This window comes from Bradysia coprophila, unplaced genomic scaffold, assembly GCF_014529535.1.
Source record: "Bradysia coprophila strain Holo2 unplaced genomic scaffold, BU_Bcop_v1 contig_297, whole genome shotgun sequence".
In the NCBI taxonomy this organism is placed as follows: domain Eukaryota; kingdom Metazoa; phylum Arthropoda; class Insecta; order Diptera; family Sciaridae; genus Bradysia; species Bradysia coprophila.
The window spans coordinates 3,060,704-3,204,882 of record NW_023503555.1 but is presented as its reverse complement, the minus strand read 5'-3'; the positions used below and the strand labels follow the sequence as shown (position 1 = coordinate 3,204,882).

Genomic DNA, 144,179 nt, shown 5'->3' with positions numbered 1-144,179 from the left:
TTTCGCCAGTTTACCACTATATTTATTGGCTATGAGGTGCGAAGTTATTTACCTTGTGCTTAAAAACAATACTTTCCACAACCAAGCAATATAGGACAGAACCAATTTTACAGATTTCCTAATTACATTAACGAATCGTTTTCTAAAATTAATGTACCTCAAGCCATCAGACGGACTGATATTGGCTGTTCGGTATTTCTATTTAATTTCATTTTCATTGTTATTTCACCACCTTTAAGTTGGTAGTTTTTCTTTAAGAAGAACCATTCAATACAAATTGGATGTCTTAAGCAAATTTTACGATAATTCATCGCCCATCATATCCGAAAATGTTTTAACTTCAAACATTTATTGTTTGAGTTAATTTTTCCACTTCATGTTCGCAAAAACAATTACAAAATGTTTGGCAATTACTTACGAAAGACAAATATCCATTTCAAAATTGCATTTTCAGTTTGGGAAAAACCACCAAAGCAAACTCCACTTCTCATAGTTCTGTGTGCTGGATACAATATTTTCGAGAGAAAACAATCTTTTTGTGTATACATACAGCGCTACAGTTATACTCCCTTATACCGTTCTGTTATATATACGGCATGGAAATACCATCAGCAGCTACCACTTTAATTGTTATTATGAAAAGGAAGAGAAAAGTTTCAATATTTTTCATAATTATTTTTAATTTTTTCCCTTTCTTCTTTTTCCTAAAGAAATTGGTATTTATGTTGATTATGGAAATTATTCAAATAATTAAATATTTTTTTGGTGTAGGAAAGAATATATACTTACGACCAAGTCCTATGTGTGTGTTTCGTAAGACGCGCTATCCACAATTTTTTTTTCGTTTTCCTTAGTTCAATTCTTCTATACAATCGACCTAAATGAAATGAAACGAAAATATGGTTTTGCGTATTCAACGCTCGCATTTTTCACCAAATATAAGCACTTTGTTGGCTGATGATTGCTAATAACATTTTTCTATTTCGAATTCGTTTTCTTTTGGGTATTGTAAGTTCTGGTGTTGAGATGAACTCGAAGAACTGTTGGGTATGTTCTAAGCAAATGAAGTAAAAGATGTTGTATCGAACAATATGCAACGGTTTTAACAAAAGAAGTAGCAGATTGAATTGTAATGTTACTGCAGCATTGTTAAAATATAATTCAGAAAATTACCTGCAGCAGGTAATTTTTCTCCAGGTAATGTTTTTCTCATATTTAAAGCATGTTACGTTATTCAGTTAAGTCTATTTTCGATACAAAAAAAAGTTACCTGTCTGACACATCTGAAATCTTTTTTGTCCAGAGAGGTTGATCATATTCGAACTGAAACAGAATATGATGTTCGAAAAATCTGGTCAGGTCAGTCTTTATGAAATTTTCGTTTAATTTTTCGTGTAAGCCTGACCTTGATAGCTTGGGTCAAGCCAAAAATGAAGTAAGTCAAGTTCAGATCTGGTTTAGAAGTATCTCAATCGATGGACTCATGCCCTTCATGTCACAGGTTCCCGTGTCAGACATAGTTCATAGGGTTTTTCCTAATGCTAAATGATTAGTCTCTGCCTAATATTTGTAAACATTATTGTCAAAATTTGTGAAACTTTGTGAAATTTGTGAATCTTTGACAATTTGTGTGAAACTTTGACAATTTTTTGTGAAACTTTGACAATTTTTCTAATTTCTAATAACATTACAGTCACTCCTTTCTTTGACGTCTAAGTTACTAATTGGTATCAAATAGTTGAAATTTGTCAGTGTTGTGCAGAATTCTTCCAAAAGATCACATGGAAACATTTTCATTAAAATTATTGATACACCAACGGCACTACATGCTCAACTTACTGAAACAGGTATTGATATCAATCGAGGAGCAAAGAGGGTTTCTACTGAAAAACAGCGTACCGAAATCGGACACATCTTCCAGTGCATTTTTTTGATACGTAACCTAGATAGATTTTGGTCGCTAGAAGTTAAAAGCACCTTCAAAAAAAATCTTCGAAGCTTGTGTGGCTAGTGGGAAGCGATCGAAAACATGCACTTCCCTTCATAAGAAAAGCGCTTGTTTTCGATCGCTTCCAACACAGGCTTCGAAGAATTTTTTTTAGAGTGCTTTTGGCTTCTAGTGACCAGGCACATATCAAAAAATCCACTGGAAAATATGTCCGATTTCGGCAGGCTGTTTCTCAAATGTTTACAATCCTAAGGTTTTCAGATTTTAATTCTTTCTAAAGCCAATAAAGGTTTTACTTTCAACAAAAGAAGTAACAAAAGAAGACCTACTTAGTCAGAGCTTGTCGCTTATTATTGTTGTCGTTGTCGATAATAGACAACGGCTGTCTGTAACAAGTTCATACCTCAAATCTAAATCGACACTGTTCCTCTTCCATGCATTAACCACAAAATATAATCGGCACATTCCATGCCATTCCTACATCGCAATGCTCTTTTTTTATAAATTTGACGAAGGAGGAAAAAAAACATGAACTCCTCTTTAAGTAAATTAGAAAGCAACAGAGAACGTGAAAAGTTTTTCTATTAAGCTCTTAAATTTACGTTTTCCACTTTGTCATTGTTTTAGTATGGAAATGATGTACGAAAACAGAGAAATTGTGTTCTCTTGTAAATTAACGGTTTATTTAAATTAAATAATCTAATTTAAAAACGTTCTTCGTCTGTGAGAATTTTTTTTTTTTGCTTCTTTCTTTTCAGTCTTCAGTCTTCGTCGACTTTGGCTTATTTTTCAGAGTATATGTGGTGGAATGAAAAAGAAAAATGAAAATAATATATGGGATATTCTGCGAAAGTCACGAGCATATCCGATTCAATTTAGTTACTTATACAACATTATATTCGTCGCGGCAGTGAGATATATGTACGATTAATTGATCATAGAAACGAAGTCTTGTAGGGAATAAAAATTCTCCTTCAAACTTTTCACAATTCTAACGTATACAAGCACCTATGCTATGCTATCCTATCGTACTACTTATGCATTTAAGAGAGCGTGTGTACAGATACTGAATTGAGACTATGTGTTAACGTTTGGAGTGGAATTTAATCTCTTCAATGAAGGATGTTTTAATTAAAAAATTTTTTAGTGGTTTCGGTGCTGCACTGTAGATAATAATAGTTTATGTGGAAAGTTGGAAATCTATGCTTTGCTCTCCAGTTAAATAATGAATGGAATGAATTTTGATCCACTTTGCTTTTGGGAAATTTAGGTATGTAGTGATTCGTACGAGTTCTAAAAAAAAACACCCAGCATGTTAGGTCTTAAAGGAACTATTGATTGATGGAAATGTTTCATGCGTTATAAGAGCAACGATTTCTACAGTTTGGACGCGGGCATAGTATTGTGGTTTCTGATTTATTTCAATTATTGAACATAATTGTCGGTTACAATCGAAATAGCTTCATTACAAACAACACATGCGTCAGACCGAACTTTTACTGATCCATAGTATTGATTCCATACAACGAATTTATTTTAGTCAAGACGGCCAGCGAGGGCTCTGAAGTTACTGGAGCAGAAAAGTACCATTATTTTCGGTCCATATACCAGGGACGAACTGGTACACAATACAAACAAACAAATTGAAAAAGCTGAACGCACGTTTTCCGGATTGTCATATATGGTCAGTCCGGGCCTGTCATATCCTATCCGGAAAGGGTATCATAGAAGATCACTTGTTATGCAAATTTTATATTTCAGAGTTGCCAAGACGGAATCCGAAACATCATTATCTTAAGCCGAATATCAATTTAGGATTTACTCGAATACGAACACGTCTTCACTTGACAGTTTGTTGTGTATAACCATATATAAGAACGAAATTGTATCTTAACCATCAAACTACTTTAAATTGTATTTTGTACGTCTGCAGGCAAGACACCCTTTTCAGATGCATTTCAATTCAGAGTTACAACGACAGGATATGTATCGAATCTAATCTATTCAATGTATGCACATTCTGGACATATTTCTGTGGTTTTGCAAGTACAAATTCTTGTATACATATTACAGATACCAATATGATTGGAATTAAAGCTTGAAATTAAGTCAAATGAAACTTAACCGATGTGGATGCCATCACATTTTTTATTCGAACCGTGTTGTAATATGGATTCTCAGCAATAGAATTCAGAAGAGTGTTAAGGGGACCGTTCGAAGTGCAGTTTATTTTGTGATTTGTGTTATTCCGATCATAAAAAAAAGTTAGTGCTTCATAGTACTTTGGCTATTCGCACTGGGTGGTCGTTATAGTCGATATTATTATTTTTTCTGTGCCGTTTATTTTCAAATGAATTAATAACAATTCATATCTTCTTCGGCTAGTATCAGGGTTTGTATAAGGGCACCATAGATACATCCACAGTTGCTGACTCACCCACTTTTGTCGAATTCGATTATTCCTTTCAATAGTTTATTCATCCAGAATCCAGATATGTCAATGGTTCCACCAAGACAGTTTCCAAAGATGTTCGTTTTTATTACTAATACACTAATAATTTCGAATTTTCTGTAAAATAATTTGCGGAGCTAAAAAATTGCAAGTTGAATATGATCGAAATGCCCTTCGCAGTCATCTGTTATCGACAACAACGATAAAAATAAGCGATGCGCTCTGGTTTGGTTTCTCAAATATAGTGAATGAATGTTAAAACAATTGAAGTAGAAGATTTCGTATTAAACATTTAACGATCCTTTCACGCAATCACGCACTCTGCGTCTGACAGCAATAAGTTTATCAAAGAAATTGTTTAATCATTATCTACTAAAACCGACCTGCATCACTTACAACTTTTGTGCGGACACTGGAATAAGATTCATTTAATAACAGCAGCACATCGCCTTACACATTAGATGTAACTGACCACATCACACACACCACACAGACCATTTCTTCGCTTAACAATTTTCGTTGATTCGATTAATCATTTCGAAAGTCATTCACAATCTGTTACATTAGTCTTATAAGAAACCGATATATTTCGCAGAGTTATTTATCGACCGCCAGTGTGTTTCTATAGTAAATTATAAATGCAAAATCATAACATCCATCCATATTCCCATATACACCGCAAAACAACGACACGAGAGTGTCTGCCTCTTTCTGCAGATGATGTGTAAATTGATGACTCCAGCATTGTTATAATTTGTTTCAACACACAATTCTAAAATCTAAACCATGGATATGGTAAATGTGGCAAATACGTTATGTATATACAATTCGGTTACCGAGAAGTTTCGGGAGAAATGGTGTGTGGCAGTTTAAAACAAAACCTAAACATACAGAAGACAATGACATGTTAGTGTCTGTGACGTATACAATGTGAAAACTCATATCCACCGCCCGCTTTTCCTACACTCAAACCCAGTCGCCCTGGTCAGTGTTTCATGGTACCAATAATACTGCTACTCATGCCCGCAAATTATAAATATCTCTATACATATTGTATACATGTACAAGCTGTTGTACGACCAAAAACCATCATACACACATTCACAATATCATACAATATGTAAAGGATTGGCATCCCCTTTTACCCGTACAAAAACCACCCAACAGTAGCAGTGAGGACTTACACTGCTTGCAGTGTTCCACTAATTCGACTCAACTGCTTAAAACCATATACGGTTTGCATTAATCGATGAACTAATATGCATATACATTTTGATTGTCCAATTTGTTAAATTGATTGTGCCCATGCAATTATACAATCGTTGTCCATTTCCAGTTCATATACGTATGCAAAATGCCCACGTTTTATACATACCGGGTAGGGTAGGTTAAATGCATAATTCTCAAATGTTCACCGGATAGTTTGGTTCATTCAGAGAGCCCCCGTTACGGTGTATACCAATCTTGATGCATAATACAGTTTACATGGAATTGAAATGTTACTATATCGTCGCATTCTCCATGTTCCGGTACATACAACTGAAATATATTATGTCGGAAGAAGTATATATATACTGTCAATGAAGAGACAAGGTCAATCCAGTAGTTATTCCGATGCGTGGAGGTACGTTGACTGATTGTGTCCGTAAAGGTGAGTTAATTCGGGCAATTTCGAACAATTTAATGATCGACTACAATAGACGGTATAATGACCTCACTACTGAAAGAAGCTCAATTCTCAATTTTTCTTCTTCTTAAATATTTCGAAAACGAAATACCTTTCCCAGCTCACATTTATACCACCCCCTAATAAAAGTAAAACATTTCCATGGAATTTAATATGGAGGAACGGTGCAGCATCACTTCACACACAATATAAGTACCATTACCATTTCCCGAACTCCCATCGCGTCAATAGCGAAAATGGCAAAAATCGTTTTTAGAACACATAAAATTTGTGCAAATGTGCAAACTTTTTCGTTACATATATTTGACGGTAAAGCTTTATTTCAATTTTTTTTTCAATTGCATTTTTCTTCTGCTCTCGCTCACACACAGAGTTTTAAAATTGAAATCTTTGCCTCTTAGTAAATACGCAAACGATTATTTGAAACAACTTTTGTGAAAGAAGCAGTAAGCGCATTTGTTTTCATACTTTCATCAGCATTTGGGAGATATTGGTGGAGGTTGCATGCATATTGCATATATAGTACATACTACAACCATGTAGCAATATACTGTAGTCCGTGGATGAATGTGTTCAATTTCTATTGAAAAAAAAAATTTTTTTGAGCTCTTCGAATAAGCAAGCCAATTTGTGTATTTTAGTATTTCACACACTTTAGGCACGCACTTGAGTAAAGTTTTCATTATTTTACAACGGACGTCAGTGAAATTTAGATAGGAATTTAATTCAGCTGATTTTCAGCTGGTGCATTCATACATACAAACCTGCTTATATGTCATAACAAGGTTAACAGGTATCAGAACTTTTGTTTAAATGAGTGTATAAGTGGAAGAGCTGAAAACAGCTGAAGCTAATTCTTATCTAAGTTTCACTGACGTCCTCTGTAATTTATTTGTATGGTTAGTACATTTAGGACCTTAGCATAAATATGTTGGAGGTGGACACGTTTTTTTTTGTTTAGCTGTACCCATTTACGAAATTCCGCCTGTAGTTCGTAGAAGCGTAATTAGCGGGGTTCCGAGAAATGCTCATATCAGCGATTAAATTTCAAACAATTTTATTTCGTTCTTAAAACTATTTTTCGAATTTGATCTACAATTACAACATACTTTCACAATTAGTATCAGCAGAGGTCTGACCTGACTTGGAGCATCTACCAAAAAAAATTAAAATCAAAATATTTAAAAAATAATTATTTTCTTAATTTTGAGTGCTCGAGTAGGGTAAGCGTACCAATCAACACTCAACAGGCACCTGTGTGATGCCTTCCAAATGTTTTAGGCAATTGAGCCAATTTTAGCTAGTCATCTGTTATGTGGGCAACGAAATGATTTAAAAGTAACTGGCAACTGGTGTCTTATGCTCCCCGCGGAGTAGGATAACACAATATATGCTGAAACAAACGAAGTAAAAGATTTTAGACGACACATTGGACGATACTTACTTAAAATTGTTACGATAGAAATTACAGTTTGATCTGTAATCCGTACAAAAATGAAAGTAAAATCAAAGCTTTTAAATCGTGCTCTAGCAGCCGGGTGAGTGCTATGTAAATTGAGACGAAGATTCTATTTTCAAATTACGATGTTTTTTAGTGATAACCTAAAGGCTTTAAAGAATGAAGCAACAATACAATATACACCGCACATTTTCCCAGGACTATAATCGACTGAATGCAATGAAATTCTTGCCTCGAACGAATCGAAATCGAACAATTTCCTTTGTACTTATTTTTATTGGGGCTTGTTTTTATATATTGTATAAGGTGTTTTATTGAAACGTGATACGTACTATTATGTGTGTAATTAAATTGCAATATAACCTCCGGGTTATCGATACGTATGTAAGCTTTTATATTGGTAATAAACATTAAAGTTTAATAGGATTAAGTACATTACATTTACCTAACTGAAAATGTATTGCTTCTTATTTTGGTGTGGCGATAAAAATGAAACATACTTGGGTGTGATAGCGTTGAGACGTTGTATTTTTCCTCGAAATGAAAATTGCTTAACGATGCCGAAGGAAGAAAAATCGAATGCGTAATGCATTTACAATTTAGTTGATTTAGGTTGTTTTGTGCATTTTATGCTGTTATTGTTATATTACTTCAATGGATACACTGACAAAAAAGATTCGATAAACTCAGCTGTAGCAGGTAAATTTGTCTCCAGCTGTGGCAGCTATTTTAGATTACCTGGAGACAAAGTTACCTGCAACAGCTGAGTTTTTCGAAACATTTTTGTCAGTGTAGGTATATCAGCTTATCGAGGGCAACACCACTAAAGGGCGTAGCTGTCGCTGGAACAATTCAATCGATTTTTACAAACTATTTTTTCCTAAAAGTTGTTTTGGTGATCTTTTGAGTCCCATATGAAGTCAATCCGAAGGTGGATAAGCCGAAAAACTGAAAAATTTCGGATTTTGAGGACACTTAATGCCCGTAACTTGAGTAAAATCTTCTCTTTTTTCTTCATCGAAATGGGCTATATGTACCATAACGAGCAATTTTTTTAAAACCTTCAAAATTTGGTACCTCTAAACGACATTGTACAAGATTTGGGACCTCTAAACGACATTGTACTGATTTGGACTCAGGAAATGTTTTGAAACATTTCAAACCACTTTTTATGTTGCTTCATCCTCCAGCGCATCAATGGTAATCGTTAACAATGGGGTTTTCGACCATGTCTTTCGTACTAACATTCGGATGGACATTATGTGATGCTCAGAAAATTAGATGTAATTCTAGGATTCAGGGAAAAGTGTTTCTGGAAATCAAGGGTCTGTAATCGTGAAAACGTTTTCGAGAACTTTCACGATTTTTGTGATTTCGCAGACACAAAAATCGTGAAAATCTGCAAAAATTCATGGAAATTCGCGAAAACGTGGAAATCGGCTGAGTAGTTTCAGAAATATTTTAGTTACTTAGTTAGTTAGTAATGTTACCGTCAATTTATTATTAGTTTTTAATGACTATTATAAAAATAGGTACGCTTGTCCATGTCCACTGTAAAATTCTAAAAAGTCATTATTTCAAAGAACCTTGATCCTACGTGTGCTAAGAAAACGAAACACGCCACAGTGCATTTTCTCCAACATTTCAAAAGAGTCAATTTTTTTAGATACGAGCCTCTAAACAAATAGATTGTTGGTGTCAAGTGCAATAAGTGAACACTTTGCGGAATTGTCAGGTTTCAAGACATTTGGTTTTTTACAGGTTAATTTAATTTGACGAAAATTTTGTGTTTTGTCAAGTAAGATTTTTCTGATAAAAATTGAATTGTCTCAGAAGTTGAGCTGCGGAAACGAACCAAGAAAACTACCTTTAAATTCCTTCAGCTTCATGTGTACTGGAGAATATTCAATATTCGATAGTATTCGAGTTAAACTAGGAAGACTAGGAAATATAATTAATTTTTAAGTAGTTTATCGCGAATTTCCTCCGAACTATCTACTTACCGGACAATTCGTAAGGGAGACATGCGATCATTGGGTCATCAAACACAAAAGACATAAGACTGAAACAGTCTAATGTCACAAAAACTATAAATTGCACCAGTTTATGGACTTAACTTCACCTTTCAATCCTCTTTTCCACCCGAATGTGTCCAACAGATTGAAATAAAATCTATTACTTCAGTAGTTGCAACCATACATGTTTCTGTATTAGACCACGAAATTCAGAGCTCAAAGTTTATTGCAAATCGAATAGGATATGGTGGGTATCATTTATAATTCAGTCAACTTGACGATCACAGAAATCACACAAATAAAGAAACTCGTCCATGCCGCTTCTAGACGAGTAGATCACTTTATTAAAACATTTTTCCCATTTTCTTCAAACACATTTTCCATATTCCTTTTATTTGCCGTGTTTTATATTCACTTAACATTCCTTCTATCATGCCATCAAATATTATTGAAAAATCGACTATAATATTGTAGTGTGGTGTATGAATGCTGGATTGTGTATGGATACTCACTCGCATAGCATCACTTTTATATTCATTGTCTGTTGATACTCCTTTAAAAACAGACGAGATGGGAATAATATTAAATATTTTATTAGGAAACACATCTTTTCTTGATAAATCAAAATATCAAAAATTTATTTGCTTTTTTTGTGTGTGTATTCGCCTCGGTGTTTGCGTTCTCGGTTTTTTTTTCTCCAATCTCCTCCAGTTTTGAAAAGAACCGAACTTTGATTTGTATAGCAAACAAGATTTTTCGCATTGTTACAGAATTGCAAATTGGGGTATAAAGGCAGCTTATGCAAAATACATTATCGATTGACGAAATATCCAATGAATACTTCCGGAAATTTAAGAATTTAATGAAGAATACAAATGAAGAATGGGAAAGATTGCTTTATTGCCATGTCTTATTGCAATTTTGGTATAGTTATAAATGCACTATTACCATTTATGACTTTGAATGGGAGTAAATTGATATTCTAGAAAATCTTACGAAAAGATTGTGTATCGAACTTGTTACTAACGAACATTCTGTAGTCATCTGTTTTGACGACAACCAAACTATGGTACTGGGTGTACTGGGTATAAGATTCTCTTAAATGGAAAGTTGAATGGTAAAACAAATCAAGTAAAAGATTTTGATATATAAATAGAAGCGGCAGATGTCGACCGTGATAAGTTATATGTAGGATAAAAGCGATAAAATCACAAAACTTCGTTGCTAAAAAAATCGAACCAGCCGAATAGCCGTGAGTAATTTAGAATCGCTCAGATAGACAATTTTTATTTCCTATTAAAATTCAGCACACACAAGCAATTCGGCTTTGAAGTGATCGACAATTATATCGTGTTCTCCAATGTTTAGCCTGTGGTAACTATCTGATTACAATGGGAACCGCAGCATAATTGTCGATCAAATCAACGCAAAATTGCTCATGTGTTTTCGACCTAAACAATAGAAAATTCAACCTGATGGCCACACAAAATTCATGGCCCTACGGAATTCATATGACGCGTTTGGTAAATTAGATTGGAATTTAAGTGTTTGGTACCGGTGCACAGCTTAAACTTTCAATAATTCGATAATTTTTAAATAAAATTTGACTGCGAAAAAGAGCAATTGAGGTGGAACAGATGTTTAACAGGTATATGAGGTAGAGAAACTTTTGAATAAAATTACCTTTAAAGACCCTTTAAATTACCCCAGCATCTACTGACGTTGCCGTTGCCGTGCCCTCAAATATGTTGAAATTGTTACTTGCCGTTGCTCCGTAAAGGAGAGAAATATATTTTGTTCGTCTTAAAATTGGGCTGCCTACATACCACTTCTGTATGATATTCTCACGATTTCTTCAGAAGCATGAGATACCCCAAGGAATTAATATGGTATAACATCGTAGGTGTGTCACGTCTCTATTTAGCTTTTTAACATTCCAGAGATTTACGAGTATATTACCAGAGGAATTGTTGAATCTATTACTTCTTACGACCGAAGTTTTTTTTAACAGATCTATGCAAATTCCTTTACTTCAATTGTGTTTTAACACACATTTTGTATTATAAGATCAGTCAGATCGCATCGTCTATATTTTTGTCGTGACTGTCATGTCGATAACAGATGACACAGCCGTCCATAAATAAACAAAGAATATTTTGGAACAATTAAATTTAAAAATTTTCATCAATTAGTTTCATTCTTCTGTTGCCTCACCCACGACAGAGTAAAGTTAACCAGTGCTGATTTGACTAGGGACCTAGGTCCCTTATTTGACGTTTCGAAAATGAACCGCTCCTGCCTGGTTTATTTTACTCTGCCGTGCCTCACCATAAGTCCACTGCAAATTCAAAGTGAAACGCACAACAACCAATTTTTTAATTCATTGGTTCATCCCCCGATTCATCGAATATTCAAATTCTGAAGCACACTTATGGCATGAGTACTGTGCGGGGTGTAAATTTTGTGTAATTATTTTTCCTTGACCGCATTCAAAATTTGAATCTGATATAGAGATACTAACATTTTATTCCCATTGTCTTCATATTCTTTGAAGCGAAGACTGAATTGAAAGTACGAACATTTACCACCAGAAACATTATTTCCATATTCGTAATCAGACATCAACATCCCCCCTCCGAAAAATCGAAAGAATAAATTTTAATCCACATTTGAACTTAAAACAACCGTAAACAGAGTAAATGAAAATGATAACGGTTTTTAGTGTTCTATATCCCTCTCCCCATATCATATTCCCGAACACAATGCAAGAGTATTGTCTTTGCTGGAGCGTATTTAATGTGACGGTTTCACAAGTTTCTATTCCATTCTATCTATGGCGGGTATGATATTTTATATAAATAATATGGAAAAAAGACTTCCTTCCCAACATTTAATCAACATTCATATGCAAAAACAGAAAAATATTTCTCTGTTTAAAGAATGGAAACAATGCAGAGTCATATACAACTCTTGGTCGGAAGGGTTTGGGGTTTGGAGCTTCGCGGCTATTGTTTTAGTAAACCGCAAACAATTTTTTATCTCTCTGTGTAGCATTGTTTTATTGCGAACCATATAATGTAAAACATGTATGGCTTCTCGTGTTTTATACATATTGCTTGCTTCATATTGAAATTTTCGTCGAAAAAAAAACGGCAACAACACACTGCAAATAACTTCAACGTTTAATGCTCTTCTATCTGGGGTTGTATATGAATTTATGTGTACGTTTCTATAGTGTAAATGGTAGACAAAAAAATATTTTTCTATGAAAAAAATAATTATAAGTGCAGAGGTCGATGCAGAAAATGTTTCTGTTAAAAGCCTTCAATGCGAATAACAACAACAACGACAATATAAAACAGCATAAAAATGGGTAAATTTCGCATTGAAAAGCTGCGATATATCTAAAAAAAAATTATTCTGTGCTGCCCATGGACTTAAAACCGGGGTGTCTGTTGTCTTTTTCATTTAGGTTAATGGTTTTCTGACAATTTTTTCTGTCTTTATGAAATGCTTTTTTTCCACTCTCTCTCCTGAAAAGCTCTTTTGTATTTGTGCGATCGTACGTACACATTTTAATCAAATTTCTCTGCCATCCGAGATGCATCTCTATAATATTAATGGGCACGTTACTCTATTATTACACAAAGAATGACGACTATTTCGTAGCATTGTTGTTCGGTGTGGCCAACAAAAGGTTTATGAAAATTTAATGGGAATCTTTCATTAATTATTTTTGTGGCACAGGTTGGACTACCGAATGAATGCACTGGACTTTCTTAATGTATATAGTACTGAAATGTCATTGGGACAACAGGGACAACATTTCCTTTTTATTGTCAGCTCAAGGATGTGATGTAAAATTTGTTGCTTTGAAAAAAAATTGTCAACCGGATGAGGTCGGAAAATGTAGGTAAAGGATACTTTGAATGGACCTCCTAGCTGGAGAAACAAATGCAATCGTCAATACCAACAAAAACCATCCCATCACTGAGCAGAAAATCACTTAGAAGTCAAAGCTTCAACGGGTTGGCTCAGTGGTAAGGTATTAGCCTTCCACCAAGAAAACCGGGTTTATTCCCGGAGAGGGAAAATTACATATAGGATTTTTCTTCAAATTTTAGCATGAAAGTTGGGTAGTTTGAAAATTTGGGTAGTTGAGATGTTTGGTACCCTCAACGAACTGTACACAGATGCATGACATGTACACAGAGAAAAAAGTCGGATTAAATGTTTAATCTTTGGAAAGATTACGAACATTTTAAATTTCTCTAAAGATTTCATTTCAATCTTTTTTCAAAGATTACAAAAATTAAATCTTTCAATAGATTACGTTTTGGATTAAAATGGCTAAAATTGATAGTAGCAGTGAGAAGTGAAGTTAAATATAGAAATTTTTGCCACGAAATTTTTTTTTTCAAAGAACGTTGTTATGGTTATGGTGTAATTTTTTGTCATATGTTAGCGATTCAAAGTAAAACTAAAAACCACAGCACAGAAATGTTTGAGACTTTTTTTTGCTTTTCTTTAGGAATAATGATTTTTGAGTTGAATCGTTGAAAAATTAAATAAATTCTTCCATGCAAATTGGTCCGTTATACTTCTTAATCAATTGTACAATTAAATATGGGGCGCAAAATATCGTTTTATTATAATATTTTCCTACTTTTCAATACTTTTGCCAGGCTCAACTTCCTTATTTTTATCCAGATTTATGAAATATAATAATCATTTATTGAATAATTAAAAAAATGGAGAAAAAAAAATGTTGCCCTCGATTAGGATTTGAACTCGTTTACTATGATGGTTACCTCAGTTGGTACAAAGGTTTCGTTCAGAAGATTATTTTTTAATCTTTGAAAGATTAAAATCTCCGTAACAACGGTTCGAAATTAATCTTGCTAAGATTAAGAACCCAATAGCTCAATGGTAAAGTACAGGACTGGAGATACGGAGGTACCGAGGTGAAAGAGTTCAAATCCTGATCAAAGTAAGTAAAAAAAAACATTTAATTTCAACTAAACAAATAAAATTCCCAATTTCAGAATAAATAAAACAAGTAAATCTGATTCAATATTCAAATAAATGTTGAAAACAAATTTTTAATTTCAAAATAAAAAAAATTGTAATCTCTTAGAAGATTTCGATCTAATCCATTGACAGATTATTTTCGAAAGATTAAATGCAAGTAATCTTTCGAAAAATTAGATTTCAATCCAAAAATAAATTTGGTCCTATATGTAATCCGAAAAAGATTTAAATCTAATCCAGGATTTCTCTCTGTGTATGACGTGCTAACTTGAAGGCGTTCGGGGTTCGGAATTCACGTAAAGCATGTGGTGCACACTCACCAACCCGCACTTCCTCGCGTAGTGTTTCATGGCTAAATACTCCTTAACGGGAGACCTACCTTCAGAAATGGATAGTAAAAAGGCTACAAATATAAAACTTTATCCCGAGGTCGAAACAACGTCTTTATCTCACTACATTTACTTCACGTGATATATTTGGGTATTGGCTCTGTTAATCAATCGAAATTTATTTAAAATTGTTGTTTGTTTAATGGCCTTGCGCTGTGGGAGAGTTCTACTATTGCATTTAGTCCATTTAGTCCAGAAAAACTGGACCAGAGATGTTACTTCTGATGAGTAGTTTAAGGAAAATTAGGACATATGCTGAAAAAATCCATTTCCTGTCGAGGTATGAACAACGTTTTGTGCACAAGACAACTTAAATAAACTAAAGACATCAATTTCAAAAGTGAAAAAAATCGAACTTCACATTCACCATATTAAATTTGTTCAATCATGTAGCAATGGAAAAATTAATTCAAAACCGTTCTCAAAGGATAAATCGTAAAGAAATGAATTCTTTCCCGCACGGTATAATTCGGGAAAACCTGACATTTCTTAACAAAAAATCATTGCAAAATATGTCGTATTTTAGTTGTCCGGTGCACAAAATATTGTGCCGATCACAAAACAGATGACTCATTCTTCTAAGCAATTTTGTCTCCGCCCATATATCTACCTTGACAAAACCAAAGTCGGCGATATTGTGAATTTCTTAATTGTTCGATTTGGCATTTCCACATTTGTAGGGCCAAAACTTTAGCTTCACTAACAATTTAAATAAAAAATGAATTGAATTATTTCGTTATTTTAAAAAGTTAAATGCATAAATGGGACATGTCATATCTTAGCAAATTATAAGAAAAATGAAATGATATTTCTCAAACCTAATACTTTTAGTTACCGGGGTTTTATTTTAATTGTATTATGGTGCAGCTGCAAAACAACCTGCGGCATCTGTTTATTTAAATTCTAAAACTAAATAAACACCAAAAGTAAACTAAAGTTAACAGCTCACCAGCTTTGCCTGGAAAACATTTTATTTTCTGAAGATGGAATGATTTTGAAATGAATTCAAAGTTTTAAGATGAGAGACTTGTTCAAATATTTTACGGGCTTGATACAACAAAAATTCGCTTGAACTGTTCGGTCTTTAGCACATATTTAGAGGACCACATTCAAAAACTGTGTGTGAAGCATCTTTTTAATTACGATACAACGAAACGAAAATTTAATTCGTTAGACATAAAGAGCATCTGTGTCCATCCAAATATTGTTAAATTTAGCAGTATACACTCGTCTTCACCTGGCCCCTCCGCCATCCGCAAATCCTTTTTAATTCCTTCAGCATAAAATGTGCGGTGGAAAATTTTCGTAAAACTTTAAAAAGAAAGTAACAACGCCCGAAAAGGAAAAACAGTGTGGAAAAAAAATGTAGGAACACCAAACGAAGAAAAAAGGGCAAAAAAATAAATCACGAGGAAAGTCAACTAAAAATTTATGGCCTCAGGTCTTACTTGTTGTAACAAATGCGTCTTCAATAAATAACAATCCATAAATTAATTATAAATCCAACATTTTCAATTTATTTTAAATTTATTTCTTATTAAATGTAAATAAAAATAATGCCGGGAAGCTGTATGAGAGTGGCTGACACTGGTGTGTTCGGCCTCAAAGTTGCTCCAAAAAAATAAATGATAAACACAAAACCTAGACAAGTGTTATTCAGGATGCGATAGAGTGGTGTTCTTGTTTGTGGTTGTTGCTTTTTTTTACTTCTCTCCTCTCTTCGACGTTGTCTATGCCATGCATTTCGATGCTTTTTAGCCACATCTCTTTTATGAATATAAAAATGTTAATAAATTTTTAACAACCATAAATATTGTCGATAAATTTATTGGCAAACTTTTGTGCAAAAACACAATGTAACATTATGGAAACATAAGCAAGTAAAAGACTGGTTTGTATTATACGTGTAGTCTGTAGTAATACAACACACCAATGCCGCCGTATAATACAACACATGTAATATATAAATCGAGCTTTTGAGTGCTATAAGCTAGGAGATGGGTGGATCCGTTTAAGTTGTTTGGCAGGTAATAAAAACACCCTCGAGAGAAAAACGGTCTAAGTAGAATAAACCAGGCATTGCATTCTTCTACACTTCAGATATAATGTAAGAGCACTTCACTATAACCATCCATATATTCCGTCTTTGAGTTGTAGAACAAAACTTTTTAAGGGTTTTCGAATCACTTTGTGTGTACGTATCTAGTCGATTTCGTGTATAGTACATCAGTCAAAATCCCTTAAAAGTGTAAAAGGTGACGCAAGTCTCTCTCTTTTACTTCCACAGCAAATGATATCGTTGTATTATGCGCTTGTACATAAAAATTATAAAGTGTGATAGCTCAATGAACTCGTACGGACGTCCAGATCTATTGATAATTTCGAGTTAAATTGGAGATGATCAAAATTTGCCAGTTCCGCAGTCGAATTCAAACATATTTTCTTGTAATTGGACTTGCGTCACGCCCGCTAGCGCGCGGGCATGATTCGTTTACACACCATCCGTTTATATATAGACATAGGCCAGGCAGCTATATAGCCAACCGTGTATAGTAGTATAACAACATGGGTAATAAATGCTGGATGGAATCCATTATATCAAAATCTGTATAGGTTTTCGGTTTTTATATTAAGCGTTGGGGGTCCTTATAATTAAGTATATGTCGGGGAATTGTCGGTTAAGGTGTTGATCTTAATTCTCTTGTTTAACTGAACTTTTCGATTGTGGATTTATTTTGTATTTGAAAAGGGAAAGTTTCAGTCTGGTAAATTTAGTTTTTTTTTTCGGTGCTCGTTCCGGCTTTACATCATCGTTGAGATTTTCGAGATAAGGCCAATTAATCATGTGGATAACGGCGATGATATTGTTTTGTGTTAATCTGGTTTTACATCGATGTGAGTTGTATTGGCACACGAAAAAAGGTGTGAAAATTGAGATACAAGTTTTTTTTTCATTCGAAGTTCTTGCAAGACCCGAACTAGAGTGTACTGAACGGCTAGCTATCTGTCACCGATGACAACACGATAAATATAATCATTGACTGACTAGTGCCCACAGAGAGATGGTAACAGATAGCGTCCCTTTCGCCCGACGGAGATGACGTCATCTCTGAAAATATTTTTGTCTGACCGACCTGCATCATGCAGGCTGCTTTTAAAAAAAGATAACTTCACAGGGCTCCTTTATGAGCCTTTAGCTCTGGCCAGTTTTCTATTATTTTGGTAAACTTATGTTAAGACTAATGAAGTAAAAGATTTGTATTAAACATTTTGTGATGCTTTCAACGAAGTAAAATTGAAAATTGAAATGACCATCCCTGCCGTTTAGTAGTCACAGATATTCTAAAAAAGTTTCTAAAATTCTTTGGATATTCCAAGTGGCAATTAACGCAGTTCTTCCAAACAACATTTACGAAGATATTTCAATTGACTCATATTATCGCCCATTCCCATTCAATCCGGATCCATTTCAGTTCGAAATCGATTTTTTACTTTTCAACTTCATTAAGTCTACAGCAAACGTATTCCAACAGGTTGACAAAGCAATTTGACAAAAGTTCCTCCAAGAACTGTCGACCGTATATAACTCAACAATGTGTTGCAATTGTTAATGGATTATGGCCGTTGCTCTATCAAGAATTTATGTCTGTTGAATAGTAGTCCGGAAAATTTGTCTATTGTACAAATGCAATCAATTTGATGCAATATGCAATGCAATCAAAATTTCAACTAGGAATCGTTTCAAGTTATAGAGACACTCATGTGGGATCAGTCAGTGTAGTTACGTAAAAATGGAACAATTTTGAAATTCTAAATTTTAGTTCGGCTAATTAAAGTTTCCATTTAGCGCAAAACTTTTGACTTGGTAACGTTCCACCGAAACTTTATTTAATTAATCTACAAATCTTCTTCAGCCAACTATACTTGCTTTCACACGTTAACTTTTCCACTCAATTTACTGGTGTATGATAAATGAACTCGCTGTATGAATGCAATGTGTGTGTATATCCCTCTCAAATGTAAGATAATCGGAAACTTGTCTTAGCCAACCCGTAACGCAAAACCATTGGGATAATAAATCAAATTTTAAAATTGAAAGCAAACAAGTAATTACATTAAAAATTACCAACTACATGCACTCGATGCGTTGAACCAATGGAAATGCCAATAATAAACCAAAAAATGAATCGAACGACGATCATGATATACCGACCGTATGGATATTCATATTTTCACAGAGCATATTTTCTGCCAACTGAAACAAATCCATTTTATTTATATATTCAATTCCGCATTGCTATAATAGCAGATTATTTGGGATTTCATATCTCCAACTATACCAAGCAGAAAAAAAACGTAAAACTTTCTCTATTCTTTGATACCATTATCGAAACTGTTGGCATCGTATCCAAAAACAATCAAATCTACATTTATACACTCTTTTACGAACGACTTTATACTTGCAGGATGTTCATATAGTATACTCCACGATGCTTCGAGGTACTCAAATGCTTCAGATATCAAAACAGGGGTTAACATAACACCCACATACTCCCACATATTATAGATGTTGTATTAACGTATAGAACATGATGGTTGTGTGTTATACATAGCTAGAGGTACAGCTATATAACAGTGTAACTGAACTGAACCCGATCTTATATATTCATGTCTATCGTATGATTTGTATAAAAAAGTGGAAAAGTCTTTTGTTTTCCGTTGCTTTTTTCCATACCATTTGACTCAATGATATTTTGACTTGAAGATAGAACGAAAATGCGATGAAGTGAAAGAAGAAAAAAATGTTTAGTGTGGTGTGGGTGGCGGGAAATGTGTTTGAGAAGATTCTTTTTTTTATCTTTTTTTAAGAAGATTATTGTGATTCTTGTTTTACTTTCCGACTATATCTATACACACTACATGAGTATGTAGCTAGATATAGTCATGTCCCTGTGTGTCTATAAACCTATATTATACACAGCATATTATATCGTTTGCATAACAGTATTTCGATTGAAAATAAACACTGTGATTGTTTTATTGGTGCGGTTTTTTCGTTTTGCGGTCGGTGTTATTAGATGCTTTGCATCAATTTATTGGGAAGTCTTGTGTATAGCTGGAAATTTACTGGAAATTCTAATCTGCACAAATGAACGTTTCCGGAACATAAAATTTACGTTTTTCGCCACATTAAAATCGGTGCCAAAACTTGTGCCAATAATCTGTTGAATGAAGCAATAAACAGTGGCTCTACATTTTTATACAGAAGAAAGTGGTGGAAGGTGTAATGCAAACACCACTTGCATAATTATTAAATGAGTGGCTATTGGCTGGAACAAATGATTTATGATGAATGCGGGGGAGTGAAAATAAAGCAATGCAAAAACAATCTAAGTTTGCAGACAATCCTAATCTTTCAGAACCAGTAAATTTGCCGCTGCGCCATACATTTATTTAATCTGTAACTCCTCTTGTTAATGAAGTGCTTTAACGTTTGATAGAAAATCTGGTACTTCATTAGTTTTAATATGAACTTTGGGTATATAAGAGAACACTAGTTAGACCTCATTGTTTATTATTGTTGTCGTGGTCTGTAGCAGATGATAAGAAGTTTTAACTTTTCGGGTCTTCAACTGATACAACAATAATTTTGTACCAAAAATTCTGATCTCCAATATTTAATCATTTATTTTGTCTACGATCAGGAGAAAACAGAATAACAGAGCACGGTGGGGCTGAACGAACTAAAAATAAAAGTGTAATATCTATTGTACAGGATCAAGCATTGCATATTTGGTATCGTTGTAAAACTGAGATCCCAGGCTATCACATTAGCAACACATTAAAATGAAATAATCCTACCAGAAAGGTATAGAAGCGGCTAAAGTTTGCCGAGAGGGTGGCCTAAAAGTACAATTTCTGAAAATGTAACAGAGAACTTCGATGTTTTGCTATTCGAAAGGGTTTGTAAAACTAGTCTGGGATTACCATTTAGAGTATCAGTCTTTCAATATGGTGAAATGGAGAATTTGTCCCTCCATCAATTCCAACGTCAGTCTTAAGTCCTCAGTGTTTCACAATCCCTGGCTGGCACTGATGCTGGTTCACAGAAACAGCTCAGGGGATTTTGCTAAATTTTGTTTACTTGAATAGCACTTCCCTCCCCCAACTCACTTATGAAAAAACCCGGGATGTTAACTTACACTTTTATTTAAAGTCCGTTCAGCCCCACCGTGAGAGATGTGTACATTTATAACAAAAAACATTCACAGTTCTACTCCTCCCATAAATCAGTTGATGAACGAGAACTTCTATATAAATCAATAAAAGGCGGACGACACATATTGCATATCGTCCGTAACTTTTTTATGCGATACACGACACAGAAAAAAAGAAGTTATAACGAGCGAAAAACAAGAAAGGTTAAAGAAATATGAGGTTCTTTTTGCTGAAGACGAAAAAACGGCATCTGATACAGAAATCGATTAGGCATTGTCTAATGGAAAAACCACCGACACATGTACTGCAGCAAATTTATTTGAAATGTGTTACCGTTTTTACGCTTTCATCTCAGTACTTTGAAAGGAAGAAGCGAAATAACTGCAGATTGGACTCGGACAATGGGCAATGATTTTTCAATCTCCTCTAATTAACATTGAATACTCGACAATTTATTATGAATGTACGTAGATATACAAAAGAATACACGTAGATATATTACGATGAGATACTCAGAACGTCGACATCAAATAGAATCAAGTCATTTTCGTCAACCTTCGAAAACAAGGAGGCAAGGCCTCGTCTATTACATTTGAAATGTGTCCTATTGAATTGCAATTGCTTTACCCAATTCCTTAGTAGAGATTCAACAAAAACATTTTTCCTTTTTCAGTTACAAATTATTGTACCGATCGGCTCTTCTGACTATTATGCAAGTCTCACATTTGTTAAAAGAAAATCACATGCACTTCGTGTGCTTAAATAGTTGAATTTATAGGTCAAAGACTTACGGTAAAATAATCGAAACGCTTGAGACCAAAGGAGCCAACGATGATCGGTCGAGAGTCCAAAGATCCAAATGTATACGGTAATCGAATGCGGGGAATAATTGACCAATATTAGATGACCAAGGGCGGGATTCAGAATCAAACCAAGGCAAGAATCGACCAAAAATACATTCCAATGATAGACCAATATGAGTGAAAGAACTTTCTTTCTGAGTAATTTTTAACAAAGTTCTTTTTATTGCAGAAGCTTTTATAATTCTTTTTGATCCCATGAAGGGAGACGGTAAAAAGAGGTCGAACAATGTTAGCTTGATCTATTTATGGTATGGGCGGACCAGTATAATTCAGTGTTGGGATAATAATAAAATTCAATAATGGCGTGACTGGAAGGATACAATGCAATTACGACAGATGTCGGTGATTGTTATAGCGCGATGTTTAAATGTTGTTTGAATGTTGTAAGTGTTATTTGAATGTGCTTTGTTCGTATAATGCTTCCTTAACCTAATTTACAAAGTTTTTGTCCCATGAGCATATTCAACGTTAAAATAGAAAAGGATTTAGATCGATACGTTTAATGTAATTGAGATAAATCATATAATGCGAGCCATCACATTATAATCGATCCAAAGCAGTCAAAGAGATGAAATAACAGATGACCAAACACAGGGCGACACTTTAAACACAAGAATTAATTTTAGTGATTACGATCGTAAGGTACTAATGTTTATGAAAAGTTGACTGTAAAATCTTTAGCAATCTGAATGATTAGATGTGCGTGCACCACTAACCCAAACTCTAAACAATCCGGAGTGACTTTAAATACTGTATGTTTGTCACTGATTTCTACTATGTGTGTACATAACTGTAGGAAAGATGAATCACCGTTTGGCTTGTATTTTAATCGTTAACTATACAAAGATTGTGTCTGATCTATTCGAACGAAAATGATAAGATTGTTATTGGTTTTCGGTTCTTTAGCCAAAGGAATGTAGATTAGTTTTCCTCATATTCGTTGCGAGATTTGATTGACTTGTGATAATGATAAGTTTTAACGAAGTGTGGTAAAACGACGCTACAGAATAAAGTTGGATGTGATAAAGCTTTTCCGAAGCTTTTTTTTACCGACTTACTGAAAATTGTTCTAATTCTTGAAGATTCACTCATTTTTGTCGTAGTGTATTAATATGTCACTAAACCATAGGGTAAAACAACCAAATACGAGCAAAGTCAAAATCGGCAGCTCTGTTGAAGACTATAAAATAATCGCCTTAGGTGAAAGTATAAATTACGATTTTTTGGCCTAGTTTTTCTGGACCGAAAGTGACTCAGCAGCAGTAAGAGTACTTCAAAAATAATTAATTAAAGTATGTCCAAGGAGGATAGAAAATCTCAGTTTTGACATCTTAGGACCGAGACCTATCGAAGCGTACTATACATCGATCGTGCAAAAGGCGGTCCTATTATCTAAATCGATAATAAATAGCTAACTAAATTCCTATGACATGACCCAAACCTGATTCGCAGGATGTTCTACACCTGCAATAAAAAAGGAAAAACTCAATCACATTCTGAATAATACAATATTTTGTCATTTTTTTATTTATTTTTCTTATTACAATAATAGTTTATGTCATTACAATTATATTTATTTTTGTTTTTTTTTTATATAATTTTATATACAAATTGTTTGTGTGGTTTTTTTGTTTTTAAATATTCTTTTTTTTGAATTTTCTCATAAGTTTTATTATTAACATTTTTGTTTCCATTTTTTATTTAATTTTATTTATTTATTTTCCATCGTCCACCATATTGTCCATTAAATCTAATTTAATTTTCCTTATTGTAATGTGTATTTGGTTGGGTTAATCAACTTTTCATTTTCATTTTTATTTATTTATTCATTTATATTAATAACAATGTCGAATATAGTTTACATTTTCCTTAAAGTATAAAATCCATAATTTTTAATAGTTAATTAAATGGCGCCATTTTCAAATATTTTATTATTTGGCACTTGATTTTCATTTTCACTTTTAACTTATTAATTTATTTATTCCCATAGAAATGATAACAGATGGCGCTGCACTGATTCCACAGGTAAGAGCTGATCAATGGAACGCCATCTGGTATCATTTCTCCGATTAATTCATTTATTTTCTGTTCTCTTAGTAACGATATTTATATTGATGACGTCACTATTACAATATTACAATAACCGTGTAAGAAATGTTTTATACTAAAATTATGCTCAGATATTTTCATTTTTACTAATATTTTTATGTCTCTACCGAAATTGAATTGAATAAATGTATCAAACATATGTAGAGAGTAACGATAGAGCAAAACAGAGTAACAACAACAACAACAAAAAAAAGCTCCGAAAACGAAAAGAAAACACAAAATGTTTAAGGGATTTTCTGTTTATACGAACACATCAACAACACATTCGGTTGTACCCTTTGGGCATACTAATGGTTGCATTACACTTGGATATATGGTTTGGATTTGGAAAACACTCAACACCATATCAGTCAGTGTGATGTGTGTGTAATCATTTCGTTTCTACTTAAAGCTTGTGGCATCATCGAAATGTCAGAATTATTGTTATGCGAATCATTTTATACGACTGGATCGTATGCGATTAGGATGAAGAATGATGTCAATAAATTTGTGGATAATGATGGATATATTCGTTCAGCTGGATGGTTGCTAATCCGTGGATAAGAGATGAAGGATTTAGATGAAACAGAGAAAAATGGAAACTTAATTAAAAGAAATGCGTTGTTCAACGGCAAAACAACTTTGCGTTTTCCCGAAGCTGGCACTTCAGGATAAGGATTTATAAGAAGTTCTGATTTCCTTGATAAATATGTTTTTGTTTGCAGGTATCTGACACATTTTCTACATTTAAATATAAAATAAAATTAGGTCAAATTCATCAAAGGTACAACTAACTAGAGGTCTGTACTTTGGTGAATACAAAATTTCAAAAGATTTCAGTATTCAGTAGACAACTAGAGAGTGTGTGCAATTGTAGCATGAGCGAACAAAGTGAATCAACAATTACAAAGAGCATTTGTTGTGAACCAAACTTCATTTTTGATCAAATAAACTTATGAATGACGTAGATAATAACAGCCAGTCATCTGTTATCGACAGAATCTTCTTATATAACAAAACGTATGTTAAGCCTAATGAAGTAAAAGATTTTCCGTCAAACAATAAAAAATCGTTTAAGCAAGAGAAGTAGTAGATTGGACATCGTTAATAAAATGCCGAAACGAAATTTTAAATATTCGAAATGAAATTTCATTTGAGGAGGACCGCAAATTAAGTAAATGTGATTAGCTGGGAGAAATACAAAGGGCCACTAGATTCAGACATAATCTGTGTGATGAAGTTGGATAATAGTAGCGGTACCGCGTCTATAAAGCCAGCTCGACCATGACAGATTGTTGGAAATTGCGTGAGTTTAACCGAGGTGAATCCGTCAATAATCACACGGGAACGCGACATTGTGTTTTTCATTCGTGTTGTGTAAAAGATTGTACGATGAGAGCGGAAAAATGTAGTTTGCTCGATGAAATAGTTATTGATGCCACCGCGAGTATTTCGTGAGGCACACATCGTGTGCCAAAAAAAAATCATTTATCACCGAATTGCATACAACGTTTTTGTCGTAAGAGGCAACGAAACTTTCACTTTTCGTCACTGAGTTTCTGAAAAGCATGATTTTCAGTTATGAAGCGTGTATGTCATCTTGATACCAGCATTCATATTTGAATGCATAGACAGATGGAATCGAACATCCGCAACTCATTTAATAGCCGCAACAAGATATAAAAAGTTGAAAAATCCAGTTTCGTGTGAATTTTGCTGATCCGAGGCGACGCCGAGTTTTGTAATGTATTTTACATTTAGCGGCCCCGAAAGTTTATAAAAATTGATGTTAAAAACGATTTTCGACCCGCAAGCATCTTGAGACAACAGTCTCGTTGACGATCAGTTCAAACGAATACTTAAAATGAGTAAAAATTCAGTTTGGTTATCTAGTTTGAGTTTTTAATTTTTATTTACAATGAGCACTGTTTTCATCAATTTTACTTTTCGACATAGAAATTATATATTATTTACACACAATCAACTGACGACATTATCATACCTATATGACACCAACAATCGATTTTGTTTTAAATATATGCCAAAAATTTTCCTCCATTAATTTCATGAACAATTTTATTAATTTTTTTTTTGTCGTAATTATGCTTCATTTTGTAAATTTATTTTATTTTCAAGCCACATTTATTAATATAATTCATTATACTTGTCGCGATTTACTAACTTGGTGATATATAACTTTTGGAAATAAAATTTTCAACAAAACTGACAAAAATTTAGGAGCTCGCTCATTTTCATCGACTGGTTCATTGTTTGGAAAATTATCTTTTTTTTGACAAAATCAAATTCATTTCAATTTGCAACAACTTTATAAATTTCCATCGTTGCATAACAATGATTTAGCGTAACCGACGACCTGGTAATTTCTATTCACGAAACGCTGATACACATATTGTGTCATTGAATACAAATTTTCGGAAAGTCTAGAAATAAGCGACACTCGAGCACTTGAACCCCGGTAGATCAATTTTATTTATCAAACACAGGATTTGCAATATTTGAACAAAAAATAATGAAACTGCTTTTTATCGAGTGTCAGAACTCAACCCAGTCAACAGAATTAATATTTTCATATTTTCGAGGAGAAAACAACTAGACAAAGGTATCTCTTTGTCAACGATTCGGGCTATTTACTTACTGACGATTTGATCTACAGTTTGTAAACCAAAGACTTGTGCAGAATCAGCAACAGCTGAACTGTAAATTATCGACGAATTTATTTAAGTTATCAAAGACCCGATCTACCTTACAATGGAGTTGGGCTTCACTACTGTTGATTTGACCTACCTTACCGACGATTTTATTTACTTGACCAAAGATTTGGTCAAACGTGATCAAATATTACATCTATTTCACGCCTGTCCTTCCACTTTCTCTAGTTGTTTTCCCCTCTCATATTATTAACGTTAGCCGAACGAATTAACAAAAATAGATTCTTTTATTCAATAGGCCCATTTGCTGTAGATTTGATGTTGATTTGTATGATGTTACCTGTATTTTTGTGAACATTTCTTCCCGCTACCAGTGTGCAATAACAAATTATTTCATACCTACTGCTTTCGCATATTATTTTCTTATACGAAAATTAATTTCAAACAGAATGGAGACCAACTGAACTACTCCCCGTTTTTTTTTTCTCTCTTCTCATCTTTCACCAACCATTCTCAACAATTAAATGATTTTCTACCAGCAAACTAATATTATAAATATACCGAAATAAGCAAACAGAACCTAATTGAAATTTACTATGAGCTCATGAATAAAAATCTCTTATTACAAATGCTGCAAATATTTACAGCTGGCAATGGAAAGACTATTGCTAAAATGACAAAAACAAATAGAAATGATGGCGTAGGTTGTCGAGTGTTTGCTTTGCTGTTAATGTCTGCTTCACCAGTTTGAAGTCCTTTATACAAGCGTCCATTTTTATTAATTAAACCGTCTTCATTGAACTCCTCATTTGTCGATAAATTGTTACTTTCCTGGAAAATTATTTTCAATTTTTTTTTTATTCGTTTGGTGGAAGGTTTGGTTATGGTGTAAATTTTTAAAATTAATTTAAAATTGAGTCGGTTACACCGTCCACTAAACAAAATTTTGTTGACAAGTGGTTTAAGTACCTCTCTAAAATAAAAGTCGTAGACAGTTTTCCGTAACGAGTGGTGTAATAAGGTATAACAAGACGAAGTTCAGTAAAACCGTCCGGAGTGGTTCATTTCGCTGGTATCAGATAAGGGAAAGATATGAGCAGAGCATTTAATATAATGAAATGAATCATTTTCATTGTATTGTTGACATAAATGTGTTAACGCTAGGTACACAAATTTACAGTGGAATTCACATGCATTCCTCAGTGTGTTTCATATTTAATTTTATGGTCATCATACACTGCCTACATTGGAAGAAAGTTTGCTTAATTTTCTCGAATTTTCTTTATTTTTGTGAATTTTCCCGAAATCAGGAAAATTGAAGAAAATCATTCAAAAAATCTGGATTTTCTCGAGTTTTCTTTCATTCATTTTTCTGGTAGTAGTCTACATTTTTCTACATTTGACCAAAAATGAGCCATCATGGCTTCATAGTGAAAAATCGATTTAAAGAATGTCTTGGCCAGAAATATGTGAAATTATGATTCTTTTCTTGACTTTCTAATATGTCTCAAATTCGAAAAAAAATCAAAATTGAAAAAAAAGTCGGAAAACTTTTCGATTTTCACGAATTTTCTAGAAGTTTTTTCAACTTTCCTTGTTTTCATCAAATTTTGGGATTTTTTCTCGATTTTCTCGAAACTTTTTCTCAATGATTGGCAGTGGTATCTAGGAACTGAATACAGATAAACGTTGACTAAAACTTTGAAGGTTTGTAGTACAGAATCATCGATGCCATCCTGTAACTCATTCGTAGTCCTGGTTTCGTCACTCTTCAAAAATTCACCTTAAACATCAGAGACTCGTAATTGACATTCAGCGAGTTACGACTGTAACTTTCGATATTTTGAGCTCTTTAGGATTTACAGCTCTACAAATGGGATAGCTCTAGAGAAGTCGTATCTCTCTTGGAATCGCAAACTTCTAAACTAACATAACTTTCACCGGCTCTCGAGAAGATGTAATTCATGAGACTTAATACGACGAAAGCTTTCACTTCATGAAACCTCAAGTCATTTCCCGATATGAAAAACTTTTAAATATTCCGTTCCATATTTTCCTCAACATTTATTGGTTGGTTTATTTCAGTTTGGCAAATGGTGCATTTTCAACGTATATACAGGCGTATATAGCTTACGCTTACATACATCAACGGTTTATTTTCTCATCAAAAAATTTTATGTTCCCCGCCACTAATGAACATTGTAATATTAAACCGCGGTTTTGTGTTTATAGCATGCACACAATATTATTGTTAGCGCGGTGTAAATTTCCGAATAGACCATAATTTTCATCGTTTACGCTCAAACTCAAAATATGTTTATGTTTAAATGCAAAATGACAAAACCGATAAAAATTCGTTTGCCCATTCTACTCACCTCATTCCCATCCTCATAGTTAATCTTTTGATGTTTCGATTTCTTCGACAGTTCCATTTCTGTAAAAGTTAAAGAATTGACAATGTCAACGAAATTGTGATCCGAATTAAATGAGCAAAAGTATAAAATTGCTAAATAATGACTTTAAAAGCAAAAAAAATATAAAAGAAAATCTCAGATGACGTCTCCTGTTACGACTTATAACACAAGAAGCTGCACGAAGTAGCAGAAAAAAAAAACTCCGGCACGTTGAAATCGTACGATAATCTCATCTCACACTCGAGCATTATATTCTCACAGCTACACGGTTCTCATCTTTAATATTTAATTCGCATGAGACATAAAGGTATCCAAACCGGAGGGAATAATAAAAAAAGTAAAGAAAAAAAAGTTTCAGTCACTTCTCAACTGTTCTTTTAATAACTGTTAAATTGTTATGAGCCAAAAAGGAAGGGAAAAGTGGTAGGAAGAAAGAAAAAAATGACTGGAAACAATATTATTTTCACTGGAGATGCCATTTAGAATGGTTAGCGTTGGTTGAATAAATTATTCCCTCGTATATCGATTGAATTTCTACGACAGAATGCAGATATTTTCGCTGGGCACTTTAACATACAGTAAACTACTAAACATTTTGTCGTCCTTCATTCTATACATCGTGATAGTCATACACACAACACTGTACACGTATGGGGATCTATTTGGAGCTGTTCAGAATTGAACATTTAATTATAAAGCAAATAAATTTGTCTCCTGAAAAATAAATTTCATGTTAGCGTTGTTTCATCATGTGTATGCAGAATGAAATATGAAGTGGAATTTATTCATCAAAAATCTGAAAGAAAATTTACAGTTTTAGAGCACTTGTCGAGTAATTGATTCACTCTCAACCTCAATCACTTTATAAATTTGGAATTGTAAGTATATTGCGGAGGTATATATAATGAGAGAGAACTCAATCTAATCAAACGAAACTTTTAAAACGCACAGTTCATTCATACAATTTTTAATTATACTCTTCCGAAAGACTGGCAATTTCTGGATTTCGCTTAAAGAAGTCGGTCTAGAGAAGAAAAATTAATTAAAAAATAATCTTCCGCAGACACGGCAAGCTCTCATTAGGACAGTCATTGAATTGATCTGATCTAAGTATTTTCGACTGAAACAAAATCTTTTACTTAATTTTTTTGTTCTAACTTGTACTTTGCTATACAGGACGATTTTAGTAAAAGTTCATGATTTATTTTCGTTGTCTTTATCGATAACAGTTGTTCGTAAAACCCCGTGATCTGAAATTAGCTATACGTACCAATAGACTGTCTTCAAAAAATTCATTCTCAAAACATTACCCTATACCTCGTCGAATATGTACACATTAAATCTTGTACTTCTGTAGTTTGAACAGGATTTGACAGAATCTTGTAAACTTTAACGTTCAAAGCTAACAAAGCAAGCCATAGTTTGTGGTTTAGTTTTGTCGCTATTGTTGATAACAGATGACTGACCAGATAAAAAAAATTGGTCACTGTTTATTTGTGTACATATGCTTAGCCTACATTTAGGTGATATATCAGTTACGCGCCTAACTTTCCTCAGATAGTATCATAAAATCATTTAGAATATAAAATGTTGAGAGAACTACTAACAGCATAGGATTTCTGTGATTATGTTCGAAGTTATAGATTCGTAGAGGTTCATCCTACTTCTACTTAGCGATCCTAATATTCTCACATTTTCTAAAAAATGTTAAAGAAAATTTTTTTTTTGTTTTTACGAGACTAGACACAAGCGATTGGGCCGTATAACTTTTCTCGTTTTTTCTTTGTGTTCTTAAATTGCTTACATTAATTAACTAGTTGAAAAGAATAGAACATCAACATCGTATCGTTGGAAACGGTCTGGAAACGACAAAAAATTATCTAAAGTCGAAGCATGGCAGATCGATCGTGACCTACCCTGTTGCATATAAATCTCGATTTTGTAACCCACACTCCAGTCCGAATATAATTTTAAACTTTTTCCATTTTCTTATTAAAGTCTCTGACAAGAATGTCTGTTAATTTTCAACTATAGAGAGAGAGTTGCAACATAGTTTCGTTCACGTCCATTTTATGTTCAAAGGAAAATAAGACAAATCGAAAGAATACAAAATTTTGAAGCTGAAACGCTGAAGTATTTTCGTGTGCATTAACAACAGATGTTCAATATTATATTAAAACCCAAGTGGAGTGTCTATATTTTGTATCATAGAAAACTAATAAACGAACGAATAACAAAAACTAGTGGAGAGATTGCTGCAAATTGCTACGATTGGCCCCGTACGACTTCATGTATTCCTTAGTGTATGTACATGAACCTAGTGCGTACGTGAATCTAGTGCAAACACCGAGACAAAGGCATATCTCTACACCTACTGACTAAAAATCTTTACAAAGGCGATATCGTAGCAATTACCCACACTTAGCTGATCGTGAAATGACCAGCAATTTTCTAGCCTACATTTGTGCGCAAAAATATTCGTTTTTTGATGATTTCTCTGAACCAAAATCTTTTTTTTGAAAATGTAAAAATATTAAAGCATGCAAAAATGCGTTACTTTTAAGGGAGTTTGTGGTCGATAACTTAACCCACTTGGAGAAACCTTTGCAAAACACATAAATTTACACATTTCCAAAGGTTTCTCCAAGAAACCTATGTATTTTTAAAAGATTGGAACAAAATCTATTACTTCATATAAACAGACATCTTGCTTTATGAAAATGAATAGTTAAAAGTAGAAATAGTACATGTCAAATTAGCAAATTATAAGAAAAATGTTATTTATTTGACTCGGTTTTTATAGGCTGAAGATGTCAGTAGAAGTTGCCTTGATAGTTTGAACAAAAAGCATCGTCATTCGTAACCTATTCGGAACGGAGCTCGTTGTTGCAAATTTCATTTTTCTTATAATTCGCTAATGTAACACATCCTCTTTCTGCATTTAACTATTCATTATAAGTAAAATGTGTTAATCCGTCTGTCTTGGACATCTGTATTTGCCCTTACTCTCTGCTTTGATAATCATCAGCACATGAAACCAAATATCCCTAAGTACGGGGCAAAACGTTAAAAAGAAAATGTTGGAAACACTCACCGTACAGTCGTATTGTAGCTTCGATTCCGCCGATGCTGTTTTTTGATATGCATTTGTATCCGCCAAAATCCGATTTCTGTAGTTTTTTTATAATCAGCACCATTTGTACAGCATACATTGAATTATCCGTTTCGGTCATGCTGTACCGATCATTTGGGATTATCATTTCGCCTGGGTTGTGTAACATGTAACAGAAAAAGTGGAAAGGATGAAAAAAAAACGGCGGGGATAATCAAATTTTCGTTGATTTTTGATAGTTTGTTTTGTTCGGTGTAACCACAAAACCCACTTTACACAAAAAATAAATTAAATTTTTTTTTATTTTCATGAACTGTACATAAAGTAGTGCACAGTATACACTGCACAGTATTTACACACACATGACATTGATATGCAAATATGGTGTATGGAAAAAATATAAATCAAGAGTTCATTTTGTACACTCACCATTCTCTCTTTGCCAATAATTTATGGCTTTCGGAGACGCCTCTGCATTGCAAACGAGTGTGACATCTGTACCAACCGGTGCTCCGACCAATTGGTTGGGAACTTGAATCAGCGGGTGAACTGAAAAATAGGAAAATAATTTAAGTTTTAGTCGTTATAGCCTGTGGGAAAATCGAATCGTTATGTTTTTAGTGTGTTGTTGTCGGGAGAATAGAAAACCGTTTTGTGCTATGGTGTGTGTACACAAAATTTCGTTTGTTTACACTTTTCCGGTTGTTTGACTGGGTGGGCGATGAGTTCGTTTCTCGTATAATGTTTTGTCGGAAAATATGTATTTATGCAGCAACACTCCAACAAAAATGAATATCACTTTACTCCGACCGTACATTTGCATGCATTTGTTTATAGAATTTAATTTGATTTATTAGTCTCGTATGCACTGTAGACATAAGTTCGGTTAGCAAACATTTTCTGTAATAACTTTTAAACAGAAAGAATGTTGGTCGATTAATCGAACGTTACGGATAACTTTGCTGGTGCAGATAGGATTTTTTTCTGCATTATCTAAAAAGTTTTTCGAAGTCTATAAAATTACTTTCTTTTTCGACGGTGGGTATGGCGTAACATAACTATAAAAGCTGTTAAATACCGTGACTATTTCATGTTATTACTGCTTTGTGCACCTCAATGCCCATCAGTGAATTAAAAAATTATTAGGTTATTACTGGTGAACTGCTGCAATTGATTGTTGGAATGTAAGGACTAAGGAGCTGACATTCCCTGAGGCACTTTAATATCTTCATTGATAAATTGACATTAAATTCTGTAGCAGCCGTAACATGCAGTTGTAGTGCGCAAAGCATGTCTGAAATTTACGAATGTGTGAAACTAATGAGATAACCGAAGTTGTTTACAGCCTAGGAGAAATGGCATTTCACTCGACATGTATTTGGATCGACAATGATTTGCATCTGCATTTTTGAGTTTTGTACCCAACAGTTCAATTACTGTTTGACCGTAGCTTTGATTCTGTCCCGTTCACGATATTAAGTTCGTTAAAATTTATTTTTCCATTTATTTGTTCATCCACTCATTTACCAAACATTTAAATTGAGAGGCCACTTACGTATGTCAGGAGTTACGAAGAGTTGCGGGAAAACGGGAAAATTGTCGTAGTAACGCGCAAGGCTTTGAAAATGCTCAATTTAAAGTTAAGGCAAGGATTAAAAATCAGTACCACAGGCTTGAATGACCATGTACCATCAGAAAACGCAAGGGGTCAGTAGAGGCTTAGGAACGATTCTGCACTTCCCTCTCAAACGAATAATTGTTAATACTTCCCGCACTTTCTCGCTGTTGAGCAATAAAATATTTACTTGTAAGTCTGGCACAACATTGTCACTCAATCCTCGAATTCCAAAAGCCACGGCTCCGCCACGGAATGAAAATATATTAATCGCTAGCTATATCTTAGCCTTAGAGTCTAACGTTACTCGAAAATAAACTTTTAAAAAATGTTTTCAGCAGCAGCCAGTTAAAGCTTCCAAGCTTCGTGAAAGCTTTGATGAAACGTTTGGTCGGTCGTCATTTGCCAAACATGGTGCATCACAAATTTTACACATGCGGAAACATACGGTTGAAAGTTTAATACTTTAAGCTACTTTCAAAGTACACTGCAGAATCCAGGTGTGAACGTGAACATTGAATAAGGTAATTTAAGTCTTAGTAGAAATTGCATCAGTGATTTTCATTGCCGTTTAAGTTGAAATTTTATTTTATTAAACTCAACAACTCATAGTTTGGTCTTCAATTATTAAATTGTGACATAAAAACATTGTCGTACAATGTCGTGTGCCAGATATGGAGTGGTATTTCACCTGTGTGTTGTGGTTTCAACGCATTGCACGTTTGTAGTTCACTAAAGGCGAAATATTTAATTTACGTAAACGGCAAGCTACTCTAGAGAATTCAGTCACAATTCACAATGTCCTCCACCTCCAATGAATTATTTACGCAAAGAAAGGTAGAATTTCATGTTCCTTTCATACTTGTACTCCGACTTAAATAGACCACAAATTCGGACCTGCCATTAAATAAATCTGCAAATTATTAACCAAATGAGACAAATTGAAAAAGGCTTTCAGTTTGTGTTAGTTCTCAAGCTCGCCAAATCAATCTCCGTTGAGATCAACAAAATTAATGAACTTCTAAACACCGAATAAACTTAAACTTACTTTACAAGACAAATTTATGTAAAACGTCTTGTCCCATCCCAAAGACATTATTGGATGATATGGTACTGTGTCTCCAGAAATAACTGAAAGTCTTCGTCTCCAAACAAAATAGAGAGGAAAAAAAACCATCACCGTAACCCTTGTCACATCGAGTTCCTTTTCCACTTGTCGTCTTTGTGTTCATCAGCTTAAAACAAAATACTCAGAAAACCCTTTTGTCGGTCTCATTATAATGTATTACATTCCTCTATTTATAATGCGTGTATAATGGGCATAAAACCATAACATGGAAAATTATCGATGTCCTAATTAACCTAATAAATTTGAACCGAAAACCCCACAAAAGTCAAAGACCATTGAATTATTAAACACAAATTCGGGGGAGTCAGAACCAGTGTTATTGTAGTGTGTTAAAATATAGAAAACAAGAGTTTATCAAACACCAATAACTCCAATTCGGTGCAACTTTAACTGTGATATTTATTCACATTAGCACACAGATGGTGAAAATATGTTTTAAATTTACATATTTTGACTTTTCCATTATTGCTCCTGATATAAAATACAGTTGGGCTGACTGTGTGTCTACACATGTATATAATACAACACACAGTCAGTCTATGTTTGTGAGAAGAAAAGTTGAAAATTTTATGCGATATACATGATGTGATGAAAATTTTCGCTGTGATTTTCGGGAGTATTTATCTTGTTTTGATCATGTTGAAAATGATGATGAATGGAGGCTCGGATAATATTTTGTATATCGGTGGAGGGATTGCTTCAATGGTATAGGAAATATTTTTGAGTTGAGATTATGAACGAGCGATATTAAATTTAAGGAAGTGCTGAAATTATGAGAATTTTATTTTTCTTCGGAAATGAAATGAATCAAATTTGTAATCAACATTCACAAGCACATAATAGAGGCGGAAGAGTTAGGAACGGTTAGTCATCTGTTATCGACAACGGGGAAGAAGGTCAGCGATACGCACTGGTTGGGACTCTGTTATATACTTAAAAGTTAAACCAAATGATGTAATAGATTTCGACTTAAAACCGCAAAAATAGTTTAAACAATAGAAGTATCACCGCGTAAGACAAAACATTGTACAAATGAAAAGAATTTTCTCGATGGTGACCCGCTTTAAATTTAATAAAGCTTGGAAAAGGTTCATAACTAACTAAATTTTCCTAAAATCCGATTGACCTGAACCAGATTTGATAGTGCTATGGTAATTAGGTGTACTTGTTGGGCAGGTTCAGATTAACCTGAAAATACAAATATAATAAAAAATCTTTATTAAAGATATTCCAATGAGTCATTTGTCTTCTATTGATATCTCATCAACAAATTGAAGTAAAAGATTTCTATCTGTTGGCGTTCAACAAAACTGTAACACAGAGAAATAATTGATAATTGATTGAGTTTTAGACTTTCTTGCAAATTCTGAGACGCGACCAACGCTTCGTGGGACATATTTTATTTATAGGGCACCTAAAGTAAATAAACCATGACTATACGCAGCTACGCAGGTAAAAAGTCAGAAAGATCCAAACTTTTAGAAACGACTCGTCATTTGTTATCTAGACTGACAACAAAAATTACCGACGAACTCCGTTTAAATTCGTCTTATAATAGCAAAGCGTTTGGTAAAACTTATGAAGTAAATGATTTTGCAAGGACCAAGTAACAAATGAAGTGACAGAATTCTTACATAGTGATTTGCCGTTGTAAAAATGAATTTCGCTAGATTTTATCATTTGAAGTAGAAAGCTTTTTATCGGCGGCATCTGCAGCTGTGTTGAATTTTGCCTCAAAAAATCAGTTTTCTCTTTCGATTCACAAGCAACAATTTCCAGATGTCAGATGAATAATTAAGTAAATTTGAAAAACACGATAGGATTTCTGCCACGATAAACAAACCCGATGTACTTGATAAAAGTATTTGATTCAACCGTTATAATTACTTAATTTTGGTGCGTCAGCATACGCTCTCAAACGAACCAACAACTTAGTTTGAATCAGTTTCCATTCCGGTTTTTATTATCAGATGTGCTAATGAATTTTCTTTCCGTCTCTTTTGCTATTCACAGTTCAAAATTACATTTTCTGAATTTACTCAATTCGTACTCAATGCATAGATTGGAACACGTAGATAACTTTTAATGAAATATCTAATTTACTAAATTCATTTCATAGTATCGTCATCATCGGATTAACATGGCAACGATGCCATGGAATTTGAATTCCAGGAAATGTATTTCAAAAGCGTTTTCATTGTTTGATATTTGCGTATTTTTGTGTTAATTAAAAACAAATCCGTAATGTCAATGAATTAGCACTTGCATTTCTCCAATCTAACGTATGGAACATTCGATCTAGCAAATCACAAATTACAGCACGGTAAGAATATTTAAAAGCACTGCACCATTTACTTCTGTTATAACGGTGTGACCTAATGTTGAGTGTTCTGAATATAAATCGAAACTTCCAAAATTTACTGTATTGTTCAATGCTTGATACAATAAATAGGTGTTTGTTTAAGAAAATGACAGATTCCTGGAGCGAAGTGAGAGTCGAAATTTGGTCGAGTTAGACTTGGAACAAAAAAACGGAATAGACAGTTTGGATTTGATTTCATTTATTTAGAGATGTAACTAACAGCCTATTACAGCTGATAACAAGTGCAGTCTGGACCTATGACTTAACATGGCTTCCGTCCAAGTGATATCTCGCCTAAATGTAGGCTAGACATATGAGCACAAATATTTAATTGGCTTACATCATTTGAGTCATTCAGTGTCCTTGCAGCCCCCAAACAACCGCAATTAACCAAATTTATGAAGCTTGAGTGAACTTTTAGACCTTACCAATGCGATATAACCGCTAGAAAAATTCGAATGAAATTGTCTGACAAGGGAATCTAACCTGGATCATTTTGGTGAAAGGTGTTAGTACACATTTTCTTTTCAGAACTAGGCGAGAAAATAGTTTTTGCTATGGAAAGCGTTGTGTTTATTGTGTTGAAATTGGGAAAAAAGTTGGAAATATTGTTTCCTTCTGTGAACAAATAACTATATTTCACAAAAGGAACGGGGGACAAAATCAACATTTTCTACTCTGAATTGTTAATTTTCAGAGTTAGTGTAATATTTCATTTTTCTGCAACTGCGTTGTGGAAAACTAAACTTTTTCATGCGTGATTTGGGTGGCGATCGAAGGGTCTTTTTTTCTCTTTTTTTCAAATATGCTTTTCGTCACTAGTGGTGAAATGGATTTACTTTTCACCACTCCTTCTGAACATCTGAACCATTAAACGCAAATAAAAATTCTTTACTGACCAAATTTCGAACCACCGACACCAAAACCCAATGCTTATCCAGCAACACCTCTAACCATTTTCCGCTATTGAGATATATAATCGCAGTGAACCAATTTTTGAAGCGTACATAAATGCAGTCTACTTGATTGTTCATACCATATTTCGTTCATACAGTAGAATGTATGTTAAAGGTAGAGTTATGTTTTGCATTTCAAAAGTTCATTTTTCGCAGCTGTAGTTATCAAACTCGCTTCGTTCGTTTGTTAACATCACATCTAATGACAAAGACTACCTCTTTTCACAACTATTTGCATAAATTACTATTTGAGTATAAACACATTTGAGTGAATTGTCACCTACGATTGCACACAACGTTTTTGTCACAAAAAACCAACGAGAATTTTCGCATTAAAAATCTATTACTTCAAATACGACAACACAAATTTTAAGTGCTGTTTGCGGGCGAATTCGGTGATTTTGACAAGCATTTCTTCAGTTAACACCCTTACAATAGAAGACAGGGCAGTAATTATCGCTTTCGTTGGACGTCGTTGTGGATAGCAGATGAGTAAATTATATGACAGATGAAGAATATGTATTCCTGCTAGTGTCAGTGTGAAATAGCACTGCAAAGCATTGGAATTTGATTTCGACTTATTGTTTTTTTTATGTTAGGCTTTATCGTTCACTATTTACGCCTATCAAAAAAATGAGAACAAAAAGTTAAACATTTCGTGTTTTCATTTTCCAGTCAATTTGCATTTTCTTTCTACGAGAGAAAAAAAAAAGAAAAACAGAATTGAACCAAAATCAATACATTTAAAAATAAACTTTTTTCGATCATTTTATTTCACCGAAATATAAAACACGAAAAAAAATCGTTTTTTGTGTTAAAACTTTTTGATAGAAGTCACTCCACGAAAAATCCCATCGTTTGAATAAAAAAAAATTCTTTTTGATTAAATTCACACCAAACTGAAAATCGTACCAAACCGTGAATGTGAAGAATTTTTTTTTTGTGTGTAAACATAACACCCCTCCCAACTTATATCTATATTATACCTAATTTTCTAATTTGTAAACCATACACAACAAGATCGAAAAACTTTTTTAATATTTTGTCGAACAGACATTAAATAAAAAACTTTTCTCATATATTTTCCAACAAAGAGTCAAAAAAAAAATTTGCCTAAGTTTTCGTTTCTATTTCAAATATTTTTGTTTTGGATGTGTAATGTTAAGGTATGTTCTCTACGATACCCACCCCATCATCACCATTCACACAGCCCACCCGTCGAATTATTGGCAGTGTGCATAGCATTGTACATATACATGTAGCCCTTTTCTCTATTTTCCCTTATTCTTATGCCACAGTGGTACTGGAGATATGAAAATATATCTCTAGATAGATATTCCCGTCAATAAATTTCCACTGTGTATAGGTAAATCGTGATGCCTTTGGGTTATCGAAAGTGAAAAATATATCAACATAAATCATGCGACGGAAATTGATAATACAAATTTCCGGTGTTGGTGCTGCTGATATTTGAATAAGATTTCTTTTTTCAATACACCCGAAAATTGAAAGTAAACAATATCAACGAGAGCGGCAACCAAAAAATACAAGACGAAAAAAAAAGACGAAACGAAAAGAAAGTTATATGGTGTGGTGTGTACTTACAATGAACTTGTAACTTAATTCTTTTGCTGACGGAGGGTGGGACGGCATTCGATGCTATACACAAATATGCTCCCATTTCGGATCGTGTTACTTTTGAAAGCCACAACATTTCACCTTCGACCACAAGTGCTGTGGGTTCAAATAAAAAAGAAATAAAAAAAAAATTCTTTCCATTTTATTTGGGCGAAAAGTTTTTCGATAAAAAAATCATTTCGGTGTAACACCACACACACAAACCTTTTGTCTTGCCATGTGAACCATTCCGTGCGATTATTTCCCGGCCGTCTTCACGCCGCCACGTAATCTTCGGCTTTGGAAATCTGAAAAATTTGGAATGCCAAACGTGAATATTTCACACACAACAAAATTGAATAACACGGTAAGTATTACCCTCTTGCTTTACATATTAACTTGGCTGAACTACCCTCTGGCACCATCATATCGCCAGACGTTTCTTCGTAAATTATATCGGGTGGTATCACAACTTCCAGAAATGCGGTCTGTTGATTGAATGAAAATTTATTTTGAAGATAGAACAGAACGATTCTTAGTTAAGGGAATGCCATGTAACCCAGCCACTCAGGTAACTATTAATTCTTTCGGAAAAAGAAAACGACACAATTTTTACGACGTTTCGGCTTGGTTTTAGGTAGGAACTGTTTTTGGGAAAACATCTTCCCATATTCTTTTGAGTTTTCCTAGATTTTTATTAAATTTCCAAAAAAACATTTTTTTGGAAAAATGTAGAAAAATACGATTACTTAATTGTTTATAGTTTGCTTTATGTATGCCCTTTACTCTAAGCAAAATAAAAATATTCACAAACAATTACATAAGTTACTTCAATTAGCGAGGAAATGTTAAAATGACTCATTTTCTAGGGTTGCTGCGAGTATACAATATTTTTCATTCAGGCGGACCAAAAACGTCACTATCTTTCACCAGACAGAGAGCCAAAACGAAAACAGTTTCTCCCACTTATTCGTCTGTCAAATTTTTGTCCGGAATGTGACTTTTTGGTGCACCTGAATATATTACCCAAAAGTTGGGGCCTAGTGATGTAAGTAAGTAAATGACAACTAAAATTCAATTGAAAATGTATCGTTTCGTATGTGATATAAAAAATTAAGAATAATTAATTGGTTGCTAGGAATCTCGCGCCGCGTTATTCACCATAATTCACTTTTTGACACATTTTGTATAAGGAAGATGTCACCAAGTGATAAGGAAGTAACACCAATTAATTACATAATGATTTCTTGAACTTAGAATTTGCTTTGAGCTAGGCATCTGCTATCGACAACTCTGACAAAAACAAGCGTAGCAATGAGATTTAGTTGTTCTTATTATACAAAGAAATAGTTATCATTTCTCTGTATAATAAGAACAACTAAACGATTGAAGTAAAAGAATTTGTATGAGCTGAATCAGCTGAAAAGACTTTAAACAAAAGAAGTAACAGATTCAACGATCGTGAAAGATGTAATATATAGAATACTTTTTTGATCATGTTAATAGTTATACTAAGCGATAAGCAGTGGAAAGTTGCTTTTGAGGATGCCTCAGAAAACGTCAATTTCACTTTCATTCGCGTGATAATGCTTCGGGCCGAAAATAAGGGATTTTTTTTCTCGTCATTCCGCTACTTTGCATGAACTAGTTACATTGGATGCTGCGATAGTAATTCACTGCATGAGGGAACAGTTTTGCATATGATAAAAAGTAAACTTCCAAATGTGTTTTCAGCAATAAGCTTCGGTAACCGGATTTTCGACCAGTGTAGAGTTTGTATATCCGAGACGAAGGCGAGGTATGCAGCTACACTTGTCAAAAAAAAGTTACTGAAACAAGTACACGAGTGCGTTTTGTATCACAAAATTGTTTCCGAAATAATGAATTACGTAGCAGCATTAAATGTATTCTGTTGTACTGTCTAAAAATTCTCGAAAAATAAACTGAAAATATTCCAATGTAATCGATCATTTTTGCAGGGGGCAAATTGCTACGTAATGTTCCAGTTTCGCATGGGACAGGCAGTAAAGCTGTGCACACTTTTGTCCTATCAATTTCCCAATACTGTACTTACACTGTACTGTGAAAGCACATCGTTTAACAAAAACGTACCTGCATTTTCATTGGATCCGTGTTGACCTAACATTCAATTAGAAGAAGAAAGAATCTCTAATTAAAACTTTGTTCAAATGTTTATTAGATTAGTAAATTCATACTTGACACATATACTGGCCGCTATCTTCCATTTTTACGTTCCGTATAACCAGTGTCCTTTATTAGCATAATAATTAATTTCGAATTAATAAGCAAAACTACCTATGACATGACACAACGGCAACAAATTTGTTATAAGCGTTTACACTTACCATGTGTTGTAATCGTTATGTGTTACGGATAAACGATCATTGTTTGTAATAACATGTTCATGAATTGCAAGTATGGCTTTCGCATCAGCTTTTATCCATGCAACCTAAATTACGTAGTTTTTCGAAGGGACGCAGATAGGGAAAGGGAAAGAGAAGTTTATAAATTGAATATTTTGGGCTTTGTCGTAAATTGTCGATTCTTTATGTAAACAATATTTTCGACATATAACCAACCACTTTGCATTGGGGAGAACGAGGGGCTTAAGCAGAGCTTTGATTTTCTTTTTTTTTTGCTTCATGTTTACTATATGAGATTGGCTGTAAAATTTGAATTTATATTTGTTCCGGTATAGTATAAGAAGGGTTGGCTAATTTAATAGCTGAATGGCCAAACTATGGTAGGAAGTGATAAGGATGTGTAACGGCTTTCAAGTGAACTTGAATGTTGTTTGTTTTCAATATGCAATAACTTTCTATTACGATTATTTAGGTAGTTGGTTAAGGAAGTGCACGTTCAGACAATATTTAACTATTTGAAATGGTTTTACGATGCTGTAGAATTTTCATTCGTTAAAGTAAAGAACAGGATTCAACGTTTCTCGACCAAACGGAAATGAAACCAGTCCAACCATTTCCATCAGCTGTCTTTGCCGTGCATGTCGTAAAGAAGCGTTTCGATCGCAATCCTTGAGAAAAGTGGAAAATATGGTATATTGGACTAAAAGAAGAATAGTTGGGAAGCTGAGCGGCCACACTGTTCAGATGGCTCTCTAAAATTCATTTGTTATCCGATTTTCATCAGGTTTTTTTTACGAATGCAAATTTGAGAAAAATACGAAACTTTAGATCAGATTTTGATAAATTCATCAGAAAATAAGGCAGACAAAATCTATTAACGACAGCGACGACAAAATTAAGTGATGACGGTTAATGCCTTCTTAAATAATTAGAAAGTTTGCTCAAATGAAGTAAAAGATCTTGAATCAATCCATTGAAAATACCTAATCAAAAGAAGTAGCAGATTTAATAGTTATATTGGTGATTTGACTGTCGTCTATAAAAGAATAAGTGGTAAATACCTGTTCATTGGTAATGCATGTGGAATGAATAAAAATTGGATTGTAAAGTTGTGACTTCTTATTTTTTCGATACAGACGGAGATGTAGCGAAAAACTCATTTTCTTGAAGATACGAGTCCTTCTTTCTCTAAAATTAAATGTTCAACTCCCCCTTCACTTAACTTTACTGCAGCACTGCAGTAGTTAGATGCATTGAACGACACTATTTAATTTGTTTCATTTTTCAGCGGTAAAATCACCCTATCAAACATACAACATTCACCACCCCATCAGGCAGGATAATTCCGGTTACAGTCTTGAATATTGTTTACATAGACAATTTTCATTTTAAATTGTTATCAAATATTTGCTCAGTGATAAAAAAGTGCTTATGTGCTTTATATATAAAATGTGTTCGTATAACTAGTCCAATTAAATTTAAAGTGTTCCAATTGCTACACTTACTATTCGTGAACATCGAAGACTTTTCTATATATACAAATAAGAGAAGAGTTTCGTTTCGAGTTTTCCTTATTCCACTCTGATGAAATGTGCAGCAGTTGGCCCACTTTTAAATTCACTCTTAAAAACTAACATGCAAACGGGGGGTCGTTCATAAATGATGTCACACAAAGTGTTCAATACAGTAAGAATTAATGGGATTTAGACAATTTTCGGCCCTATTGGTGTGATGAGAAGGGGGCGTAGGTTTTTTAAATTTAATTAAATTGCTTAACATCATTTGTGCACGAACCCTTGCTTAGTACTAATTATTTGTTTATTGATCTCTTAAGCATTTGATTATGCTTAAGTGTTGATGGTGGTCTTTCACGGGGGTACAGTGAGCTTACAAATAATTAACGGTAGTCACATTGACATCATTACTTTACCATTATACGTTATATATGTAGTGAAAGCAACGGTGTCTTCATTGTGCAGTAGCAATGAATTTGTTGTGATTGGTTCTTTTGATGAAACTTCCAGTTAACTCAAGATAAATTGCCCGGCGTTTTTAATTTCCATTTATTTTTACATCTCAGTTTTAAAAGGGTCACGTCACGAGGCCATTCATAAATGATGTCCAACACTTTTCGTGCATTTTCGTTCCCCCTCTCCCCCTATCGTCCAACGTTTTCTTATACTTTGAGGCGTGTCACGTTCTAGAGTTGAACGTCGTTTATGAATGGCCACCAATTGTCATCATCAAAAATGAAATCAGGCCCTGGAAACTAGGCCTGTTCAGATTAAAAAAATTGTTTTCGAATTATCTCTCCGCATTTCCGTGAATTATGGGGAAATTAAACTGTTTTGCAAAGCTCGGAGAGTGATTGGCTCTTCTAATGAAGAACCAAATAAGTGATCTGCGTCTAGCTTTTTCATCTGTTTTTAAAATTGATAACAAATTAAAGCGATGCGCTCTGAGTAATGTCTGCTTATATACAGCAAAATAAGTGCCGGAACTAATGAAGTAAAAGATTTTGTATGAACGACATAGCAGATTATTTTTGATTATAATCGTGGAATCGTATTGCAATTTATAAAAGATTCAATAGAAAAAAATCAGTGATTTTAAATCACAAAATTGTGCTGCTCATTTTTAGTTAAATGTTATTTAACTAAAAATCTAATAATTCCGTTCGCAGGAAAGAAATATCTTGAGAAAAGTAAAAATACTCCGAATTCAAATTAGATAATAATCTGATTGAGCGAAGTACTTCACTGGAATGGAATTTAACTGAAAAAAGGAAAAATGAAACGAAAACTTTTCAGAGAACCTTTTCATCGTATAGCACATAATAAAGCCCATCAAAATCGTAATCTAAAAGTTCTTTAATAATATTTACGTTGCCTGCGTTTCTACTACGTGTACATTCGAAAAGGATGCGAAATTATGCTGGTAATTTAATAAATTATCTCGCAAACAATTTTGATTTGTCCAATTTTCTTTTCCGAATTTTGTAGCTGGACTGGAAGTTTCTGACTTGACTCTTTCATGCATCCATACATTTTTCATTGCAATTCAATTTGTTTATATTGCAAACGAATATGAATGATGATAATAGGTAACAAGTCTCCGGCATAATATATGTTCCACTCTGTAAATTCACTGTACCCTCTCAGTACTGAATTGAATATTTTTCGTTGAAAGACTTTCTAAAGGAATGTAACAACGTAAATAATTTGCTTAATGTGCATTTTAAAATGAACATAAAGTGCATTTAATTCCAACTTGTGCTTATTAATAAAAGTTGTAAATATTTACTGGTGCTGGGGCGATCTGCGTTTGTGCGATGTGCTTCGGTGCTCATTAAATATTTCAACAGAAACAAAATTATATAATAGAAAATTGGTGCTGGTTATTATACTCGCATTTTAAAGTGATATTAAGTGTGCCATATTTGTGAAATATTAGGTGCTCTCATTCCGATTATTATTGTGCATTGTGCTCTTGGTGCATCACCATCCAGTATCACCGCATTATATTTTGTCTTAATAGTAGGTAAAAAAAATACATACCCTAGCTAGTGCTGTGTCCCCACTCACCCTATAACCTCCCAAATTATTAACAACGCAGGTAAATGTCGCATCTCTTCCCTGGGCAATAGTAACATTCTCTAATGGAAATACGAAATCAGGTTCGAAGGCAGACGCTGCTGTAAAAAGGAATATAAAAAATCGTTAATGTTATTTTAATAGTTTATCGATTCCATTTTATGCGGCGAATAAAATTCAGTACGGGGAAAAGTTTATGCAAATTATGAAGCGGATATGGTTCTATGGTGTGTGATATTTGGTTTAGGGATTTTTTTTTGTATTTTGCAATTCTGCATAAAAATATGGAAAATATTATCTGGTAAGTAAAGCCATTAAGTAATCAGCAATTTATGTTATCAAGAAAATTAATTTCGAAATGGTAATGCTGTTCGTTCGTTTTGGCTTATTCTCATCGTCTCATCATCATTTTTTCCATTTGGCTGAGTTATTGAAGTGATGTGAAAACTGCTGAAAATAAGGACTAGTTGAATATTCATCATCATCATGGACGACTATAATTGGGACAACGACGAGAAAATTATAGATGAGATTTACCTAAAGCTGTCTTACATAGCAAACGGGATGTTAAAACAAATGAAGTAACAGATGTTCCATAAATTTTATCAAATCAAGTAACAGATTCGACAACCATCCTAATGATATCGAGGGCAACATCACCAAAGTGCGTAACTACCCATTATAGATTTTTTTTTTTTATTTTCCTGTGAAATCCAGTAGTTTTTTTCAGGGGTCCAGTAACAATGTAGGGTTGTTAGAAATAACGACTGTTCGTAGTCTAATGTCGTTCTGACTCAAAGCCACTTACAAAAAATGTTTAGAAATTTTTTGAGATAAGCTCGAAGGCTTCGGAAAGCTGTATTCGTCGACTTGACTCACCTGACCGACCTGAAACTATTTTGTCGATTGCCTTGATACCGATCTTAAGTTTTTATTCGAAAAAAACGTTTTTTTGCAGCGTTAGACTTAGGTTACTTTACGCTACTTTGCCATAGAAATAGCCAAAAATGAGGTATTTATGCACGGCAGAGTAAAAGTAACCCTGGCAGGAGCGGTTCATTATGGAAACGTCAAATGAGTGACCTAATCCTTTGTATGAAAATGAACTCAAATGAACACTGACATAAGTTGAAAAATTTAATTCGCAAAAAACATAGGCCTACTAGATTATTCAGGTCCCTAGTCAAACAAGCGCTCCTGCCTGGGTTGCTTTTACTCTGCCGTGATTTATGGGTCGGAGTCATACTCTCTCTAGCAAACAAACTCTCCGCTCTCTGTGTCAAATTCACACCTTATTTCTTTGTATTCTTACAAACACTATTCTACATTATGACTGACTACGCTGTTAACAACATGTAATCTCCAAAGGCTACTTGATTATTTCACCACCTTAAAAGTAGTTTGTTTGCTAAAGAGAGTATTGGTCAGACCTTTCAAAACGTCCATACGAAAACTGTAGAAATATCATTCATTCATGAACTCTCTCTCTCGCTTAGAGGTGCGCGTCGGGTAAGTTTTTTATCATCGGCGCGCCGTGAAAAGGGTTAAATGGGGCAAATAATTGAATGATGGCGTAAATTTCCATACAACTAAAGTGATTTTCAACGGTCAGAGTCGTAAATTGATAAACATTTCTATCGTCGGCGTGTCGGTGCACACCTTTTGTGGCTTTTTACCCTCAAAATATACTATTTAACGCCTGTGCTGTGTGCAATTAGTGTCAAGAGACTTATTTGTTAATGATGTGCCACAATGAAGACAATGAAATGAAATAGTCTCATGAGAAAGATCGTTGTGTTAAGAGTCTTGATACTGTCGCTGAACAATGGAACGCCCACAGTTGGCATTTCCACATTAAATAAATTATTCCCAAGAAAAACTCAATTTAATAACTGGAAATCAGATTAAATTAAGCTCTCCGGTCTGCGACGCACCGAAGTCATATCAAATCATGGTGCCAAAGCTCCTTTCCTATTCAAACTGAAATAAATATAAAAAATTTAACTATTCCAATTACCCTTACCATATACGTTCGATAATACCAAGCCAAATAAGATTGTCAGGAATCCTATTACATTTCTTCGGATTGTAAATGGTTTATCCCTTAAAATTCCAATGCGATCAAATCCATTCAGTACGTTCGTCATCCTGATTCAAATATATTTCGCATTATTTGTACACAGCATACTCGTTCGACACGGCGTGTTATACAGAAAAAAAGGTATTGAAGAATGAATCACGATGATGGATATTGGAAAGTGGAATCTGCAAAAAAAACGAGAGAAAAGAAGAATAATAGACATTATTATAAAAAAATAGACTTGCTGTGTGTGGTGTGTAAAGTAGGTGGGTGTGAAGAAAAGAATATAAAAAAAAAAAAACAAGAAAAATATTTGCATCAATTTGAACTTGGAGGTGATGAAGTCATGACCTCCAATGAAAACATTTATGATTTCAGCACCGTATAATGTCAGCAGACAAATCAGCTTAGCTGAAGTTATTTGGTTAACTGATTTTGTTGTTTAAATTTCAATATCCAATTATACGTTATTCCGCACGCAGTTGTTTGCTCTGGCTGGATTAGATACACGGATTACATTAAAATTCTGGTATCGAATTAGTAAATGCGTCCACTCGACGATTATCAGCCACCCAGTTTTCAACGGAATGAATCTCAAAACCTTAAAGAGTAAAAGTGTTGAAGCGATTACGAATTTAAAGTATAACCCTTCTGTGGTATTCCCTCGGCTCTCTCTATCTCTTTCTCTCACTCTGTCTATATTAATGAATAGTACGTGATGGTGCAACACATAGCTAATTGAATTAATTTACGGCATATAGAAAGATGTGAAGATCTCTGCTGTATACTATGAAAACCAAAGTTTAAAAGGGCGAAACCGCAAAAGTAAACAGAATATTGCTGAAGTGAATAAAATAAAATTTCATTCCAAGAATCATTAAATTTGCTGGAGGTCGCAGAGGTGATAAAGCTTTTAAGAACAAATCTTGCGTTGGTGAGTAAACTTTGGAACTTTAATTTGATAACGGGCTTCCATACCGTTAAAAAGGCGATTCGGTTGTCGGTTGTGTTTTAAGAAAAAAATTAGTAAACAGGTCGTCATGTATTCAATCATGTGGAGATTAAGAAAAAAAAACAAGTCCGGTTTTCGGTTTGGTTCTCTCTGTAGAAAATTATAGGTTCAGTCAGAGATTTAGAAGGAGTTGAGAAGGCATGAGGGAGTCTTTTGGGGAATTCCGCACTTGCAGTAGAATTTGCGTGTCAGTTTTTGTGCTAACTCATTTATCTTTTGCCAAAAATAGATTCCGATTGTCAATTGGTAACGTCCTTTTACGAATGGTCACGAAAGGTATCTCCGGCTGAGAAGGAAATTCGTACATTTAAGAATTTTTTGCAGAACGTAGCTGTAGTTATGTTGACATCCCAACTAAAATTCCTGTATCTCGACTGAAAATTGTTGGAAACGCAATCTCGACGCACTATTTCCAAATTTTTTTTTAGCAAAAAAGATATTGAATTGCTTAGGACTTTGGTTCCATTTAGAAACATTCTACTATCCCTTTCAAATTGTTCCATGGAAGTTGCGGGAAATTGTAATAAGATGTTTTTATGATAATATTGTTCTTTTTCCTTTTCTTTCTATGATGTACTTTCAAATTATTAAAAATTCCAACATTTCCAGCTCTAACGTTTCCATCGTCGAATTTAGAATCTTAACATACGTTAAATTTTGTACTTCACGAACGAGCCGATCAATCCCGGGTAATCATTACGGAACCAGAATAACACAACAAATTTCCAAAAAAGGTGACTTTTGAAATGAGAAAATAAAAATAAAAACGGGTTTCGTTGAAAAACATCGAAAAATTCAACAAAAAGCAAAAATTTCACATAAAGATGTAATATGGCCACAATGACACTTTTGTACTGACAGTAAGTCTTCCTTTTTTAAGGCCATTAGATAAGTTATATAGCTGAGAGTGGTGTCATTCGAAAGCTTTAAAAAGTTGACCAAATTACACCTTCAAGCCCGACAAAAATTTTTGTTCAAGTCGCTTAACTTTTCAAAATTTGTGAAAAAAAACCGTCGTGCATACCCAATTTCAAAGGGGGCACCTAATGCCTAGGCCCTACTTTTTGTCAGGTTTATCGGTGTACTTCGGTGCACTTTTTGGAGCTCTTTCAGGATATACAAGCCGCAAAATTTTAAGTTTTGAAATGGCTTCAGAAATCGAGCGGGCGTTTTTGTAATTTTTGTAACGTTACAAAAATCCCCTATACCAAATACGCGGATTCGATTTGTGAAGCCATTAGGAAAGTGACAACTTTTTAATTGGTGAACTTTGAAAGATCATAAAAAAGTTTACTAAAGTTCACCTTTGAACCAGGAAAAAGTTAGGTCCAAGGTCCTACATTCGCTCACTGTATACCTTGCGAAAAACGTAATATTATGCCAAAAAAGCAAGGTTCAGGGAGCGAATATAGGACCTTGGACCAACTTTTTCTCGGGTTTAAAGATGAACTTTAGTGAACTTTTTTATGTTCTTTAAAAGTTCACCAATTAAAAAGTTGTCACTTTCCTAATGGTTTCACAAATCGAAGATGCATTTTTTTGTCTTGTGACATTACACATGTAATCTTGTGACGTTTTTCGTTACAAAACTTACCACGCCATACGCACGACTTGTGAAGATATTTCGAAAGTGAAAATTTTGGGGTTAGTATATTCTGAAAGAGAATGAAAAAGTTCACCAAAGTTCACCATTCACTAGAAAAACAAATTGGTCCATGGCCTTAGGCTCACTCTAAAAAAATTGAGGCTCTACAGGTACAGTGCGAATTTCGCAATTTTCAGGCAGTGATCCTAAGGCCATGGACCAACTTTTTTTCAAGTTTTTTGGGTTGTTTTAGTACATCTGTTCAAACTCTTCCAACTTACCTTAGTGCCTCAGAACTGTAAGATTCGCTAACGATACAAGCGCACTTAGCGCTTAGTTCTTGCGAAATTATCAAAAAAATTTGAGTTTTTCGTTCACATTCAACAAAACTGCTACTTATTTTCACATTTTACATTTTGTCAGTCTTTAATTTGGATTTGTAATATTATGACATTTTTTTGTAATTTCCCGCAACATCCTGTTATGGATATTCTGTCATTGGCTGAATTGGTAGTCTTTGAAAGACGGTTAATCGTCTATCCTGAAAAAACATTGTAAACAGTACTTTCAATGTTTCAACCACTACTTTCGACGGCGTCAACATTATAAAGTCCATTAAATAACTCGAACTAAAAATTAAAATTATCATTTTCGTGTGTTTTTTCGCCTCGGATCAACAAAATTTACCCGAAAGCTATAATTTTCTTCCCTAGTTATGTAATACAATGGTAGATCAAGCACTAGATTTGAACGAACTTAGTAACAGATTTATTGTGCACATGTGTGCTGCTAAGCTTGTCGATTCTCAAAAAGGTTAAAAAGAATTCATCTCAAAAGAATTTCTTGTGTTCCAAGCCCGAAGCTTCAATTCATTATTAAATGCAAACGGTTTCAATTACTTCTTTGATTCATGTGTACGGTAAACTAAAATCATTCTCTACAAAGTAAATCAAAGTTCCACACACCAAAAAAAAGTCATTAATGGCCACGTCCGCCGAAACAAACAATCGAAATACACATCGTATAAAACTCATAACAATTTTCTGAAAAACATGTTTTTTTTGCCTCTTGTCATCCCACACCTCCACCTGATTCTCGCAACTTAAACCAGAAAGTAAGGCGAAAAAATTTAAATTACATTTCTGCAAACGCCAAAAAGCCCAATTCATCCCAAACACAATAATGAAAATAAAAAGGGAGCAAAAGCTAAAACAAGATTGCAAAGTAATTTCTGACTCATTCCACACCACATATATATATATCCTCCTGCCGCCTGTGTATAAGCATTTTGTGTGCTCTTTGGCTCTTTGTTTGATAACTCGCACTGTGTACATTTGTAAGTCACAATGTTATACAAACGTACAGTATATAAATAACAATGGAAAAGGAAGTGCTTTAACGCTAAGAAGCGTGTTGTTTAATAAAACAAGTGAAAACAATGTAATAAGTGACTTTAGATCATGATTTTTGTCACTATTCTCTTGCTCTTTTTTGTGTGTTTTGTGGGGGTAGATGTTGAAATAAAATATGGAAATTGGTAAATTGGTTTTATTATTGTGCAGATTAAGGTTTCATTGATTGAAATGGCGGCTGCTTTGACTTAATATATTAGTGAGTTTATGTTGCAGCTACTTTGGTCACTTTGGTCACTTTGGTCACTTTAGCCAAAGAACTAAGAACCAACTAAGACTAAGACATGAGTGAACGTCACGGATAAATTATAAGTTGCCTGGAACACTCGTCAAGTTAAAACAAAACTATTTACGGTTTGACATCTGTTATCGGCAAAAAACCACAAAAATAAGTGACTCAGTCTAGCACTGTAACAAAGGAAGTACTAGATTTATTGTCTAACAGTCATATGATATATGTTAAACAAACGAAGTTATAGATTTAGTAATCATTTTGTAAAGAAAAGATATGTGGAAATTTAGGTGTCGGTCTTTGCTTGCGGAAACGTCATTCCTTCTCACTCTCAAGAACATCTCTTTTCTAAGTCTAAAATATTAGGAAATTCGGGAAATTTTGAGAATTTTAGGAAATTTTAAGAATTCTAGGAAATTTAAAGAATTTTGGGAAATTTTAAGAATTTATTGAATTTTGCAGAATTTAGGGAAATTTCAATGTGCCGGTGACTGATAAAGAGACCTCCACCAACAGAAAAACTACGAAAATTTTAAAACTTCCCAGAACCGTTGATTGATCTTAATCAAATTTCACCATTCCATGCATGGAATGAAATGTGAACATATACACACGCACCTAGACGGTATACAAGTATTAATATCAATAAATATCAAGCAAAATTAGCTGCTAACTCATAACATATTTTTGTGAAAGCATCGTTCCAACACATCGTGTAGCCACTTTAAGAAATTACTCCTTGTACACTAACACCTGTTTTATCAGCATTATATACGACGGTAAGCTTAAGTGCTTCTTTATATATCCAGTTACTAGAAAAAATTCAAGGTACAATAGAACATTATTAGTGGAATGACTGTGTACAAAAAAAATATGTTGATACCCTCTCGAACGTTGGTGTGTTACAGTCTTCTTCACCTCCAACACCATCCATACCACGGGCTGTGATACATAAATGTACATCAATTTTTCCTATTATATAGTATTAAAACCGTGACTGTACACACGATACACAACATCACTTATTGCGCTTTTCTTTTTCATCTCCGACAATTTTCTCTTCGTTACACCGATGGATGGTGTGTCTGTGTGTCTTTTATAAGTTTAGAAAAAGCTTTCATTTTTGTGTGTGTACTTTATGAAAAGAAAACGAATTATTACTGTGCATTTCATTGAATACTGAGTGGGTGAGTCTGATGGCGCACGGCATAAATGCTGCTGTTGATATATATGTATGTCTATGTTTTGTTACACTTTATCGAAGTGGTGCGAGTATATTTTCGCAGATATGATTTGACTACATAAATATTTATGTTATGTAAGTGGTTATTATGTGGGTGAATATGCAGATCAAAAGTTATCGGAATTTATGTGAGCTGAGCATTTACATTTTATTTTCTTTTGCCTTTTTTTGTGATTTGTTGTTAACATTTCCATATAGATAGATATGTTTGCTAGACTTCAGTTTATGTAATGCAGTACCGAATAGATAGTGGATATGTTTGCGCGCACACATATATTCCGGAAAATCGATGAGATTTTTCTCCGAATTATCCGTACAATTCCACAGAGAAAATAGAAAATTCTTCAACACAGACTTTGCTTCTCATTGAATTAAAGTTCATTTTTTTTCGTTCCTTTTAAAACCGTGGTGTTTTACCCAAGACTGGATGTAGTGAACTTTCGTCGGACATCATCAATTCGATCATGCGATTGTCAGTTGGTTGGTAAATGATTGCAGTGAGAGCAATTTATTTTGCACCGAAGACTCAAATTACCGTCGTTGGTTTATGTTACCGTTGAACGAGCAACGTTTTGAACATTGCAGAAAGAAGGGAATGAATTCGCAGAAATCGGAAAAATTCGTTTTCCAAGTAAAATTACTGGCACATACAATGTCGACGATTTTTTTTGCTTAGCAATGAGAAGACGTTGACAATTCGTAGAATCGGCACTGAGACGTTACAATGTGACCTCTAAGAACAACACCAACGCTTAGTCTCGTTCCTAGTGAATTTCGGTGGGTAGATGCATACTGTCAAAAAATAATTGCAGATTTCACCTGTAGCAGGTTGCAGGTATATTTGTCTCCAAGTAATTCAAAATATTTGACAATGGTAGCACCCAGAAAAACTCCGGAAAGTCGAGAAAATATCCTGGAATTCGAGAAAATCTCAGGAAAATTATTCCAAATCTTAGAAATTTTAAAGAAAAATTGAATTTTCTAATTTTCTTGATTTTCTTTGAGAAAAGTGACGAAAAAAAAGCAGAATTCGAGCGAGGTACAGGTAAAACTAAAAATTTTTTTTCAGTGCAGCATAATTCAAGAGCTCAGGTGAAACATAATAACGCACCACGTTCAAAATAGACGCTTAAAACCTTAAGTGCTGAGGATGCAATTTATACCGTAACTAATTATCGAAAACGGCGACAATGTGTCGATTATCCAAGTGTTCAATTTAATCAAATGTCTGTGCATCGTAACTACCGGGTACCGTATAACGACAAAGTTTCACTAAACTATCAGCAAAATATGCTCCCCCAATTTCAGTTGTGTAAGAATCGATGTTCTCTCGAACAAACACTTTTATTCGAGTGGGTGATTCAATATTTATCAGCAATTGGCTCAGTGTATACAACATTTATATAAAAAATAGGGATTTGAGGGTTAATGTTGTGTACGTTGCAAGCATTTCATTTATTGTTCAAAATTGTATGAGATAGCTGAGATGCACTTAGAACATTGCAATTTTATAATTAATTATAAGCGAGGGTGGTGTTGGTGCTACTATATCAGAAATCGTTTTTGATTAATAATATTTCTTGATTCGAATCAATCGGAACAACTTTATCAATTTCTACATGAACAAAAACGTCGTAACGGGTAATTTTCGCACATGAATCGTTGATTTCCGTTTTATTCCAAAAGGATAATTTTTCACCTTTGCTAATTTTGCTTGCACCATAAATTCTACTGCAGAAGAAACTCGACGAAAGTATGAAAAATTCATGAGCTCACTTCGCACATAATTTTTTGGTAATTTGAATTGAATGCCTTAACGTCTTTACGTCTTAACGTTTGTTGGGTTACACAGTAATGTATGCGAGGGAAAACAAATGTAGTAGATGGCTGGACAGGATCAGGATCGTATGTTTATACTATAGAGGTTAAATCCGAAATTTTATATGTGGAGGCTATACGGATCACAGCGGCCGTCAGCGCAAAAAATCTGTTGTTATTTCCTTTTCCAGTGTGTAAACTATGCTAAAGTAGATGAAATAGGAAAATATTGATTAGATAATTAGCGTCGGACTTGCACGGAAAAACCCTTCGATCGTTGTATGTACAATATTTGTTCACACAAAAAATAAGAAGCCTTTAGGGCATCGCCCGAGTGACCAGTGACAATCAATTTCTGAATGAATGGAAACCTGAATATAATGGAAAACTCAGTTTTATTGTCGATCAATTGTCGATCATTTGTTATCGACACCAATGACAAAATAATTATCTTCTGTCTATATGCAGTTTTATAAAAGAAAATTTATGTTGAAATTAATGAAGTAAAAGATTATGTCTGTCAAAAGAATTTTATAAATATTAGAGATAATAGATTCACTGACTTTTTCGAGATTATCTTATGGTTTTAAAAGGTATTCGGCGGCTGCTGTTGCTTTCTTTGTATCTTGAACAATATTAAATATGCCAAGAGGTGACTGATAAATTTTAAGTGTTAAAAAGACTCACAAGCTTCTTTCATTTGTCATTTATCTTTGTGCACTATCGCTATCACGACCGCATATCCTTATTCTTAAACATGTTAATTTTAGCAGGTGATCCCACAAAATCAGTTACAATACTGCAGTTGTTAATTTAAGTTGAAAAGAAAAAGAAAAAAAAATGTTCGTGGAACAAGCAAGAATTCCCTCAACCGTTTCTTCCTCATCATTTGTTACGGAAATTTTATTACATAAACTGCATCAAAGTACAGATCCCAATAGAATACTCTGTTTTTGTGTCTCTGCTACAGCTAACAAAAGTAATAGAAATAAAGTTGCAGTTCAGTTAGAACTTCTTGCATAAGTTGCTTCTGCGAATGAATGCATAATGTGATATAAGTTTTGTTTGCGCTTGGCTTTCGTCTTGTTCAAGAGTTTTGTTGCTATTTTCAATCGTCTTCATAGGTGTTGAGGTATGAATGATATTTGGCTTTTGTTTTTAGAAAAATTATTCCCGATCTAGATGAATTTGCGTACCGTCAAAGAACACATTTTGAATTAAATGATGTGTGGATGCGGTCGCTGGGATGTTAGAAAGACAATGAGTAACAATACGTAAGACATATCACAAAATCTGCTACTTCTTTTGTTTAATGTATCAGGTGTTTCATACAAAATCTTTTACTTCATTAGCGAATGACCTGGATTTGTCTATAATAAGAGAACACTGGAATCATCGGTTAATTTTGTCAACGCTTTGTTTTTTGTTTTCGTATGAAGAAAAACTCGATGAAGCTCAGGTTGCGTAATTGATTTATTGCCAAATATTTCGCTGAACATCAACGGTTCGCATTATCAATGGCTCTGTCCTTAAATAACAGAAAATTTATAGCAATGGCATGACAAAATCAAAAATAATTAATTAATTTTGTCATCGTTGTCGGTAACAGATTACTGTCGCAGCGTTCTATACATCATTTAGAGACAAAACTGAGCTTATGGCTGCCTAGGAAATTAAGGTAAGAAAATGGTATTTCATTTCTACTGTCCAATGAAACCACAAACATTTAGTTGATTCATCTTCTAACTATACGACCCAGTTCATCTATACTCATAACTATTTTGACATCAACACCACTTTATATTGCTGGGTGTTGTGTGTAAAGGATAACAACAGAAACGTTTTTTTTTCGTCTTCGTACAATGCAAACCACTTCTATTTTCAGTTATTGAAATCTACAACCACAAAATAATCATTTAATTCAATCTGTATTCCTTTCAGGATTGATAAAAATCTCTTTTTTTACATTCGCTACATGTATCAATAGGTATAACAGTAAAAAAGAAGCCGAAAAAAAAACTTAATGTAGGTAGCGTATGAATTTCTGTATCCTTTTTATTTTTCTATTCGAAATACAGAAGGGTATACCAATACCCGAATAATAGAATATAACGATTCCACACATCGTACACTTCCATCTACAGATACCATTATATGTAAACGTTGCAAACATCATACGAATGGAAAGTGTATCTCTACTCTATACGTATATACACAATCGAACACTTCACACATTCCGAAACTTATTTCTATGTCACCCTAAGTCAATGATCCATTTCACATTTTCTTCACATTTTCTTCGGCTTCTCTCACACCCGAAAACAAATCTAAGAAAACACTTCTTATTGGAGTCGGTCACATCGAGTAGTTATTGCTATCATTCGTCTTTTCGTCCCAAGATGATTGTAAAAAGGTCTGAGTTTATTATTGGGATGACACAATATTTTCTTTGTACCATGGAATGGAATGGGAGTGTAGAAGTGGCAAGCATAAAAAAAAAGAAATCGACGAATCGAGTTTTTGACTTACAAGATACAATATTTTTGTTGAAATAAGGGGAAAGTGTGGAGAGAAAAAAAACGCAGCGAGAAGAATAAAAGAAACGAAAGGACGGACGGAAGAAAAACTTTCATTTCCAATGTGTAACCGAACGACAAGTGCCCACATGTACGTAAGGTAAATAAAAAATAATTTAATTTTTGATCAAGACGCTTTTTCAAGCATAACAAACGTAAACACTTTGCTCATTTCGTTTTGGTTTCGAATAGAAAGGCAGTAACGCCGAAGAAGGGAAAAAAATTGATTTGAAATGTTTTATTGAACCGAAAGCATTCAAAACAGATTGTCACATAGCTTTCCGAAGTCATTTGCTGATGATTTTATGTATCTCTCAACGCACATCTCTCTCCATATATAAATACGTAGCGTTGTAATATAACGTGCAGGGTGTATAATGATATAAGAAGATCCTTAACCTTTCATGTTTTTATTTGTTTACTCCACTTGGCTTTAACTTAAAGATACAGCACGTTTCTAATATGTAGTTTGGCTTCTATATTTTTCTTCGTAAAGTGTTTTATGGTTTGTTTTACGTGTTTAAAAAATATACACACACACCGAGCACACACACAGAATCCTGTGCTCTCTGTCCCTGTCTGTTCGGTCTTGGGGGAATAAAACTGTGACTCGTGTATAATGGCTGTGTCCACCACACCATACAATCAACACAATTATACCATTGATGTCGTTGGTTTTGCTGAACGGAAGAGAGAAAAAAATATATAATTAAGCCAAGAATTACAAATTAATATATTGTGTGTGTGTGTCTTTGGTTCGGTTTTGTTTTGTTTAACATCCATTCGAAAGCCAAATTCAATCAACGACGAATTACATCTGGTCACTGTGCTATTGATTAATTATTTATTTACGATTTTTTTCCCAACTACTCCCACTCCTACAGGCTATGTATATAATACATTTCGATTTCGCAGACGATTCTCTGTTCTTTTTATAATGTGGATGGTTTTAGAGTTCATGAGTCGATGTTGAGAGTATGAAACAAGTTTTGAGCGTTTGATTTTAAGAACGCCAGAAGTGCTTTTACAAGAATCAAGCTGTAATCAATATATTTTTCTGCTTTAAGAAAGATCCTAATTGCAAATTAAATTGAGTTTGAAATGAAAAAAAATGCAAATTTCACATTTCCCGCAACTCTTTCATCTGTTGTTAGCGATGTTGTCAGTTTTAATTTTATGTTAAATCTATTGAAGTAAAAGATTTTCGTGAAATTGTTTCTAGAATTATAAATTTAAACTCTGAAAATCTCGAAAATTTCAAAAAGTTGAAAGACGCGTAAGTTATCAATTGAAGTCCCTTGAATAATCCATGGATTCAATGACTGTGTGCAAAAGAAAAGTGGTAGTTAATTGAATCCGTTTTTTAATGCACCCAACTTCTTTCGAGGAATTACGTCCGTGGTCCGTGCTTCCAAATTTTTATTTTGACTAGCGGGGACGTTATAGCTGAACCTGAAAGCGAGGGCAGTATTCCCACTTGTCAAAATAAGCAGCGGAGGTACTTTACTTAGTGTGATGTGTGAGCAAATGGTCATTTATATTGCTGAAACACGTAAACTTCATAACACTGAAGGACGAAACGTAGTCACTCTGTTTTTTTTTCAGCTAACGATTATGATTGGTTGAAAACGTAGGTGGACCGCAGAACTGCGACTTAATTGACTGAGTACGATTTTTGCCTAGTTTTGATTTAGACGTCACTATAATAGATATTCCCTCTTAAAGAATATAACGAGAGTTCGCTAGTATGTATTAGGGCTACGTCCGGGTTACATTTAGCTTTTCTTTCCAAAAACGTTTGTAGGTAAAAACATAGCTAACGCCGACCCGTACGAAACACCTATTCGTATCAAAAGCCTTTGATGTGAAACTCCTCATTTCTCTTACTTCATTTTCTTCTCTGCTGAAAAACTATTCTCCCTTTAAAATCACTTACATTATCCACTCTTTGCCTTGTTATCATATACAACTAAATTGCCGGAGGCAATATAGACAGCCCTGTACGAAGTCAAATTTCATAAATTCCTATTTAAACAGCTATATTTACCTATATTTCACTATAAATAAACATTTCACAGATGAATATGCTATTATATAGCTCAATATAGGTGAATATAGGTATATATAGATGTCCATATATGGAATGCCTGAAGCACCCCACACACATAACAAATTATTTCCATGTTAACAGAAACACTCTAAGTACCATTTTTCCCAAGATATATCACTTTTAATAAAATCCAATATGGCCGCCGGCAGCCATTTTGTTAGGAGACCGGAAATAGTACCGACGCTTTACATTCGTTAATACCTTTCAAACAAAAAAAAAATCATGAAATTCGGTCAAAATTTACTCGAGATATTGTCAAAATACACCACGTTCACTGTACTTCCGAGTAGCCAGATAAGAGCTCACTCCAAGAGACCTAGCTCACGCTCCGGAGAACATAATTTCATAAAATTTTTTTTCCCTGATTGGTACGGTCAATACCTATCTAATAAAGCTAAAACAGACGAAATATGTTCAAATGTGGCCGACCTACAAGCAAAAACTGCTTGCCGCCATGTGCCTGTTTCACACCAAGGGGTCTAACTCACGAGTCGGTCATCCGATTTCCATAAACTTTTTTTTTGTCGATCGGTATTGTAAATACCTTTTATTTGACGTATCACTTACAAGTTTAACGTTTAAATGTCCGGAGATATCTTCGAAAAACCGTAAAGCACTTATTGGGCCACAGCTCGGGAGGGGTCGATCCAAAATCACTCATCTTCGAACTTAGCCTGTCTTTTGACATTACCAAACGGGAAAAAAAAGAATTTTCAAAATCGGATGCGTTTTACTCAAGTTATCGTGCAGACAGACAGACGGACATTTTTTTTTCGCGGATTTGGCATCTCTAGACAACCACAATAGGTTTCCCCTTACTCAGGGAGTCCAATTCGACGTGTTACAAACATATGCGTAAACCTATAAGACCCCAGTACTTCGTACGGGTCTAAAAATGGAACCATAATGTCAAACTTGAAAACTATAACTATATGAACTTGGACTCATCTGTTATCAACAAAAAATAAGTTAAAAGCTCTGGTAAATGTGGTTTATATAGAGTATTTTGTGTGATTACACAACGGAAGTAATAGTACATTACTATACCAGTGAAGTAATTTGACAATGAGTAAAAGTACCTCGGGCTGAAGCCCTCGGATACTTTTACTCATCTGGATACGAGATATCAATTATTTCACGTGTAAAGTATGGCGTTTTACTTTACGAGCGAGGGAAAGAGTCTTCACTAGTGAGGGAAAGGCCACATTACCTCACTAGTAAAGTAAAAGATTTTATATTTTGTAACATTCTGATGGAAACAATTAAATCAAAAGAAGTAAAAGAATCGGCAATGCTGACACAAAATTCAATAAAAGCGATTGACGTGATGTGTGTGTACCAAGGGCGAATAGACAAAGCATCTATAAGGCAAGTATACTTTATTTTACTGAATAGTGATGACAGTAAATTGTCTCTCAATAAATGTAGACGGTACAACCATCAGAAAACCAGAGACTTAAATACTTTCGGAAAGAACATAAAATTTCTGTTCATGTTTCAATTGGCTTCTTCTGAGGTTTCGTTCTTTGCATAACATTAATATCTGACATGTAACATGCACCGGAATGAAATATTAACAACACCAAAAAGCGATTCGGGAGCAAGACACTCGTGTTACTGTTGGTTATCATCCGAAAACAATTTTCAAGTTTTTCATCCAAACCGCTCACATTTTCAGTTATTTATTTCGTTTCTTTCATAAATTTCCCCGTGAAAAAGCATTTCTTATGCTGGAAAGAATATTTTCGTATGCACCATTGTAACCAAAGATATAAAAATGTGCTCGGAAGAAACGGTATAGAAAACATGAGAGCATAGAGCCGTATTTATTGTGAATTTCTATAAAAGATGACTGGTGTGTATACAAATTCAAATTGAAATCGGCATATCAATAGCCAAAAGCCGTTCCTATAACTGACATAAACAAAAATATTATTATTTTTTATCATTTTCTCTTCTTATATTTGCGAAATGTTTTGTGTGTGCTGTGGAGGAATATTCATAATATTGAATAACATACAATAGTCCACATGCTCTCATCCCCCATTGCATATATATAAAAATAGATACCAGGCAGAGAACGGGTCATAACCATACATCATCGTATGTTATGGTGTATTCAAATGTTCTGTGTATACTCCATGTGTATCTAGCCTAGCAGATACAGATAGGAATATCGTTACACAATGTAAACGAACAGTAAGGGCATGCATAGTTATGGGTTTAGTTGTTGTAGAAGAAAAACTTCCCGTTTTAACTTTTTTTTTCAAACTTAAACAACAATTTATAAGCAATTTTCCGAACATTTGGTTATCGTTTTTTCTCTCGTTCTGTTCGTATTTTGTTTGGGAAACTTGTGTATTGAATATCGGAAAAGAATGTTGTTGCATATCGGTGAATTTTTGCAATTCTTTTTATTTCTGTGATCTGGGTCTCTTTTTCCATACCGGAAATCCGGAAATCAATTTCCTTACGAATGATAATATTGTTAAAGATAATCGGAAAATAAAGTTTTGTAAATTGGAAATTAAGAGAAGCAGCAGCATTGTTAAATTTGAATAAAATGTTTTGCGGCAAAATGACAATCTCTGCGCCTGCAGTAGTAGAGGAACATTTTCAAAACCGAACGGGAAGAACGTCTTCCAAGCAATAGTTTAGCGAACCAATGAGCCATTTGACTAGAACATTCGAAGTTTTAAGAAACATCTCTCTGAAAAGACAGCGAAAGTCTTATGTGGCAAATTTATCGCTGTAAGTGCCAAACGTTGCATGAAAAGCATTAATGCAGACAAATTGAATTTTACTTTTTTTTCGCAAAGATTGTCTTCACATGTGCATGTAATTTTAGGGTTATATTGTGAGGAAGCTAGAGCAAAATTTAAACAAGGAAATTGATTTGATTTTTCCTTTTTTAATAGGCATCAGGTCAAGTAATCGTCGACTTCTATTTATAAATATAGTGCGCAGCTCTACCTCACCGCGGGACCGATTATCTCAAAAGTTTTCGCGGAAATAAATCGCGGAAAAAATATTTTCTTAAAAGAGGCTCTGGCTCTGTTACCTACTGTGGTTTACAAAACTAATGTAGGGAACGTTTTGTGGCTACTTTCTAGGTTGAAAAAAGTGCGGAGGGTTCATAGCAGATTCTGGAAAATTTTGAAAAGACCTCCAGTGGTTCTAGTGGTCTTTTCGGAAAATAACCTTTTCATGCGTACGGTGTGAGTATACCTCTCAATACATGAAAAAATCGAGTTTTGTTGAAGACTCTGTCCATTTTTTCGTTGTATCTCAAATTCTCCCCCGGTGAACAATTAACTATTTTAACATAGACTGTACCACATCACCAGGTAATTAGTTTAGACATATTTTCAAATTTGGACACGACTCCGTCAATATTATGCAAGGTGTGTGTTTATTGACGTCTATAATTTGGGATCATACACAGCTCTTTGAGACCATGAAATTTTTTTTTTTTGAAATTTGGCGCCACAACGCACTTATTCTTACAGTTCACAAACAATTATAATAGAACCTTCGTCTGAGCAAAATATACCATTTGTGTTATTTCAATACATAGAAAGACAACAATATTTGCGTTACGTGTACAAACGACCCGTCTGAAATATTTCAATGAAATTACCACTTTCAACTAATTGTACGATTAATGTGTTGTTTGAATGTCTACCTATAGTTGGGCACAAGGTAAGTGATAAGTAACTACCGATAGTACCTATACATCAGAAAATTTTCATTTTCACATTGCAGCCTCTGCTATATTTACTTATTTACTTAATAGAATCAAACGATATTCATTTGTTATCGTGAACTCCGTCAAAAAAAAGTTGCTGAGCTAATGGTCTTTTATATAGATGTGTATAAAGTAAGCTTAAACTAATGAAGTAGTAGATTTTTCAAAAAAAAACTCAAAACAAAAGGATCAACAGATTGAATGACACTACAGTCAATGAGTTTGTCGTTTGTAAAGATGTTCAAGTTTGTCCAACAAAAGTCTGCTTCTCGCCAAAAATAATATTGACCTAAGCGCAACGGACAAAATTAATTATTTCCACATTGAACAAACCAAACCACTCCATACCTACATCTATAACATCCGTTCAAATTAGTGTTTCAGTGAAAATTAGAACACTGGTGAATATATGTATATTGTATAAAGTGTAACTATAGCGAAGTAGATAGAAACACACAGAAACAGTGGTGTCCATCATCACATATATGAACTGAAATATGTTGGTTCTCTTATTTGAATTATGCGTGCGGTGTAAATGTTTTATAGTGTAACATATATACATGTCGCCCATTTAGAAGTGTGACGCAAGTACTTTTATCCACTTACAAAAGAACTGATTTTGGTAATTCCCGTGAAGTATCGCCAAAGTCAAATCGCCACGAAAAATTAAATCGCCAAAGTGTGAAGAACCACCAAGAAAAATCGCCAAAGTGTGAAGAAACGCCAATTATTTGACTTTTTTCTTTTTGTCGTTTCTACTCACTTTAGCGAATTTTCTTAGCGTTTCTTAAACTTTGGCGATTTTTTTTGTCGTTTCTTCACACTTTGTCGATTTTTTTTGGCGATTTAAAAAATCTCAAAAACTGACGAATTATTTGATTTTTTTCTTTTTGTCGTTTCTTTACACTTTGTCGATTTTTTTGGCGATTTAAAAAATTCTCAGAAACTGTCAAATGGCCAAAAAAATTGGCAAAGTGTGAAGAACCGCCAAGAAAAATCGCCAAAGTGTGAAGAACCGCCAAGAAAAATCGCCAAAGTGTGAAGAAACGCCAACATTTTTTTTTGGCGATTTGACTTTGGCGATACTTCACGGGAATATTTTTATGCGGGTGGAACGCAGAGATGGATCACAATTGGCAGATGATGATGAAAGTGTAAATAATTGATTGAAAAATTGGTTATAGATTAAGATTATTGTCAAATAGTGTAGAATAGAAGTAGGCGGCCGAAGAGTAAACATCAAAAAAATTTTGCGTAAACGAGTGCCTGAGGGTGAATGAGACACCAATAAAGAACGTAGAGGTGCAAATGAATGAAAATTTTCGAAGAAGAGACCGTAAGAAATTGGCGAAAAGCAGAATTACAATTGAGCCCCCCGCCCTGATCGTGAAAGAAGAAGCCCAAAGAAAACCCGAATGAATCAATTACTGCCACTGCCCGCAACTTAATTGAACCCTTGAAAATGTAAGAAATTCCTGAGCAGAATTTGTAAGTATAGTCTGGACTGAGGTTGGTGTACGCTGAAAAATGTGAGTACAAATCTGTTTTTAGAGTATTAGACACGGGATGGGGACGTAGAATAACAGCATAGTGTGAAGGTTACGTAAAAGGGTGAATTTACTTTTATCTTGGGGAATGAGTGTATTTGGTACGTAAAAGGGTTAATCTGGTTTGCCTATCGTGTTGCCCATGTGCTTTTGAATTGTTCCATGACCCGGCCGGATCAAGTGAAGGAAGCGGTGTTTTTGTGCAGAAAAAGGCAGAGGAAGAAGTATGTGTTGACTAAAGCTACGCTGTTTCGGCAAACCCATTTTTCCGTTGCTTCCCGATCGTCTAGAGAACCACTCGGACACGAATTTTTCATTTGATGTCTAGCAAGCAGACTGGTGTTTGTAGATCAACGTTGTGGTTCAAGCTGCTTTGTTTCGTGTACGGACAACAATGTGGTGGTTTACGTCAGTTAAGGACGTTATTGTCTGTACCAGTTGTGCATGGAATGTTCACATTGTTCTGAACAGGGTTTATGGTTATTTTCCCATTTTCAATCATTTACCAATCTAGTCATTTACTAGTCATTTCCGAATTTTTAGATTTCTCATCATTTCCTGGTTTCTAATTGTTTTCTGATTGCTAGTCGTTTCCTGATTTCTGGTTATTTCCCAATTTCTAGTAATTTACCAATTGCTAGTAGCTTCTCTGTTTCTGGACATTTGTTGATTTTTGGTCATTCCAAGATTTCTGGATGTTTTCTCATTCTTTCCCGATTTCAGTCTGTTTGCAAGTTCCTAGTCATTTTTGAACTTTTGCAGTTTCTAGTCTTCACTTGTGTCCATCACCTGCTCTCTGAATCTTCGTTCACTCAGTAAAAGATATGAATGTATACGCATCTAATTTAATGCTAACTCCACCATATGTACACATTGAACTGATGACCTCCTGGAGAACTCTATTTCGGCGAGTAGGACGAATGAAAGAATGATTGTGGAATGTGGAATTAGAACTCATAAAGAAGCAATTTCATCACCCTTGCATGAGCTAAGCAGCACGTTTGAGGAAATGAATGCCAGTTGGAGGTCCACAAATATGAGGGTGTTGATGGTCCTCTTATGGAAATCCAAGGATGTAATGTGAACGGAACGAAAGGACAGTAATGAGATTAGTATGAGTTTCATACGACAGGTACTCGCAAAAGTTATAACAGGTGAGATTCGAACGACCAGGTAACTGATTTCTCCTTGTGGCATTATATTGTGTCACATTGTATTGTGTTATACCTCAACATTTTCCGAGCAATGAAAGAGCTCAGATGGTCGGTTCATCTCCCCGCTGCCGTGTAGTTAGTCCGATCACTTGGTCGAGCGACGGTGATTGTTGTTAGTATGTAAGTCTACTGCATACCGAGTAGCGCTTTCTTAGCAATAAGAATTGTGAGTGTAAGATGGAAAACCAAGTGACGACTCCACTGTCAGTGTTTTCACGTTCGAACTCTCTGGGAATGTCCACAGGGGCCAGCTCGGATGTTGCAAGGTCAAGGTCAAGATTATTGTCAAATAGTGTCAAATTCACAAAACTAACCTAAAAGAAATTAAAACTTGAAATAACATTGTGATAAGAATTGTAAAAATGACAGCTTAGTTGACAATGCATCTCAAACGACATTGACTATGATCTTTTAAAAAACCACAGACGGATGTGCGCCTAGCTGTAGATTCATATATGACGTCACACTTCTACTGCAAATGGTTTTTGAGTGATATCCGCTCTTTTGTAAGTATTGTGCCATTTTTTCTATCGAATTTTCGTACGATTGTATCCGCTCTTAAACGTAGCCGAAAAACACTGCTGGACAAGTAAAACGTTCATAGCTCCCAAAGCAGCAACTTTTTGGGAAAACTCCTGAAACACTTATCGACTAGAATCCAAAACTTTATAAATTTGCCGTTGAACCGAACTTTCTAACCATATTTTTGGAGTTATGCTTCTCATAGTTCAATATTTCAAAAAACTGATAGCTCCGCAATAATTTACTAGTAGTAAGCGTAACTTTTTCATGAGTGAGATAACAATAGGTGTCCAATGACTCATTCTTGTCCGAGGATTGGTACGCTTACCCTATGAAAAACCTTTCAAATTAATTTATTAGAATAACGTTCTTGACCCACCCTAAAAATTTCGTCCAATTCCACTCTTTAAGCGATTTTGACGTGTGTTCGCTCGTTGAACTCGTTATCAATTGATACCCAGATTACGAATAGAATAGGTTGCGGGGGCCTAGGGACAAAGAAGGGAAGTCGAAAAGTTCGTGCATTCATGTTCCTCACTGCTGTCGAATTTCTTTTCAAAAAATTTTAGTTTGTGAGGACTTGCGTCACAGCGCCTTACTAACATGGTCATGATATATAGCGACCGACCGTCCTACGTTACACAATTAATTTTTTTTATTATTAAATTGTTAATGATATGAAAATGAAGACGAACGGAAAAATGTTTATATTTGCTGAGGACTCGAGTGAAAAATATTTCTATTTAAAACGAAATCGAACGGTCGGGCATACAGTGGAAAACCGTTTTTCCCGTGGAAACGATGAAATTTATTGTACAAATATTTGAAGGTATTTTTGCAAAGTTTTTTAATTACTTGAAAATTGTATTGTATTTTTTCTTCTCTTGAAAAGCAACCATCTCGAAAAACAAATTTCCTTCACATTTCGTTTTCCAACGAAATTTTATGAACAGAAAAGACGAAAAGTAAAAAAAAGTAAAAATGTTCGCTGAGTGCTCCAAAGGAGAACTGGAATAATAATAATATATAAAGCGCATAGCTTTCTCTATCCACCATTATTACACACTCAGATCTATATATAAAAACAATATATAGTAGCAACTTCCCAGTGTATAATAGTGGCTGCGAGGGCAAGCAATTTAAATAGCTTTTCATTTAGAAATTCTTTAGAGCATTCCACAGATAAGATAAATTGTTGCAGAAGTATGGCATAAATTGAAATATGTTATACGTTATACCAAAACCCGAAAAGCGTATAGCGTTTTATGTTTTATGTTTTACGTAACAACCATTCCCATTCGAGATGTACTCATTCGAAATACACAAGTCAGACATTTGAAGCGGATATCATGGATATAGTAGAATGGTTTCGAACGATATGTTTTAGATTTTAGTTTTGTTAATTATAAAATTGAAAGTGAAAAAGGACTGTGTGGTTAAGTGTGTATATGTTTTATTGTCTATACGTACGGGGGCTCATCTTACTTTGAATATTAGTTTAAAGAACACCAACATTTTAGGTTTTGTATTTTCATCGAAAGGATTCGTCTTGTCTACATCTGTATCTATGTAGATTCTCTCTACGGGAGAGCCCACTAATAAATAAGATTAAATTTTATGTTAAAATATTGGAATGGTTCAATAGCAAAAGGGTTTCAATAAATCAGTGCTTTTTAGGCGAAGAAATTCCAATCTGTGTCTTTGACAATGTGAATATAATTTATTTGGGAAACACGAAGCCCCCAAAATGAAATGGAAGAAAATTGAATATATATCTTCGTATTAGTCGTATTAGTATTGATTTTGGGGCGGTTGATGATGGTTTTACGGGAAAGTTTACGGTCGGGCATGAATATTACCTTCAAATGTGATTTAAATCCTATATTTCATGCAACGTCGGCACATGGAAATGCTGTTTTCGTTTCGGCGTATTTTTACTTGAACGGGATGGGTGTTCATATTTTGATTGACATGAACCGAATACGAATTCAATATGATTTGGGTTTTTAAAAACGTTCCCGTTTGACCTTAACAATCGACATTTTCACATTTGGAAATCGAGCTGCCACACCATAGGATCTGCTGGAGATCGTGATAAGAACGAAATATGCTGTTGAAATAATTGTGACTCAAATAGGTAGTTTTTTTTTTTAATAAATTTATTCAGTTATCATTCCTTAGACTATGCCGTGCGGAATACAATGTACAGCACATTTAGGGTAAAATTTACATATAAAAAATAAAATAAAATTTGAATTACCAAATAGCTGAGACAAAAATAAAATTCTTAAAATAAATCACAGTCATAATGACTTCGTCAAAATATAAATCATAAACAAAAGATGACTAGGAAGACCGACCGTTCACTTGATTCAGTTCACTCAACTTAATTTAATTCAATTTATAAAACAGTACGGAGATGTCACATGGAAAACGTCAGTGCTTTGCAAAACTTTCAGTTTCACCTTTAACTTAAAAGTCCTAAAGCTGTTTAAATGTCTTGTGGCTCTGTCAATATCATTGTATTCAGCAATTGCTGTAGCAAGAGCTGCATTTGTCGAATTAAGAGCCGTTGATCTGGTGGAATTAGGATTGTAAACATGAACTCTCGAATTTCGTCTAGTAGTGCGGTTGTGAACATCGCCGTTCGTGACGAAGTTGAAATTGTTTTTCGTGAGATTGCAGATTAGCTTCCGTACAAAGATGTATGCGTATATCTGTCCAGGCGGTACATTGCTTTAATGCAACGGTTTTGAATCACTTGCAGTTCGGCTAGCTTATACTTTGACTCCGTAAATTGGCATCATATAGGTAAGGTGGCTTTGGACGTATGCGAAGTAGAGCTGCTTTCTCTTTTCAACCGGAACATATCTCCCTTTGCGCCACATCAGTGAAATGAACGGAGTAATTTGCTTTTTCACATGGTCAACGTGATCACGAAATGATAGATCTTCATCGATGACCAGGCCGAGATATTTGTATTTCCGCAACCGACTTATCGACACTCCGTCAACGATGACATTTAGATCATAGTTTCTGGCTCGTCCGAAGGTCACGTCAATGTCACATGTCACAATCACCAGCCTTGTGAATCAATTTGAGTCATAGAGTTGAAACAGGTAGCGATTGTCAATGCGAGAAAAACCATTGTTGACTTCAGTAACTGTACCGGGACTTTGTCGAAGCGGGACTTTGTTGATGTCATTTCGTCAGCAAACCGGCTAATTTTCAAACAGAATTGGAGGTATGTGCATGGATGGCAACAGTAAGCATCTCCGACCTGGTGTTTCCAGTTTAGCCACTCACATTCGCTCAAATTAACCTGTTACAGACGGCTTCCATCTGCTATCGACTACTACAGCAATAATAAACGAAAAGCATCGACAAATGAGGTCTCATATAGCAAAAAAAGCGTGGTCAAAACAAATGAAGTAAAAGATTTGTGAAAACAATCTTTGAAAATCTTCGATCAAATGATCGTAAATAATCGTAGATAGTAAAACTGTTAATATGCTTGCCGTCTGTGACAGGTTAAAGAACTGCGCAGAACTAGGATGATTCAAATTTGTGTGAAAATATATTTCAACTACAATTCGGAGTCCCTCTAACCATTGTGGAAACGTTTGACGAGAAATAAAGATTCACATAAAAAAATTTGAGAAAACTAATTTTGTAGCCTAGCGGGGGATCAAGAAAACAAAATGGTCGTTCATCAAAATAAATTCCAAATTAACTTTTACACAATTATAAAAGTTCGACCGTTGAATGCTGATGCCTCGAAGAAAGTTTAAATTTTATTGGAAAATTGCCTAGCCGAAAAAATTGTCGAGTGAGAGACTGGTGGTTGATAGTGTAGCCTGCCCTTAACTACACTTTAAAATCAACGCCCAGTTTTTCCAATGAATGTACAAACCAGGTATGGTCTGTTCATACAAACCGGAGGACATAGCTATTTCATATAAACAAACTCACCTAGATACAAAGTTTGACATTCGACTATACCTTGTGTTGACGTTCATTGAGTTTTTCTAGATTAAAACTTTTAAGAAAAAATTGTAAAAATTCAAATTTTTCCAAAAAATATAGGCAACATCTGTGAACTTTAAACCATCCTGGAGCTAAACACTTTTCTACTTAAAGATATTTTATGTGCAAGAAATACTTCCAGGCGACACCGAGTGAATTTTAAAATATTAGAATCGATATACCTGAACGTTATGAAGAATTATGGTCTTTCGATCTCGGGATCATCTGCTTTCATAAACGGCTGCAAAAATAAGGGATGAATTCTGGCTAATTTGACCTAATATTATAATAAATACGTAAAAACTAACGAAGTAATAGATTCTTTGAACAAAATTTCGCGATTTATCCCAAACGAAAGATGTAGAAGATTCACTGTGTCCGATTTAAATTATGATTCTGTGCACTTGCAGCTTTTAGAAGGTTATAGAAGTAGTAAAGTTGAATCTCTAAATTCTTTTGTTAAACGTTGATATCTCATTACATGAAATGAATAATTGAATAATTGAATAATTAATAATCATACAACTGTGGAAGTTACAGTCTCACTACTGTAAAAACTATTCAAGCATGCCATCTTATACCCATAAAACATCACACAGCATTCGTCCATGTCAGATTGACGGTGTTAAGAGCTAAGCATCTCATTCTTCAACCTAATTGGATGAAGATTAAAAATCAATCAAACTGACCGCCCACGACAAATTGGCACAAAAGTTCTTGATTGGATTCGCAAAATGCCTTTTTCGAAATTACCATTTTCCACTGGATGATTTAACAACTGACTTTCAACTTTCGCACCGTATCATACACCACCATTTATTGCCTCATTTGTGGCGTCTTCGTTTCATAAAACTAGCTAATAAATTGTTAAAATTACAAATATAATTTACGAGCCACTTCATTTCGCTGAATAATAAATCGAAATTCAAAAGTTAGCAGCACATTCACACTTGCACACGAACGCCACATACTAAGCGGTACAAAATTTTGATTTTTTTTTGTTCTTTTTTTCGCCTCATATACCTCTTCCCGTTTAACAATATTATTCATCGTCTTGCAGCACCATATAATTTCGTGTTATATGCACAACTTTTTAATACAATAATCAATTTGAATCAGTGTTATAGTTACGTATACTCCAAATATATAATTATTATCTAGAATCCGATAAAGATAAACAGAGAAAGGTGTGAATTGAACGAAACGAACTTAATATTTTGAGAGAAGTAAAAAAAAAACAATTTTATAAAATGCAATAACCGTTTTTACAATATGAAATAGATTAAGATGATTAAATCGATCACGAGGTCAATATATTCAATCGACCTAATTGTTATTCCACTTTGTATTATATATACGAAATTCTTTGTAAAACATTTCTTCTTCAGTCTTAAAATTGCTAAGAATTATTTTCTGCTTGGCTTAGCCTGAAGAAATGGTAATGTACGTAACGATCATATTTCGAATTCGATAAAAAGTGGTACGGTTCAGGGAATAGGTTTAACATTAATATTGGCTTTTGATATCCACCCATGTTTTCATTTTTAATTTTTTGGTAAGCGCTCCCTTTATAGAAATGGTAATTTTGTTTGGATGTGATATGCTCTGCTATTTAGATAGTTAGAGTTTTTGTTTAGAAGCATTGGAAGCGATAAAATGAACATTTACACATCCTCTAATACCATATCGTTACGGTGTTGCAATCGCCTGTCAAGGTTCTGAAAGAAGAGATGAAGCATAAGGTGGCTAGAACTTGATCGGCTCACACACAATTTGCACACGAATCTCTTCTTTTGGGTTCGAAGGAGGAGAGTCTATCGCACTCAACGAGTCAGATTTTTGAATAATTGTCGACTTACAGTCGACGACTCTGAAATAAGTTATTCATTTGGTTCCAGCTGGTTCACTCATACAAACAAATCACCTTTGACATCTTTGTACGGACTACCACGAGCGTAACTATTTCAGCCGTGCTTTTTATAACTGTTTTATATAACGCAGGCGAGAAAATTGTCATTTTCTCACCTCAGCTGAATCATCGGAAGTCTTTGTTCTGAAAAACGTTGTGTTGCCCTTGGGAACAAAGTAGAAAATTTGTGTGAGTTAAACAGCTGTAAAAGGGATCTGGCGAACTTTTTCCGCAAAATTCTAGAAATTTTATGAAATATCACGAATTTTCGTAAAATTTAGGGATTTTCTGGTCCGTGATATTTGAGGAAATACCTTGTTTTTGCAATGCCAGATACACGCGAAGTGTGTGAAATGCTAGAGTGAAATTCAGGTTTAAAAATGTGATAAATTGTGAAATAATCAAGTAAAAGATTTCAAATAGTTCTCTTCAAGAAATGAAGTAATAGATGCGACAGGAAAACTACTGATATGTATCGTATTCCGTAAAAATTAAAAAAATCAAGAATTTTCAAGAATGTCAATGACTTTCAAGAAATTTATAATTCCCTTGACTGAAAGTCATGGGTCTTACGGATGATAAACACTCTAAAATGTTTGTCACACAATGTTCACTACTATGATTGAAAATACATGAATGTATTACCAAAAACATTAAATACAGAAAATGTTTGTCACACTTTGTTCATTCCTTGATAACACGATAACTCGAATAATTTTCAATGGATTTCCAAAAACTTTTTTTTATTCGACGGGTAATTAAATTCCTGAGGTTAAGTTGGAAGACGGGCTATAACGGACGGCTGATCTCTGAGATATTCCCAAAAGAATTTTTGTCTTGTCGCTTGATAACACGATAACTCGAGTAATTTTCAATGGATTTCCAAAAACTTTTTTTTTGTTCGCACGATAACTCGAGTAATTTTCAGTGGATTTCCAAAAACTTTTTTTTTTTGTTCGACGGGGAATTATATTCCTGAGGTTAAGTTCGAAGATGGGTTATAACGGACGGGTGATCTCTGAGATATTCCTAAAGGAATTTTTGTCTTGGCGCTTGATAACACGATGATAACTCGAGTAATTTTCAATGGATTTCCAAAATTTGTTTTTTGTTCGACGGGGAATTACATTCCTGAGGTTAAGTTCGAAGATGGGTTATAAAGGACGGGTGATCTCTGAGATATTCTTAAAAGAATTTTTGTCTTGTCGCTTGATAACACGATAACTTGAGTAATTTTCAACGGATTTCCAAAAACTATTTTTTGTTCGACGGGGAATTACATTCCTGAGGTTAAGTTCGAAGATGGGCTATAACGGACGGGTGATCTCTGATATAATCCCAAAAGAATTTTTGTCTTGTCGCTTGATAACACGATAACTTACGTAATCCTCAACGGATTTCCAAAAAAAAACAGATTATCTGTCTAAATAATAGTCTCCTTATCATACGGAGTAATTTTCGACTTTCCAAGAAAATTTTGTTTGATAAGTACTGAAATAACTCGGGTTAAGTTCGTTAATGGAAAATACTGAAGTAATAATCTGTTATTTATTCCGAAAAGACTTTTATGTGTCATTTATTGTTGTCTATGCTAGAAAAAAAATCGACGAGTGTGAACTTTGCGGCCAGAGCGAAGCGAGGGCCTTAATGACACGTGTTTCATACTTTATTCATGATCAAATAAGGCCGAGTTGCAGTAGATTTAATTGCTAAAAAAATTCTCATAATTTAGAAAATTTAAACGAACGTGAGCTTCCATAATTTTTTTTTTTAATCGACTAGGACTGAAATTCATGAGGCTTAGGTTTGTAAATGGAAAGTATTGGAGTAACAATCTAGACTTTATTTCGAAAAGACTTTTTTGAGTGATTCCGTGGTAGTTGTTTGTATACAAAAAATTGAACAAGTGTGGACTTTGCGGCCAGAGCGAAGCGAGGGCCGTAATCCACACGAGTTTCATTTTTGTTCAATACATAATCAAGAAATCTTTTCACCACCATTTATAGCAGATAATGGGACTTTCTGAAAAAAAAAATTGGAATATAATAAAGCGAATGCGCAATTTATAAGAAAATAAGAAGTGCGCAGATTCTCGTGAATTTAAGATTTCGTAACTTGACAGTTGTCATCTTAAAAGTTACGAATCGTATGGACATTCGCATTAAGGTGACAACTGGAATTCTTAAATTCACGAGAATCGGCGCCCAGAGTGCAGATTGTCGTATTTTCGTAACTTTAAAGAATTCGTAACTCGACAGTTCTTGTAGGATTTTATACACGCAACCGTCAAGTTACGAATTCAGTCAGTCAAGAGACCTGACCCACCCATAAGGTGGGGCCTAGTTTTACAGTACCGCCTTTTCCATTTGGGCAAAATGGGCAAATGCCCGTAGCGCCCGAAGTAGATCAAAAGAAATTGGCGCCCGAAATCTTAAAAAAAAAAAAACTTTAACAAATTGGCGCCTATTTTTCCAATTGCCCGATGGCGCCCAAAAGCTAAAGACGGCACTGTAGTTTTAATAAATTTCTTCATAATTTCCTCGTGGGCAAAATTGGTGAAAGAATTTTCGAGGTCGTGTTCTGAACATTTTTGGAATTTTTTGAAGTAATACAACTGAATGAATACTGTGATCTCTTTGAAACAGTCAAGACAATTTTTTGGAAATTATATCATCAACAGAAATATGTACAAATTCAACAATTTTCATACAGGTTTGTGTTGTATACAGCCTTGATTCTCTCATCAGCACAGAGGAATGATTTCTCATTTGAAACAAAGAATCAAACAAATGAACCAATTTTCAAAAATACCGAAACGATACCATTTAAACCCCTAATCGATCTACGAAATATCCAAAATTGTTGAATTGTGTTATCCTAAAAAAAAATACTTTATGATAATTGACCTAGCACCAATCTTGTCATTCGTATAAATTGTTTTGTTGAAACAATAATTGACTTAAATTGACTGAAAGGTGACATAATTGTCAAGATATCCTGGCGTCACGTGCAAATCATTAAGATTAGTTGAGCAGATTATATAAATTTATTATGACAAACCATGACAAAAAGAAAATCCGAAAAAAAACGTACAACGTAAAAGAATCAAAATCTCGTTGTGTACCGTAAAAACCTAGAAGATTATTTCATCCTCTTTTACGGTATTCGGTTGTATAAAGCGTGTGTTGTGTGTATATATATCCATATCGAATATCCACCTTTTATGAAGTTGGTAATTTATGTTATGTTCCACCTTTTGTAGAATGTGAACTACTCCTGTTTATATTTACGTTAAAACTTTTAGACACAACACCGAACAACAGATAGAGAGAGTGTATTCGTCTTTATTGCCATTCTCATACCATAAATTATGGAAAAAAGGATAATAAGGTTAAAATGAATTAAGAAAACATACATACAATACGAGCTGCTTTTATCTTGTCGTTCGTTTTATTTCGACTTTTTTCTTTGAGTGGCTATACGATTTTTTGTTTATTTCAATTGTTATTGTTATAGTGGCAGTTCTTAGAATGGGGGATAGAATTTTTCACAAATTATTTGTAATCGACGTAAGACATTATTGAAGTCATCAATGTTCCTAGTCAATTAAGTCTTTCCAGTTTATGATATTTTGGCGCAAAATTTGAAAATGCCTTAGCTAATTCAATTGCACCAAAATATCATAAACTAAGAATCATAATTGACTCGAAACATCGATGACTTTTAAAATTCTGATAAATCTGAAAATTGTGTCTTCTTTTAAGGTGAACAAAATGTAGATACGAAGCACGTTAAATGAATTTCAGATTTTAAATTCCAGAAATTTTTATGCGCTACGTTTTAGTTGACTTTAGTTGATTAATTCACAAAGATTATCAAAAATTGCCAACATTTTTCGCGATATTTGTATAATTTTTGAGCCAGTAAACGAAAGAGAAATGTTGGGATTTGTTCTGGAATCTTTAGAATTTGTGTGAAGCAAGTTCCTTAGCAGTACAATATTTAAAGAAGGCAGGATGTGATAGTTGATCGAACAAAAAGTACGATTGCTACAGCGTCTATTGCCTTTGAGGTTTAAACTCATTTTATTTGCAGGAATTCTCTCGGAATATTTTTTTGTTTCCTCACAACGATTTCATGCTATTAGAACTGTATGTTCATCCGATCGAGGTGGACTCTACATGTTAGAGTAAATGTTTGCCATGTCAACGTTTTTCGGAAATTAAAACAAAGACAGAATCAGCCTATTCAAAACGGCGCGAAATGAAACAAATTTCAGTTTTCTTTTAATTAGCTGACGTGACATGTCCTGGCGTGTACTTATCGACACAATCGACAGTACTTGATCTAACTACAATTTTACCGATTTTTTTCCTGTTTTTTTTCCCTGGATATAGTCCTCAGAATGGATTAACCATCTAATTCAGCGAACTTCAAGAGTCAGAATCACTTTTTAGGGATTTAAGAAATTCTAGCTAAATTAAATTCTTTATAGTTCATGACAGAGAGTTTCACCGAGTTGTCTCACAGACTATCATAAATATTTTATTCGAAGATTCAGACCGCACAAAACTTCTCGTAAACAATAAAATTTTCACATCTCTATCAGCAACAAAACCCACTGTTCCATTTGAATGGAAATGGATCAGCCGACATTTATGACTCCATATGGTTCCCATGTCTAATTTGCCTATATATACCCAGAAGCAACGCAACCAAAAATAAATTGCACAGTCATTGTAACAGACGTGTTGTGTTAACCTTTTATTTAAATTGTAAAGGATTATAATTTCGGTATTGATATCCTTATACACCACTCTTAACCTTGTGCGTTTTAGAGCAATTTCTTCTTTTTTTCTTTGTATGGAATTGTTACCTGAAGGTAATCAAAAAATTACAATGAAGATGTTGCAAGCCAAAAGAATGACTTTGAATAAATTTTGATTTTTTTCCCATCTTCATTAATAAATTAGATGGCGGAAAAGGATATTTTAATTTCCTCTTTCTTATGTCATAATCAGACTACTTCCGTTTGTTGTGCTATTACAATCAATTTTGAACTTATGGTGGGCTTCTACATATTTGTCACAGGATTCTAATTTAGGTCACAGACGTGTGACCTTTGAACCAATGCAACTAGATTTCGTAGATACTGTTACAAGATTGTTGCTTAAAGGTGTTATTATACGCACACTTATGTTGACCTTGACTTAGGTTGTAAGGATGTGATCTAAACAAAAAAACAATGATTCAACAGCAATTAGTGACTTGTAAATTGTCGAACTTAGCTAGCCTCTTAAAGTAGTTGTAAAAAAGTGAGTCTGGCAACGCTGCAGTCAAGTGTAGCTACTTGACTACTTTTGCCACTACTTCAACTCCTAGTAAAAATCCTGAAGTAGTTGTAAAAAGGTGTATCTAGCCTACAATCTAGCTTTGGCTGCAGTGTTGTCAGACTTAGTTTTTTGTGACTCAGTTACTTTAGATACCACTTAAACGGTACGGACTTCTTTTACACATATCTGTGTCGACCGAATGGCCGATACTGCGCTTGGTTACGATTTTATAAGTGGAACAGTTTTTGTGTGTTTTATACTCCTATCGACCGGCAAATGGCCGTCTATATCTGACTATGGATAGAAAATCAAATGCCAATCACTTTGATAAGGTCAGACGTGTTGATCGGCCTGTCACCTAAACTAGATTTTCACCGTCAAAAGTAGAATAATTCCAATGTCCAGACGAGCAAAAACTCTGTATTAATTTGAAAATTTAATAAAATCCCATTCCGAATATGGATCGGCTCCACAAAAATATTAATTATAAATTCAATCAATATCACAAAGTATCGCATACCACAGTTATTAATGAGCTTTAATTATTAAAAATTTCATTATATATATATGTCCTGCGAACGAAATTGATTTTTTTTTCTCCTTAGAAGATTTTTAACTTCATAAGCAGCTAAGAGCCAAAAGTAACATAATGCAAAGACAAACAAAAAAAGATTTGTCTTTGATTTTGCATTGAAATATTTTGAGTATAACAAATATTTATGAAATCATAACCGAGCAAAAAAATCGCATAGTTTATGGATGGAATCTTCTTTTATAGATGGTTTGGTTGGTAAAAGATTTATACGAAAGACAATTTGATTTCGGAACGTGTACAAATTTTCGATGATTTTTTGTTTTTGTGTGTGATGAACTTAGTCGATTAAAGTCGTCAGACTTGACTGGATGGAAATGAAAATTATTGAAAAAAAGATGAAGAATTTATGTAATAGATTTGTTAATAATTTTATCTGACACAATCTTCATAAAAGATATTGATGCGATCAGACTTATGGATTATTATTTTTTTCATTTCAATTTTTACGAAATTTTACAAATATTGATTAGTTTGAAGAATTTGAAAAATGCAGAAAACTAAATCGTACACAATACTCATATTCATATATACATTTCCTTCCACATTGATGTAATTTACCTGCAGTGTCATTGATGAGGGACGAGGAGATAGATTGCAATTGTAAAACTAATCTTTCAGAAGCGGCTACTGCTACCAACAACAACGACAAGATATTGAAGTGATTGATTTTGTATCAGACACTAGAATAGGGCTCAGATCAAGTTCAGCTCAACTTGATTTATTTTATAATAAGTTTTCAGGTTTAACTTGAACCAGACCAGTTTTGGATCAGGTTTCTTACTTCAGGTACTGGTCACCCTGAAAATGTGCCGAATTTTTCAGAATTAAAATTGTCTAAAATAAGCACTGCTGTAACGATCCGAATATATTACTAAGTTTTGTGAATCTTCGTTCTTGATGGGGGGCACTTTAGTGCAGAATTTAAATTTGAGATTTATGATCATTGAGATATTTTTGGTGCTTTGCACTTACGACTCTCAAATTTAGAGTCTCAATGACTCTCAAGGGACTGAGTTGAGCTTCTACAAATGTCAAGCTTATCGCGTCGCGATATAATAAATAAATCTGTTAATTATTCATTTCGAAGTATCGCTCAGTGAAATCTTTTACTTCTTTTGGTTCAGTACACATTTCACTATAATAAGACTATTTTAACCAGAGGTCCGGCTTATTTTTGTCGATGCTATCGATAACAGATGATTAGACTTTCCTCTAAGAGTTATCAGATCGTCCTAAACAATTACGTTTAAATACTGTTCTTCGTGAGCTGAGTTTTGCATGAAAAAAGTTTGTTGTAGGAATATCTGTACGAGTAAACATTGAACATCCGCATATGTTCGACTGATTCATGAATACAAATTATTAATTTGTCGTTGCGCTCGGTCAACTTGTTTTTGGACACGCACACATCTCGATTTCAATTATTTAATTTATAATTAATAATATTCGTAAACATATGAAAATTAATTGATTTCATATCGAAATATTTTACGATCGTAATTATGTTGTCGAAAAAGTTTTTGGGGAACGGTTACAAAACAAAACATGTTGGTCGGTATAAATAGTGAAAATTTCATTATGTTCATTATGCGCACAATGTCGCAATTTCAACGTTCGATATGGTAAATTCAAATTGGAATTGCTGCTAGCTGCACTATATTATACTGGTGTCGTGCATATTGTTTTCGAACTTTTAGAATTAATTTGAGAGAGTTTACTCTGTCAATCGAAATAGCAACAGCAACCAACATATTCACAAAAGGACTTCGCCTGACTGTTCGTTTTTTCTTTTTGCTATGTCGTTCGTATATTTTCTATACAAAGAACTCATCTTTATACTTTAAGCATTAGGCCGACAACACACGAGAAATTTTTAGTTGTCTGATTTGTAGCATACACTGTAGGCTTTATAGTGTAATTGGTAGCATCGTTAATTTTGTAAATCAGTTAATGAACACAACATTTAGCACAGCAATGGGAGTCGAAGTCGTACCGCTGGCAACGAATTTGGAAATACACTACCCAAGGATTGCAATCATTTCGTGAAATTGATTCTATTAAATTCACCAAATTCCTGAAATTTTTCAAAATCCTTTAAATTCTCTAAATTCTTAAAACTTTTGAAAATTTCTTTAAAAAAATGCTGAAAATAGGCCATGGGCTAGGATAAGATAGGCGGGAAAGGTGTTGCTTTCCAAGCATCTAAACCACAAATTGGCATTCTGTGCATACCTATATTTTAGAGAGATTTTACAATTTTGAAGAGTAAATCGTATGATCGATCTATTATAACATAGGTGTCGCTAGTAGTTGATATTTTAGAATCACGATTGTGAACTATATAAGTGACATTGAGGAATATAATCAGAATTTTGGAGACAGCAGATACTGATCCCTTACGATTAGGACTAACTTCATGAAAACCCTAATCAGACCAGGAATCGACTGAATTTGTGACGTTCGACTGAAAAGCTACACACACATGAAGTATTCACTCGAACGGCAAAGTATTTACTGACGTTAATACGTAGCACACGTCTTACTCATAACAGATGGGCCGCAAGGCACAATATATGCGGCACAATATATACGCCTGTCCTCACCAAAAGAACCAACAACTGAAACTCCTCAAAAAGCGTGCCGTTAATTATTAACAATTTTTTAACCTTTTGCAAAACACACCCATCCAACCAACGGTCATGGGTTCCTGATTAACTAAACTAGAAACCGTAAACAAAACAATAAAAACGTTACCATATGGCACACACAAAAACATTTAAAAATCATCGACGAACATTTTTACATGTAGACAACGATGTACAAGGCATTGACAAACATAATTTGCACTGTGTATGCTGAACAAAATGCTTGTGTATAGTGTGAGCATTAGGTATGGGTTTTTTTTTCTTCTCTCGATCGGATAAACCCTGTAATTTTGCAACAGAATATCGCCCATTTTTAACAGGATTGGTTGATTATTGTTTCAATCCATCAAAGATGAAAGAAAACAAAAACGAAATTCTGTTCGGTTCTTCATTATTATTGATTGATTTGATGTACTTCTTGGATATTTTCATAAATGGATATGTGATTTATTAAATGACTTTAGATCTAATCACTATGATTATGATATTTTTGAGGAATCAGTTTTTGCGAGTTTATAGGGAAAGAAAAGTTACCTGTGCCGCTAAATGATGTAGGAATTATATTAGTAGAAATGATGGATAAGTTGGGTGCATTTATGTAGCAAAAAAATATGATTTGGAACTGAGAGATGTCGTTTCACCACTGTATGCCACAGAATCGTTTAATTTTCGAATTCAAAAAACGAACTCAATTCTTTTTCATTTTTATTTAAATTCAAATGATTTTATTCCATTGGATGAATGACCATATGGAGTGTTCGCATTATGCATTGCCCTGTTATTACATTTCCTTGCATTTAGCATATGGACATGGACACAATGCAATTCGTTTCAAAATTGAAAGAATACATTTTCATTGAAAGAATCTTTTACAGCTCCAGCTTTCACTTTTCATTTTTAGCTTAAATGTACGCCGTTAATTGCGAATGGTTCATAAAAATCCGTTGTCGATTTCTTTCCAATTTTGGTGCAGAGATTTAATTGAATACATTTTCGGACGAAATAACAGCTTCTGTTGTAGATCTTTGTGAAAAACATTTGTGTGAAAAATACGTAGAATTCGTAATGAATAGATGGTTCTAATGGCAAGAGCATTCGCTATGGGCAATGAACCGTACTACGCCCACAACGACACAACGTACATTTAAAATACAACTAATTTTCGTGAAACACCTATCAGAACTTTAAAGAAACGAAGTAATAGATTTACTGAAGTATCTTGATATCTCGTATTACGATGAGGAAAAGATACAGTAGTCTACTAATATTGGTAATATCTCAATACACTTGCCGTTTGTAAAAGTTTATTCAAAAACACCTATCGAATAGCACAATTTTCTGCACCATAATACTATACTTAGCCACCGAAAACTAATCACCTGCAAATCATATTCGACTATAATGTTATTGACAAAGTATTTGATTGCTTCAAGTTGTGATTGTTTTCTTCAGTCTTCAAAATTGTTGATCAACTGTTTGTTGATAGTTTTGTTTTCTGCTTTCCATCATATTCGTCATCAATGTACCATAAATGTGTTGACAATTTTGATTCGATTTAAAAGAACTTTCGGTTTAAATGCATCGACAAACATGAACTCAACTTTTACACGAGCGTAATATCTCTTTCGTTCGACTTTTTCGGACGTTTGTAGCTTCTGTTATCGACAGCAACGACAAAAGTAAGCGGTGAGCTCTAGTTAAAGGGGTTTCAAATAGCAAAATGAATGTTTAAACAAATGATGAAGTGTAAGAGGCTAGCGGAAGCAACTGAAGGTGCACTCTGACCTGTGACCGCCGCTAGTTCTCGAGGTCGAAACAGCTTTTCTTTTTTCTTTTTTTATTTACTTTTTGTGATTTGCGGGTAAGGGAAGAGCTATCGCTCTGTTTGTCATTCCAAAGGATGTTTCTCCGAAGGTTTTTTGCTTTGAAGTTCAATAAATGTGAAAAGAAGTCTTGTTTTGGTTTCTGTTTGCGGAAATCCGGTTCTTGCAATTTGCGTCTCTGAGCTTTTCGTCTCAGGTTAAGCAAAATTGGTATGTAGGAAATTGGATAAACTGATTAGTGTCACTAAAACTAAATACACAATTAATTTCATCAGCACAATAAGTGAAAAAATACTTGCTTAAAAGCTGATGAGTACGAATTTTGGAGAGGGACGCTAAAACACGTCCGTTCTCCATGACGATCGTACAGCCCCTTTACATATATTATATTTTCACAATGCACTATCTCGACTAGATAGTGTCTCAATTTTCCGCTTGGCTACGATGAATAATAAGCTTCACAATGCAGAACAAAGAACAAAAATTTAAAAACTTTGGTGTGGATGCCAACGGCCAGTAGCAGGTTTCGCGTAATCGACAATGCATCCGTTTAACAAGTTTGAAATGACATTGGCCTCTCTATTGTTTTTACTGATTTGTGACCTGGAACAGTTTGCTCTACTCAGACCCGAAACTGTAAGTTAAAACAAAACCAAAAACAAACAGAGAAAATGGAAGATGTGACAACATAGAATTTTCATCAAACATTAATCGAAACAAATTAAACAAACGAAGTAATAGATTGTATATGTGTTGTCATAAATATACAAAAAATGTGTGGACAAATTGATTCGATTTAAAGGAACTGCTTTGACCGATAACTCACAAGCAATTTTGCGTTGATGGGATCGAAAATAATGCTGCGTTTACCATTGTTTAGCCTGAGGTGAATATCGAATTACAATGGAAAACGCAACAATACTAGGGAATTCTTCCTTCTACAAAGTGTGAAGTAAAGGCGGATTGTATGTACGATCCTAAGGAATTCATCCTTTTACGAAATGTACGTAAAGGTAGTTTGATCGATCTTAGAGAATTCGTCCTTTTACGAAATATTAACGTAAAGGCCTGCTCGATCCTGAGGATTTCATCCTTTTACAAATGCTAACCGCACCGAGTGCCAATAGTCTCTTTATAATACTGTGGCTAATGGCACCGGGTGCGATTAGCATTTGTATAATAAAGAGACTATTGGCACCCGGTGCGGTTAGCATTTGTATAATAAAGAGACTCTTGGCACCCGGTGCCATTAGCCACAGTATTATAAAGAGACTATTGGCACCCGAGTGCAAATAGTCACTTCGTCGTCGAAAATCGAATTTAAACCACTATACGCTATCTAGACAAGATAACGTTTCAATTTTCCGCTTGGATTGAACGAATAATAAGCTGCACAATGCAGAGCAAATTACAAAAAGTTAAAAGTGTTGATGTCAACGGCATAACAGCGGCACTTAAAATATAAATAATCTAATCACCTAACGACTAACACTGATCGCCCTGGTTAATCGAACTGAAATTGATCATATCCGAACAAGAAAAGAGTTTTCATGTATCACCATGATTAGAGTTGAAGATATAAATCTAATCACCGTGATTACCGACAAGCTATAAGTACATGCGTTACATCTGTAACGATAATCATATCAGCGTATTGCGTAATCGACGATGCATCTACATAACAAGTTTAAGGTGCTATTGGCCTCTATATTGTTTTTACTGATTTGTGACCTGGAACGTTTTGCTCTACTCAGACCCGAAACCGTAAATTGAAAGAGAAAAAGAATTGAAGTTCACAATAAAAATTTAACTTTGCATTCCAGAAAAACAAATTTGTTTTAGATCGAGTACAGTGCTCCACGACCAAGCCAGAATTAATCAATTCTTACCGGTGCGATATCAAAAGAATCAGTAGGAGGAACATAAAAATTGATTTCGAACTACGTGCCAAGCGACCAGTATATATGATGAATCGTTGTGTGTTTAACTACAAGTTCAATGGAATCGTATACAACAAATTTCCCATCGATCGCTGGGAAAGTCTGTGCGAATTTATCGATGGGAAACGAGAGACAACCTTTTTCTTGAATTGGATGATGGCGAACATACTAATAGTCTCAAATTTGAATCATTCATGTCCGTTCACAGATGTCATCTTTAAGACGAATAACATATCGCTGGACGAGGCATTTACATTTGATCAATCAATTTTTCCATCTGGTTCTTATCGTTTAGATATAACATTTGCGGACGAGAATCGAGTCCCACTTCTGGATATGTTGATGTACGGTCGGGTTGCGGAGCACTACCTAGAAAAAGTTTAGACATTTACGTCGATAAAGCTATTGTTGAGCTCAATATCAAATGGATTTTCGCTGTATTGCTTCGAGGGACCTTTTTGTAAACAGCCTTCCGACATCGGACCCATATTCCTTCGTAGATTTTTAATGTGATTAAGTGTTGAACCCGAGAAACCAAAACCACTTTCAAAAAATTTCGGCTCATGTATAGCCAGTGCGTGGTGATCGAAGACCGAAAAGTGTATTTTTCTTTCGTGAGTTTCTTCTACAGTCGACAAATAACTTGGCCGTCAGTGGAGTCAATGGTAAGTCGAGGTGACGTAGTTACAGTGCAAACCCACTCTGATGTATAAGTAGTTCAAAACGTGGAAAAATTTGACTACATTGTCCTCGTGATACGAAATTTTGGCAACCAATGTGCCAAGACCGATCTGAAATAGTAAGTCTGAGTAGTCTGAGAAGTCAGTAGTGTTCTAAGCAAAAACGATCCACTGGCTACACACATAAGCCAAAAATTGTTTGAAAGTAGTTTTGGGTTCTAGGATCAACACCTTACCAGGCACGTAAAAATGCGACTCCTCTGGAAAATTGGTCCAATTTCGGTAGGCTGATTGAAGAAATAATTTTGTAACAATAATAAATTGGTAAGGGCAATGAAGGTCACTTTGGTAAAAGTTTTGTATGAAGAAAATAAAGAGAAAAAATTGTTAAAAAAGATTCTTGCCGACGTTAAAACTACGGATCGTAGATCCGCTCTAACTAGAAATGAGTAAGCTGTCCACTGACCATTGCCACATGTCCATGGGTATGGTCTCTTTCATAAAACGTACACGCCCGGTAAATTTATTACTTATTTATTGGCAGTGAATCAAATAGCGCGACATATATGTTGTGAAATTATACTGTAATACTTTTGTTAATCTGTATCACATGCACTTCGTGTGCTTAAATAGTTGAATTTATAGGTCAAAGACTTACGGTAAAATAATCGAAACGCTTCAAACCAAAGGAGCCAACGATGGTCGGTCGAGAGTCCAAAGATCCAAATGTGTACGGTAATCGAATGCGGGGAATAATTGACCAATATTAGATGACCAAGGGCGGGATTCAGAATCGGACCAAGGCAAGAATCGACCAAAAATACATTCCAATGATAGACCAATACGAGTGAAAGAACTTTCTTTCTGAGTAATTTTTAACAAAGTTCAAAGTATTGCAGAAGCTTTTATAATTCTTTTTGATCCCATGAAGGGAGACGGTAAAAAGAGGTCGAACAATGTTAGCTTAATCTATTTATGGTATCGGCGGACCAGTATAATTCAGTGTTGGGATAATAATAAAATTCAATAATGGCGCGTCTGGAAGGATACAATGCAATTACGACAGATGTCGGTGGTTGTTATAGCGCGATGTTTAAATGTTGTTTGAATGTTTTAAGTGTTATTTGAATGTGCTTTGTTCGTATAATGCTTCCTTAACCTAATTTACAAAGTTTTTGTCCCATGAGCATATTCAACGTTAAAATAGAAAAGGATTTAGATCGATACGTTTAATGTAATTGAGATAAATCATATAATGCGAGCCATCACATTATAATACATTAATTTAGAATAATCTTTTGGTATTCAAGAATCTGTTAGTGTCTTCTTGAACACTTTTGGTTTTGAACTGTCAGGTCCTTGGGTGGAAAAATGTACTCGTAGCAACAATATTCCGGGTGAATAGGCAATAAAACAGCATACATTGGATGCTGTTTGGTAGTTCATTACACTCGGAATCAATTTTGTGAACTCGCGAACTCACTCGTGGGGTTTTAAGCAACTCGCTTTGGACACGGTTATTTTGAGTCGTGTAGTTACATACCTCGCCTTCGGCTCGGATATGCAAACTCTACACTTGTAACCGCTTAAAACCACACTTGTGAGTTCGGCTCGTATCACAAAATTGATCCCTTATGTAATGAACTACCTCCGCAGCATCCAAGGTAATCTACTATTACCGTAGTACAACCGAATTGGGGAAGACCGATAGAGCTTAAGAATCTTCCCCGATCTTCTCCATAATAACATTCAGGCATATTAACAGTTTTACTATTCAAATACTTCATTTGATCGAAGATTTTCAGAGATTGATTTCAGCAATCTTTTACTTCATTTGTTTTGAACACATTCTTTTTGCTATGTAAGACCTTATTAGTCAGAGTTTGTTTTTTATTATTGCTGTCGTCGTAGATTACAGATGACAGCCGTCTGTAACAGGTTAAAAACAGGCCGTCTGTAACAGGTTGGACTCTGCTACTACTCTCATTTAGATAATACCTTATCTATAGACCAGATATAAAAGCATATTCCGGGCGTCCTGCACCTCCTAATTGTCCTTATTTTTGTAAGGTCATCCTTTTTTTCTAAAACCTTCTACATTCCTTACACAGGTGGATAAATTTTGAATAAAAAGCGTGATGCTCCCGAGAACCTCGCTTTCAATAACTTTTCGATGCATTCACGGAAATGCTTTCCACGTGGTAAAGAACTTTGAAAATCATTTTTTAATTATCTGTAGCCGACAGCACGATGCGGAAAGACACTTTAATGCACCCAAAAATCTTAACGTACCTCCCAGTGCTTCCACAAAAGCATTGACAAGACCATAATTTTTCTGATAATTGTTTGGACTTTAACGCAATAAAAAGAATAAAATATCGAAACGGTGATCAATCATCATCGTGTATACATTGTATGTATCTTGTACAAATAACATCTTCGTTTCGGAAATGATATCTTATTTAAAATGCTGTGTTTACGCTGTGTATGTATACAGAAATTGACCGATAATCGTTTTATTTCAAAATTAATTGAGTTATAATGACTTAGAAAAGTGTTATGCTTGTTGTTGAGCCGCAAGAATTCTTACATTTCGATTCAAAAACGATATCTTTACGTATGTAATATTCATATTTACGAATGGAAGATACTTTTTCGCCGATTGAATGGTTTGATCTTATAACTGGCATGATGTTTCTCACCACAAATTATGTTTCGAATTCTTTTTTTTTTCTTGTATTTTGAATAAAACTGTTGGATTTTGATCTTTCAGTACAATCAATTGTAAACACGAGTTTCAAATTGTGCGGTGTTTTCATTAATTCTTGTTTATACTTCGGTAATTTTTTTGTGAGTTTTCACACCGAGAGTCGTTGAACTGGTTCTGCTTAAGACTAAATTTGTTAGTTTTTTTTACGGATTTTGTAATAATTAACGTGAGTTGGTAAAAATTTAACTTTAATTAATGTCTTGGAGTGTGGAGTTTTCTAATTGTAATATTGAACCTGGCGGCGATAAATTGATTGTAATAGATTTAGACAACAAAAGAATTCTATGAGGGAAGCTATACGGCAGTTACTCTTTACAATGGCCATGTCCATCATTATTGTAATTTATTTGATTGATCCTTGCTTTCGAGTAAAGTCCAATGTCCAGATTCAAATTTGACCTTCATTCATACTATACATTATGGATAGTGACGACGAAAATAAGTAACATGTCCGTTGTGCTCTTTTAAAGTAGTATGTGTAAAAGATTTCGTTTAATTTGAATTTAACATTATTTAAACAAAGGAAGTAAGAGATTTAATAATTGTTAGTACGATACGCTGGGAATTATTTTTAGGAATAGTAATCATCCACTATCTTCTCATTGCGACGATTGGCTCACTTTATCTTCGTTCTCAGAGATAGTCTTCAAAGCTAGGCTACTGTGGAAAAATAGTATAACCTTTATCAATTGTTTCAGATGTCACTGAAACAATGTCAGGAATGTATTGACACTCCACTTGGATTAAATTGACTTTAAACGAACATGAAAAAATACTAAGGACTTCTTCTGCTCCGGCAGTTACTTTGTCATCAAGCATTTCTAGCCGCCTGTGCCAAAATTATTGAAGTAAACTCGAGGAAGTAATAGATTTTATATCGAACAAAGACCATAGTTTAAAGACAGAAGTAGTAGATTTAGTGAGTGCAGATTGCAGTAAAGAAACTTGTCTAATTTATGAATTATTAGAAAAATTAAATTTTGTCTGATTTATCGTCATTCCCACTTCCCAGTGATTTTCGTGAAATTGATCCTTGATTAAAAACATACATTGAGGCGGCTGGAATTTCGGTCTTTTGTTGATACATAACTTCACGAATGTATACAGTTTACAAAGAAGAATCATTTCCCTCTAAATTTCAATATGACTGCAAGACAGAACAGATGAATAACGAGGAAGTACTGAACTTATAATTATTAAAGGAAAATAATTATTAGTTAAATAAAACACTCAATTTAAATGTGGCATCATAAATGCAAAATTATTGAAAAGAACAGTATACGAAGCTCCAAATTCACGAATCGATTTTTTCCATTGTATCCAATCTACACATATCTTTTGTGCGGTTTTTCGAGGAGAAAAAATAACTTTTTTTAGTTTATTATTTTACGAAAAGAAACGTTATATACGGGCTTAAAACCGACGTCTATTGTTGCCAGAAAATTGGTTGTAATTACATTTAGAGACCTTTTGTGCGATAAATAAAATATTTATTTTACGAAAAGCTGGAGAGCGAAGAACACACATTGTTTGTAGTCCATGTTACGGTTTTCCATTTATATTCATAATTCCTGTTATTTCCTTATATAATATTTTACTCGCATCACATCTCGCATCAAATGCAACATAATATTCAAAAATGTACAAACGAAAAAAAGAATTTTTTTCCCTCTCTCTCTCTCTCTCTCTCTCTACTGCTGTTGTATTTTATCAAATGTAATTTATTTAATTGATGTGGTATTTTAACCTAAATACGAAACAGAAATCATTTTAGTGGTTTTTGGATTAAAAAAACATTTTTGCTCTTTACGGTAAAAACCAAAACCGAAAAAAAATCGTCCAAAAATTATATGCCTCTTCGTAATAGATGTGATTTTGGTGGGCGTGCATCTAATTCACTTAATTCGTAAAAAGATTTATTTATTTGCTTTTTTTATTTAAAGGATTTTTTCGGAGAGGAAATGCCTAAATACCTTCCTCATTTAAATTGGATCTTCGTTCCTCGTTTAGAAAAATTAATTTCTTTTCCTTTTAAATTTTGACCGAAATTCAATTTTTTTCTTTCGACAAAGGACTGTGCTTATTAACTCCCTAAAATGTGATTCAAATTATTATTATTATCACCCGTTTTCCATTCGTTTTCTTTTGTTTAATGATGGTTAAAATTCAATTACTAATGTGTTTTTAAGTGGGAGACCGTTCAGAGAGGGATGATAACGATGTTCCCATGTTATTTAGCATGTGTGGTCTATCTGCTGATTCTGCTGTTAAAGTTGAAGAATTTGCTTTTTGAACATTATTGTGGTGTGTTGGGCACCAATTTTGTTCTAATTTCACTAACGAATCTTCGGGATTAGAATGGAATCCCGAATGGCATGAGTAAGTGACATACATGTTGAAGACAGTATTATCAAGTAAATCGGAGATTCGAGAGAGATGGACAAGGTTCTGTTGATATTCAACATCTACATATTTGATATTTGAATCTTGATGGTGTTGTGAGTATAAGAGACATCTCTGGATCTGAGATGTAAAAGGATTTCACTTCTTACACAAATAGCAACAAGAATTTTGCCAAATGCCATTTGAAGAGACCTACAGTACAAGTCTGTAAATTAAATCTCTTACTTCGTATGTTTAGAATTGATGTTCTTCGTACAAAATCCACAACTTCATATGTCTCAACAGAAATTTTGACTTATAAGTCATCGGTTATGTTTGTTGTCATTGTCGATAACAGATGTTAAGCAACATGATTTTACCGTGACTCTCGTGATTCAGCCACTTCTTTCGACGCACTTAGCACGCAAAATCTATAAACAACTCGGAATAATAACGAAAAAGTCATGTTTTCGATTGTATTGACCTTGGCTTCGCCTCGGATCACACGAAATCTCGATTGTTCAAATTTTCATCACTTGTTATGAAATTGTACATTACATTGGATGCTGCGAAGTAATTCATTACATGAGGTACGAATTTTGTGATAAAAACAAACCTTGAAGTGTGTTTTTGAGTAACAAGCTTCGGTGCACGGATATCGCCTTCGGCTCGAACAAAATGTCGGAAAAAAATTACCGAAGCAAGTTGCTCAAAAATAACCGATGGATTTTGTAAGTATCACAAAGTTGTGTCAGAATTAATGAATTATGTAGCAGCATCTAATGTACTCTGTTTTACTGCCTACCACATGCAAATGTTGAAATTCACATAAAAATTCACGAAAAACGAACTGATAATAGAGAACTTTAGCAAATCACACAATAATGACAAAACCAATAATTTCCAACAATAACGAAAACGATATTGACACGGAAAAATTTTATCATTGTGAATGAGGCCAGTTGTTCACAAATCATGGTGTGTTACGTAGTGGTAGAATTCCAACTTTCTTGTGAAAGTACTTCAACAAAAATTCAATTCAAATAGAAAAATATAATCTTTCAGGTTGAACTTTTCTATACACTGCCGCACAGTGTTCCAAAACGTTACTGCCACATTCATAAATCTATTTTTGACATCAGTACGTCACTTTGCGACCCCTTTATGTCCGGAATTACCCTACAGTAACAGTAGACTTTCGAAAAACCAAGAAAAAATTTTGTTGGTTTTTTGGGTTTTGGAGCCCATTTTCCCCGTGAGGGGTTTGTAAATTTTCCATGTTAAATATAAAAATCCTAAGGACGTTGCAACTTGCATTGAGACACCTCAAGCATACTCCTTATGGTATTTTCTATGTTCCCGAACCTACCTGCTCACCAATCGCTGTAAAACAGATCTCTTATTCCACATTTTCATCAATAACCAAAAAAATTCAAAAAAGCCTCATGAAATAAAATCGTTGTCTCTAACATTTCTGCAGTAGTAAGTGAAGGCGAGAGGCAGGGGAACATAGAAAATACAATAAGGAGTATGCTTGAGGTGTCTCAATGCAAGTTGCAACGTCCTTAGGATTTTTATATTTAACATGGAAAATTTACAAACCCCTCACGGGGAAAATGGGCTCCAAAACCCAAAAAACCAACAAAATTTTTTCTTGGTTTTTCGAAAGTCTACTGTTACTGTAGGGTAATTCCGGACATAAAGGGGTCGCAAAGTGCCGTACTGATGTCAAAAATAGATTTATGAATGTGGCAGTAACGTTTTGGAACACTGTGTGCCGTATGGGATACCGGTAACTCTGATACGAAAATGCGTGTATCTTGGTTGGGATACCGGCATAAGTGATAAAAAATGCGTGTATCTCAGTTGGGATACCGGTCTCCCGGTATAACTAAAAGGAAAATCCACATTTTCTAGGTCGGGATACCGGTATCTCTGATACGAAAATGCGTGTATCTCAGTTGGGATACCGGTATCACGGTATAAGTCAAAGGAAAATCCACATTTTCTAGGTCGGTATATCGGTATCTCCGATACAAAATACGTGTATCTCAGTTGGGATACCGGCATCCGTGATACAAAATGTGTGTATCTCAATTGGGATACCGGTATCCCGGTATAAATAAAAGGAAAATCGAGACTTTCCAGTTCGGGATACCGGTATCACTGATACAAAATGCGTGTATCTCAGTTGAGAGACCGGCATCTGTGATATACAAAATGCGTGTATCTTAGTTGGGATACCAGCATCTGTGATACAAAATTCGTGTATCTCAATTGGGATACCGGTATCCCGGTATAAGTCAAAGGAAAATCCACATTTTCTAGGTCGGGATATCGGTATCTCCGATACAAAATACGTGTATCTCAGTTGGGATACCGGCATCCGTGATACAAAATGTGTGTATCTCAATTGGGATACCGGTATCCCGGTATAAATAAAAGGAAAATCGACACTTTCCAGTTCGGGATACCGGTATCACTGATACAAAATGCGTGTATCTCAGTTGAGAGACCGGCATCTGTGATATACAAAATACGTGTATCTTAGTTGGGATACCAGCATCTGTGATACAAAATTCGTGTATCTCAATTGGGATACCGGTATCCCGGTATAAGTCAAAGGAAAATCGGCATTTTCTAGGTCGGGAAATCGGTATATATCTGATACGAAAATGCGTGTATCTCAGTTGGGATACCGGCATTTGTGATACAAAATGCGCGGCGCGAAATTATAGCTATCGCATTGCCACAGTTTATATAGACACCCGAAAAAATATTTTTTCTTTTTGAATTTAATTTTTGTTAAAGTCTGAATTCTACCACCACATAACACACCATGATTTGTGAACATATTTACCCATCCCGCCTCATTCACAATGATAAAATTTTTCCGTGTCAATATCGTTTTCGTTATTGTTGGAAATTATTGGTTTTGTCATTATTGTGTGATTTGCTAAAGTTCTCTAATGTTCCACATGTAATCGACCATTTTTGCGGGGCACATTGTTATGCCATGTTTAACTTTCGCATGGGGCAGACAGTAAATGACTATTATGACCTCTGCCCACTTAAATTTTAGGTGAAGTAACCCATTACCTGTCCCGTGCCTAAAGAAATTTCAAATTAAAATACTTTGAAAGCTATTTGGCTATTTCTGCATTCCTTTACTTAAGATAAAGTTCCACGAACGGTGCTCTAAGAAAGGTCCTACAGATTTTATTTCAAACGAAGTGAGAAATTGAATTCCCACGATCCAACAAACTAAATGCCAACAACATTGACGGTTCATTTGTCCTAAAGAATTACTCGAACTCCTTACAACTGTTTTACAAACTCCCCATCCATAACTTAAAACGAAAAGTTTGAATTGGATTTAAACCGACACCGCCAAAAACGAAAACAAAATTATTTCGAATTTGGGTCAATAAAAGTTAATGTAGTCATAAATATTCCCAGTGCGCGCACATACATGCATCCAACACGGGAAAGGAAAATAATATGCATATCACAATAAAACATCGCCAACCACATATTGCACATCAGCATCAATTACTGGAAAATTATTATGCTAAAATATAATGTAGTAGCAAACTTACAAATAACCCGAACACAACAGAAAATGATAAAACAAGAATATAATATAAATACAGTCGAAGAGAAGAGGAAACAATCTAAACAAAACGTTTCGTTGTTCTTCACCCGTGTTAAAGTTCTTGTAAAACCTCCAATATCTTCCAGCCATATAATATACCCGTAAATGTAACATTTTATGTATAATATAGGTAGCCAAAGCAGGTAGATCGTTGTCGAGATGATATCGCTATGGGGCGCTTAAATGATGCATGATCTCTTTTTGGAGGAGAAAAATTCTCGTGCCTTTAATAACAAATTTAGTCGCACAATGGAGGCGGAGCTAAAAAATATTTTTGGATGAACGAAAAAAATGAAATGTTCGAAGTTTATCGTAAACAGGCCAATGTAAAAAGACATAAAAGCCGAAGACTACAACAACAATTACAATAGACCACTAAGAAATCAAATTGTCTTCATTATAATAATGTGAACTGAATGGAAAAGAAGAGATTTTCGAAATTGTGTAATAAGAAGAAGATGATGCGGAGAAGAGAGAAATAATTTCGATGTATCGCATATGATCAAAGTGAGGAGATTTAATTCTGTGCCGATCTTCAGGTGTTAAGTCAGTTCGTCTTAAGACAGTCAAAGGATAGCACGTAACTTTTTTTTTAAACTCAAAGCACCAGATCAGCTACCGCACATTTTTTATCGAGTGTTTCGTTTGTTCGTTAAAGTGATCATCAAAAAGTAGTTAGAAGAATTGGATTCAATTGGACATTGTTGTAGATAAATCGTACAGTACGAGAATCAAATTTTGATTGATTGCAATCGAATTGTGTGAGAATTTAAATCTTCTTTCGTTTCTGTGTACCACGAATAATAGAACTTTGATGAAGTGAATGTTGAACGAAAAAATATTTGTTTTCTACCATTGAGCATACAAATCATAATCACGAAACAATAAAATGAGTTCGGCGTACATGCATTACCACACACCGTACTACAATACCACACACAGCTACTATGACTACAATCAGTACAATTTGCCGGCTAATTCATCGTATTCAAGTGGCAGTGATCGATCGTCTGAAGGATTTAACAGTCCCACCCCATCCACCACACCCGATTCACAACTAACGCTCAGCCCGAACTTCTACCAAGAATTCCACCACCAACAACCAACAGCCGCCGAATTTACACAAATTAAATTAGAAGACTATCAACCAAAAATTAGCACCACCACGTCACTCAGCGCACCACAACCGGCTCCGTATCAGCTAAGCAATAAATTTCCATCATCCAAATCGCGAATTTGTCATTCGAATAGTCCGGCACCCGAAATACTGAAACGACGAAGATTAGCTGCAAATGCAAGGGAACGCAGACGGATGAACAGTTTGAACGATGCATTTGATAAATTGCGTGATGTTGTGCCATCGCTGGGCAATGATCGGAAATTATCGAAATTCGAAACGTTACAAATGGCCCAGACGTACATAGCAGCATTGAATGAACTGCTGAAACGAGACTGACACTTGAACTTATGCAATGATTACAATTAAGTAGTGCGATTTTAGCTAACTAAATTATTGAAGTGAAAAAAAGACAAACATTTTTGGAGAATATAAAGTTCCTGTTTTGTGTATAAATGAGAAGATTTCTGTATCTATTGAAGCATGATGTTGTAAGATAGGAGTAGAAGGAATTGTACAAAAAAATATTTTTTTTTTATTTATTTCAATTAGTTTGTGCAATTAATTTAGGAAAATATATAAATTTTTAGACCAGAGATTGCTGTGCTTTCCTTTTCTTTTCGTTTTTTGGGTGAAACTAGAATATTCATTTGGCTTTAATTGACTGAGAGAGTTTGGCTTAATTCCCCGGAATTGCGTTCCTTCATAGTTTTCGCTTTCCTAGAATATCGTTTATGGAAGGGAAGAAAATTATAAAATTTGTCGAGCAAAAACAAAAACAAACTCCGGAGAAGACGGAGTAATTTTCGTGTTTGTTTTACTTTTCTATTACCAATATTTACATTTTGTATCGGTTGCTGCAAAAGGGAGGAAATGTTAACTGGACAAAGTGTGTTGGTTTCATCGTTTATAATATAGATTGTGCCATCTCTAACATCTGCTATCGAAAGTGACGACAAAAAAAGACTATGTCTGGCTGGTGTATGTTAAAACGAATGAAGTACAAGATTTCCATAATTATTTTTACCTGTTACAGATGGCAAGCATATGACAAGTTATATTATCGATCAAAGTATTTTTATTTGGTTGACTTCAAATCTTGTACTTCAACTTTTTAACATTAATTTTACTTCATAAAGAACCATTTCACCCAGACTCTTTTACCCCAAATTACTTGGATTGGGGCGCATACTGAGCAGTTGGATGCAGAAAAGGTAACTTTAAGTTAGCAAACAGCAGGTCTTTCAATTAGTTTATGTTCCTGAGTGCAATTATCGAAAGCCACGACAAAAGAAGCTATGGTTGGTGCGGTCATACTTAGCAAAGTTTATGTTAATACGAATTAAGTACAAGATTTTCATCATTATTTTTAACATCAATATATCAAAAGAAGTAGCAGATTTGAAAACACTGATAGCAAATAAATTGGATTGGTTTACTGATGCAGAGAAGGTAAGTTTAAGTTCCATGTCAAACAACAGGCCTTATGACCCTGACTGCATTACAATTTGGTGAAGACGAATTTATCCAAAAAATTTTGAATTTGACTCGTTCGGTACATCAAAGGACAAAGACAATATATTCGAAATAGTGGGATTGTAATTGATGTCACTTTCTGTCAATTCGATGATTATGTTAGTAAGTAGCGAAGGATGACAGAGGAACAACAATGATGTTAAATATGAGGATCTGCTTTACATTCTGTCGTATCTTTTTCGACGTTTAAAATGTCTCTACGAGATTGATTTTCAAATAGGCCTAAAATGTGCCATCATAGCTTTGCGATGAAAAATTGATTTAACGATTGTCTTGGTCAAAAATACATCACTAAATTTTACGACTATTTCTTTTCACCGTAAGAAAAGAACTAAATATTTCACCGACTGCAATGCTAGGCCAAGGCATTTTGATTTGAACAATTTTAAAAGATAAACTGGACCAGAAAAGCATTACACCGAAACACTTAAGTCTCTAAATTGAGAAAGTTAGTTACAACTTTACCTTCCCTTTGAGAACGAACCCAAAACTTTTTTAATTATTTTGGACACACCAAAGCAAACGGTCCATTGTGCGGATGTGTATTGGGCATGTCATAACACATTTACAATAATTCGACCTGGTAATTATACAAATTGAAATTTGATTTAAAAAACATTTTTTTTTTGCTGGTTCGTTGTCGAGTACAATGAAGCTTTGAAACTCTTTCGTGTTCACAGCAAAAGAAAATATTTTTTAATTAAAAACTGTGAATTATGAATACATCCTTCTTTCCCTGTTCCATGTAAACAGAAAAGAAAAATCAGGTTGAATGTTGAAGAATGTCTGACAAAATCTTTTCTGTGTATAGTTTAGTGAAGAATCGAAAAAAGGAAAAATCAAAAGAAAAAGTCTCCTTGTGCTGTTAGATTAAAGATGAAATCATTGTGAAAAGGTTGGATTTTACTGACGAGATTTTTATTCGATTAAAATTCTTTATAATAATAGCACTGGCCGATGAATGATTTAGGAGTGTATGTGATCCCTTCTTGGAATGATGGACATTTTTTAAAAATGTAAAAATATATTAGGAAGAATTTATAATGTTTCTGAATACGGGCGACCTTCTTAGTTTATCTGCAGGCTAGACTAAGCGAAATAGACAGAATAAATTTTCAGGGGATATTTCTGGGAAATGTTTATATTTAATATGAATTTTCCTAGATTTTTCCATATTTTCTTTAAATCATAGAAAAAACATTTTTGGGAAAATTTGCAAAATATGGGAAAAGTTAGGAAAATGTTTTCCCAAAATAGCTACTGATATTTTACAACTATTCTCTTAAAATATACTTTATTCAGTCAGACAGAAACGTAGGCATATCGATTTGAAAAGATGGCCAAAAATACGACAATAGATTTTAATCAAGCTCAGGACCTGCCTCAGGACCTGACCTCAAAATATCTGAACATTTTTGTACATGACGGAACCAGATAATCAACTTCTCTCTGACCTGACCTGAAGTGACTTGAAATTTAAAACTTTACCCAAAAATTCTAAAACCTTTTTACAACTCCGCAGGGTAGATCCGTTGGAAGAATAAGAAAGTCCCAAAAGAAGATCCTGTAGAACGTCAATAACTACAGTTAAATCTGTTAACAGTCGAACTTCATCCTACCGATTTCTACAATACAGACTATGTTCTGACTATAAAAATGAACAGTAAAGACATCAACCTGACACCTAAAAACGACAAAAACATTCACTTCGAAGCTTCCATATAATTTGATCTTCTACCGGTCCTTGACATAGCGCAACCAATAGAGACTTCAATTGTTCCAAGAAAAATCTGTAATTTAATCACTGTTCCGTACACAACCCATCCAGGTAGTTAATGTTGCGATTCGATCAACAATATACGCACTATCGCGATTGCATATAAAAACTGATAAAGTAAAATGTTATGTGTGTACGACGAAGTTGTATATTCTATCCCTATAATACTGTACGCCATGCCGTGTCTTTGTTCGATAGAACAACGCAAATAGCTATTATTATGCTTTATGTAAAAATGAAAATAATCGGAAAGAAGTAACCACAGAAGCAATAATAATAATGAAAAGAAGAGAATAAAAAAAAAGTAATCGAAAGATAAACACTCGATATAGCCGCGATTTTCAGATTTCTTGCTAAATACTTTTACCCATCGGCACTTTTGTTGAAAATTCCATTCGGCAACGAATACTCTACTACACACAGCCACATAGAGTCACAAGAAATATTTTGTGTACAAGGTACAAATCGTTAATTTGTTTAAGTGGCATTTAATTGATAATGTGTACAGTGATCGACTAATTAAATTTTTACCAGATAAATATCTAGTCTCAGCATTTCTTCGTTCATTCTATTCAGCGAATTAATTTTATTGAATGCGGTTCGATGAGAGAGATTTTTTTTGTTTGTTGGAAAGAAAACTTCGTATACTCGGAACGATGGATGTGAGAAAATATAATAGAAAATTTATGGTGGCGTAAAAAGTGGTTGGAGCGATCTAGTGCAATTTGATGTAATTCCACTAAATTGTCTCATAAAGCGAATGTAGACGGCCAGTGCACTTTTTAGTTTATCAAACTCTTTAACCTTTAAAAGAATAACAGGAAAGGCTTTCTGGATATGGATAAAATGTAAATTACTTATTCAAGATGCGTCACAGTCTGATTGTGGCACTTAATTGACATTGTAGGTCGTTTTGGAGTGGGAGGGAGGTTATCCACTTTGAATCCTTTTATTTTTAAAACTAAACTCGAGCTCGGTCTCTTCAACTCTTCGAGAGAGAAAAAACACACTGAAATCTACCGACTGGAATATAAAATAAAATCACGGCAAACAGTATGGTACAGGCAATTCAAATCCCATAGACGAGATATTTTTTTTATTTAATGTAAAAAAAACTGCTTGAACGCATCATATTATTTATGTATCTCTAGGTCATCGATTCAGAAACGATGATGAAAATAATTTACAGAACAAAATGAAGCGCCAACAGTAAAACTCTTTAACAGTGGCGGAAAAAAAATTAATTTGAATAGTCTCGTGCTACGGGCATACTTCAGTCACGTATGTGGATTTATTTAATTTTTTTCATTTTTTGTTTTTTACCATTTATTTAGTCAAATTATCGATATATGTGGACGATGCAATATAGTTTTATTATATCGAAATTATGTTCATTGACTTCCAATTATAACTGCGTTTATGTGTGCACACGCAAGGAATTTTTATAATAATTTACCGGCCAGGGCATTTTTTTGTTTGCAACATTTTTTCTGGGTGAATTGCATTAATTTTCGGTTTTATTGTTCATCAGTTTTTTGATATCTTCCTTCACATTAAAAATGTGTGCGAAGCGTGTGGGTGGATGCAACTGAATAAATTCCTTTGCAACAATTCGGCTGAACAAGCCTTTCTGTACGAGCCCTCAAGACTTGCACTTTAATTCGGGTTCATTTCATTTTTTGTTTTTGATTATTTCAAATAGTCGAAAGAATGTGTTCAACCCAGTTTCTTATCGGGTTTAAGTTTAAATCATGTTGTAGACAGTAGACTGTAATATTAGGCTGCGAAAGTAATTCATTACATGAGGTAAGGATTTTGTGAAAGAAGGAAACTTACAAGTGTGTTTTCGAGCAACAAGGTTCGGTAACCGTCTTTTTGACAAGTTTGTATATCCGAGCCGAAGGCGAGGTATGCAACTACACTTATCGAACACAACTGAAGCAAGTTGCTCAGAAATACATGAGCTATTTTGATTTTATCACAAAATTGTTTTCGAATGAATGAATTACGTAGCAGCATCCAACGTATTCTGTTTAACAGCCTACCAAATGCGGAAGTTGAATTTTACGTAAAAACTCACGAAAGGTGAACGGAAAATATTCCACATGCAATCGATCATTTTCAGATGGGGCAAATTACTACGTAATGTTCAACTTTCGCATGGGGCATGCCGTAAACTAAATTCAACACTTCGTTATAATGAGAGTATTGTAAATGGGAGACTTATAACCTGCTTACTTTCCTTTTTAAATGTTCCCAGTCGACGGCTAGTCCCAGTCGTCGCCAAATTTTCAGAGCTAAGGTGTCTCAGTCACCATATCTTTCTATGCAGCTTTCGTCACTGATAGTAGAGACACCAAATTGGTGTGCCTTGTGAAATATTAAAATAAAATTTGTCCCTAAAAGTCTATCGTGCGGCACGATTCGTGCCTGACAAGTTTGTATCTTGTCAGGCACGGCAGGTATTTTAATAAAAATTTAAGCATAACTTTACAAGTAACAGTGCCACAACAAACGTTAATCATTTACACAACATCGTTCTGAAATCCTATGATTTACTTAGACTGCTGTACACTCAAACACATCAAAAATTTCGATTCAAGTTTGAAATTGTGACGGTTATCATCTGTTATGGATAAAGACTGCCGGAATAGACTACAACCTCTGACATAATGCGGCCTTATATAGCAAAAGAAAATGTTCAATTAAATTAAGTAAAAGATTTGAAATCAATATTTAGAAAATTGTTTCATGAAAAGAAGTAATAGATTCGACTATGTGATATGATTGCTGTCTGTGAAAGGTCAATACTGTAGAACGTGGAATGAGTACAACTTTCCGTTCAGGCCGTTATACAAAATTCGAAATCATCACTTTTCAAAAGAAATGTTATAATCTGCCGTGATAAGTAAAGGTTTTTTTTCCTTATTACGGCAGTTATGTTCATCTAACTTCTGAATTACTCAATCAACATAGATCAACGGAAGAGCAATAACATTCAAGCAATCACATCGAAACGTTCTTGTCCTTTTCATGCAGATTTGTAAATGCCACCAATTCGATACAGAGTACATTTCCCTCACAACACTACAACTCGATAAGCCTGTGTGTGTATGCGTGCACCGACATATATTTTTATTGTGTACAAATTGCCATCAACTAAAATAGTAGTTTTCGTAAAACTAACATTCAGTCACAGAGTTTAAAGTAATTTCACGCAATATTTTCATTTCTTTTGTACTTTTATTTTCAAATTACAAGTGCAGGTATGATAGCATTGTATCTCACCGCATCCGCTTTAAGACAGGATTCCTTCACCGATTGAGAGTGTTTTGAACAGAACTCTAAATGTTCTTGTTTCGATAATGTGCAACAAAATACCGATTTTTTTTCCACGTCTTCTTCGTATTATTTTTTTTCCACAAATATATAAACTGTGAAATTGCAATACAAAACAAGAAAGAAACCTCTTGAAATATATATTCAACCCCATGATGTCTTTGTTCGGTCAAAGAGAAAATGCATGGAATCGCGTGGTTTTTTTTTCTTCATTCTTCCTTTCAGAACCAATTTTTATATTAAAAGTTTTGATTACTGTTGAATAAAACTTTGTATAAATTCACCTATTGTTATCACAAAATTGAATTAGCTTAGATGACCCGAGCATCTTTTGTGTTCGATTCATTTTTGTGTTATTCAAGGACTCTCCGATTTACCTTAATTTGAATTTCTGCCTAGTGAGTCGTCTTGTGTGGGGTGCACAAATTAGTCGAAACAGTTTTTGTATCGCTCCCTTTGACCATTTATTTGGTTCGTTTTTATTCGATCCAAAATGTTGATTAATCGGTAGTTAGAACCATGACCATTACAATAAATGTTTCGTGGTTGTGGTCATCTTTATGTTTCTGGGTTAAATGAAAGTGTTCCGACTTTAATGTGTTCGGATGTAGTAGGAAATGCTTTTGTCATTTAACGAGACTATAAGTAAGTAAGTACATTCAAAAGCCGACGACATAGTAAATTCATAGAGCTTTCATTCAGAAATACATTTTCCGAACGTCAAATTAGGGACATTCGGGACATATAGGACTCCATGCAGGGCAGTTGACTTTAGAGTGAACATCGTAAAGTCAATAAATTTCAATCGAAAGCAACGCTCTAGTATTTACACTCCCAAGACAATGACAGGACAAGTATCTAACTTGAAGTATATCGAATCAACACTGTGTTTTTCTCAGGTTTAAGTCACTAGGCGCTAGTGCGTTGGTGAGAGCAAATTCGGTGCAACCTCGATTTTCATAGCCAACCAATTTTAACATAAAAGTTGTATTGAAATACCTGCTATTCTAAAGTTTCATACTTCAATTGAAACTAATTTGGTTTATCTAACATCAGTCACGTCACAGGTCAAATTCGTCAAATTTAAAGTCGGTGCTTGCCGATCTTACTACTGAAAAAATGGTCATTTGTAAACATTTGCATTCACTTCACAAAATCTAAGCATAATTAAAAGTCCTTCGTCAAATCCGACCTATATGACCGATCTCCAAATACTCATCCTGAATGGGGTGGTTAAACGGTTAAGACATTGATTTCGAGTTATAAGTCTGTCCGGCAAAGCCGAACAGCTAAAAGGATTTATGCATATATTGACCACACGAACTACATTTACCTCTTTCGTCTCAACGAATGTCAATTTGTGACTGCTATACTACCAGCAAAGATAATTTCTTTGCAATATCTGAATATAGAATTGTTTATCGTCCCAACACGTTAACACACCAAATATCAGAGCTCGTCACTAATTTCCTATTCAATTTTAAAATCTCGGCACTCAAAGTGCTGTTCAATACAATTTTACTACCTCCAACTTTCTACGCTATGCCATCAATATACCACTGATGCCATTGTTACATTCATTTGTCGACCAACACTCATGCTGTGTATACACTGTTTAATTACAAAAAAAACCCTTCCAGCCAGCATCTATACTCAACTCAACTACAATAATAGATATGCAAAAGAGATTCGTTCTTGTTTCGCTTCGATTTTACATTCTTGTGAATATTTACTGACCCAAAAGTTGTTTTGTTGTTGGTGGTGTTTTTTGCCTCCTCTTTCTCTCATTCGAATATCAATTCCAATCAGGAACTGATAATCCTATTTTCGACTTTTCTGGTTTAAATCTAAATTCAATTTGAATTATTTTTCCACGACTAGACATGTCGAATAAATAAAATTCCGTTTTGGGCGATGGTTGTTGTATATTTTTGGTGTGTTAGACTCTGGTGTATGTAGAAAAGTTGTGCTCCTTGTTCGACGGGTATATATTACGAGTTCTACATAAAAATAATAAAATAGAAAAAAAAAACAAAAACTTGTCTGTTCTCGATCGATTTTGGGTATATGGAATGGAAGTAGATGCGAAACGGGGAAAATATTATTAACGTAGATGTTTGGGATAAATATTTTTTTATGAAAATTTCTGCGACTCGCAAATTCAATATTTGTTCACTATCGTTCTGGTTGTATGTTCAATGATATACACGATTGGTATCCGATTGATTTCACTCTCGGTTATGTTATCAGGGTTTAAATATGTTCAATCACATTTGATTGCTACATAAACAAAACGAACCATTAATTTAGTCGCTCATGAATTTGAATCCCGGAACGGAGTTCGCAGTTTATGTGGTGTGGTAGTGTAAGTAATGTTAGTAAACGATTTGCAGTTATCACTTAATTTAGGGTCCGAAATAAACGATTTTAAACGGAAATCCCGATGTAACAGTTAAATCTGTTACTTCTTTTGTTTAAAGCAAAGCCTAGCGCGAGCTGCTACAGACCAAGGATTCACGCAAAATCTTTTACTAATGAAGTAAAGAAGAAGTAATGAAGAAGTAATGAAGAATGTATCACCTTACGTGTAAACTTCATTAAATGAGTCCATAACAACCTTATTTGACATAATTTGTAACTTTGTTTCGGTTAAAATTGGAAATAACAAACTGCCTCAAAAATCTTTCGAGTAGGTCGACTTACCAACATATTTGACATCGTAAAGAATACAAGCCAGATCGCGAATAGGGCAAGTTTGGTATTTTTGGAAAGGTGCGGTCTCAGGCTATGCGATATAGTAGCAAATGAAGCCATACCCAGCAGTGGATGAGCTAGACATGACCAGAAAGCTTCCCGATGGTGAAAAAATCAGTGAAAGTTGTCCACATTCACAAAGTAAAAATGTTAAATTTCTTGTTCGTGCATATAATTGTTTGGTAGACCAGAGACAACCAGTATATAGCAATTAATTTCATTTTTAGGAGAACTTCCCATACATTTCCATTAAAAAATCTCAGGAATGTGGGCACTCATAAGAAAGTTTTTTAAGATTTGTTGAAAAAATTGAAAAACCCCCTCCCAATTTTTTGATATGTTAAATGGGATGTGCTAGCCTTCATTTTAAGCCAATAAAATAAAAAATCGGTTGGGGTGCTCATTGACAAAACCATAAAATTGGACTTTGATGCCTCACCCTGACTCACAGCTACAACCTTTCGACTCGACGATACTTTTATTAGAATCGTCTGTCAATTCTCTACAAACTACCATTAGATCAAAACCGACCGGGTCGTTTCATTTCGGGGTAAAATTTTCTGAAAAAGTCATGATTTTGAAATTTTCAAATTTTCTTAAAGTCGCACCGAGCCGGAGAGGTCGTTTAAAAAAAATTCTTCTTCTACGAAATGATCACCTTGAAATTACCTATCGATAGCACCATAAACGTTCGGAAACAAAAATGGTGTGTCCGATTCAAAAAAAAATTCACCTAAAAGATCAGTGGATCAGACAACTTGATTCATCATCAGCCGATCTCTCGTTTAGTTTCATTCATTAATGAATTCGAACGGTTAAGAAGAATTGAAAATGCTATCATCTGTTATCGGTAACGACTTCAGGTTTACACGACAAGCTTCACTTATGCGGTCATATATTGCAGAAAATATGTTCAAAACAAATGAAGTAAAAGATTGTAAATCAATCTCTTGAAAATGCTTAGATCAAAGTAATAGATCCGATAGTAAAACTGCTGGTATGCTTGCTGTGCCGTCTGTGAAAGGTTAAGTCAAATGCCATATGATACAGACTGGAATTCAAATTCACATTCGATTGCTAAGTAAACAAAACGAACGATGAATTTAATCGCTCGTGAATGTGAATCTTGTACGAGAGTTCGTAGTCGGGAAGGGATCTGTAAAAAATTCAGCTCGTAATTCACAAAAATGAATAGCTGGAAAACAGCTGTGCAACAAACAATTACACAGTGGAATTTACTGGTTCTTTGTATTTAATTACTTAGGCTTAAACCATAAATGAGTCTTTAGTTACTCAGTGTGTACACCAAACCTGCCTAAAATTTCGATAGCCAATTGTACCGTTTTTTTTTTTAATTAAGTGCTAACCATGGCCAAGCATTCTAATGTAAATTAATTATTTTAATTTCAGTTTGCAATTTCTGTGTAGTCTTTTCACGATGGAAAATACTAAATCATTTTCCGAACAGAATACATAATGAAGCTTCCGCTTTTCTTTTTAAAATTACCCCTACACACAATATTCGTCTATATCTACATCCACGAAATATTTTGTACCAGTCAATGTAAGTTAAGTATATATTCTAACGTACAATACACACTGGCTGTAACGAAAACATTTTCAAATAATGCTAAAACCCATCGACTATGTAGCGATATTTTTTTTTCTTCTTTAGAGTTATATACCCCACCTAATTTATTGGGTACTTGGAGTATATATGCCAAGTATGAAAGCAATCATAATGCAAATAATTTTTATTTTTTTCTCTGTTCAAAAATTGTATTTCATATTTATGAAAATGGGGAAAAGATGCAAATTTAATTTTCTCTTTATTATATTTGCGAGCTGTGAAAATTAAAGATAATTCAAAATCTTGCATAATATACCGTTACCGTTACGTCTCCTTAGGTTACATATTGCCAGCCTGCCGGATTCTTTCGTTTTCATTTTTTTTTGTTCATTGTTAAGGTGTTCGGTTCGGTGATGTGAAAATTGTTGTTTGTATTATTTTTTATCGCCAAAAGGTAAATTTCCGGAAATATCATTAACTCAACTTCACCAACATTAGATTTAAATCGACTAAGTGGTAGAATATCAATGACTTTCGTTTTATGCCCACATAAAAAGTAATTGACGAAATGCTCAAGAGGATGATGACGTATTAAGCACATAAGACATCTGTTACTGACAGCAACGACACAATTAAGCGATGAGCTGTGTATTACGTGGTCTTATATGGTAAAATGTTAAATAAATTGAAGTAAAAGATTCAAATATTTAAAAATACTTAGAACAAAAGTAGTAACAGATTTGAAAATTTAAACATTGATAATAAGTTTGTCTTCTGTTAAAGGTTTAATGAGCATATTAAAACTGTTACGTCATCTATAACATCTATCTATTATATTCCATAGATATTTCATCTAAATGCTTCTTGTTGTAGATCTTGCTGCAGGTCCGAAGTCACACTGGTCAAGACAGTGATTTCGGATCAGTGACACTAAAATACAACCAAGTGAATACTTTAACCATATCAGTGGGGTTAACAAACCGTTCACTGTATAAGTGTGAAGGAACGACTATATCCGCTATCTAGTTATACATAATCATAGACTGAATGGTTGTCCCCACAGCTAATGGGTTCGTTTCTAGTAATTTCACAAGAACCTACAATTTCAATCTGAATAGGTGATACATCAAACAATAGAAGTAAGTGAAGTACAAGGTTAACGTTGTAGAGCCAGGGCATATTTTCGGCAAATTTAGACAACCATTTTCCCAAAAGGAGGAATGGCGTTTGTCTAGATTTAGTTTTCCGGGCTTTTTTGTTGAATGGGAAACTAAAAAATGGATCATTAAGATTAAGAGTAGATACGTTATTTACGTGCACATTGTGCACTGCACAATTTCTTTGATCCCCATCTGGTGGTTTGAAACATTCGAATTGATTGAATCGAACCATGCGATACGAAATTTTTTGATTAATTTCTTGAAGATCAATCTCATTCTATATCACTTTGAAAGGTAAATATTAAAACCGCAAAATACAATTTTTTTGATCTAAGAAAAGGACCCTTGAGAAAATCCCTGTTTTTGTACAAAAAAACTGTTTTCGAAAATCGGACTTCCTTTCCTTTTGCGGCGATTCCAAATAAAAACACTTCAAACGGAATATTACGGAGAAAAAACACATGCAATACTCGACACCGCCGATGCAACACAAAATCAAATGTATCGAAATCTGTACGAAACAGGTAAATTTCTCACAATACACGAATCCGATTTTGTTTTCAATTTCTTATGTTCTTTAAGTGGTGTATTAGAGATGAAAAATTGCAAAACGAAATTTTCGACATGAAAGGTGTCAATAATGGTAGCCCGACCGAATAGGATTAATAAGGGGGTTGTTTAAATAGGGATGAACCAGTTTAAAGAGTCTGTAATTTACGGTTTAGCGCCGCTAACGATAAAATTGGATAACAAATGGCGTGCAGTAAAATGCGGTTAGACGTTTAACGAACGCAAAGAAGGGAACGAACAATTTTAATCGAGAAAGAAAGTTCTCAGAAACGAAATTCTTATCAAACATCACCTCGGAATATGTTTACCTTCGCCATATACGATAAAATTTCGCTCTCTTAAACGAAAGAAAAAAAAGTTTTTATTGGAGATATAATTCTGATTGTAAATCAAATGAAATATTTAGCTGGAGGTGGAGATGGTGGCAACAAAAAAACGAAAATATTAAATTTTAATCCGAATACTTTACGTTTATTGCAAAAATTGTTCCCAAAGCAAATTATTTCCATAAAATATGCAAAGTAAAAACTTTATGTTTCTATTAAGATGTGTAACAAAAACTTAACGCAAATGTTAACACATGCTGTGAATTTATATTTAATTTAAAAGAAAAATATATAGAAAAGTATTATGTGTCCTACGTATATATACGTATGTACGGGAAAAGTTTTCGGTGTAGTTGTCTTAACAAGATTTACATAATAATTTTCGAACCGCCAGGAAGGAGGCTATACAATGTGGTATGGAAGGGTAAAAAGTTTCACAAACAGTAAAAATTAACCCAATGTATCTTGGTGTAACACCATGAACAGCTAGTATACTTTATCAAAAACTCTTTTATCATCGAAATTCAGAGATTCATAGTCTAGTGAGTATGGAATTTTACGGAAACTGCTGCCCATCTGTTATCGGCAGCGGTTACGAAACTAAGCGATAATCTCAGTTAAGAGCAATCTACACATGGCTAAATTGTAGCCTACATTTCGGGGCAAAATTATTATTATTTTGATGATAATTTCGGACTTGCATCCTTTTTCGAAAAAGTACGACCATCGTTTGGTGTTAAAATGTGTCAGCTTTCAGTAAAAATTTAAATGATTGTGGTGATGTAATCTCAGTCCGAGAAAACTCAATATTTCATGAAAATTGACACATATTTTGAGTTTTCTCGGAGTTAGATTACATCACCACAAGCATTTAAATTTTTGCTGAAAACTAACACATTTTAACACCAAACAATGGTCGCACTTTTTCGAAAAAGGATGCGAGTCCAAAATTATCATCAAAATAATAATAATTTTGCCCCGAAATGTAGGCTACAATTTAGCCTAGTGTAGATTCGTCTTAAGTGTTCTCTAATATAGCAAAATGTGACTAATGAAGTAAAAGATTTTGTATAAAAAACAAAACGATTTTGTGGATGTAGTAGATTGAATTATTTTGTAACGAAACGCTCACCGTTTCAGAAAGATTTGGAATAAACTTTAGGGACGGAAAACCTTATCGGTGAATGGCACACTAGACTACCACGAAAACTAATTTCGCAGTGTGAAATGCAATAGTGCGAATTTCCGGTGGAAAATAAATTTGAGTTTATTTAAATGAAAAAAAAAACTCAAACCACAAAATAGATATATATAGGAACAACTGCGTGACATTTCTCCCTCTGAGATGTTCGTAGTTTTAAGGCTTAAACTATTTATATTAGCGACTGGACTGATATTTGATGGGTTCATCACTTAACACACATAATGAGTAGAAGAAGTTCAAGAAGATCTGTTACTTCATTAATTTTAACATAAATTACGCAATATAAGAGAACACAAGCCGGAACTCATTGCTTACTTTTGTGATCATTGTTGATAACAGATGATTGGAAAAGATAAAAAGGTTCGTGATTCGCACTGAAACAACAATGAATATAGAATTTATTTTAAAATTAAATCGTTTTATAAAAATACGAAGAACGATTCTGCAACAAGGGTATCAAACGATTCTAAAAATACGAAGAACGAGTTAACACTTTCATCGGCATGTTATCGTTTCTCGTAAGGTAAGGTCCCGAACACACAAACACACATCACCATGAAGTACTGACGTCAGTGTTCTTTTTGCCTATGCCCACCGGAAAGTGAGCATAGCACGCATGTTTACCCCCTACGGAAAGCATGTATATCAGGTATGGATATTTTGAGTGTTTGTGTCTGTTCGGGAAAGTTCATTTCTTACCTAGGGAGGGAAAGTTCATTCTCTTCCTACTGATGGAATGAATACCTGCTAACACAAATATTGTTCATAAAATCACGATGAAATAATTTGTGTTATGGTTTTTGTTGTTTTAATGTTTTTCACTACAAATTTTGCAATTATTATTCATCTAATTGAACGTTATAGTGACAAAAGCAAAAACAAAATCAAAATAAAACTGAAGATGGTAGTCGGCCATTTTAACTTGTAAAATTCTTATGGCGAGCATATTGGTTAAACACACAAAATTTGTCATTTATTTCATCACTTTATTTTCCAATACCATTCACCACTCTTGCTATTACACTAAACACTGCAAAATTTGTACTAAATATCAACAACAAAACTATTCCACAAATTACATTTGCACCGTTTCCACATTTTTTGTAAATTTTCCGAAACAATTAAACCGAATGTCAAACAGAACAGTTGTCATCAGCGTGATCACGGTGATAGCCTGATGATGTGACATTATGGGATCAAAATTGTAGACATCATTGAAATGACCGCTGGCGTGACGATCGACGGTTCGGTTTTGTGTGCAAACTAATGACAACCAACTTTGCTTCTAAGGGAATTCCCCGTATTTAGTTCATTTACATTCATTTCAAAGAATTGGACGCACTCACTTATTCATTACTATGTGAAATTGTGAAGTTGATTTCAATTAGTTTGCACACTTTTCCCCACCATTCCTCACGTTTCCGTCATCAGTTTCACCAAACGAAGAGATCAGAAGTGTGAGTCGACTTTATCATTAAACGTTTCAAAACGCGGTTAACATTCAAATATGCAAATTGTATATTTAAAATTAAAGTGCAAGTAATTAAATGAATCTGTAATTGTGTCCTAAGGGGGTAAACATATTTTTTATGCTCACTTTCCGGGTGGGATAGGCAAAAAAATAACTTTCATTGTGTGCAGCGAAAAGTATGCATATCATTCAGGATCAATTTTGTTCCCTCGCGAACGAACTTGTGTGTGTTTAAGCGCCTCGGTTTGAAAACTGTTATTTTGACACGGATAGTTGCATACCTCGCCTTCGGCTCTACCCTTGTCAAAATAACAGTTTTCAAACCTTGGCGCTTAAACACACACTCGTGAGTTCGGCTCGTATCACAAAATTGATCCCTCATGATATGCATACTTTTCGCCGCACATAATGAAATATACTATTGTTTTCGAGATCAATTGCTGAACTGCCTATACACAGAAAGAGAGCAGTGTCTATATAGGACGTGTGTGCTGAGAGCTGGCTCGTTATAATCAAGTAGTCTTTTGAGCAGCAAACAACTCAATCTAACACAACCAAGTGTGATCAAAGTAAAAAGAAATTCTTGAAGAAAAATTTCGAAAATCTAAAGTCAAAAATTCCAAATTCAGTGAACATTTGCAACAATTTAATTGTTAACAAAAGCAAACCAAAAGGTAATTACTGCTCCGCAAATCCATCGAATTTATTGTTTTTTGTGATAAAAAAGAGGAAAATGGAAATTCATACAAAATGGCAGACGATTAATCATTTCGCTGCGTTGTGATTTCTGGAATGTTCCAAATTATTTCATCAGATTAATCGTTAGCAAAGTCAAAAAAAAAAATCGTGAAACAGCCCCAGCTACCCCGCTAATTACTATTTTTTTCGTGATTAAATTTGGTCCGCAAAATAGTTTTCCCGTGATTTATCGCAATTAATTACCGAAGTGACGAAATACTTACTGATCCTCTGACCATTCGAATTCCGTATTTATAACCGATTCATTAGCCTCAATAATTAAACGATTTTTCTGGAATTAATTTTGAATGGTTCGCTGTGGATAATTACATTTTCACTAGGCAAAATTGTACATAAAGAAAATGGCGGACATTATGCGTTTCTTTGATTCGCTTCTCACAGAATGATAAGCCTTCGGTGTTAATGATAGCTGCCAAGCACTTTCTGATCATTTTATATCAAGAAAAGTGCCTGCATTGCGGTGTCTCGTTTCCAACATAAATTATTCATTCGCAGTTTGAGCGAAGAAAAATGAAAGAAATGAGTATAGACGCACTAAGACCCTCGTCTGTACTCTTGTAAACAATGACGGACAAATTACTTGAAGTGCACGCATTGGTTCATATCAGTGACTTGGGTCAGTTATGCATTCGATTTGTTATTAATCGAATTCCGCGACCTTTTATCCCTTAATCTGCTCTCAAATCGAATAAAACGTTGCGCTGAACAACCATTTTACGTTCAATACACGAAAGGTGGCACCGAAATTTCAAAGTTTTCCTTTTCTTCATTTCAGTAAACCAAAATGCAAATTTTCGTCAAAACCTTGACTGGCAAGACCATCACTTTGGAGGTTGAACCGTCGGACACCATTGAAAACGTGAAGGCCAAGATACAAGACAAGGAGGGAATTCCTCCAGATCAGCAACGTTTGATCTTCGCCGGCAAGCAGTTGGAAGATGGTCGTACATTGAGCGACTATAACATCCAGAAAGAGTCGACCTTGCATTTGGTCCTTCGTCTCCGTGGTGGCATGCAAATCTTCGTCAAGACTTTGACTGGCAAGACCATCACTTTGGAGGTCGAACCCAGCGATACCATCGAGAACGTTAAGGCTAAGATTCAAGACAAGGAGGGAATTCCTCCAGACCAGCAACGGTTGATCTTTGCCGGAAAACAATTGGAAGATGGTCGTACCTTGAGCGACTACAACATCCAGAAAGAGTCGACCTTGCATTTGGTCCTTCGTCTCCGTGGTGGCATGCAAATCTTCGTCAAGACTTTGACTGGCAAGACCATCACTTTGGAGGTCGAACCCAGCGATACCATCGAGAACGTCAAGGCCAAGATCCAAGACAAGGAGGGAATTCCTCCAGATCAGCAGCGATTGATCTTTGCTGGCAAGCAGTTGGAAGATGGTCGCACGTTGAGCGACTATAACATCCAGAAGGAGTCGACACTCCACTTGGTCCTTCGTCTCCGCGGAGGAATGCAAATTTTTGTCAAAACCTTGACTGGCAAGACCATCACTTTGGAGGTTGAACCGTCCGACACCATTGAAAACGTGAAGGCCAAAATCCAAGACAAGGAGGGAATTCCTCCAGATCAGCAACGTTTGATCTTCGCCGGCAAGCAGTTGGAGGATGGTCGTACATTGAGCGACTATAACATCCAGAAGGAGTCAACTTTGCATTTGGTCCTTCGTCTTCGTGGAGGATCAAACTAAATTATCGGAAAATCTGTCTTTTCACCTGAATATAGAATTTTGAATTGAAACGAAAAATTGCTCTTTTTCCTGAGTTAGCATCCGGTTGTGAAACAGCTGACAAGCTTGAAGGTAAGTTTGTTTTTTGCTGAGAGTTGGGTGAAGTTAAGGTGATGTTATAATTCCACAATAAGGTAACTGCAACGAAATCAAGCCTGTGAGCGTATCCCCTTCAAAGCACAGCAGTTTCTAAAAACTCTAAGAGCAATCGCACTAATCCTTTCGAATTTGAGAAACTCAGACTATTAGGAAAATCAGGCCAGTTCAGCGATGACCATCTTTCTGCAGTCACATTAACATGTTAACCATCAAAATAAATATCAGAAACCCGAGGTATTCTTGAAGCTATGTGAAGCTAAGTCTGCAGCGAAAAATGTGTTCCCGTAAGGTAATGCTAACTGCCATCGCCGTACGATTTGCACCAAATTCATTAATAAATAATTAATTCAACAAGCGATATCGAAGTTATCATTATTTCATGCGTCCTTAATGCAACATTAATACGTATCCTATGATATGAGCTCAAATCGCATCACTAACGATTGAAGTTTCTTTAGCTATATTATAAAAAGTGATCTATGACACACACGTCTCGGTATGGAATGAAAATTCGATGTTTTTCGTCACCGAAACTACAGAGTGTGCAAACGATGATTACCATGAAAAATTGAAATTGTTGTAGAGTGATTTTTTTGCTTGTGTTGTTGTGGTTTCGCCTCATTATGTTCCTCAGGCGCAGTAACCGTCATTTGTCACTCGTGGTGAAAGCGGAATTTTTTAGGACTAGTCGTAGGCTTGTCCTAACGATGCGAAGCCTCCTTATTTATTCTTAAATAGAGTACTAGAGTCTACAAACGACAATTTGTTCACAATATCTAACATTTAATTCTTTTCATGTGTCGGGGAAGCACCGGTTTTGCAGAAATTTTCTCGGATTTTCGGCCCCTTACATGAAAAATTGTGGACGGTTGATTTTAGGCACTTTCGCTTGTTCTTTCGGGCTACAACCCGAATATTATACATGCTTTCGAGTTCCCTAGGGTCGAAAGTGGCTTATTGCATCACTAGGCAAAACAAGAGAATTGGTGTCCGAGCTATATAAAATCCATAACAAACTTTGGCATAAAAATGAAAAGTCACTTTTTAATATGATTGTTAATATTAGGTGAAGCCGAAAAGTTCACACCAAGAGTTGAAACTGGTAGTATCCGTGTGAAGTTTGTTGATCCGAGGCAAAGCCGAGGTTAACACACAAACGAAAACGTGACTTTTCAACTTTCACCCCAAGTTTTGTAATGAATTTTACATGACTAGGGATAAAAAGATGAAAAGTAGAGTTTTTGTGTGAATTTTGTTGATCCGAGGCGAAGCCGAGGTCAATAAACACACGAAAACGAGACTTTTCATCTTTTATCCCGAGTTATGTAATGGATTTTACATGCTGAGGGCGTCGAAAGACGAAAAGTACGGTTTTCGACGCATGTAGCATGTAAAATACTATTACGAAACTTAAACCAATTTTCTTGTTTTACCCGAGTGTGTAATATGCCACTTTCGACCCTAGGCAAAACAAAAGCATGTAAATAAGTATTACAGTATATTGTTGGTTCAATTTAGAAATATGAATTCTTTTCACTCCAGCTGAATTCACTAGAAACACAGACTCGAGCAATTTCGAGCAAATAATATGCCTTGAACAGTTTCAATTCCAACATTATAATACTCGTGCATATTATTGGTTTCATAAGCTACAGTTTCATGGCAAATGTTCGATAAACTAAAATCGATAATGCAAATTTGTGACTAATAATATTTAAAACATGACAAATGTCGGTTAGACTCGCACGATTTTATTTACTCAATAAATTTTACTGAAAGAACCGAAAACTTCGCGAAGGTTACAATGACTAGACTGCAAAAGAATAACAAATAATGTCTGTACATAAGCGCTTTTTTTAAAATTAATATTACATAAGTGTTGTTCATCAAATACATCAAATACGAAGGGTACATAAGTGTAACCCCAATGTTTTGAGGGTTATGAGAAGGGTCTTTCGAAAAACTAGAGAAAACTTTTCGTAAACGACGAACCAAAAAATTTTTATTTGAAAAATGTCTTTTTGTGACGGTTAGTACATAACTCTCCTCATCTCTTTTCAACTACAGGAGTCCCGAAATGCAATCATGGAATCGTGTGAGCATTGCGTTTCGCTTTGTTTTTTATTATCTTTTCATCAAAATGATACCAGCAAGAGCAAGAAAATTATGGGATTCTTGTCAGACTGTTTACCGTAATTTTTTTATTAAAATATTTATTCCAGCGATACCGATAAAACACATTGGTGTTTCTGTTTGTTCAATTTTTTACCGTATAATTAGTATAAATAGTCAAGTACGACAAGTTCAAAGAAGATTCCTACTTAGATTAGAGTTAAGTCAAGAAACATGTTGCTATAACTGTACAACATCGCAATTTGTTTTGCATTATATACGAACAGCTTTGCTGCGACCGAGGAAAATATTTACCTGACAAATGGCGACTTTAAGCTAGCAGAAAAACTTCCTCCTGTTCTGCCCAATGCAACGATTTTTGCTCCACCTATGGACGACACACATCCCTCGGTAAGACCATCAATAAGTATAATTTTTAACGAAAAATTAGTCAATGGAAATTCATTTAGAGAAAAAGAGTGAAACGAAACGTTTGGAAACATGGACAGTGGCCTAACGCCCGCGTTCCATATACATTAGATCCGACATTCGACAACAATCAGAGAGCTGAAGTTGCAAAAGCATTCAAAAACTATCACTCAAAAACTTGCGTTAAATTTGTGCCGAAGAAAGCTACCGACAAAGATTACGTTCAAATATTACGTGACGATAATGCGTGCGGTGTTGCTGAAATGTGTAAAAAAGGTGGATCTCAATATGCCAAGTTTGGTGGTGGTTGCATTGGTTCGGGGGTAATGACACACGAGTTAGGACATACACTGTGCTTCGGTCATGAGCAAACCCGGCCTGATCGTGATAATTACATATCATGGGATGCCAGCAAATGCAAACCTCATAACAAGGACAATGCTAACGATTTTACGACCCTTGACCTGTTATATGATTATGTGAGTCTGCAGCATTACGAGGGAGAGTGTTACAACGGTTGCATTATACCGAAACTTCCGGGAGTGACAAAATTTGGATCTGGTGGCGAATTGTCGGTGTGGATGCAGAAAAAATTAATATTTTTTACAATTGTGGAGGTAACTGGACTCATTTTGACACATCACCATAACTTGTTTGTACTTTTCAGGATGCTATTCGTATCGATTTAGACCAATATCCCTAATAACCAATGATAATCTGGTTGCTGGCGGGACGGACATTTATGGTGACACTTTGTATCCTTGTCGTGGCTATTATAATGGGGATATTGTGCCCGGCAAAGGAAATGTCAAGTATCCCTCTTGTCATGTTTCATATAATGGCGGAGAGTACAGGCTTGACGACAATTTCGAAATCCTTACCAATCCGAAAAATGTTAACATAAACTGGAAAAAACGCCCGAATGATGGCTCATTTCCAGCGAATGCCATACGGAGTGGTAGAACGGCAGAAAGAGAACCGCTATATATTGGACGGTGTACGTTGCATTTCGACGGGAAGTCTACAACGCTAATTGGGAAAATTCATAGAAGTGCTTCGAAGGGTCTGTACGTTCCTTATGGAGGACGGGAATACATCTGCAACGATTATGATATTTTAGTGTGCGATTAACCTATCGGATTGTTGTAATCACAGTCGCGATGAAAATAAATTCTGTGAAAAAATTCAAATTTCGTGTCATAATTAACGGCAAACGTTTTCTTCTCTTCCCACTACAACACTTTTGACCTTGTTGGAGTAAAAAATTAGCATTCCGATTGATAACATATACCTATATAGCTAATTGAATGATGTTAACTTATGACGTATATAGTTAGCTGATTAATAATAATGAGAGCACATTCAAGTTTTCATTTTGTAGAAATAGGCATAAACTTGCAATTCGAGGTCCAGCTTCCATACTGTTTTGTTTCTTCTAAGAATATGTTGAGAGGCTGAAGTTTCAATTAGGATTGTGCGGGAAAACCGGGGAAACATAGGTATGTAGTGGATGTTTTATGAGGAGGTAAAAACTATCCACATGTGTACAATGTCAAAGATCGATAAGGATTGACTTTAAAATGATTAACTAAACGGTAGACGGTCAGGCGAGAACGTGTGTTCCATCGATGTCCTAGGTATTACTTTTACTGCACACATTTTGAGTATTTCTACATATTGTTTTGCACGCGTAATGACACTTTAGTATCTAACTTGTTTTTGTTGTTAATCTCCATTTCTTTTATTTCGTATGTCGTGTCGTACACGTCAGAGAGAGCTTTTTTCTCCTTTGTTATGATCTGTCAGTTTTTTATACGTCCGAGAGAGCTTTTTTCTCCTTTGTTTTAATCTGTCAGTTTTTATATTTTACGATTTAGTATGGAGATGAGAACTAAAATTGAGATATCTTTGCTGTTTTAAGTGGTTCTTCATTTTTTTTTGGACCCAAATGTTTTAAAATGTGTTTGGAATCGATTGGCATTAACAGATTGAGTGAAAATATTTTTTTCTATTTTATTATTTTGTTAATGCCAATCGATTCCAAACACATTTTAAAACGTTTGGGTCAAAAAAAATATGAAAAACCACTTAAAACAGCAAAGAGAATTTGAGTTTTCATTTCCATACTAAATCGCAAAATAGAAAAACTGACAGATCGTAACAAAGGAGAAAAAAGCTCTCTCTGAAATATAAATTTATACGACTCATGGCATGGATTTATGTCGAGATTTATGCAGTACTGTTATCAAGCTGGGCTTTTCGGGAACTTTTTTGTAATATCTGTTCCCTGAAAATCGGTTGTCTGGGTAAATTTTAGCAAAATCTATGAACATCTTAGAAAATGATGTAAGATTATATCAAATTTAAGAAATCTTTGCTAAAATAGACTCTGTAAGCGAATATATTAGAAACGCAGCCAGCCCTACAATTATATAAAATATCATCTTCTTCTATAGATCCTGTCAATTATTTACTGAGCGTAAAGCGACTCCTGTATATTTCTTTCGTTAATATGAATTACTTTACTACTTTGTAAAATTTTGCGGAACGTTCCAAGGTTCTGAAAGAACTTTGGAATGTTCAGTCCTTGTACCTCTACTTATAAAATATTGCTTGGGATTTAAAAAAAAATATGACAAGGAGGAGCCAAGGATCATTTAACGATTGTGTGATCCATTCGCGTATTTATTTTTGTTCGATGTTTAAAACGTCACTTTGACAGATGGAATAGACCGAATTTTGACACATTGGAAGGAGTGATAAATGCGGCAAAGTTGAGTGTCGTCTCACATAATTTTGGCATGCAACTAGCTCAAAATCAGTGTTACCAACACAGGTCTTGTAGCCTACGTTTTTCTTCTAAGGGTCGTATATGTCTCTTCTATATGTCCTTTTAGTCGCAACAGTATTTTTAGTAAAAAAAATTAAAAATTTTGATGGTAAGAGGACTTGCGTCAGTAGGCAGTAGGCTCTGCAAGTGAACGACACGAAAAATTCTTGCTCCATCAAAATATTATAAAAAAATTGAATTTATTGATGGAAATTGAGCCTTAATTGTTTGAATTTACAAATACAAAACAACATTATGGGACAGGCGTCTGGTGGAATGTCTGACAATCCGGATCATGTTTGTTTCTGCCCAGTTAAAGAAAATGACAAGAATGCGCAAAACATAGACACGAAAAATTGGACATTATGCAAGGGATGTAACAAGTATTTTCATCAATTATGTACTTTAATGCGTGAAGAAAAAAATAACAAGGAGAGTTGGTATTGCATAGACTGCGAGTGTCAGGAGTTGTCTGGTTTATGTTTGACTGAGGATGGGAATGGTAAATTAGGCCGACGACGTATTGGTAGGAAGTGTAAAGAGAGGCCTAAAGATAGTACTGGGGTATACTTAGAAGAGGATGATGTAGATAGAGTATCATGTGATGTGTGCGGATTTTTGGCTAAAAATAGTCGTGGTCTGAGCATTCACATGAGGGTGCATAAGCGTGTTAGTGTTGAGGATGTGGTTTGCTCTGTCCCTGTAGATAGTGAAAGTGGTTGTGCTGACTCTTCTGTGAAAACTGATATTTCGACGGTTTTGCAAGAGTTTGGATTGCTGCTTAATCAGTGTAGGTTATCGGTTCCTTTGACACGTGTGATACAAAAGTCTGTTAGAACTGTTGTATGTCAGGAACTAACTAGGGTGATTCAGGATTTAGTGATGAAGAATGACGTTGATTCTTGGATGAGGTTGATTGCGTTTCCGTTTATTGTTCTGGGTAGTAAGTCTAAGGGAACTGATGGGGTTAATGTGATTAGGTCTAATCTGAAGGTTTTCAAAGATTGTGTCAATGTTAATGATACGTTGAATAATGTTTTGGAAACTAAAGGGAATTCCTTTAGGATCAAGGAATCTGTGGATAAAGATAGTGTTGTTGTTAAGGCGGCTACTAGAAAAGTTAACGAGGGAGATATTAGTGGTGCGATTAGAGTTTTATGCTCTAACGAGTCTGTGGCTCCTCAGACGATTGAGACGGCAGTGAAGTTACGGGCTAAGCACCCTGAGGATACGGGTGGGATTTTTGAAGAAGTGAAAGTGGATATTGATTTAGGTTTGACGACGGTAGATGAGGTTATTAAGGCTATTAGAAGCTTTCCTTTGAGTTCGTCAGGAGGTGTTGGTGGGTTGCGGCCGAGGCATTTAAAAGATCTTATATCTTTTACTTGTGGCGATTCGGCGAGTCGTCTGCTTAAAGCTGTTTCTTCTTTGGTGGATGTGATTAGGTCGGGTAAGGTAGAAAAAGATGTTGCGAAAATTTTTTTTGGTGCTTCTTTGACTGCCCTCAATAAGGGAGAAGCAGATGTAAGACCAATAGCGGTTGGTCTTGTTTGGAGGCGTATGGCGGGAAAGATATCGAATTTTAAGGTTAGGGAATCTTTGGTTGAGAAGCTGAAACCAATTCAGTTTGGTTACGGTATTCAGGGAGGAGCGGAGGCTTTAGTTCATTCAGTGCGTAAGTTTTGTAAAGCTGATCATGATAGGCCGATGGCTCTTGTTAAGCTTGATTTTGAGAATGCGTTCAATATGCTGTTTAGGAAGTTTATGTTAGGTGAAGTGCGGGATGTTTGCCCTGAGCTGTTTCCTTTGCTGCAACAAGCGTATAGGCTCGTGTCGAATCTGTACTTTGTTGGTGATCCTCTATTGTCTCAGAGAGGATTTCAGCAGGGAGATCCGTTAGGTCCGCCAGGTTTTTGTATAGGTATCATGAAGATGACGCATGCTCTTTTGTCTCGGTTTAATGGTTGGTATTTGGATGACGGTACTATAGGTGATGAGTTGTCTGTAGTGTTAGATGATATTCAGAGAGTTTTGTCTTTTTGTGAGGTGTCAGGTTTGCGGCTTAATGCTAAGAAGTGCGAGGTTTTCTTTATCAATGCGACTGATGATGAAGAAGCTCGTATGTATGCTGAGATATCAGCTTTGTTGCCGGGCATTAAGAAGGTGGATGAGTCTACCCTTGAGTTGTTAGGCTCGCCGGTGTTTGAGACAGGTTTAGAGAGGATGTTTTCGTCTAAGGTTGAATCAATCAAATTGATGTGTGATCGATTAAAGTTGATGGACGTACATCCTGCTTTGTGTGTTTTTAGGAAATCTTTGAGCAGTTGTAGGTTCAGTTATTTGATGCGCGCTTCTAGAGCTTACTTGCTTCCGGATAAGCTGAGGTCTGTTGACGAAGTTTTTAGGTCAGCTTTGGAGTCGATTACTAATAATAGGGTAGAAGGCCTTTCTTGGGATCAAGCATCGCTTCCATTGTCTTTCGGAGGTATGGGTATTAGAAAAGTTGAGGATTTAGCAATACCGGCCTACTTGTCGTCAGTCTTTTCTTCATCAGATTTGTGTGGCGTGATTCTTCAAAGATTTGATTTACGAGTAATTGATGAACAGATTGTACAATTAATTAATGAAATTCCTCAAGAATTCGTTCCAGAAAACGATACTCTTAAAAAGGAACAAAAGAATTGGGACATCCCGAAGATCAAAAATCAATTTAATGAATTGTTTGAAAATGGTGACCTGAAAACTCGTGCCAGACTACTTGCATCATCGACTAAAGAATCTTCAAAGTGGTTGCAAGTGATCCCATCGAGTCAATTAGGATTACTACTGGATAACAATTCTGCTAGAATTGCTGTTGGTCTTCGATTAGGCACTCAAATATATGAGGAACATAAATGTCTTTGCGGTAAAACAGTCGAAAAAGATGGATTGCATGGTTTATCTTGTGTGAAATGCGCAGAAGGAAAATACGTTAGACATGATATTATGAATAACATATTCGCTTATGCTTTCTCTAGTGCAGGTGTTCCAAATATAGTACAGCCTCCAGGTATTTCAAGAGATGATGGTAAAAGACCTGACGGTATGACTTTGATACCATGGAGTCATGGAAGATCACTCTTGTGGGATGTTACCGTCCGGGATACCATGGCTGCATCATATATTAATGATTCATCAAAGAAAGCACGGTCCATTGCTGAAAAAGCAGAGAGACATAAGCATAACCATTACGTTTCTTTGAAACAAAACTATTTGCTAACCCCACTTGCTTTCGAGACTTTAGGTTGCATGGGCCCGGAAACGAAGAAATTTATTGATAAATTGGGCTCTTTAATGAAAAAGGCAACGGGTGAGGTAAAATCAAAAGAATACCTTCTGCAAAGAATTTCCATCGCAATTCAACGTGGTAACGCTGCTTGTATTTTGGGAACATTAGGGAAGAAGAAGATCGATGATATTTATTTACTGTAGTTTTTAATTTTTGAGAAAAGATCGATGTTTTACCGGCTGCGCCATAATTGTGAGCAGTCTTTTTTGTCGCATTTAAAATAAATATATAATGCAATGCATTAACGAAATCGTAAAAAAAAAAAAAAAAAAAAACTTGCGTCAAGGTTACATGCGGGCAGATTATCATCGAATGAAGGTAATTTTGTATTTTTTATCGACAGAGATATTAAATGATTTGGATCTATATCTAACGTGGAATAATACCAGTTGCTGTGGCAGTTTTATCAATAAATTGCAATATTAGTGTCTTTTTTAACATTGCTAATGAAGTGTCGTATCAATTTTCTGTGGGTAAGTACTTTCTTCAAAATCTATAAAATATTCAATACGGTCGGGTCGGTGCGGTGGTATGCTTGCCGTCCGTTAATGAGAGGTATAAATGAAAAGTAGGATTTAGTTTTGACATAATAATAATGAAAAGTTGTTAGCACCAAAAAGTTAGTTCGAATCGTATTTTAATTTACCTATCACAACCATTAAACGAAAGTTTTCGAGAATTCACGTTTTGAAATGTCGAAAATAAAATAATGAGATCGCATTACTATTACGTACGGTACCTGATGTATTCACTTCTCGAATATAATGGAAACAAAATGCAATGTTCTGATTGTGTACATTGAATTTGTTTCTTCTGTGTGACGATTGGTAAAAGTTCAATTTAAACATTATCATTGTCGTACTTTGATTAATTTTGTATTGAAATTGAGGGATATAATTCCATCAAATAATTTTAGGAATGAATTTCGTTCGCATCCACAGCTTGTTTATATTAGAAGGTTAAAACAGATTATACGAAACTGCAAATTAGATAAATAGATCCGTTTCGAAACGTTATATGCGCTTCGATTTTGTTCAATCCGTTGACTGCTAAAATACTAAAACTAAATAGTTCTGAATTGAATTGAGTGCTTGAATGGAAGGTTTTTTCCGTTTAGGTACGGCAGGAACATATATTTATCTTGATTTCATCATTAAATCTATCACTTCTTTTTTTCGAATGGCATTCATTTGTGTTTTTTATATGAAATCTTTTACTTCATTAAATTTATCATCAACTTGCTACTTGCTATATAAATACTACAACGACAGAGTAAAGTTAACCAGGCAGTAGTGCTGATTTCACTGAATAATCCTAGTAGCCCTATATTTTTTGCGAGCAAAATTTATGTCAGTGTTCATTTGAGTTCATTTTCATCCAGTGTATTAGGTCTCTTATTTGACTTTTCGAAAATGAACCGCTCCTGCCTGGTTTATTTTACTCTGCCGTGATACTACACGATTATTCAGAGCTCATACTTTATTTTTGTCGTTGTTATATACAGATGACTTGTCGTATCTCTGAAGTTAAATCTAAGTTAAATATTTGGAGGAACACCAAAATAATATTTTGCAACCAGCGCATTTGTGGGAATTTGGTGCGAATAATCTGTCTATCGACAAATACAGTCAGTGACGATTTGAAATTTCATTTCAATTATAATTCGCTAGACCTTTTCGTGTATAAAATTGTATTCTTAGAGCATTGTGTCAGTACCACTGTCGTCATGGCAGGGCCTATTTTTGGAAATTTATTTGGAAATTTTTACCAAAATTGCGAAAGTTCAAAAGTCGAATATTTTTATAATTTTGAACGGTTTTGGCATTTGCTGAGTTTAGTCTTGCATTTTATCCGGTTCTCAAAGTTTTTATTTGATTTTTGCTCAAATTAATCATGCTCGATGTCATTATATTTCGAAGAGTGTGTCAAGAACCAAACAAAAACATTGAAAACCGGCTAAAACGCAAGTTTGAGCTCAGAAAATACCAAAACCGTTCAAAATTATGAAAAATTCGACTTTTAAACTTTCGCAATTTGTAGAAATTTTTTAGAATTTTTTTTTTATTTTGGTAAAAATTTCCAAATAAATTTCCAAAAATAGGTCCTGCCGCCATGGCGTGTTGAGAAATGCAAAACGTACTTATTTTTCCCTCAAATCAGAGCAGTTGATCGAAATATTATGTCTTTCGATAAACTATGGCTTAAGCTTAAACGTTCAATGGCTTCTTTACAGTATTACTGTACGAATCCCTCGCTCTTAAAACTGTTGCCAACTTTTGAAAAAAATATATTTAAGAATGGGCGAAAGACATGCATGGTGGTCGTTAGTCAACTAAATGCATTTAACGAAAATTTCCTCTGAACTATACTTCTGGCTGTTCTCGCCGTCGACGATTCTGGCTTACCGGCAAACAAGTATATTTTAGTATACTTTGTTATATAGTTTGCATAAAAGTAAATTTCTAATGACAGCAGAGACAATTGTGTGTCATTGCCGGAATCAGTGCACTTATAAACTGAATTTCACTTTAATTATCCTTTTTCATTTCACTCCGTCAACTGAACTAACTGAATACATTCGATTTAAAATGTGCACTTCTTCGTCAAGTTTCTGATTATAATTTATGTATTTCCATTAAAATGTTCATATCTCCAGCAGCGGAATGACATTGAGACCACTAGAAATAGAGTTTCATTTGCGAACTAAAAACTTTAAATAGAATTGCATCCGCTCAAACTTCTTTTCACGTTGTTAGATGCGGAGAATTTGTTTTTCATTAGTTGTTTGTGGCGGTTTCGTTTGAGATTGATAAAAAAAAGAGTGAACGTAGTACAACCGTTTTCAGTGGATGGAAGAGCCTTGTTATGAGTTTAAAATAAATAAGATTAAAAAGTTAAATTCCGTCAGGTCGAAAGAAAAACACAAAAGATAAACGAGGTGAAAGAGCATCACCGTCCTCTAAATTGTGCGAAGAAGTTTGTTCATAGAGAACTAAATTTGTTGAAACAAAAAAAAACGTTTAGAAGTGTGTCTTCCATACCACCCACCTTCTATCACTATAAGATGCGATCATTGGTCGTAACACATTTTGTCTATTGTCCATTTATAACTTCTAAATATTTATTAAATCGATTAACGATAATTACGAAACACTTCAATAAAAAACAAATCAAAAGCAATTACAATACACTGGTAGCTATTAAAACCTCATAAATCAAACTTACCAAACCATTTCAGCAATATCCATTATCCCAAATGATTTTGCACTTGCCGAATCATATGGCGCACATTCATTTATAAAAATCCTTCGGTCCAGAAAGCGGTTCGATATTGTGCTGTGTTGTTAAAATATTTTTGTATTATATATGTAACGGCGATGGTGTCCGTTGCGGAAAAAGAATGTGTTTGGTATAGCTGGTTTTCAAGTTGTTTCGAGTTCTATGCATAAACGTAGAGAGAGTCCGTTTTTGCTTGTTGTTGTAAACACAAAACGTGTAGCAATTTAAGATTTCATTATTTTCCCTCAATATCCAACGTAGAACATTCGGAAAACACCAACAACAAAAATAGCTTTTTCGCTAAACTTTTTTTATTTAACAACAACACATGCACCGAACATTAACACACATATTTTCATTTCGGTATCGAAGCTGTGCTGGCAGCTCGCTTTTTTTTGTTGGGTTTCTTTTTACAGTATTTTGCCCCGGATATGTATGCGGAACGAAATGTTTTTGCCGTAATGTTTAATTATTATTTTCTGTAAATCACATTAAATGAAAAATTTATTATTTTTTATAAATGAATTGTTTAAATGAAAAAAAAAAAAAAAAAAATTGAAAAAATGAAGTTGGGGAAGAATGGAAATTAAATTTTTATGTTTGAATTAAATTTATATTATATGCAATCGTTGAAGCCTAAACATGCTAACAGCAAAAATGGATATATTTTAATGAAATGCATGCCGAATGTGGTACCTCGGATATAAAAATATTTAAAAAAAATATTAATTTTGCTGTTTTATTTGTTTTGTTTGAACGATTACGGACTGATATGGTTGTACATTCATATCATTTACATAATGTAAGCTCACTTTTGGCGCACACAAATAATTCATTATGAGTAAATGGCTTCATGACTTGACTATACCATTAATTACAATTCAATTACGGCAAAAGTTTGGCATAATGTTTATCGGGCCGTGGCCTGAGAGAGCTGCGGGAATTCGTTCTATAAGACTTACAGCCTCACAGTCATGGACCGTGATTTCCGATTGGAAAAGCCAACCGATATTTGACGTAAGGTAAAAGCAAAATAAAATGATTGAGTCTGGTTTTTGACAATTGAAATTCAATTGTCAAAAACCAGACTCGATCATTTTATTTTGCTTTTATTTTATGTAAAAAAAATGAAGACAAATCACAGTCCATTCTGATCGTGATTGTACCACCAACTATCGTTTCATGTATTTAATATGGACTACCTCAAATCACTATTCACATACTTCAGCTCTTGATTTTAATTAATTATTTTTGGTTTAATTATGAGGTCAAATGTTCAATCTTCAATGAAGATTCTTCATAATAAAGTTAGCCCTTAGTTAGTCCTGTATATCAAAGGGTTTCAAGAAAATGACGTACAAAGTTGAAAAGTGTCACAATACCTCAATCACGGTCAACTACTTTATATAGTAGAGAATGAAAGAAAAGAAGTGGAAAAACTTCAAACAATTTCGCCGTAAGCCCAACAAACAGTCATCAACGTTCTAATTTTCGCTAGGAGAGAAATGGAAAATTCGACATGTTTTCTTATTTGGGAGTTGTTGTGGTTTGTAATTGATTCTACAAGAATTTCGTTAAAGAAATGAAAATCTAGGTTTTTATTTTATGAATTTTGGTTAGGTACGTGCTAGGTACGCGCTCGAAACATGAATGAAAAAAGATTGCCCGCAGACGAAAGACCTGCTGCAGGAAATCTCTTTCTCAGATGACAAAAATGAGCAATGTGGTTTGGGAGAGTGATTGTTCAAAGTATTGAAGTTAAAGATTTTGCATCAATCTGTTGAAAGTACTTAGAGCAAAGGATTCATTAATTACACTGGTGACATATCGTCGACAACAAAGGGCGTCCTATCGTTGTTTAATCGACTATATCTTTCGAATCATTTGTTGGATTGACTTTATACGTTCCTCATACTTTCACAAATGTTGCTTCCAGAAAAAAAAGTTTATAGAAATTCGACCAATGTGTCCCATAAGTTATTTTTGGGAATTTTAATTCTGAAAAATTCTGAATAATTCTGAAAGAAATTCCGAAAAAATTCAGAAAAGTTTCGAAAATAAAATTGAGAATTTTTTCAGAACTTTTCCAAACCTTTTTCGGAATTTCAGAATTTTTCAGAATTAAAATTCCCAAAAGCTATGATGTGTCCAAAGATATGTTCGTTTAAAAAATGATAGGACTTACTTTAGACGTGTTGCCGACGATATGTTTGCCGTCAGAGATTGGAATGGTAAGCAAATATGAGAAGAGTAAATCTGTAGTTCCAACAGTATTATTGAGCTAGCAGCTTTTTAGAAATTTCACCCATTTAATTTGGAGGGCTAATTTTTCGTCGTAGAAAACCTTCAAGGTGACTTGAAACAAATTATCCTGACGGTAGATCAAAAAATATTTTTTTTAAATAAATTGATCCAATTAAATATTTCGTACTTTTACGAATCCTTCCTTGTTTTGCAATTTATGTGACGCATTTTTAATGAGCTTGATTGAAACGAAACTGCACTTTTTCTATACTAATACTCTATCCGTCGGTTCAAAATAATTTGCTTAAAATTATCAAATTTCTCTCTCACAATGATCAAATCATACCTTTTAAATCCAATGAACAAACCCTTTCAAGCGTATATTTCTTTATACATACTTCGAGTACCTAAACACCCACGACACCTTCCTTCCGATTCTCTACCATTTGATAGAAAAGAAAGTAGAGACACGTCTCAAACGTATGCGGATTTTTCGCAACCTTCTACCGACGGTAATCGTCTTTTTAATTAATTGGTTGCGAAAAGTTTACAGAAAAATCTAGTACTTCAGTGGGTTTGGCACACGTTTTTATACATAAGAAAACATTTGCATTTGAATATCGATAACAGATGCGACACTAGAATTGTCCCATGCATAGATGTAATTAAATTCATTGTTGAGTAGAAATTGATAGTTGAAAAGAAATAAATTGATAAGAAATCTCAACACCTAAATAGCGATCTCCCTAAATTTATCATTCTGAGAATCTCATCATTAAATAGTCGGAAATGATTGTCTGATAAAAACAAAACCGCTCTCCATTAAATGCACAGGCTAAAATCGGCAATTCAACCCAAGCATTCGTTAATTGTGAAAATACAATGTGTATAAATCAAAGCTTACCGGTAATTGTTTGCTTGTGTGTGTGTTTTTTCCCTCGGTCTCTCTTTTTTTTTCATCTAAACCATTCATACTGATTAAAGCTCGGTTTAACGGATAACAAACCAGCCAGTTGTTTACACATTCCTATTCACTTGGGGATTGCCATGGAAAATATTTCTTTATTATTCCTAAAGGGATTATATTAATACAAAAAAACAAGAGTACTTCCCATTTAGGGAAATACATACGTTTTGCCATTTTGGTAATTTTTTTTATTGTTTTAGATATAAAGATGATACCCTTAGGCTTATGGTATGGAACATGTTATTATATGTATCCAAAGTTTAAGTTACATTGTACGTCTTGCTTGCATATGCTTGGGATATAAAAAGCAAGAGGACTTGTGTCTGGAAGGAGTGTATGGAGAGGTTTTCTTTTTATCGCTTCAACTAATGTATGACACTTTCGTGCAAATGGATTTTATGACAAAGAGAAGGGAACTTTATGGTGAAAATGAAGTGATGATAATATTATAAAGTGACAAAACTGTAAATGTTTAATGAAAGTCTGCTGTGCTGTGCATGGTATGGATAAACGTTTCGTCGAGTAGAAGAAAAGACGGAGAACCTGTTGGCCATATATAAAAATATTATTGAAAATATTTATACGGAAGACACGGAAAAGTTCGAAAATTTTCGATTGTACTTGCCGTAGAACAGAAATTCTCGGGGATTATTTTCCCATATAATACCGGAATCGATATCCTCCGATTCATAAATATAAAATTTTATTTTCAAAGTTCGACCGGATAATGTTAAATAAATAAACATCGGGTACCGTTCTCTTCTGTTTTGGATAATTGAATATGTACACGCACTGACGGCATTTATTTACACTAGTTTCCATGGATATAAATCCATATAATATAACCCGAACGTAATACACACACCGTGTACAAAACTATAAACGAATCCATAGCATTATTTGCATATATATCCAATACATATAGACGATAAATTGGAGATCCATGTACCCATTACGTTAGAACACATGAATAAATTGAAAATATATGTAAATCCAGTGAAATATACTGTTATTGATTGTAAACGTTATTGTCGATAAAAAAAAAAGTTTAAGTATAATTACACGACGACAAAATATGATAAACCATTCCATTTATTAGTCTTTTAACCTCATAACGCTAACACTGAAGGAATGCTATAAGTTTTCCGGCGAAAGTGAAATAGGAATGCGATATTTTTAGCATGGAAAGGGGTTCACAGTAGTTACTGTTCTTTTTCTGTGCAAGCCTTCAAGATCGAATTGAAAGGAAACCAAAAATAATAAAAACTTGAGTTAGGGGCAAGACTTCGCTAAATTATAAAATGTTCTTTTATCCATGTACAGTTAGAGGCAGTGAAATTTCAGCAAGAATTTGCTTCAGCTGTTTTTCAGCTGGTCTTCATATACAATCAAAACTGTTTGTATGTCTTTATACGGTTTTACCACTACCACGCGCGTGCGTGTAGCAGCTTTAACCGTATAAAAAATTCTAAACAGGTTTGATTGCATGTGTGGATCAGCTGAAAAACAGCTGTATCAAATTTATGCTGAAATTTCACTGCCTCTGACTGCATAGTTTCGAGTATTTTAATATAGTTTTCCATTGATTTTTTTACTGATTCTAGATAGATTTTCATCATTTTTTTACACTTTCAAGGATTTTCTTGATTTTATTTGATTTTCTATGATTTTGCGGATTTTCTTTCCTAAAATTTCCTAAAGGATTTTTTAAGGATTTTCTTTTAACTGACACAGTATTTTCTATGCATATTTGCCCCTCCGATGGTACGAATGGGGTAGAATTGTTTAAGTCAAAAATGCTGTCACATTGCAAGATAAATACCGATAATACAGATAAATGACACGAAATGACTATTTGCAGCCGTTATTATTGTAGATGATATTGCGTAACATTGAACCGTCGAACAACTCGATATTTTCCTTAGAAATAAAATTGGCAACACAACTTTAACACAGCCAGGTGCAAATGGCACAATAATAATACGACTTTTTGCACTCGGGTGCAAATCGTATTCGCATGACAATGGACGAATTTCCGTAAATAGGTGTACTGATTAAATTCGAAAGTTATAAAAGACCATTGAGATTTAACGAGTAAGTATCCTGACAATGCAGTAGGTAGAATGCGATTTTCCCGAACTATTTACGCCTCACAAAAACGTATATTTGAAGAAGCACTTTTAATTGATTGAATGATTCATGACAAGTGTTTTTTTTTCGGAAAATATAGAAAAGCTCAAGCAAATTAGGGTCTTAAAATTTAATTTATGATTTAATCATAAAAAGAATGTGAGAAATGCATCGTCAACCTCCAAATATTTTCTATGTTAATGCTAGGAGCAGTGCTATGGACAAAATTTCAGTCTTTAGAATTCGATCAGAAGCTTCCTCCTTCTGTATTAATTAATGTTGAGGAGAAAAATTTACTACAGAGAATGTCTTGATTAACATCATCATCATTTTTGCGCTCATAATAACAAAAAATTGTATCATCAAGATCAAGAACAAGCAGATTCGACAAGCTTTGGGATGCGCCGATTTTTCTTATTTAGAAGTTAATGTTCCTTTTCTATTGAGAATTTAAGCTGCGCTTTATGTTCCATTTTAATTACAACATAAATCAACTGTACATAACATAATGTTGTGTACCGAAAGCTTGGATTATTTTATCTAGTTGTTATTTCTTAAATTACCAATTTCAGTTTGTTTATAATAGTCTAGCTTCTATGGTCGTTCAGGCGTTGTTAGATATTTAGAACATAATTGAAGACAGACTGCAACATCTAGAAATTTGCGTTTCTTATAACTAACTGCCTTTGGTGAAAATGTAACATATGCCTGAGAAGTCACAGAAGCTCTGTCAACGGACAACTAGCCTCGCGTTATTATTCGCATAGAATTTACAATATCTGTCTAAAGACAGCGAGTCGTGCAGAATGTCAGAAAATAAACACAAATAGCAGCGATAATTAACCAAATTAAAACTGAATTAATGATTTTGTATTGTGCTTTAAACGGCAAGTTTCGTTGAAGTTTTCGCTTGGAGTTCTCATTTGAAAAGAATTTATTTCAATTAAAAAGCCAAAATGAAATTTACTTTCCCAGCGCTGTACTTCTGCATTGCTCTCATATTTACTGGAGGAAATGTGTTGTTAATAATGCTAAAAACGAAAATTTTGAAACAAAAGCAAAGTGCACTAATTTGGAAAGTTTACTTGAAGAAGTTTTTAAGTGTAAAACAAAATGATTATACGATGGATCGTTTTTCTTTCGCTCCGACTTAAATGTGCGGTATAGCTGCAATTTATTCTTGAAGGATCGTCGGATTGATGCGCTTGTGAAGTGCTATTGAAATGGAAAAGTTTAATTTCGTGAAAATCAACTCATTTATCGTTGCAGATAGATTCAAATAAATTCTGATAGAAGTGCTTCTTATGACTTATGAGAGACTGTTCAAGTTCATCGAACTAGTAATACTCAGTGTTCCTCCCCGATAGGCAAAACATTTGTTCTACGAATTTTATTTGTGAACGCTTGGCGAGCCCTAACGGGGGCAGATCTAGTATAATTAAATATGTAAGTCGTCAAACATTGTACATTGTACATTGTACATTGTAAATTCAAATTGATGCCAAATTGATAAGCCATCTGGCATCAACGGTTTTATTTGTTTTATGATGATTAAGACATATTCTAAGCCTACCCTCAGTGCTGAACTGATTCACAATCTCTCGGTCTCAATGATTACCCGTTTCTAACAATTACTTCACTTTAAAGCAGGGATCATTTTTGAGAAAACTTTGTCCTATGTTTGCCCGAACTTTACTACATTTTTCCAAATTTTTCCCAAAATGTTTTTTTGTGGAAAAATTCAAGAAAATATGTGGGAAAGCTAAAGAAAATCTAGGGAAACTTTATCCCGAAAATAGTCCCAGGCTGAAAGAACTTTATTAGGTACACGCGAACATAACATTCAGACGTTCTAATTTATAGCTATTACTGGTTGAGAATCCTCACAGAAAACGGAACGGAACATTTCACTAAGTTTGAATGAAATGAAGTCACAATTCATGGGTCGATTAATTTTATAGACTTAGTAGTTTGATTATCCATATGAGACATATATTTTGTAACTTAATATTTTTACGAACAGCAGTATGTCGCGTCGTCGAATCTGTTACTTCGGTTGAAGATTATCAAAATCTTGAGTACATAATCTATTACTTCAATTGTTTAGGCATATATTTCACTATTTATAAAAGATCGTTAGCCAGAGCTCATCATTTATTTTTGGCAACGTTGTCGATAGCAGATGACTAGACGCTTCTAAATTAGGACTTTGCTATAAATTTTAGTGATTGTCTTCGATTGAAAATTGAGCAGCCTAAAATACGAATTATTTGAAGATAATTCAAAACTTTTTCGTTGTTCTTTTCACTGCGAATTCGCAATCCAAACTAACAGAAAAAAAAAACGTTTCCACAATCTAACATTTTTCAGACATTTCATTGATGAATGAAATTATGAAATGGTGTTTTCTGTGACGAAAACGAGATAATTTTCTAAATTCATTCATTGAGTTAGATCGGTTACAAAACTGTCTGATCTGTCGATCAAAAAATTCATTAATCAATCGCCACAAAGCTTTCTATTTTATTTTTTTTAAATGGTAATCATTAACAAATGAACCGACAATTCCATTTACAATGTTTGTGCAAACATAGGAGAGATATACCATGTGGACTCGTATGCATACATGGAAAGCTTGGATTATGCAAATGGAAATACCGCATTGCCAAGGGTTATTTATGTTGTTTGACGATACTATCAAAAAAAAAGTTTTTTAGTTGGATTTTAATCTAAAAAAAATTGTCTCTTATCGTTTCAATGGCAATTGTGGTTCGGGGGAACGGGGGAATGAATTAATTTTTTATTAAAATTAATTGAATAAAATTTTCATAAAGTCGGTAAAGAAAATTAAATTTAATAAAACGAGAGAAAAATTTCCAGAGTTTTTTTTTGGTTATCATTCAGAGTGTTATCTTCGCTGGTAGGTGTAATAAACGAGTAAACAACCGTTTTCAATTAAAAATTATCACAAAACATGAGTTAATGTAAACGTTTTTTTTTTCTCTTCTCTCTTGTGTCCGTCCAATATTAAAAAAGCACAAGCACACACAATTTTTAACAGCACACCGTTAAAAGTGTAATGAATTCAACCAATAATCCTCGGAAAACTTCAAACCGTTTTTCTATTGCATGACACGCTTTTGAGAGAGTTCCGTTTTTTTTTTGTGTATACACAATTTACCCACCAGTCTAATAAAATCCTTATTCACACTTTCTGCCGGAGAAATAAAAAAAAATAACAATGTTGACTTCAAAAGTAATTACACGGTGTGTTTTCCATTAAAAATATTCGTGAAAAATGTAATTATTGTTGAAATCATTGAATTTGTGTCAAAAAAGTTAGTTGCCTTACTTTTTAAACTTTTTTAATTAAAATTCAGTTTTAAGGGTTTGTCTGTGTGGTGAGTTTTTTTTTCTTCTTTTATTTTCATTCCTCTCACATTTAACGTATTTTTGCGGTCTGATGGTAACTAGAATTCTATCGGTGTATAACTGTACGGCACGATCGCGCACACTTTACTGAAGATATTTTGGTAGAATTGGAAAATGATTCGCCTGCATCACACGAAAAAAAAACTTTTTTGCCTTACGCGAATAAACACCAAATGAAAACTGAATCTTTGCGAGAAAAGTTTGTTTCAAAATTGTTGATAAAATTTTACAAAGGAAGATAGGAACGGAATGTATGCTTCCCCTTATTTTTGGAATCAGGGGAAATTGCCAAATATTTTGTTTGTTGTTATCTTCAACCCGGTTCTTCTGGCAAATTGTTCCATCAAATTTTATCGTTTCGAATTCTCACTTTTAATGAACCGATTAGGAACTGAAAATTTGACCTTTTTTTGTTACAAAATTCTAATCAAATCATTCCAAATCCGATGAAAAATTTACAATCAAACCAAAGCCAACGTCTTTTCCCCCTTTCAACAAATCCCTCTTCTAATAGCAATTTTGCAAATTATTCCCATCCGAAACGGACATGACCCAATACCCGTGATGCGCACTGTGCATTGTTTACAAACCTATCACGAGGATTCGCACCAATTATGTGTGTTATCTGAAACCAAAACAAATCCGAATCAGTTCTCGTCATACAATGATGTGATAAAGTTCACTGACGACGCGTCCGATTACAGTTGATAGAATTTGTCACGTGTTACGACATCGTGTTTTACACTGAAAAGGACACACGAGAAGAAGAAAGAAAAAAATGAACAACCAACAGTAAAGAAAAATATCCATTCATCTGCAAAGCGGCACAGTTTAATTTACAGGAGAACGGTGTGTTTGCAAAGCAATAGCAAATAAATAACAATGTTATGGGATCGGTGTACTCTCTTATATTATACACTTGAACGGCTGTACACATAGCTGAATCAGGATAAAATGAAAATGGGGACTTATAAGATTTGTCTGGAGCACAAATGGATTTTTATTACGATAGGATAATAGCACCTTGTTTATTTGATTTTTGCGTTAGTTTAAATGGCATTTTAAATCATTTTTTTTTTCGTTCTTGATGTCGTCTCATTTTCAATTTGTAAAATGAGTAAATATTTGAAGTGTTTCCAGTACCTACATTGGCCTTTGTATTTCAACTCATAAAATATGCAGATGCTTTGTGACAAGCTACCTAATTTTTCAATTCAAATTTAATCAATTAGAACGTTTTCACGAATCTTTGTTTCGCTTTTCGAAGACGAATATTTTGTCTTGGATTTTGCAATTAATTTCAGTGCAGCTAAAATTTCTATTAAAAGAGATTGGACCAGACGTCGCACATATGGCTAAGAAATGAGTATCAAAAAATAAGACGACGTGGGTATGTCTTTTGATCCGCGTTCGAATAATATTCAGTAAGTTTCTCCTCTTTTACAAATGACAGTCCCTTCAAGGTTGTAAATCAATCATCAAATCTCTTCCTTCTGTTTTCATAAACCCTTTTAATTTTAGAACAAAATCTTGTACTTTATTAGTTATGCCATATAGAAAAATATATAAGATGGGGAGGAACAATAATTAAAGCATTTTAGTCGTCGATTACAGATTAACCGCTGCAAAAATTGTATCCTAAGAATATGAATACCGATTCCTTCCAATCCGCATTACTTAACTGACTTCATAAAACAAAACATTACTTTTCGAAACTTGGTTTCTAAACGATAGGTATTGTCACACTGGGCCTGTGGCACATTGTTGACAATTCTACCGTAATTTGCATGCGTCATAAATAAATCAAAAGAATTGTTGACATTTGGTTTTTATGACTCGTTTGCATCGATAACTATTTTCAGTTGAAAATAAATTTTGATGGACGGCCGTCTGGCATTTTTTATTCTAAAGTAAGACTAAAGCTCATAGCGGGTCAGCTCAACCTGAAAGAAAGCTGAGCCTGTTTTGACCTGAACTGAAACCTGATCTGAAAAATTTGGAAAAATCAGGTTCCGGACAGGTCAGACATTTTCATGGCCAAGCATGACCAGCCTTAATTAAATGTGTGCCTCTTTACCAAACACGGCATAATACTACTACTGTTTTCCTAATCAGTGAACAACGTTAATATCAAATATTTAAAATGTAAAAATTCCCTCGCAACCACTCGCACCATTCACCAAATTTAATTCGATATGCAGAAGCGGTGCAGCTTATTTTATTCTAATTACTGCACCTAGGTCCAACACTCACCGAAGGGTGAAGCAGCAACAAGTATAATTTTCTTATATTCTACAACATCAATAACGCTTCGCTGGAGATTTAATGCAATGAAATACACTTAAATCCCGTAATGCCATTATCCGGTTTTTCCTACCAATTTGGTTACACTGCTTCTAAATGTCCCGTGACACTTCAAATTTCATGTATCCTCCTATAGGTGTAAAAGCAACAACCATTTTACACAATAAGCCACAAAATAAATTTCTTTTGACTGCCTCATATTTTCTTTGCTCATTATGCACTTTGTTAGTCTATAAAAGCACTAAGCCTTAATTACTTTCATCCTCTTTCGTTGTAATAATAATTCGGTTACCCTTAACAGCTTTCAATCAGGAACTTTATAATACAAAGTAGAGCTTAACGATGAGATTTTTCTTCATTTTTTTTATATTCTCTCTCCTCTGTATATTTTTTTCGTTTTTCTTTTTTCTTTTTTCCATAATGTTGGCAGTCGAGAATAATACACGAAAGAAAAAGGAGATGATTCACTTGTTAAATGGTTAACGAAGCATGAAAATAGTAATGAAATTTAAAGTCAAATACATTTTCCGGAGTTGGATTATAAAGTCGGAACACAATGGGACACACGACTCCAAGTCCACTATTGTATTTATTCAATTGTAATTTTGAGAGTTTGTAGATAAAGTTAAATGATTTAATGGTTTACCAATTATAAATTTTTTTGTTTAAAATGAGTGTACATCGAAAACGCTACTTCTCCAAGCAAAGTTCCATTCATATGAAAATCAAATAAATATTGTAAGAACCGTATAAATGGATTTCGTAATTCGCGAACAGTCCCTTACGATCTGTGAGATGATTCAATGCTTTGCATATTCCCATGCAGATTAAATTACTTCACATCTCATCTCATGGCAGCAGTGGTAAAGAAATAACCGTATAACGAATCTCTTGGAGATGAGTAATATATTTGCACATGTACACGTCTGGTGAATCATAGTCGAAATGAAAGTAAGGTTTTATATCGTCTTTACACCAAACATGCGACTACATGCCTACATGCGGTTACTCGATGTACCAGTCAGGACCTATTTTTTGTAAAATTGATTTGCTAAATTTGCTAAGGTCTTCAAATTTTAACTAAAATTTGACAAAAAAAATGGTCTCAAATCAATCTTTCAAAAATAGGCCCAGGTGCAAATACGAGACTTTCATGTACTCACAATTCTTTTTCTAGAATATAAGTATGTTCAGACTAAGGAACAATCTACGATTATTCCGAGAACAAAACCATTATTCCACCTACGAGTACGTGTTGTGAAAATGCACATTTTCCGAAAAACAATCACCTTTGACATATAATTTTCTCCATGTTATGTTTGTGTTGAACCGGTACATTACTTTAAAGGGTTTTCATAAAAAAAACTCCCTAATTTGTTTTTATAAATAAATACCAACGGCAAAAAACACCAGTTTCAATAGAAATTATGTAGAATTTGTCCGCAGTTGTTATTAACTTAGAATTGAGGTTTTACGGTGAAATTTTTCACTGAAAAAGTTTAAAAGTTGGATTTAATTACGGTGATTTTGAATGGTAGTCGGTACAATGGTAGAATTCTAACATTCTTCTAGAAGAATTCGTATATGATACCCCAGAAGATCTCTACTGTTGTAAAAATTACAGTAGGCAAAATATAGGTTTTGTGCACAAATGGTGGCATAGTGGCTAAGCCACCATTTGGTCACATTGTGGCGTAGTATGGCAAACAGTTTTGTATATAGATAGTAAAATCTGTTACTTGTTTGCTTGAAACTATCGCCTATCGGTTCATGGTGTCAATTCTTTTACTTTATTTGATTTGATTTGCTTGTTTAGAGACCGAGAGGAAAACAACACTAGCGAATGGTTGAACAGGGTTCGGGCGAATAAAGGAAAATGAAAAATAGTCGGGAAATAATAGGCGAATAATGGGCAAATGTTCGAACGGTGGGACAAGATCTTTAATTGTTGTTTCCCCTCGTTAGAGACCTCACTAGCAGTCTTTTACGATCAATAACACGTACAGTCTGGACGTTGCCGTGCCTTCCTAACCATATTCTTAAGTTATGAAAATACTCTCTGAGAAAAGTCAGGTTCAAATTCGTATCATCTTGTCTAAATGTCGGCTACATTAACACACATAAATAGTATTTATGCTATGTCATAAGAGTCATTATGTATGTACACATCGTTGCAGCCACCAAACACTCTGCAACTATCAAATTATTAAGCTTGCGTGAACTCAAGGGTGTTACCAGTGCGATGTAATCGCTAGAAAACTTCCATGTGTAATTGACTGACGCGGGAGTCGAACCCGGATCATTTTAGTGGAAGGCTAGTACGTAGCCACTGAGCCATCCCGTCCGTTAATATGCTTAAAATCTCTTACAAATTTTGCAATATACGAGAGCATAGCCAAGAGATCATCTCTGATTTTTTTCTTCGTCTATAGCAGATGACTAATCGCTTCTAACAGACTCAAAGGGTCGAACAATTTTCAAGGTGGATGTATTCCAGAACAACACAATGTACACAGAACTCACATCGATATTCTAACACTTCAATTAAAATTGTAATGTCGACATTGGTTTCACATAATTACCCTCACCTTAGGAATTTTTGTATCGACGCAAATATTTAACATTTCTGTACAACGATAATATCTACATTCCCATAACCACCAGCGACACATTTTATGAAAATGAAACAACATTAATTTGGTGAACATTGACAAAATGCAGAGAGTGAGTACATTCACATAATCATTCCACTACTACACAATTTAACACTAAACAATTAACCCGACGCCTTTTACTATCGTGCCGAAATATTTTGCTGTTTTATATCATTAAAATTTAATGTAAATGCAGGGTGTGTATGTTATTGCTTACAGCATATACCAGTAAGGATGGTTTTAAAAAAATGTCGCATTATTTCGCAACAGTATTTCGCAGAGCGAATTATTTGTGCACAGCCAGCGATGTGCTGTAAATTTTGTAATGTGCTAACACAAAGTTAGTGTTAAAATTGAACGAAATCAGAATTTTATTTTCATTGTCATCCTGTCTATTACAGCTATTCAACCCTCCCTATTTTCCCCGTCTCATACAACCACATTATAATAATATATCGTGTGTTAAATTAGGAAATTCCTCAACGCACTTCATAGAACATTTTTCAACTTTCAAATTTATGTGAATGAGAAATTACAATCAGCTTATACTATACACGGATGGGGTATTATGTGTGTGGTGTCTGTATGTAAATTGTAGAATTTAGGGATGACAGAACAGACTGAGAGACTGAAATGAAACGAGAATTACTTCCGACCGTTTACTTTGTTCGGAAAAAATGCCAACCATTTTCGGTGTAACTTCACCGGGGGTCTTCAGATGTGCAATGTGTACCATACCACATACGAACGTAGTCATCGAATTTTTATGGTTTTCTGTTGAACAAAGTGCAAAGAAATATATTCAAAATGAGAATAAGCTCACTCTGTGCATACGTACTGAAAATGAAGTAACGTTCGGGGCAACGTTTTTATTCTCTTCGAAAATTAGATTAAACAACAGAAAAAAGAAGAAGCTTCCCTGCAGTTGTATTATATACCATTTCGGTTCAAGTGCTTGCACTCCGAAAAATGTGTATTTGAAAGAAAATTTTTTGTGTCACTGGAGAATTTTACTTAATGTTATTATGCAAGACATGGGTAATGCAAAACGAATTTCTGTTATCCATTTCGGTGTTCTCGGTGGCGTTTTATTTAAAAGGCAAACGAGCATACAACAATTACTGATGGTAATGAGGCCGTGTACCATAATACTTGAATTTCGAGGTTGAAGATGTTGAAGCCATGTAACGAATGAGAAAACGTGATAGTAATGCATGTGACTCAGAGCGATGAAGTAATTTTATTTCGATGGAGCAGACATAAAATGAACATGGTGCGTTATTGAGTTTTCTTCTCAGCATTGGTTAGAATGGTATCGCAACTGACGAAGGATATTTTCATTGAGGGGAATGGAATATTTTTATGAGAACGTTTCGAAATGGCTACATTTAGATAGAATTGTGCGCCGGAGAGCAGAGTTTTTCTTGGCAATTTTAATCCCACAAAATTCCGAAAAAATCTGTAATTTTTATCGGAATTTTATCGGAATTTTTCGGAGTTATTCGGCGTTGTAAGAATTGAAAATCATAATAATTTGCATTGTCTGAAAATGTGATCGACGCACATATCTACTTTTAAAGGAATAATTTCCACTTTACTTTGAACATGCATTGCTAAAACCCAGGTTAAAACTTTAACACCTGCAACACAACAAATTTGGGAATTTCCGTATATTTCCTAAAGGATTAACCTTTTTATTGTTCACACCTAATGACAAATAAATTGGTCTTTCTGCAGTCATTAGTTTGCAACCTTGTTAAGAGTCAATTTGCCAAAACTTCGAACAACTTAAAAAAAAAGCCATCGGTGATTTTTGGAGGGTATACTGCAATTGAATCAGGGATGGAATTACGGCTGCAGTTTTCTATATAGAAAAGACTCTTTTGTACGTAGAAAAGATTCTTTTCTATATTGAAAAAGAACCTTTTTTTGCTTAAAACGTTTCATTTTTAGAGGCAATAGTATGTGTAATCGTAGTAGGCATAATTTTTTCCATTGTTTCGTAGTCCTGTGATCATTCTCTACACGCTGGAATTTCGATTGATCCAAATCCGTTGAACAGACAAGACAATATTAACAAACAATGGCATATATAGAAAAGAGTCTTTACTATATAGAAAACAGCAGCCGTAATTCCACCCCTGAGGAACCTTCCTAAAATTGTCTCATACGTCAGAAAAATTAAAATGGACGCGAAGAAAAGTGGAATTCTAGAGAATATTCGTGTTAGTACACTTCAAAACTGAAGCTCAACGAAAGTCGTGCCGCGGTAGGTTCATGGTGTCATGGATAGTAGAGGTCACTACCTACCCAACGACACCCATATCTTTCAAGTCTATCGTTGTAGTTTTTTGTAAACACTCTCCAAAAGTTGGAATTTTTTCCCCCTCAAATAGCTACTGCACCATATACACGAAAAATTTCGAAAGGTTTTAAAGGTCAACGTATGCGGCGTCAACACCTCTACCAAAGACCATACATCCAGATAAATGCGTTACGTATTGTCGGTGATATGCAACAAAACTATTTTGGTCCATTTTTTCTGGCGTGAAAACATAATTACTTCGAGAATTTGTTTTTTTTTTTTTGTTGCAAATGACTCAGAAGGGTCCCGTGATTCAATTAGTGTATACCCTCCAAAAATCGCCGATGGTTTGTTTTCCTGTTTCATACAACTTGATCGAAGTTTTGGCAAATTGACTCTTAAAATGTCTAGCCCATATAACCAACGATATAAACTTGACCTCTTGTTTAAATATGGACGGACAGGGCCGTCATTAATAGTTCAGAACCCCGTCATATGTATTTTATTACGGAAATTTTATTCCAGACGGGAAAAAGAGCGACTCGTAAACCATGGCCCAGCACACTCTACTTTGCTAAACTTGTTAAATGGGAGACCTAAATGAAGTTGGTACGAAAATCTGGTTTACTGTATCATAACTTTGCTGTGCGGTCATGAATGTCAGGCCCGAACTGGCAATATGGGTCTACCGGGCGATTCCAGATAGGTTTTTAGTTTTACAAATTTTGTACGAATGGATTTCAAAAAATTTCAACATACCTCAACCTTTTTGTCGCCAGTTCGATCCTGGAACGTTGTAGTGTCATTTTGATTGAAAAACTCATCTAAACTTGACATTAACCTCGTAAAACCACTAGACGATTTTAAACTGCTAAACCGCTTAATAAATCTCATTAACATGAAACGTCGTCGCACAGGTAGGCATATTCAGGTAAGATTTTCTCTAAGTTCGGTGTATGTTTTTATCCGAACCTCAGTTAGCACTAGGCTGTTCAAAGAGCAACATATCCAAATTTTTAAAGTCAACTGTAGCATAAAATGGTTCGTTGACAACATTTCTGGAAGTGAAACTACCAAGACTTTTGACTCGTGTACATGAATACAGTAGATGACATCAAAAATACCAACTACTAACTCATCTTCAGTGGCGCAAAAATGATCCGGTGTGATTATTCCTGCAGTGGCTCAATATCATCTGGCTCATGTTGTTCGAGTGGCATTGGTTCAAGTAAATACATAAATGTTCCGGCGGATTCAAATTACAAACCTGGTTCATCAGACGCTCAAAGAAAAGCCGAATTCATCCAATTTTTATCAGATCATCGTAAAAAGTGCATCGCCCGATTGGACACAATTGATTCAATGATAGAAAATCGAATGGATAACCAACAGGACCTCTTCAATAGAAAATATTTTTTGTTGCAGAATGAAATGATCATTCAGAGGAAGTGTTCTGAAGTCATTGATGAAATTCAAAAGCTGAAACTTTCAATTTCTGATGAAACCGTTCGGCAAGTGCAATTTTGTGCAGATTTACGAGCGATCTTCATTTGTTGTGTCTTGCTAATTTACTTTGTTTTAAGTCTTATGGTGTTAGGACGACTAAGCCTTTTTTAAGAGCATTCATATCGCTTGAGTGTTTCTGTGATTTACAGATCGAACAGATGAGAAACAACGTATAGACTGTAAGATCCTAATTCATTTGTATCCTTCGCCGGACAGTTTTCTAAGGTATGACTTAACTTTAACATTATATAAAATCAACTGTACAATATAATAGATGTAGCCTTATGTGGCTTACATACGACGAAATAAAAGTTTAAATAAATTAAGAAGAAATTCAAGCTATGCCACAAACAATGCTATACTTTTGTGCTGGA

At 34.5% G+C, this 144,179-nt stretch overlaps 4 protein-coding genes and 1 long non-coding RNA gene across 12 annotated transcripts; 4 read left to right on the top strand and 1 right to left on the bottom strand.

Annotated features, from left to right (window-relative positions):
- Positions 1 to 23,876: 23,876 nt before the first annotated feature.
- Positions 23,877 to 135,212, bottom strand: LOC119078887 (opioid-binding protein/cell adhesion molecule). 6 transcript variants are annotated; one of them, XM_037186610.1, is made up of 14 exons: positions 134,790 to 135,212; positions 126,210 to 126,742; positions 48,026 to 48,267; positions 45,967 to 46,103; positions 42,392 to 42,495; positions 42,242 to 42,296; positions 42,138 to 42,164; positions 40,404 to 40,513; positions 40,251 to 40,333; positions 40,014 to 40,142; positions 32,776 to 32,895; positions 32,329 to 32,499; positions 29,196 to 29,254; positions 23,877 to 27,651 (listed from the first exon to the last, which is right to left on the bottom strand). In XM_037186610.1, exons 3-14 carry the CDS (start codon positions 48,147 to 48,149, stop codon positions 27,415 to 27,417), a joined length of 1,356 nt encoding a protein of 451 aa, XP_037042505.1. In that variant the 5' UTR covers positions 48,150 to 48,267; positions 126,210 to 126,742; positions 134,790 to 135,212; the 3' UTR covers positions 23,877 to 27,414. The 6 variants fall into 6 exon arrangements, with proteins under 6 accessions (XP_037042505.1, XP_037042509.1, XP_037042508.1 ...); XM_037186614.1 differs by having other exon boundaries at positions 45,994 to 46,103; XM_037186613.1 differs by having other exon boundaries at positions 45,967 to 46,100.
- On the top strand, positions 88,178 to 114,204 carry LOC119078888 (polyubiquitin-B). 3 transcript variants are annotated; one of them, XM_037186618.1, is made up of 3 exons: positions 88,178 to 88,187; positions 102,199 to 102,203; positions 113,218 to 114,204. In XM_037186618.1, exon 3 carries the CDS (start codon positions 113,227 to 113,229, stop codon positions 114,145 to 114,147), a length of 921 nt encoding a protein of 306 aa, XP_037042513.1. In that variant the 5' UTR covers positions 88,178 to 88,187; positions 102,199 to 102,203; positions 113,218 to 113,226; the 3' UTR covers positions 114,148 to 114,204. The 3 variants fall into 3 exon arrangements, with proteins under 3 accessions (XP_037042513.1, XP_037042511.1, XP_037042512.1); XM_037186616.1 differs by lacking the exons at positions 88,178 to 88,187; positions 102,199 to 102,203 and adding an exon at positions 112,206 to 112,353 and having other exon boundaries at positions 113,216 to 114,204; XM_037186617.1 differs by lacking the exons at positions 88,178 to 88,187; positions 102,199 to 102,203 and adding an exon at positions 112,206 to 112,357.
- LOC119078890 (protein lin-32-like) lies at positions 95,411 to 96,408 on the top strand. Its single transcript, XM_037186621.1, has one exon. It carries the CDS (start codon positions 95,749 to 95,751, stop codon positions 96,313 to 96,315), a length of 567 nt encoding a protein of 188 aa, XP_037042516.1. The 5' UTR covers positions 95,411 to 95,748; the 3' UTR covers positions 96,316 to 96,408.
- On the top strand, positions 111,984 to 142,057 carry LOC119078891. Its single transcript, XR_005088081.1, has 3 exons — positions 111,984 to 112,106; positions 121,074 to 121,075; positions 141,855 to 142,057. It is a non-coding gene; the product is annotated as an uncharacterized LOC119078891 (long non-coding RNA).
- On the top strand, positions 116,595 to 118,034 carry LOC119078889 (zinc metalloproteinase nas-13-like). The gene is made up of 3 exons (XM_037186620.1): positions 116,595 to 116,808; positions 116,868 to 117,443; positions 117,494 to 118,034. The coding sequence occupies exons 1-3, from the start codon at positions 116,788 to 116,790 to the stop codon at positions 117,527 to 117,529; spliced, it is 633 nt and encodes a 210-aa protein (XP_037042515.1). The 5' UTR covers positions 116,595 to 116,787; the 3' UTR covers positions 117,530 to 118,034.
- Positions 142,058 to 144,179: the final 2,122 nt, after the last annotated feature.

What these genes read in the sequence shown, in the direction of transcription:
- LOC119078887 (XM_037186610.1), bottom strand. Translation starts at nt 48,149, where the DNA reads ATGACGAACGTACTGAATGGATTTGATCGCATTGGAATTTTAAGGGAT. An exon ending in TTCACATGGCAAGACAAAAG is followed by an intron (nt 40,143 to 40,250) that starts GTTTGTGTGTGT and finishes TTGAACCCACAG; the next exon opens with CACTTGTGGTCGAAGGTGAA. An exon ending in AGCTACAATACGACTGTACG is followed by an intron (nt 29,255 to 32,328) that starts GTGAGTGTTTCC and finishes TAACTTTTACAG; the next exon opens with AAATGGAACTGTCGAAGAAA.
- LOC119078890 (XM_037186621.1), top strand. Translation starts at nt 95,749, where the DNA reads ATGAGTTCGGCGTACATGCATTACCACACACCGTACTACAATACCACA.
- LOC119078888 (XM_037186618.1), top strand. Translation starts at nt 113,227, where the DNA reads ATGCAAATTTTCGTCAAAACCTTGACTGGCAAGACCATCACTTTGGAG.
- LOC119078889 (XM_037186620.1), top strand. Translation starts at nt 116,788, where the DNA reads ATGGACGACACACATCCCTCG. An exon ending in TGGACGACACACATCCCTCG is followed by an intron (nt 116,809 to 116,867) that starts GTAAGACCATCA and finishes AAATTCATTTAG; the next exon opens with AGAAAAAGAGTGAAACGAAA. An exon ending in TATTTTTTACAATTGTGGAG is followed by an intron (nt 117,444 to 117,493) that starts GTAACTGGACTC and finishes TGTACTTTTCAG; the next exon opens with GATGCTATTCGTATCGATTT.